The sequence below is a fragment of the Salvelinus alpinus genome, chromosome 18 (assembly GCF_045679555.1).
Source record: "Salvelinus alpinus chromosome 18, SLU_Salpinus.1, whole genome shotgun sequence".
Classification (NCBI taxonomy): domain Eukaryota; kingdom Metazoa; phylum Chordata; class Actinopteri; order Salmoniformes; family Salmonidae; genus Salvelinus; species Salvelinus alpinus.
In genome coordinates this window covers 528066-672244 of record NC_092103.1, presented here as the reverse complement: position 1 = coordinate 672244, position 144179 = coordinate 528066, and the positions used below count along the sequence as shown (strand labels likewise).

Below are 144179 nucleotides of genomic sequence, written 5' to 3'. Positions count from 1 at the left end.
AGGAATTGGCTTTGGGGGTGACCAGTGAGATATACCTGCTGGAGCGCGTGCTACAAGTGGGTGCTGCTATGGTGACCAGTGAGCTGAGATAAGGCGGGGCTTTACCTAGCAGAGACTTGTAGATAACCTGTAGCCAGTGGGTTTGGCGACGAGTATGAAGCGAGGGCCAACCAACGAGAGCGTACAGGTCGCAATGGTGGGTAGTGTATGGGGCTTTGGTGACAAAACGGATGGCACTGTGATAGACTGCATCCAATTTGTTGAGTAGAGTGTTGGAGGCTATTTTATAGATGACATCACCGAAGTCGAGGATCGGTAGGATGGTCAGTTTTACGAGGGTATGTTGGCAGCATGAGTGAAGGATGCTTTGTTGCGAAATAGGAAGCCGATTCTAGATTTAATTTTGGATTGGAGATGCTTAATGTGAGTCTGGAAGTAGAGTTTACAATCTAACCAGACACCTAGGTATTTGTAGTTGTCCACGTATTCTAAGTCAGAGCCGTGATGCTGGACGGGCGAGCAGGTGCGGGCAGTGATCGGTTGAAGAGCATGCATTTAGTTTTACTTGCGTTTAAGAGCAGTTGGAGGCCACGGAAGGAGAGTTGTATGGCATTGAAGCTCGTCTGGAGGTTAGTGTCGTCAGAATGGTGTCTGCGTAGAGGTGGATCAGAAAATCACCAGCAGCAAGAGCAACATCATTGATGTACACAGAGAAGAGAGTCGGCCCAAGGCTTGAACCTTGTGGCACCCCCATAGAGACTGCCAGAGGTCCGGACAACAGGCCCTCCGATTTGACACACTGAACTCTATCAGAGAAGTAGTTGGTAAACCAGGCGAGGCAATCATTTGAGAAACCAAGTCTGTCGAGTCTGCCAATAAGAATGTGGTGATTGACAGAGTCGAAAGCCTTGGCCAGGTCGATGAATACGGCTGCACAGTAATGTCTCTTATCGATGGCGGTTAAGATGTCGTTTAGGACCTTGAGCCTGGCTGAGGTGCACCCATGACCAGCTCTGAAACCAGATTGCATAGCGGAAAAGGTACGGTGGGATTTGAAATGGTCGGTAATCTGTTTGTTAACTTGGCTTTCGAAGACCTTAGAAAGACAGGGTAGGATAGATATAGGTCTGTAGCAGTTTGGGTCAAGAGTGTCCCCCCCTTTGAAGAGGGGGATGACCGCGGCAGCTTTCCAATCTTTGGGAATCTCAGACGATACGAAAGAGAGGTTGAACAGGCTAGTAAAAGCGGTTGCAACAATTTCGGCAGATAATTTTAGAAAGAGAGGGTCCAGATTGTCTAGCCCGGCTGATTTGTAGGGGTCCAGATTTTGCAGCTCTTTCAGAACATCAGCTATCTGGATTTGGGTGAAGGAGAAATGTTGGGGGCTTTGGCGGGTTGCTGTGGAGGGTGCCGGGCAGTTGACCGGGGTAGGGGTAGCCAGGTGGAAAGCATGGCCAGCCGTAGAGAAATGCTTATTGAAATTCTCAATTATAGTGGATTTATCGGTGGGTGACAGAGTTTCCTAGCCTCAGAGCAGTGGGCATCTGGGAGGAGGTGTTCTTATTCTCCATGGACTTTACAGTGTCCCAGAACCTTTTTTGAGTTAGTACTACAGGATGCAAATTTCTGTTTGAAAAAGCTTAGCCTTAGCTTTCCTAACTGCCTGTGTATATTTGTTCCCAACTTCCCTGAAAAGTTGCATATCACGGGGGATATTCGATGCTAATGCAGAACGCCACAGGATGTTTTTGTGCTGGTCAAGGGCAGACAGGTCTGGAGGGAACCAAGGACTATATCTATTCCTAGTTCTAGGAAGGGCATGTCAAGGGCATGCTTATTTAAGATGGTGAGGAAGGCACTTTTAAAGAATAGCCAGGCATCATCTACTGACGGGATGAGGTCAATGTCATTCCAGGACACCCCGGCCAGGTCGATTAGAAAGGCCTGCTCGCAAAAGTGTTTTAGGGAGCGTTTGACAGTGATGAGGTGTGGTCGTTTGGTCGCAGACCCATTACGGATGCAGGAAATGAGGTAGTGATTGCTGAGATCTTGATTGAAAACAGCAGAGGTGTATTTAGAGGGCGAGTTAGTTAGGATGACATCTATGAGGGTGCCCGTGTTTACGGATTTGGAGTTGTACCTGGTAGGTTCATTGATAATTTGTGTGAGATTGAGGGCATCAAGCTTAGATTGTAGGATGGCCGGGGTGTTAAGCATGTCCCAGTTTAGGTCACCTAGTAGCACGAGCTCAGAAGATAGATGGGGGGCAATCAATTCACATTTGGTATCGAGGGCACAGCTGGGGTCAGAGGGAGGTCTATAGCAAGCGGCAAAAGTGAGAGACTTGTTTCTGGAAAGGTTCATTTTTAGAAGTAGAAGCTCGAATTGTTTGGGTACAGACTTGGATAGTAATACAGAACTCAGCTGGCTATCTTTGCGGAAAATGTTATAGTTAGCTATGAAGATTTCAGGGTTTTTGGTGGTTTTCCGAAGCCAGGATTCAGACACGGGGTTGGCAGAGTGTGCTAAAGCAGTGAGTAAAATAAACTTATGGAGTAGGCTTCTAATGTTAACATGCATGGAACCAAGGCTTTTACGGTTACAGAGGTCAACAAATGAGAGCACCTAGGGAGTGGGAGTGGAGCTAGGCACTGCAGGACCTGGATTAACCTCTACATCGCCAGAGGAGAAGTAGGATAAGGGTACGGCTGAATGCTATACGAACTGGCCGTCTAGCACGTTCGGAACAGAGAGTAAAAGGAGCAGGTTTCTGGGCACGATAGCATAGATTAAAGGCATAGTGTACAGACAAAGGTAAGGTAGGATGTGAGTACATTGGAGGTAAACCTAGGCATTGAGTAATGATGAGAGAGATATAGTCTCTAGAGACGTTTAAACCAGGTGATGTCATCACATATGTAGGAGGTGGAACAAAATGGTTGGTTAAGGCATATTGAGCAGGGCTAGAGGCTCTACAGTGAAATAGAACAGTAATCACTAACCAGGACAGTAATGGATGAGGCATATTGATATTAGAGAGAGGCATGCGTAGCCAAGTGAACATATGGGTCCAGTGAGTGGTTGGGCTGACTGGGGACACGTCGATTCAGACTGTTAGCAGGCCGATGCTAACAGGTAGTAGGCCGGGGCTAAACAAGCTAGCAGTTAGCAGACCGGGGCTGGCAAGCCAGCAGTTAGCAGACCGGTTTAGCAAGCAAGCAGTTAGCAAGGGCTAGCAGTTAGCAGACCGGGGCAGGCAAGCAAGCAGTTAGCATGGGCTAGCAGTTAGCAGACCGGGGCAGGCAAGCTAGTAGTTAGCAGACCGGGCCAAGCAAGCTAGCAGATGGGGGTAAGTCTGTTTTTGCCTCTTCTTGCGGTGACGTCGATAGACCAGTCGTGGAATTAGTAGGGTTCCAAGTAGCTCTAGGTAGCTAGCAGACCTAGCAGGTTAGCAGAATGGGCCTTCAGCGGGCATCGCGCCTGAGGGTCCTGTTGGAATCCTCGGGCAGATTATGTCGGTATTCCAGTCGTAGAGGATCGGCGGAGTTCCGTGCCCCGTACCTGCAGTAGAAGGGGTCTGGATATTTTAGCCCAGGAGTGGGCTTCGGTGGTAGCACAGGAGCCCTGGCCGGGCTAGCGTCAGGCTAATTGGTGCTTGCTCCGGGATGGAAACGCAAGCCAGGAGTGGTCTCCCGGGATTGCGGTTAGCTAGTTGCGAAGATCCAGATGAAAATGTTCAGAGTTTGCGGTAGGAATCCGGGGATATGGAGAGAAATAGGTCCATTATGCTCTGGTTTGAATCACGTTGTTCGAACTGGCGAGAGCTTTCCGAGCTAAAGGTTAGCTGATGACCGCTAGCAATGGTTTGCTGACTGATAGCTGGTAGGTAGTTAGCTGGCTACAAATACTTTAGAAAAAAGCAGATCCACGCCACATTGGGTGAGGCGGGTTGCAGGAGAGTATTTAGAAGTTGAGGTTTAGGAAAATATGCGAAGAAAAAGCTATATACAAGGGACACGACAGGACAAAGACGTCTGACTGCTACGCCATCTTGGTTTCATGCTATTTAATCAGCTTCTTGATATGCCACACCTGTCAGGTGGATGGATTATCTTGGCAAAGGAGAAATGCTCACTGACAGGCATGTAAACAAATGTGAGCAGAACATTTTCGAGAAATACACTTTTTGTGCATATGGAACATTTCTGGGATCTTTTATTTCTGCTCATGAAACATGCGACCAACACTTTACATATATATTTTTATTCAGCATAGTTTCTTTTGACAGAACTAATTGTCATTTTAAGGAGAAAACACATTCCAGTGGGCACAGATGTCAGGTCAACGTCTAGTTTTGATTTACATTTGATTGAGTTGTACACAAATGTGAATTCAACGTTGTATTTAGGTAAAACGTTTTTTTTACCTTACACTTTTTGCAAATCCAAACAGTTTCCCACGTTGATTCAACGTCATCACCATAGATTTGAAAGGGTTGAAATGACATGGAAACAACGTTGATTCAACCTAGTGGAATCGCACCGATTGACGTCTGCCGTTCATTTGCCATTCATTCGATTGCTGACGGCGCTGTGTGTTTTTAGGGTGGCGACTGGCATGTAGAATCGGTTTGCAAATTATGGCTGGCACTCAGTTGAGGTGCTAAGCAGAGGTGCTAGGCAACAACCACATTGAATCTGATGTTTTTATTTCCAAATTCATACGTGGCACTCAATCCTGATACAATTTAAGTGTTTCATATTTTGAATTTCAAGCATCTAGACCTTAGTCTGGACACTCACATCCATTTTTTTTTATCTGAAGTGTTTCTTTTGCTCATGACCTGCCATTACCACGACAACCACCCCCAAATGTAGAGGAACAGTGAGATGAAATGAGCATTACATCTGTGTGCTACTTCAGAGGCTACATCAGTGTGAATGCACAAATCTGATATGTAAAACTGAGTGTGGACAGTCAGAAACCAATATTGAATATGAGTAATGATCAGATTTGGGGTTTTAGGATGGCTGTGTAATGTAATTCCACAGTTTTTGCCATGCGGCGAAGAGAAGACTTTACAATTGTATAACTCATTTCATGCAATTCTACTCATTCTGCCATAGGGCGGAGAGAAAAATTTGCAGATTTACAGCTAATTTCCTGCATTTCCACAGATTTTCCCAGACGGTGGAGGCATATGTTTAATGTTTTAGTATGATAACTGATGATCAAAGGGTCGATCCTGGTAGGTAATTCAACCATGCTTATTACAAGTTTAGACAGCAGGCCAATCTAAAAAAAATTGCTGACATGGGCTAATTGAGTGACTGCTGATGCACAACCACATTTTGAAATTGCACCTTGTGCATTCTATTATACTAACTCTCAACAGGAAGTTCAGACACTGACTGAGTTCCTGAAATTGGTCCATAGGCCAGTTGCAAATAACTGTTCTACAAAATAGGACAGCAGCTAGCTGATAGCATTATCACGCATCTGCGCTCCACTAGTCCAACAGGGGCTACAGCTACTAGCCAGAGCACACCTAGTCCAACAGGGGCTACAGCTACTAGCCAGAGCACACCTAGTCCAACAGGGGCTACAGCCACTAGCCAGAGCTCACCTAGTCCAACAGGGGCAACAGCTACTAGCCAGAGCTCACCTAGTCCAACACGGGCTACAGCCACTAGCCAGAGCACACCTAGTCCAACAGGGGCTACAGCCACTACCCAGAGCACACCTAGTCCAACAAGGGCTACAGCTCAGACAGAGCTCACCTAGTCCAACAGGGGCTACAGGTACTAGCCAGAGCTCACCTAGTCCAACAAGGGCTACAGCTACTAGCCAGAGCACACATAGTCATACAGGGGCAACAGCTACTAGCCAGAGCACACATCGTCCAACAGGGGCTACAGCTACTAGCCAGGGCTCATCTAGTCCAAGATGGGCTACAGCCACTAGCCCGAGCTAACCTAGTCCAAAAGCGGAAACAGCTAGCAGCCAGAGCACACCTAGTCCAACAGGGCTGAATTTTCTAGCCAGAGCTCACCTCTTCCAACAGGACTACAGCTCCTAGCCAGAGCTCACCTCGTCCAACAGGGGGAAAAGCTACTAGCCAAAGCAAACCTACTCCAACATGGCTACATTTTCTAGCCAGAGCTCACCTATTCCAACAGGGGCTACAGCTACTAGCCCGAGCTAACCTAGTCCAAAAGCGGAAACAGCTAGCAGCCAGAGCACACCTAGTCCAACAGGGCTGAATTTTCTAGCCAGAGCTCACCTCTTCCAACAGGACTACAGCTCCTAGCCAGAGCTCACCTCTTCCAACAGGACTACAGCCACTAGCCAGAGCTCACCTCGTCCAACAGGGGGAAAAGCTACTAGCCAAAGCAAACCTACTCCAACATGGCTACATTTTCTAGACAGAGCTCACCTATTCCAACAGGGGCTAAAGCTACTAGCCAGAGCTAACCTACTCCAAAAAGGGCAACAGCTACTAGCCAGAGCTCACCTCGTCCAGCAGGGGCTACAGCCACTAGCCAGAGCTCACCTCGTCCAACAGGGGCTACAGCCACTAGCCAGAGCTCACCTGGTCCAACAGGGGCTACAGCCACTAGCCAGAGCTCACCTCGTCCAGCAGGGGCTACAGCCACTAGCCAGAGCTCACCTCGTCCAACAGGGGCTACAGCCACTAGCCAGAGCTCACCTCGTTCAAAAGGGGCATTGGCTACTAGCCAGAGCACTACCTACTCCAAAAAGGGCCACAGCTACTAGCCAGAGCACACCTAGTCCAACAGCTCCTAGCCAGAGCTCACCTAGTCCAATGGGCTACAGCCACTAGCCAGAGCTCACCTCGTCCAACAGGGGCATTAGCTACTAGCCAGAGCACCACCTACTCCAAAAAGGGCTACAGCTCCTATCCATTGCTCACCTAGTCCAACAGGGGCTACAGCTACCAGAGAAGGCTCACCTAGTCCAACAGGGGCTACAGCTGCTAGCCAGAGAACCCCTAGTCCAACAGGGTCTACAGCTGCTAGCCAGATTTCACTTAGTCCAACAAGGGCTACAGCTACAAGCCAGATCACACCTAGTCCAACAGGGGCTACAGCTCCTAGCCAGAGCTCACCTAGTCCGCCAGGGGCAAGAGCTACTAGCCAGAGCACACCTAGTCCAACAGGGCTACATTTTCTAGCCAGAGCTCACCTAGTCCAATGGGCTACAGCTACTAGCCAGAGCTCACCTCGTCCAACAGGGGCTACAGCCACTAGCCAGAGCTCACCTAGTCCAACAGGGGCTACAGCTACTAACCAGAGCTCACCTCGTCCAACAGGTGGTACAGCCACTAGCCAGAGCACACCTCGTCCAACAGGGGCATTAGCTACTAGCCAGAGCACCACCTACTCCAAAAAGGGCTACAGCTCCTATCCATTGCTCACCTAGTCCAACAGGGCTACATTTTCTAGCCAGAGCTCACCTATTGCAACAGGGGCTACAGCCACCAGCCAGAGCTCACCTATTCCAACAGGGGATGCAGCCGCGAGCCAGAACTCACCTATTCCAACAGGGGATGCAGCCGCGAGCCAGAACTCACCTAGTCCAACAGGGGCTGCAGCCGCGAGCCAGAACTCACCTAGTCCAACAGGGGCTGCAGCCGCGAGCCAGAACTCACCTAGTCCAACAGGGGCTGCAGCCGCGAGCCAGAACTCACCTAGTCCAAAAGGGGCTACAGCCACGAGCCAGAGCACACCTAGTCCAACAGGGGATACAGCCACGAGCCAGAGCACACCTAGTCCAACAGGCGATACAGCCACGAGCCAGAGCTCGCCTAGTTTAACAGGGTCTACAACTCCTAGCCAGAGCTCACCTAGTTTAACAGGGGCATTAGCTACTAGCCAGAGCACTGCCTACTCCAAAAAGGGCTACAGCTCCTAGCCAGAGCTCACCTAGTCCAACAGGGGCTCCAGCCACTAGCCAGAGCTCACCTAGTCCAAAAGGGGCTACAGCCACTAGCCAGAGCTCACCTAGTCCAACAGGGAATACAGCCACTAGCCAGAGCTCACCTAGTCCAAAAGGGGCTACAGCCACTAGCCAGAGCTCACCTCATCCAACAGGGGCAAAAGCTACTAGCCAGAGCACACCTACTCCAACAGGGGCTACATTTTCATCACTACTTGTATTTGTGAGAGGTATTGACATGTTGAATGCACCGAGCTCTGTTTGAACTACTGGACATATGGTCTACCATATAGCCAGTTATGCAGGGTTAAACGAATGTGGCCACCAGTCAGATTTTGACAGCAATGCTAAAAAAATGACAGATAAATTCAAAATGAGAGGCTACAAGGACAAAAACTCTTGATGCTGCAATGATGAAAATATATCAAAAACCAAGAGCGGAATTACTAAAAACTCAACCAAAGAAGAACCGTCTTTTGCACTAAGTACACCAAGGGTTCGAAGAAAATGAAAGCAATCCTGAAAAAGCACTGGCATATTCTGCAATCAGACAACAAGAAAAAAATCTCACACCTCTTCAAGGAACCCCCACTGGTGGTCTTTAAGCATGGTCGCAATATTGGAGATATTTTGGTGAGATCTGACCTGCCCCCTGAGCCCACTCAGACACTCTTGACACCTATCCCAAATGGGAACTACAAATGTGGCTCATGTGCACAGTGCAATATCACTATAAAAACATCCTTCTTCAGACACCCACATACAGGTCGAAAGATACCTGTTTGGGGTATCATCTCATGCAAGACCAATGGAGTAATCTATCTCATCACCTGTTCATGTGGAAAAGCCTACGTAGGACAAACAAAAAGACAATTAAAACAACGCATAGCTGAACACCGCAGCTCAATCAGGTGTCAGAACATTGACTATCCAGTAGCAGCTCACTTTGTTGAAGCTAACCATCCAATCTCCTCCCTCAAATACACAGGCATTGAGATCCTACTACTACAAAGGGAGACTTACTGGATATCCTTTCTAAAAACATTGACCCCTAGTGGTCTGAATATGGACTTTGATCTCAGGCCCTTCTCATGAACACATTTTACTCTATGAACAAGTCTTATAAATTGAAAATGTATTTTTACAGCTTATTAGCGTACACCTAATATGTTCCCTCTGTTGATGATGATCATAATATATTAAGGTTGAACCAATATTACATGTAACAAAAATGAAATACGAAAATATTATGTGAAATTGAATGACACAATGTATGTTGATGCAAATATTATGTACAATATTCCATTATGTTTCTATATGATAACAATAACATCATATTTAATATGCCATATATAATTTAACAGTTACACTAATTAATTTTAATTAACTTAATCATTATGACACACCCCTCACTACTGTCATTGGTTACACTAATTGCACTGTGTGTCTACATAACCTGGTTCAAGTATTCATGACATTACCCTGAAGAAGGCACAGTGATGCCGAAACGTTGATAAATACCTATTAAATTGCTGGGAGATTATACATGGAGTGTGCAACTTTATTTTGATAGTTATAAGTCCGTAATACCAGCATGTTTCAAGCAGACCACCAAAGTCCCTGTGCCCAAGAACACTAAGGTAACCTGCTTAAACGACTACTGACCCGTAGAACTCACGTCTGTAGCCATGAAGTGCTTTGAAAGGCTGGTCATGGCTCACATCAACACCATTATCCCAGAAACCCTAGACCCACCCTAATTTGCATACCACCCCAACAGATCCACAGATGATGCAATCTCTATTGCACTCCACACAGCCCTTTCACACCTGGACAAGAGGAAAACCTATGTGAGAATGCTATTCATTGACTACAGCTCAGCATTCAACACCATAGTGCTCTCAAAGCTCATCACTAAGCTAAGGACCCTGGGACTATCGGAGTGCCAAGTCAAGATCCAAGAGGCTTCTAAACAGCTTCTACCCCCAAGCCATAAGACTCCTGAACATCTAATCAAATCGCTACCCAGACTATTTACACCCCCCCCCCCCCCCTCCTCTGTTACTCTCTGTTATTATCTATGCATAGTCACTTTAATAACTCTACCTACATGTACATATTACCTTAATTTCCTCTACTAACCGGTGCCCCCACACATCGACTCTGTACCCCCCTGTATAAAGCCTCGCTATTGTTGTTTTACAGCTGCTCTTTATTTGTTACTTTTATTTCTTATTTTTTGGGGGGTATTTTTCTTAAAACTGCATTGTTGGTTAAGGGCTTGTAAGTAAGCATTTCACTGTAAGATCTTTACCTGTTGTATTCGGCGCATGTGACTAATACAATTTGATTTGACCCTTCTGGGAAGATGGTTAAGCACCGCTTTCCTAAGGCAGACACAGGCAGCGGGGGGATACCCACAGAACCTGGTCCCCCTCTCTCTTCGAGTAGCCTCCGCAACCAGCGACAGAGCGCGCAGGAGCCGGGAGACATTCGACCCGACCAACAACCCAATCCATCTCCACAACTGGGAACCAGCCAAGGTACGGCACCTGGGAGAGGATTTTACTATCGGAAACGCCAAGCCACCTAGAGAACGCTACACAATTTGTCAAGAGAACCTGCACCGTGGACTAGTAGAAGAACAGTGCCAGCCGTCCCCTAGTCTAGCACACGAACTGACTAGAACAAGGGCAGCCTGAGCATGCACCGAACTTAGAAATACAAGACAACAAACGTGACATGAGTATCATTTTATTCATTGCGGCATGGTTGCGAACCCAAATTGTTAGCCTTTGTCGTTTCGGTCGTGTTAACCATCTTACTCATTGCTATAGCCAGGCAAAGCAATTTAAAAAAAAAAAAACGAATTGTTCGTGATTAGGAAACTTATGAGAACCATACAAACGTCAGCACACAATGTCCAGGGAGTGACAATGCTCTACCAATGTAAAACAGTTTAGTTGGTGCAACATAACACAGTATCGTGTTCCAATTGTTTGTTATGGTAGCGTGAATCGTTCCTGTCCACACCGGGCTGAAGAGCAGAATAATTTAAGGCTTGAATCCGAGCCTGCCACATCACCTGTGGAAGGTGGGGCGGATTTCATTGGCCTTGTCAGGCGTGATGTAGATCCTTCAACCGACTCCCTGTAGTATGTTGTACCGAAGTTGACTGACTGAAAGGGAACAACATTGCAGTCATTGCGCTTCATAAGGTAGCTTCATAAGGAATTTTTCACCCCTACCCTTGCCCTGCAGATTCTCATAAAATGTCTTGTTGGTCATTCAGTCTGCCAGTATCTGCAAAAGGCTTCACCAGCCATGGCTGAGAGGGGTGGGCAGCATCTCCAATAATAAAATACTCCTCATCCTCACCACCGAGGGTCTTGAATGTGGCCAGCTTCCACAGGGCAATGGCAATTCGCTTTCGGAGAAGGACACAAAGGCGGAACACTGTATCCTGTCTCTCCATAACAGGTCTCAGCCTGTTGCAGGGGAACTGGAAAGTGGCACCGGGTCCGGACATTAGGTGCTGGCCTGCGGCTCTGCAACATGATAGATCTGAAACACATATATTGCAGATTGTTACTAGAGGTTCATGATATTGTAATGTTCCTTAGGGAAAGAGTCTGCAGTTTATATCTCGGCACCTACTCCACACTGGGCAGAGTTCCTGAGGGCAAATACAGGAGATCCTGAGAGTATCACAATTACCATCCAGAGGGGTATGCTACAAAGCAGGATCACTGAGTTAGCCCGCTAACTTTGATGAACAACCAGAAATAACTATTGATTTTATTATTCACTAAGAAAGCTAAAGTTGTGTGTGTTTTTGGTTGTTGAGTCAATTAGACCATGCCAATTTCAACATTTTCTTTAAAAAAAAAAAAAAAAAATGTAATAAAACAATTTTAGCTAAGTTAGCTAAGGCACATTCTGCTGACAGAGTGAAAACGTTTTGCACAACACATACATTTAGAATATTGTTGCGATTAGAGTAGCAAAACAAGCTACTCTAATCTTTTAACAAAGTTACTGGAATTTTCAGTCATTTTGGTAATTAACAGTTGATCTATAGAAAATATGGTAATTTATACTTGACTAACTTTGTCTACAACTCACAAGTATTATTCATATGTCTCAATGTCTCAATATTCACAAGATATATATTCTAAACATTGTAAACTCTTTACATATATTATACTATGTATTATATTATGCTACTTTCACATAATATAAAGTAATACAGTGTCAGTGTATGCCGCCTTAGATACAGTGGGGATGTGTTATATAGTGTACATGTTCCACATGTAGATAGTTCTTAACATCTTAGATACTAGTACATTAGTGGTATATAACTGTGTAGTAGTGTAGTACTACAGTACTGGTACGCCTCGTTTGACACTATAAAGCTACATGTTTGTCAGAATGAGCCTTCTGGATATGTGTATTATATAATACATTAGTGTCTCCCCGAGTCACCACAGGTTCCTGTTCTCAACAGTTTAACAAACAATATTTCACTCCCCTGTAAAAATGTATTTTTGGATTATAAACATGCGAAAAGGGATTACTAATATAACTAAAGTGCCTTGTCATTGTAATCTTATGTAATGGTGTGTTTATTCTACATGGACCAGTTACTACATTTGAAAGTTATCAAAACACTTTGTTTACAATATCTACATGAACTCAGCAATTGCATTCTTCTCATACTACCCACGTGTTAGTGAACCTTGTCAGACCGTCCGGGAGGCGTACTAGTCACCTCAACACAACCAAAACCCCTAGAGTATTTCAATTGTAGTAAATTTTACTAAATGACTCACTCAAAATGTACCAAGTATACTATATTATAGTTGAAAATATTACATATAAATAAATACAATTATCCAAAATGTGACCAGAGGAGAATATTCAGAAAGTATTTCAAAACCCACTTAAAGTAAGCCATTTGATTGACAACGATTCTTACTTGTGACAATGTAAAAATGCAAACAACTATTCAGAGACTATTTCAAAATGTAGGTAACCTCTCTCAATAAGATTTAGTACAGACCAGGCCTGACACAAAATGTAGAAATAGTAGCCTACTTTGACAACAATTCAGTGAATGCAACAAGTATTAGAGACAGATTAAGAGAAGATTTTTTTTAAACAGCTGTTCAAAGCCAATAAAATATTTGTAGGACATATTCTTATTTCACACTGTCACTTTAGTGTTTGCTTTTAGCCTACATGTCATGGAACTTCTGGAAGCACTGCCCCATCCTGCAAAGTGGCACAGAATACACAGCACCCAAAGGAGGTATCTACCACTCTTTGTCCTGCGTCCACTCAGGTCCTGTCTTCACATGCTTTCAAATTAGTTACAACTCGGTCCACACACCCTGGTGCATACTCTTGGCTCCCGTCTTCCTGCCACTGTAGCCATATAACAAAGTGAATGCACAAGCTGCATTTTGAATGCCTTCAGGGACCAGTGCATGTGGTTTCTGTGAAGGGGCCTTTGCAGGCTCCCCAACACAATGTACTTATTTATTATGGCAATGTTGAGCATACCCCAAAACACATACTTCCACCATTCTCTGCCTGTATGTCCAACATTGTAATAGCACCTCAGTTTGTCAAGATGGTCAACCCTGCCCATTTTCTTGTTGTAATCCATTACAAGCTCTGGAACAGATCCAAGTTTCTGCCACTTTTAAAAACAACGCCAAAATCCCTGCTACTGTCACTTTAGGCCTAGGCTGTGTGGTACAAGGGTGAATGGTGGGACTTGGGGCAGACACACTCGGGTGTCCTCTTCCTCCTCCTCTCCCTCTGCTTCGTCCTCCTGTCCCTACACTCTCCTCGCGCTCAACCTCCCTCCTTGCTCTACATCTCTATCCATCCAATCATCTCTAACTCCTCTTCCTCCCTACCTTTTGCTGCTGAGCTCCGACTCTCCACATCACTTCCCTCACTTTCACTGACCATAACGAAGAGTAACAGAGTGAGAGGAGTAGGGCTGTCCCCGACTAAATCGACTGGTCGACATTTTAAAAACGGGCTCAGACTTGCTGCGCTGTAGCTAAACAGTGCAATTGAGATGGATTTTAAGGCTATGTATGAGAAAGTTAACTTCTAATTTCCAAGCGTTAAGGTCAGTTGTATGCTGCTGCTTTGCGATCTATTAACAGGAATGGTTCCATTAAATAGGCTCAATATTTTTTACTGATGCATTTGGTTCAATTTAGGTTCTAAATGTAAGGTGAAAAGGTATTTTCTGTATGTTTACAATATATATTTTCCTGGACGCTGAAAAGGCATACTTTCCAGACGTTGAAAAATAGAGATTTTCCAGATGTTGATATCAGGCAAATGTTTGGTTCTGAATGAAAGGCTGGTATTTTCTTTTTTGCTATGATCAGCTTGTCACAAAATTGAAGGATACAAACTTAAAACCACTGATCATGACAATGGGGTGAAACTCTTGGACAACAGTTGCGATTGTCCATTCCATAATGTCCATTTTACTTTGATCTGTCCTGTTTTTAGGATATGTTGCTTTGTTAACACGACAGCTCATTTTTTATTGGATTGAGTGCCATTTAGGTTAGGCTATTTGATCGGAGAAACCTGCATGATGTTAAAAGTGTTCGTCTCATTACATTGTCGTACATTTTATCATCTCTAGCCTCTAGGCTTTAAAAAAGGCAACATACTCTTTCTCACATATCCTATATCTGCTACATGATTTAGGCTATGTTAGATTTTTTTTTAAAGTACTGAACGTTGGTGGAGCGCGGCAGAGATGTGTCTCTCCAACAGCACCCTGGAGAGGCACGCTGGGAATGGACAAGCAAGATATTTTGCGCCCCTGTCTTTGACAAAGTGGGAAATGTTTATCAAAGGGCGGCATCAACGCTCACCTAAAAAGCCCATATGCCACTGGTTGAGAGAAATGTAGGTTATGTGTTGTTGTTGGAGGCGCGTCTTGGTCAATTTATCTCAGAAAATGCCACCCGTGTCAATCTGCCGCCATGAGTGGGCAGGCCATGCCTATAGCATATCATAATATCACATCAATAAATGTGATATAACAAACTGAACACCGTAACACGTGACTGGAACATGGATGCAGAGGACATGACAAATAAACTTGAAACGGGTTGCTCAGGACGTAAAGTGAAAGAGGAGTGAAATAATTGTGACTAGTTGTGGAAAATACTGGAGATCAAGGAAAATAAGGTAAGGAGCAAGCACTGCGTGCATATTATGTGTTTCTCTCAACCAGTGGCACCCCAATGGTGGAACAAACTCCCTCACGACGCCAGGTCAGCGGAGTCAATCACCACCTTCCGGAGACACCTGAAACCCCACCTCTTTAAGGAATACCTAGGATAGGATAAAGTAATCCTTCTAACCCCCCCCCCCTTAAAAGAGTTAGATGCACTATTGTAAAGTGGTTGTTCCACTGGATATCATAAGGTGAATGCACCAATTTGTAAGTCGCTCTGGATAAGAGCGTCTGCTAAATGACTTAAATGTAAATGTAATGTGTGCCAAACAGGTACTGAATAGATTGCTATTCAGGTGCTTCTACACCTGCATTGCTTGCTGTTTGGGGTTTTAGGCTGGGTTTCTGTACAGCACTTTGAGATTTCAGCTGATGTAAGAAGGGCTTTATAATTACATTTGATTGATTACAATATTTCTTTGACCATTTGGAACAATATAAATAACACAAAATAAAGTATAAGCGTACCAGAGAGTATGTTGTAACGTTTTTTTGTTAAGCCTTTATTACAGAAAAGACTAGGCACAGTCGCGTTCATTCGTAAATGTAATTTCCGAAGCGGTTTATTTATTGTTTAAGCTAATTAAATATGCTTGCTTTATTTAAAAACTAAAATGCCTGATTGCATTTCAAATCATGAATGACTCATATGCTGTGTGATGACATGAACGAATGAATGATTGATTGATACAGTAGCCTATAGAAATGTAGCAGCAGGACCGCTACCTCCGCCTTTGTGCAAGGAGGTGCACTGCCAGAGCCCTGCAAAATGACCTCCAGCAGGCCACAAATGTGCATGTGTCTGCTCAAACGGTCAGAAACAGACTCCATGAGGGTGGTATGAGGGCCCGACGTCCACAGGTGGGGGTTGTGCTTACAGCCCAGCACCGTGCAGGACGTTTGGCATTTGCCAGAGAACACCAAGATTGGCAAATTCGCCACTGGCGCCCTGTGCTCTTCACAGATGAAAGCAGGTTCACACTGAGCACATGAGCACATGTGACAGACGTGACAGAGTCTGGAGACGCCGTGGAGAATGTTCTGCTGCCTGCAACATCCTCCAGCATGACCGGTTTGGCGGTGGGTCAGTCATGGTGTGGGGTGGCATTTCTTTGTGGGGCCGCACAGCCCTCCATGTGCTCGCCAGAGGTAGCCTGACTGCCATTAGGTACCGAGATGAGATCCTCAGACCCCTTGTGAGACCATATGCTGACATATGCACGTTTGTGGCCTGCTGGAGGTCATTTTGCAGGGCTCTGGCAGTGCACCTCCTTGCACAAAGGCGGAGGTAGCGGTCCTGCTGCTGGGTTGTTGCCCTCCTACGGCCTCCTCCACGTCTCCTGATGTACTGGCCTGTCTCCTGGTAGCGCCTCCATGCTCTGGACACTACGCTGACAGACACAGCAAACCTTTTTGCCACAGCTCGCATTGATGTGCCATCCTGGATGAACTGCACTACCTGAGCCACTTGTGTGGGTTGTAGACTCCGTCTCATGCTACCACTAGAGTGAGAGCACCGCCAGCATTCAAAAGTGACCAAAACATCAGCCAGGAAGCATAGGAAGTTCTCAACACCAATATGCTAGTTAACTTTGCTATTATGCACATAGCAACATGGTCTAGGAAAAGGTGCCAATTCAACAGAGCACTGATGTGTTTCAGAACCATGGACAGCGACTGCTATACAACAAGGGAGAAAGCGCATTTGTTATAAAATAATATTATTTTTAATTAGTGCTGCACCATTGTTTATGTAATATAACCATATACAATTTCAGTAGCACATGTCTTAGACTGATGGACTGTGCCATCCCCACGGCCTCCACAATGGATCAGTCCACTCAGCACGAATCAGACAGGTAGGTGTCTTATACACCATTATATTTTTGCTACTGCTCGACTAATGAAATGTCGGTTGACAACCTGCCTATCGACCAGTCGACTAAATGGGGTCAGCCCAAGAGAGGATAGACGCAACAAATAGGATACCATTGTGGTCAGGAACATAATCCCTCTCTCCCCGTCTCACTCTTCCTTCTTTCTTTTTCACAAGTCTCAACCATTCACATACTTTCTTCCTAATAAGGGGTTTCCATAATAAATTGTGTGATACAGTTAAACGCCTCCCATTCCATTCACACTCTCCTGCAATACAAGCATTTCGCTACACTCGCATTAACATCTGCTAATCATGTGTATGTGACCAATAACATTTGATTACTCTTGCTTTCTTGCCTGACAGACTAACTACAGAGTTCGCCAATGTTAGCTGATTAGTTAGGAAGCTGGGACAGTTTCCAAATGAATTGCATCGGTAGAAACAGGACAAAACAAGCAACTTGTTAGCTGGCTATGTAAACAAACATCGAACTCATCATATGAGCTCCCCTGCACGGGCATCTACTACTACCTAAAACGAGACAATGTATAGCCTATGACTATCTGCACCTAGCAAACATGACAAACCATAACCTAAGCCCAACCGATTAAAAACAAATTACTCTAGCCTTCATTCCGGTGGGTAGTTAGCTGGTTGTCTGTATGGCTAGCTAGTGAATGTGACAGCTGAGGTTGACGCTTCGTGAGCGCAGCCCTAGTTTAGCGCTACACACAACTTTCCTTGCCTGACAGATTAGCTAACTAACGTTAGTTAGCTAGCTAGCAATAGCAAGCAGCTTGGGCCGTTTCCATATGAATTACATCAGTAGAAATAAGACAAAACAACCAACTAGTTAACGGTAGCTGACTATATACAGCTAAACACTGCACCTATTTCCATGAGACAAGAGAGAAATGATTCGAGCTCCACCGCTGCTCGCCAAGTTATCATGACATGACTTGCTTATCTGAAAGCTATTTCCCAAGTTTCACACCATCAAACATCGACAACACCAAACATATATCTGCTGTTTACTTATTTCACTCATTCTTCTTCTGTTGTGGGTTTTATGGCGGACTACACCCCAAAAGGTGCATTGCCGCAACCAACTGGACAGTTTGAAACAAAAAAAGAACACTTTTTTTTTTTATAAATCCATACTTAATAGTGAAATTAACTTAATACACCCTAATAAAAATAGTACATTGTCAAAACAAACAAAGCTACAAATTATTCCTTCTTTTAGTTCTCCATATCTCCCTTCTCAAGCTCTAGGGACTTGAGAGGGTGCTATGGCTTTTGCCAATATTGCATGTAACTCCTTCGCTGAGAAATCTTTCAGCCTCAGGAACCGCTCTATCTTCCTGGACCTTCTCTCCACCTTGGCAGTGCTATTAATCACCATAGCTATAAATGCCACAAAGTCCACCTTCTTAACCTTTAAAATGTCAGGATCCTGCTGGTGAAAGTCAACCCCTGCATCCTGCAGTGTAGGCCTATCCACTACCATGGACTCTTCTGATGCACCATTCAACCCCTCTACCCTTTTCACAGCTGCTGCACATGAAATGCTCTGTACAACCCTGACTTTGGCCACCTCATTCTCTTTCACCCTTGTGCGGCATTAGGAAGACGTGGCTTCATGACTCCCACCGCAAATGCAACATGTCACATTTTCATCACTTTCATAACACATAATATGATCCTTTCCACAACTTGGACATCTCTGCTTCTCCCTTCTGCAAACACTTGCTACATGACCAAAAGCTTTACAATGATCGCACTGCGTTGGTCTTGGGATAAATGCTCTGATTCTGTAGTTAATATACCCTAACTGCACTTGAGAAAGGAGAGACTCCATATCATAAAAACAAAAGAACAGATAGACTCTTAACTTTTTCACCATTCACCACGATTCATCCAACGTGCTTCAATCACTCCAGGAATATTTTTAATCTCTTCAAAATCGACTTCCCACGAGACACCAGATATAACCCCCTTGAGGGGTGCCCTGTTCTGAAGAGACACACACAACACTTAAAACGTATCAAATCTGTTAAGACACAACGCATGTTCCTTCTGATCCTGACAGCCTTCGCTTTACCCAGCACTCTCTCCACCAGTTTGGATAACTCAAATGATTTCTTCAAGATTGGTACTCTGCTCAGCTGCCCCTCATTACCAAACCATACTCCTACTAGATACGAAGGGTCATTCTAATCACTGTACACTACTTTTCTCTGTTTTCCATTCTTTTGGACAATACTCCAATTCTCCTTGATTCTACCGCTATTGTATTCAGAATCCACTTCATCATCCGCTTCCGCCATCTTTTGTCGTGAAAAAAAATCACGCCAAAAGATCACTTTGCTTTTCAAAGTGCAAGAACATGTACGAATCCGTATCACCAACCAACATTGACTTCTTCTTCTTCTGCTGCTTCTTCTTCTTCTTCAGTGGGGTTTATCAGTGGTTGGCATCCAACATTATGGTGCATTACTGCCACCTACTATACTGGAGTGTGGGCCAGAGACAGGGAGAAACTAAATCCTACCTGCAAGACCAGTTGCTCTTAAAAAAGTATAACAAAATATTCCAGACTATATCTAATGACGTTCTACTCAATATACACTTTAAACTAATTTCCTGTATCCCATTCTCCCTCATACTAGATCTCAGCCTCTCTCTTTCCCTCTAATACTGCCCACACTGTAGCAATACATGCTCCACGTTCTATGTTTCCTGACAATAATCACACTTTCCTGTCAGATGCTTTCCTATCACATTTTAGGACTTATTCAACTGGCTGTGTCCCACCCTTAATTCATCTTTTAAAAATAGCCTCCTCTCTTCTGTCTCTTCCTACCATCCTCCCCGACCCGACTTTCCTCTGTACTTGAAATAAATGCCTGCCCTTAGTATCTCTATATCACTGCTCCTGCCATCTCTGCACCATCACTGTCCATATCAGGCTTTTTGCCTCTGCCTTGCTAATTCAAACGACAACCAACTTCAGAGATTTTTGCAATTCGTTCCAGTCGCAGGCAGCAGAGAACTGGAAGGAAAGGCGTCCAAATGAGGTTTTGGCTTTAGGGATGATCAGTGAGATACACCTGCTGGAGCGCGTGCTACGGGTGGGTGTAGCCATCGTGACCAGTGAACTGAGATAAGGCGGCACTTTACCTAGCATAGCCTTGTAGATGACCTGGAGCCAGTGGGTCTGACGACGAACATGTAGCGAGGGTCAGCCGACTAGGGCATACAAGTCGCAGTGGTGGGTCGTATAAGGTGCTTTAGTAACAAAACAGATGGCACTGTGATAAACTGCATCCAGTTTGCTGAGTAGAGTATTGGAAGCTATTTTGTAGATGACATCGCCGAAGTCGAGGATCGGTAGGATTGTCGGTTTTACTAGGGTAAGTTTGGCGGCGTGAGTGAAGGAGGCTTTGTTGCGAAATAGAAAGCCGACAATAGATTTGATTTTGGATTGGAGATGTTTGATATGAGTCTGGAAGGAGAGTTTACAGTCTAGCCAGACACCTAGGTATTTATAGATGTCCACATATTCTAGGTCGGAACCGTTCAGGGTGGTGATGCTAGTCGGGCGTGCGGGTGTGGGCATCGATTGGTTGAAGAGCATGCATTTGGTTTTACTAGCGTTTAAGAGCAGTTGGAGGCCACGGAAGGAGTGTTGTATGGCATTGAAGCTCGTTTGGAGGTTAGATAGCACAGTGTCCAAGGAAGGGCCAGAAGTATACAGAATGGTGTCGTCTGCGTAGAGGTGGATCATGGAATCGCCCGCAGCAAGAGCAACATCATTGATATATACAGAGAAAAGAGTCGGCCCGAGAATTGAACCCTGTGGTACCCCCATAGAGACTGCCAGAGGACCGGACAACATGCCCTCCGATTTGACACACTGAACTCTGTCTGCAAAGTAGTTGGTGAACCAGGCAAGGCAGTCATTAGAAAAACCGAGGCTACTGAGTCAGCCGATAAGAATATGGTGATTGACAGAGACGAAAGCCTTGGCCAGGTCGATGAAGACGGCTGCACAGTACTGTCTTTTATCGATGCCGGTTATGATATCGTTTGGTACCTTGAGCGTGGCTGAGGTGCACCCGTGACCGGCTCGGAAACCGGATTGCACAGCGGAGAAGGTACGGTGGGATTCGAGATGGTCAGTGATCTGTTTGTTGACTTTCGAAGACCTTAGATAGGCAGGGCAGGATGGATATAGGTCTGTAACAGTTTGGGTCCAGGGTGTCTCCCCCTTTGAAGAGGGGGATGACCGCGGCAGCTTTCCAATCCTTGGGGATCTCAGATGATACGAAGGAGAGGTTGAACAGGCTGGTAATAGGGGGTGCGACAATGGCGGCGGACAGTTTCAGAAATAGGGGGTCCAGATTGTCAAGCCCAGCTGATTTGTATGGGTCCAGGTTTTCCAGCTCTTTCAGAACATCTGCTATCTGGATTTGGGTAAAGGAGAAGCTGGGGAGGCTTGGGCGAGTAGCAGCGGGGGGGGGCGGGGCTGTTGGCCAATGTTGGAGTCGCCAGGAGGAAGGCATGGCCAGCCATTGAGAAATGCTTGTTGAAGTTTTCGATTATCACGGATTTATCGGTGGTGACCGTGTTACCTAGCCTCAGTGCAGTGGGCAGCTGGGAGGAGGTGCTCTTGTTCTCCATGGACTTTACAGTATCCCAGAACCTTTTGGAGTTAGAGCTACAGGATGCAAATTTCTGCTTGAAAAAGCTGGCCTTTGCTTTCCTGACTGACTGCGTGTATAGTACCCTACTATCATCCAGAAGGTCAGTACAGGTGCATCAAAGCTGGGACCGAGAGACTGAAAAACAGCTTCTATCTCAAGGCCATCAGACTGTTAAATAGCCATCACAAGCACATTAGAGGTTGCTGCCTATATACAAAGACTTGAAATCACTGGCAACTTTAATAACTGGAACACTTGTCACTTTAATAATGTTTGCATTACTCATCTCATATGTACAGTGGGGCAAAAAAGTATTTAGTCAGCCACCAATTGTGCAAGTTCTCCCACTTAAAAAGATGAGAGAGGCCTGTAATTTTCCTCATAGGTACACTTCAACTATGACAGACAAAATGAGAAAAAAAATCCAGAAAATCACATTGTAGGATTTTTTATGAATTTATTTGCAAATGATGGTGGAAAATAAGTATTTGGTCACCTACAAACAAGCAAGATTTCTGGCTCTCACAGACCTGTAACTTCTTCTTTAAGAGGCTCCTCTGTCCTCCACTCGTTACCTGTATTAATGGCACCTGTTTGAACTTGTTATCAGTATAAAAGACACCTGTCCACAACCTCAAACAGTCACACTCCAAACCCCACTATGGCCAAGACCAAAGAGCTGTCAAAGGACACCAGAAACAAAATTGTAGACCTGCACCAGGCTGGGAAGACTGAATCTGCAATAGGTAAGCAGCTTGGTTTGAAGAAATCAACTGTGGGAGCAATTATTAGGAAATGGAAGACATACAAGACCACTGATAATCTCCCTCGATCTGGGGCTCCACGCAAGATCTCCACGCAAGACCCCACCACGTGGGGTCAAAATGATCACAAGAACGGTGAGCAAAAATCCCAGAACCACACGGGGGGACCTAGTGAATGACCTGCAGAGAGCTGGGACCAAAGTAACAAAGCCTACCATCAGTAACACACTACGCCGCCAGGGACTTTGAGATTTTGAGTGAAAACCTCCTTCCATCAGCAAGGGCATTGAAGATGAAACGTAGCTGGGTCTTTCAGCATGACAATGATCCCAAACACACCGCCCGGGCAACGAATGAGTGGCTTCGTAAGAAGCATTTCAAGGTCCTGGAGTGGCCTAGCCAGTCTCCAGATCTCAACCCCATAGAAAATCTTTGGAGGGAGTTGAAAGTCCGTGTTGCCCAGCAACAGCCCCAAAACATCACTGCTCTAGAGGAGATCTGCATGGAGGAATGGGCCAAAATACCAGCAACAGTGTGTGAAAACCTTGTGAAGACTTACAGAAAACGTTTGACCTCTGTCATTGCCAACAAAGGGTATATAACAAAGTATTGAGATAAACTTTTGTTATTGACCAAATACTTATTTTCCACCATAATTTGCAAATAAATTCATTAAAAATCCTACAATGTGATTTTCTGGATTTTTTTTTCTAATTTTGTCTGTCATAGATGAAAATTACAGGCCTCTCTCATCTTTTTAAGTGGGAGAACTTGCACAATTGGTGGCTGACTAAATACTTTTTTGCCCCACTGTATATACTGTATTCTCTCCTAATATACTGTATCTTAGTCTTTGCCGCTCTGGCATTGCTCGTTCATATATTTATATATTCTTAATTCCATTCCTTTACTTAGATTTGTGCGTATTGGGTATATGTTGTGAAATTGTTAGATATTACTTGTTAGACTCTTAGGTATAGCCACAGTAGCTGTCCCCAGTAACTCTGTTCTCACCCAGTTATTCATACTATCCACATCCCTTCTCATACCCACCTGAGCCATCACCTGCTCACTCAGCTCCTGAAACTGATCCCATTTTGCCCTTCCAAACACCCACCTGCCTACTCCATCCACTGTCACTCTAGCCTAATGTACATACTATGGGGTAATGATCACTCCCTACTGTCGACTCCTCCCATACCTTCCACTCACAGATTCCTGCCATTGCACTAGATACCAGAATGAGGTCCAAGGCAGACTCTTTCCCTGTGTCTACATCAATCCTGGTCCCTCGGTCCTCATTCAGACACACCAGATCTTTCATTTCTATCAGATTATCAAATTACATGGCCATTTCCATCCATATGTTTACCCCCCAGAGCGTGATGTGGGCATTTAAATCCCCACACCACATGACCTTAATTTTATCCTGGCCCTCCCTCCACCCTCTCCAGCACTTCCAGGTCCTCTCAACCACATCTCCAACACCACCACATATTCCTGTTCAATACCTTTGCCTAGCATCCTGTAAGGAAGTACCTTCTTTATGAAATTGGCACATCCCCCCCTCCGCTTACATCTCTGTCCCTATGAACCACTACATAGCCCTGTATGATAAACACCACAGTCAGTTTGAGCCATGTTTCCTGCACACAAATCACATCAGGCTTAGCTGGCATATCTACAATGAACTGCTTGAACTCCTGGCCATTACCCATTATGCTTTGAGCATTCCATTGTAGTACTACCACCATAACTAAGATCCAGTAATACATGACTCCACCCTTGGCTGATTGAGGTAATCAATCAGTCAACCCTGTCATACTCAGATGTCTCCCAGCCGCTTTCACTATCAGCTGGATACTCTCTGTTTTAGACTCTACTTTAGCAGTGCTATTGATAGCTCCTGCTATGAACGTCACCAGCTTTCTCTTATCTATGTATAACGCCGCCCACCTGCCCTGTAATCCCGGTCTAGATGCTCCTACCCATCTTTCCCTTGAACCTGTATCTCGCTGGACCTGGACCGCCCTCACTGCCTCAGCATATGACACCCTTCTCACCACTCTCACTTGTTGCACCTCCATTGCCTGTTTCATTGTCTCACAACCAGTATATGCCACACTATGAGCACCACCACAGCTGCAGCACTTTGAGTGTACACCATCCCCACACTTCCCATACTCATGCTCCCCTCAACACCTGGCACACCTCTTTTTCTCTTTACAGGATGTTGCCACATACCCAAACCTCCGGGCAGTTATAACATCTTAATTAAAGGCTTCGGTACATGAGCCCTCACATAATAACTCATATATCCTATGGTTACTTTATTTGGCAGTACTCGGTCCTTGAAGTGTAACAAAATAGACATACTATCTACCCTAACTCCACCCCTTGTTGCTTGCAATCTTTGAACATTCACTAGAACGCCTCCTCTCAAGTTGCCGCTTACCTCTTTAGTGCTAACACTCACACTCCTGTTATCACCCCTTTAATCCACTGCTTCTCTGCTTGATCAGTCCAGCTGCTCAACACCACCGTACACTTCCCTATTTGCTTCACTCTGAAAGCTTTTTCCCTTTGCGCCATGTCCTTACAGAACACCAACAAGCTCCCATCTCTTAACACTTTAGCATTGACAACTTCCCCAATCAACACTTTTATCACAGCCGTCAACCCAACCTACTCAATAAATTGGATGCAGTCTATCACAGTGCCATCCGTTTTGTCACCAAAGCCCCATATACTACCCACCACTGCGACCTGTACGCTCTCGTTGGCTGGCCCTCGCTTCAAACTCGTTGCCAAACCCACTGGCTCCAGGTCATTTACAAGACCCTGCTAGTTAAAGTCCCCCCTTATCTCAGTTCGCTGGTCACCATAACAGCCCCCTCCTGTAGCACGCGCTCCAGCAGGTATATCTCTCTGGTCACCCCCAAAATCAATTCCTCCTTTGGCCGCCTCTCCTTCCAGTTCTCTGCTGCCAATGACTGGAACGACCTACAAAAATCTCTGAAACTGGAAACACTTATCTCTCTCACTAGCTTTAAGCACCAGCTGTCAGAGCAGCTCACAGATTACTGCACCTGTACATAGCCCATCTATAATTTAGCCCAAACAACTACCTCTTCCCCTACTGTATTTATTTATTTATTTATTTTACTCCTATGCACCCCATTATTCCTATTTCTACTTTGCACATTCTTCCACTGCAAATCTACCATTCCAGTGTTTTACTTGCTATATTGTATTTACTTCGCCACCATGGCCTTTTTTGCCTTTACCTTCCTTATCTCACTTCATTTGCTCACATTGTACATAGACTTATTTTTCAACTGTATTATTGACTGTGTGTTTGTTTTACTCCATGTGTAACTCTACTGTGGTGTTGTACAGTATGTGTCGAACTGCTTTGCTTTATCTTGGCCAGGTCGCAAATGTAAATGAGAACTTGTTCTCAACTTGCCTACCTGGTTAAATAAAGGTGAAATAAATCAAATAAATATATAAAACCTTACGGGACTCATCTCCCCACCTCCCCCTTCTTCCCTAAACATCAGAATCACTATGTTCTCCTCCTCACCCCCATGCTCCCCTCGTGACTTATCTTGCCCTTTCTCGGCACTCTCTACCTCTGAACTGCATGCAGCTAGCGTTGGAAACTATGTTGCTCTCCTCAAACTTCCTATTCTGCCTCCATAGACCGCTCGCTCCCCTTGAAACCCCTCCATACTTGCTTCACTTTCTTCTCCATCACTGTCTCCTACCATTTATGACCCGGTCACAGCACAGCCGTGCCGAACCTCCACCACACCGTCATTCATCACTTGAACACAGTGGCTGCAGTCCAAACATGTTATTTTTACCCCCTCAGCCCTTGCACTAGCCACTTTCCCTCGGGGGAATCCCCGTCCGACCAACATAGACACAGCCTTTCACAGTTAAAAGTCGTGTCCTTCTTCTTTGATGAAATTTAACGGCGGTTGGCAACTAATAAAATGTGCATTATCACCGCCTACTAGACTGGAGTACAACTCCCTTATACTTCGCTTGAAAAAAAGAAAAATAAATCAACAGATACCCTACCATCTAATCCTACACTCATTAAAAAACCCACCACCCTACTACACTATTTAAGCCTATCTAATCCCACCTCAGGCCAACAGCCTGAAAGGACGGGACATCATCACTCAACACACCCTGTAACTCTTCTGATGTCAAATCTAGTGCACCAAAATACCTCTCTGCAGCTGCCACCACAACATCTATTTTCTGTGACTTACTTTCCATCCTTGCAGTACAGTTGATAACCATTGCTATGGATGCTAAAAAGCCAATCTCACCGAAGCATACAGTTGAAGTCGGAAGTTTACATACACTTAGGTTGGAGTCATTAAAACTTGTTTTTCAACCACTCCACAAATTTCTTGTTAACAAACTATAGTTTTGGCAAGTCGGTTAGGACATCTACTTTGTGCATGACACAAGTACTTGTTCTAACAATTGTATACAGACAGATTATTTCACTTATAATTCACTGTATCACAATTCCAGTGGGTCAGAAGTTTACATACACTAAGTTGACTGTGCCTTTAAACAGCTTGGAAAATTGCAGAAAATTTGGTCATGGCTTCTGATAGGCTAATTGACATCATTTGAATCAATTGGAGGTGTACCTGTGGATGTATTTCAATGCCTACCTTCAAACTCAGTGCCTCTTTGCTTGACATCATGGGAAAATCAAAAGAAATCAGCCAAGACCTCAGAAAAAAATTGTAGTCCTTCACAAGTCTGGTTCATTCTTGGGAGCAATTTCCAAACGCCTGAAGGTACCACGTTCATCTGTACAAACAATAGTATGCAAGTATAAACACCATGGAACCACGCAGCCATCATACCGCTCAGGAAGGAGACACGTTCTGTCTCCTAGAGATGAACGTGCTTTGGTGAGAAAAGTGCAAATCAATCCCAGAACAACAGCAAAGGACCTTTTTTTTATTTTATTTTTTTATTTCACCTTTATTTAACCAGGTAGGCTAGTTGAGAACAAGTTCTCATTTGCAACTGCGACCTGGCCAAGATAAAGCATAGCAGTGTGAACAGACAACACAGAGTTACACATGGAGTAAACAATAAACAAGTCAATAACATGGTAGAAAAAAGAGAATCTATATACAATGTGTGCAAAAGGCATGAGGTAGGCAATAAATCGAATAATTACAATTTAGCAGATTAACACTGGAGTGATAAATCATCAGATGATCATGTGCAAGAAGAGATATTGGTACTGGTGTGCAAAAGAGCAGAAAAGTAAATAAATAAAAGCAGTATGGGGGGTGAGGTAGGTAAATTGGGTGGGTAGTTTACAGATGGACTATGTACAGCTGCAGCGATCGGTTAGCTGCTCGGATAGCAGATTTTTAAAATTGTTGAGGGAGATAAAAGTCTCCAACTTCAGAGATTTTTGCAATTCGTTCCAGTCGCAGGCAGCAGAGAACTGGAAGGAAAGGCGTCCAAATTAGGTTTTAGCTTTAGGGATGATCAGTGAGATACACCTGCTGGAGCGCGTGCTGCGGGTGGGTGTAGCCATCGTGACCAGTGAACTGAGATAAGGCGGCACTTTACCTAGCATAGCCTTGTACAAAAGGCACCTTGTGAAGATGCTGGAGGTAACAGGTACAAAAGTATCTATATCCACAGTAAAACGAGTCTTATATTGACATAACCTGAAAGGCCGCTCAGCAAGGAAGAAGCCACTGCTCCAAAACCACCATAAAAAAGCCAAACTACGATTTGCAACTGCACATGGGGACAAAGATCGTACTTTTTGGAGAAATGTCTTCTGGTCTGATGAAACAAAAATAGAACTATTATCTTTGGAGGAAAAAGGGGGAGGTGCAATTTCGAAATTGGGTAGGGCATCATTAGGTCCTCGTGTCATGTTAGTCATTGCCTACCTTAGAGAGATATTTATAAAGTATCAGATCAACGAGCCCATGTCAGTGTTTTTAGCCCATAGATGTTGTTTACTCAAATATCACACATGAATACACATTAAACATGCAACCATTTAAAATCTAGATCTCCAGTGCTCACCCACAGCCCGGTTCAACCTGTGCCTGCACTCTGGAGGGTCCGGGCTAGAGTAGTTATCCAGCCTGGGGGAGTGGTGCCAAGACTGCGCACCAGAGCTCCAGTGCTCCCCCACAGCCCGGTCCTTCAGGTGCCCCCTCCTAACACCAAGCCTCCTGTAGGTCTCCCCAGCCTGGTGGGTCCTGTGGCAGCCCCACGCACCAGGCTGTCTCTCCGTCTCCTCCCTACAGGTGTGCCCGTTCTGCCCAGCGCCGTCAGAGCCGCCCGTCTGTCCTGAGCCGTCAGAGCCGCCCGTCTGTCCTGAGCCGTCAGAGCCGCCTGTCTGTCCTGAGCCGTCAGAGCCGCCCGTCTGTCCTGGGCCGCCCGTCTGTCCTGAGCCGTCAGAGCCGCCCGTCTGTCCTGAGCCGTCAGAGCCGCCCGTCTGTCCTGAGCCGCTAGAGCCGCCCGTCTGTCCTGAGCCGCTAGAGCCGCCCGTCTGTCCTGAGCCGCCAGAGCCGTCCGTCAGTCAGGAGCCGCCAGAGCCGCCCGCCAGTCAGGAGCCGCCAGAGCCGCCCACCAGTCAGGAGCCGCCAGAGCCGCCCGCCAGTCAGGAGCCGCCAGAGCCGCCCGCCAGTCAGGAGCCGCCAGAGCCGCCAGCCAGCCATGACCTGCCAGAGCCGCCAGCCAGCCATGACCTGCCCCTCAGTCCGGAGCTGCCCCTCAGTCCGGAGCGGCCCCTCAGTCCGGAGCGGCCCGTCAGTCCAGAGGCGCCCATCAGTACAGTGGGGTTATTTTGGAGGGTTGCCATTCCGAGGAGGCCAGGGAAGCGGGGATTAACTATGGTGAGGTGGGGGCCACGTCCAGCGCCAGAGCCGCCACCGTGGACAGATGCCCACCCAGACCCTCCCCCATAGGTTTAGGTTTTGCGGCCGGAGTCCGCACCTTGGGGGGGGGGGGGGTACTGTCACGTTCCTGACCTTATTTCCTTTGTTTAGTCTTTGTTTAGTTGGTCAGGACGTGAGCTGGGTGGATGTAGTCTATGTTATGTGTTTCTTTGTTTAGGTTTGTCTTATTGGCCTGATATGGTTCTCAATCAGAGGCAGGTGTTTTACGTTGTCTCTGATTGGGAACCATATTAAGGTAGCCTGTTTTCACTGTTGGTTTGTGGGTGATTGTTCCTGTTCGTGTGTTCCTGTTTTTTTCTGTGTTCACTAGTTCGGGACTGTAGCTTCGTTGGTTTTTCGTCTGTTTATTGTTTTTGTTCATATTGAGAAGTAATAAATATAAATTAATAAATTATGGATACGCACCACGCTGCCCTTTGGTCCTCCTCTCCTTCTACCGACGAAAGCCATTACACTACCGTCCTGTAGGTTTTTGCTCCAACCCTAATTCTAGTAATTTGCTGGTTGATAAGCTGAATTGTGTTAGTTACAAGTGGGGTTGAAACAAAACCTACAGGAGGGTAGCTCTCCAGGAACAGGGTTGGAGAGTCCTACTCTAGGGCAATTCAGACTACTGAGTGAGGACCTATATACTGAATAATGTGTTTGTTTCTTATAATTGTGTTTTGTATTGCTTTTTTGCATTTTGTAATTGTATTTGATGTGTTGACATTTATTTACAGGTCTCATTTGCAAAAGATACCTCAGTCTCAATATGATTCCCTGTAAAAAATAAAAGGTAAAAAATAAATTGTTCCTTGAAACCTCTAAAGCAGGGCTGTCCAACCATGTTCCCGGAGAGCTACCGTCCTGTAGGTTTTCACTCCAACCCTAATCTAGCGCCCCTGATTGTAATAATTAGCTGGTTGTTAAGCTGAATCAGTTAATACCAACTGAGGCTGGAGCAAAAACCTACAGGAGGGTAGGTTGGAGAGCTCTTCTCTCAAGGAGTTCATGAAACCATTCAGTCACGGATGTACGAATTCAAACGTATTTAATTACGTATTGAATGTTGCAGAAGACGACATTGAACGGCCATGCATTACTGTTACAACTCCTTGATTTATTGGTTCTCGATGTCTGTACATGTTTACAAACCACGTAGTGGTTTTCAAAAAGTTATTACCAAAAAACTGTATCTAAAATTACAATTCTGAACTTTCTTACCACCAATACTGTGGTGTGCTAATCCCCTTCTTTTAATTTCTCACCTGTTCACAAATCTTTAACTTTACTGAACCTCCACTGACTTTACTATTATATTTAACACAATAACTATTGTGTATTGTTATGCTAATGACTTAACTGGCTGTGTGAAATGTTTATACCTACAGTAAATAGTGTTTTAGGGCTTATCCCCAAATCTATTTGCAATACTTGTTAGTACATACGCATGTTATTAAACAACTTAATAATATATTGATCAAACTGATTTTCATTATGGAAAAAAAAATAAACAGACATTATAGCCTACTTTCAGCTCATTGGCCTTGCGGTTAAAGTGTCCACCCTGAGATTGAGTACGGTTACATGCACACAATAATGTGATTTATTGTTGATAATCAGATTGATATAATAGTTTTATTAAAACGTTTACATGCTTTGCAAGAAGAACGATTTCCCTAAAAATCCTGTTTACATGGACACATCTGAAATCAGGCTACCTGATGACACTGATAATTGCAGAAAATCACTAATCAAAATAAACATTCTACCACAGCGACCATGTTTTTTTTGGAAAGCATTTTGATTCTGAGTTTGGACATATTACGTTTGTATGTGAAAACTAGTTCTGAAAACGCATATATTCAGTTGTTCCGAACTCATTTCACTCATGCAAAAGAGAGAGGCTTGTGCTACCTGTGCTGGCACATGCGCAGATCAAACACGCCACTGGAATGCCGATTTAAGGTGTTTACATGTCCTAATGATTTGAAAGAATGTTCAGAAAACCATGTGTTTTAGTCGTCGTATGCTTACTTAGATTTTGACCTTACGCCAATTAAGATAAGCAAAGTAAGGTGTTTACATGACTACCTTCAGACAAGTCCAGTGACATTTGTGGGGGTTGTAGAGCAAAACGGAGAACGCCGTTGTGTTTGAGTCTCCGTTTTCCACAGGGTTCATATTGGTTTGTAGCAAAAAGTTTGGACGCTACAGACAGAAGTTGGCACATCAGCAAAATCAAATCAAATCAAAATGTATTTGTTACATGTATTTGTATTTGTTATATGTATTTTGTATTTGTTACATGCGCCAAACACAACAGGTGTAGACCTTAGAGTTAAATACTTACTTACATGCCCTTAACCAGTTAAGGGGGAAAAAATTGAAATATAACAAATAATTAAGGAGCAAAAATAAAATAACAGTAGCGAGGCTATATACAGGGGGTACCGGTACAGAGTCAATGTGCGGGGGCAAAGGTTAGTCGAAGTAATTGAAGTAATATGTACATGTAGGTAGAGGTAAAGTGACTATGCATAGATAATAAACAGAGAGTAGCAGCAACGTAAAAATGGGGGGTGGGGTGAGGACAATGCAAATAGTCCGGGTAGACATTTGATTAGCTGTTCAAGAGTCTTAAGGCTTGGGGGTAGAAGCTGTTTAGAAGCCTTTTTGACCTAGACTTGGCACTCCGGTACCACTTGCCGTGCGGTAGTTGAGAGAACATTCTATGGCTAGTGTGACTGGAGTCCTTGGCAATTTTTTGGGACAACATCATTGATGCACTTATTGATGAAGCCAGTGACTGATGTGGTGTACTCCTCAATGCCATCGGATGAATCCCGGAACATATTCCAGTCTGTGCTAGCAAAACAGTCCTGTAGCTTAGCATCTGCATCCTCTGACCACTTCTTTATTGAGCGAGTCACTGGTACTACCTGCCTTAGTTTTTGTTTGTAAGCAGGAATCAGGAGGATAGAATTATGGTCAGATTTACCAGATGGAGGGAGAGGGAGAGCTTTGTACGCATCTGTGTGTGGAGTAAAGGTGGTCTAGAGTTGTTTTTCCTCTGGTTGCACATTTTACATGCTGATAGAAATTAGGTCAAATGGATTTAACTTTCCCTGCATTAAATACCCCGGCCACTAGGAGCGCCGCCTCTGGATTAGCATTTTCCTGTTTGCTTATGGCCCTATACAGCTTGTTGAGTGCCGTCTTAGTGCCAGCATCGGTTTGTGGTGGTAAATAGACGGCTACGAAAAATATAGCTGAAAAGCTGTAGACCACACTATTTACCGAGACAGTTATCATGAGATACTCTACCTTCAGACTTCCTTAATATAAGATTTTGTGCACCAGCTGTTATTTAACAATAGACACAGACTGCCACCCCTTGTCTTACTAGAGGCAGCTGTTCTATCTTGCCGATGAACCGAAAACCCCGCCAGCTGTGTGTTATCCATGTCGTCGTTCAGCCACGACTCTATGAAACATAAGATATGAAAAATGTTGATGTCCTGTTGGTAGGATATCCTTGCTCGGAGCTCATACATTTTGTTATCCAATGATTGCACTTTGGCTAATAGGACTGATGGTCGAGGGGGTTTACTCACTCGCCTACGAATTCTCAGAAGGCAGCCAGACCTCCGCCTCCTTTTTCTCCGTCTTTTCTTCATGCAAATGATGGGGATTTGGGCCCGTTCCCAAGAAAGCAGTACATCCTTCATGTCGGACTAGTTAAAGAAAAAATATTTTTCCAGTTCGAGGTGAGTAATCGCTGTTCTGTTTTCCAGAAGTTATTTTCGGTCATAAGTGACGGTAGCAGTAACATAATAAGTTAAAAAATAAGTTACAAACAATGCTGAAGAATGAACAAAATAGCACAGTTGGTTAGGAGCACATAAAACGGCAGCCATCCCCTCTGGCACCAATACTGACTTTAGACGAGTCCTGGGGGTCTTTGTGGGGGTCGTAGAGCGAAAAAATATATGAAAAAATAAATACAATCGAATATTTCCATAGAGTGGGGCATTTAAGGTAATTGTAATTAATAGAAAATGCTCACATTGTTTGCGAATGCTATAACTCAGGCTATCACGCCTGCTCCCGCTCTTCCCCCCTGGCGCTCGAGGGCGCCAGGCTGCCCTGCATCACGCACTCCTGCCATCATCAATTAAGCACACCTGTCTTCCCTCATCACGCGCATCAGCGATATTGGACTCACCTGGACTCACTCATCATCTGTTTATTTCCTCCCCTATGTTTGTCAGTTCCCCAGCTCTGTTCCCCGCTGCTGCATTGATTGTTATGTGTCTGTGTTATCCGTGTGCTGACGCTGTTCCTGTCTCGTTCCATGTCCGTTTAAATGTGACTCCCCGTACCTGCTTCGCCTCTCCAGCTTCCTCCGTGTGACACAGGCTCAACTGGGGACCAACTGAAAAATGGGGAATGTGTAAGATGTTTCTATCATCCACAGACTACAATGGTAAAACCGAAATATGCCCCCTTCTAGACTTTGCCACATGGTATCCTTCTTAGCAACAGAATTTAGAAATTGATAGACAATGCTCACATTGTTCAAATGCTATAACCCAGGCTCCAAAAGTGGACTTTTTGGGAGAGGAAGATGGCTCATAATAATGGCTGGAATGGAGTGTAAGTCGACCTCCCCTCAGCAGCCTCCACTGGCACACACACACACACACACACACACACACACACACACACACACACACACACACACACACACACACACACACACACACACACACACACACACACACACACACGCACAAGCATACACAATTCTATTGAAAATTGCATTTACTGTCAGTTATATGTTTTGCAACTACAATTCCACTAGAGGGCATTTTTGGTCAACTCTTGAGTAGATCCTTGCTGCTGTTGTAATGCACAGACATGACATGTGCTTTTCCTTACATTGTCTCCACAGTCTCTCAGTACAAGGGCCTGTACTGAGAGCAATTTGACAATTAAAACATTTCAGTTCAACAAATCAACATATTGTATACTATAACATGCCTGATAACATTTGTATAAATCACATTCATTTATTAAACACACACACAAACACACAATAATATATTCAATATTAAAAACTTAAACTATAAGAAGAAAATGTTTTGTTGTCACAAACTGGGGATACAGCATGCATGTCAGGGATCATTATTATATAAAATGTATGTTAAACTTACATTCAAATTGATCCATTGGAAATAAAAGATTCAAGGCTTCTCTTTAGCTGCTAAGTTCGCTTTTGTCTAGGTCTTCTAGATTTGTTGGTTGACAGGGGGTAAGTGGCTGCTTTTTTTAAAAGGTAAAATTAGATGTTGAGGCGCTCATTATCCTTTCAATCATTAATTGCTTCATAGACAGAACCTGTGCTTCATAGACAGAAAATGCCCCAAATGCCTCATTGTACACTGAACAAAAATATAAAAGCAGCATGAAGTGTTGGTCCCATGTTTCATGAGCTGAAATAAAAGATCCCAGAAATGTTCCATACTCACAAAAGTTTATTTCTCTCAAATTGTGTGCACAAATTTGTTTACATCCCTGTTAGTGAGCATTTCTCCTTTGCCAAGATAATCCATCCACCTGACAGGTGTGGCACATCAAGAAGCTGATTAAACAGCATGATCATTACACTGGTGCACCTTGTGCTGGGGACAATCAAAGGCCACTGTAAAATGTGCAGTTTTGTCACACAACACAATGCCACAGAAGGAGGTTTTGAGGGAGTGTTCAATTGGCATGCTGACTGCAAGAATGTCCACCAGAGTTGTTGCCAGATAATTTAATGTTAAGCAGCCTCCAACATTGTTTTAGAGAATTTGGCATTACATCCAACCGGCCTCACAACCGCAGAACACGTTTAACCACAAAAGCCCAGGACCTCCACATCCGGCTTCTTCACCTGCGGGATCATCTGAGACCAGCCACCCAGACAGATAATTAAACTGAGTATTTATGTCTGTAATAAAGCTCTTTTGTCGGGAAAAACTCCTTCTGATTGGCTGGACCTGGCTCCCCAGTGCGTGGCTCCGAAGAGGGTGGGCATATGCCCTACCAGGCCCACCCATGGCTGTGTTTCTGCCTAGTCATGTGAAATCTATAGATTAGGGCCTAATGAATTTATTTCAGTTGACTGATTTCCTTATATGAACTGTAACTCAGTAAAATCTTTGAAATTGTTGCATGTTGCATTTATATTTTTGTTCAGTATAGATGATAGGTTTGATGTTTGTGTGTTTTGGGGGGCCAAGTCATTAATAACGTTGTGGACCTATCCTTTCCTTTAACCCCAAGCAGACATCCTCATAGATAAATTTGCTCATGGACGCATAAATGGCCAAGGGCTCTTTTGTAGAGAGAGAGAGAGATGTATTTCATTAAAGATAAATCAAAACCTGAAGAGTTTCAACATGATCATGTTTTTGTATATTCTCTTCAAAACCTTGTGTCCAACAATTTATGCATACATATTACATTACTAAACAATATGAAACAATATGAAACTATGACACTAATGTTTATTACTAAACTTTTATATAGAGCATACAGATTATTACTACATAATACTACACAACACATATATATGTTTTCATATTTGTAAACCACTGTTTTCCTTTCTTAGAAAAAGTCTCCAGTCGCTGCTTGTAACGTGACACCACTGTCCACCTCAAGCCCTCCACCAGCTCCATAGGTCTCTAGACTTCTGTCCAGCTCAAAATCTTCATCCATCATACATTGCCTGTTGCATGGGAGCTCCAAAAAGGCCTCTGCCGTTGCTCAACCTTCTAGAAGGGCAGAGAAAGTTCTGTCTTGGGTTCAGAAGGGACCAGCGGTGCCAATTTTGTCTGTGGTGAAATAGATTCTGCACTTGTTGGAGCATATCAAGCACCTTAAACCAATCTCAACACCTGAAACTACACACAGGTTCAAAATAATTGACCTGTGTGCAAACGTCTGAAAACACAATTGAGTTAACAGACTTTGTGGCATTCGCGCTATTGAATTCTGGAATCTGGACTACAGGCGAGATACTTATGGCCTTCAGATTCTCTATGTCTTCACCTGCATAACCAGTTAGGGAAGATCCACTCAGTGGACCTGACATAGAGCCAATCATACAGTATCTTAAACCATTCTCTAAAATGAAATGCAGGAGAAAAACTCCCAGCTTTTGGCTAAAAAAAGGTTGAGACAAGTTTTACTTGTGAAGATCTTCACAGTCGAATCCTCCGGTTGGAAAATGTAGCCCATATGACATTCACTGATATGAATAACACTGCTAAGACTAGCAGGTGCATGACGAAGAATGTCGTCTATTGGTTTGTTTTTGTGACTCAGACATGAAGGATACAGCACACCAAGAATTGGTCTAGGAGCCATATTTGCAACATTGAGGTTTTTTTTCACTCGCAGTGTTCACAGCACTTACAGTGCATTTGTCACTACTACTTATTAGTCAAGCCTACCCGGGAAATACTTTTTACAGTTCAATCTACATGGAGCAACAACTTCAAACACTACCCAGAAAAAAGATACCTTTATCAAAAACAGCAAGTCAGGATTTTTAGCAGGACGTCACTAAGAGGACTACAAAAGGAACACCAAGAAACCATATTGTCAGCATGTTCGCAGGATGTCTTTAAGATGTCAACATCAAGAGAACATTCTGTAATGATGTCTTTAAATGGCCAACATCAAGAGGATGTTCATAGGACGTCTGTAACGGCTTTCTTCCTGGGGTGAAGGAGAGGACCAAAATGCAGCGTAGCCAGTGCTCAACATGTTTAATTTATAAGAACAAGTGAACACTACAAACAACTTACAAAATAACAAACGTGCAAAACCGATACAGACCTATCTGGTGCAGAACACAAACACAGAGACAGGTAACAACCACCCACAACGAACACAGTGAAACAACCTACCTAAATATGACTCTTAATTAGAGGAACGCAAAACACCTGCCTCTAATTAAGAGCCATACCAGGCAACCCTAAACCAACATAGAAACACACAACATAGAATGCCCACCCAAAACTCACGCCCTGACCATCACACACATACAAAACAACAGAAAACAGGTCAGGAACGTGACAGAACCCCCCCCTCAAGGTGCGAACGCCGGGCGCACCAGCACAAAGTCCAGGGGAGGGTCTGGGTGGGCTCCGGACGCTGTCCCCACACCACCATAGTCACTCCCCGCTTCTGTATCCCCCTCCCAATGACCACCCTCCAACTAAAACCACCTAAATGAAGGGGCAGCACCGGGATAAGGGGCAGCACCGGGATAAGGGGCAGCACCGGGATAAGGGGCAGCACCGGGATAAGGGGCAGCACCGGGATAAGGGGCGGCAGGTCCTGGCTGAGGAACTCTGGCAGGTCCTGGCTGAGGGACTCTGGCAGGTCCTGGCTGAGGGACTCTGGCAGGTCCGGGCTGAGGGACTCTGGCAGGTCCGGGCTGAGGGACTCTGGCAGGTCCGGGCTGAGGGACTCTGGCAGGTCCGGTCTGGCGGAAGGCTCTGGCTGATCCGGTCTGGCGGAAGGCTCTGGCTGATCCGGTCTGGCGGAAGGCTCTGGCTGATCCGGTCTGGCGGAAGGCTCTGGCTGATCCGGTCTGGCGGAAGGCTCTGGCTGATCCGGTCTGGCGGAAGGCTCTGGCTGATCCGGTCTGGCGGAAGGCTCTGGCTGATCCGGTCTGGCGGAAGGCTCTAGCGGCTCCTGTCTGGCGGACGGCTCTAGCGGCTCCTGTCTGGCGGACGGCTCTGTAGGCTCATGGCAGACGGGCGGCTTTGCAGGCTCCTGGCAGACGGGCGGCTTTGCAGGCTCATGGCAGACGGACAGTTCAGACGGCGTAGGGCAGACGGGCAGTTCAGACGCCGCTGGGCAGACGGGCAGTTCAGGCGCCGCTGGGCAGACGGGCAGTTCAGGCGCCGCTGGGCAGACGGGCAGTTCAGGCGCCGCTGGGCAGACGGGCAGTTCAGGCGCCGCTGGGCAGACGGCAGACTCTGGCCGGCTGAGACGCACTGTAGGCCTGGTGCGTGGTACCGGAACTGGAGGTACCGGGCTAAGGACACGCACCTTCAGGCTAGTGCGGGGAACAACAGGGCACACTGGACTCTCGTGGCGCACTCTAGGCCTGGTGCGTGGTACCGGAACTGGAGGTACCGGGCTGAGGGCACGCACCTCAGGGCGAGTGCGGGGAGAAGGAACAGTGCGTACAGGGCTCTGGAGACGCACAGGAGGCTTGGTGCGTGGTGCCGGAACTGGAGGCACTGGGCTGGAGACACGCACCATAGGGAGAGTGCGTGGAGGAGGAACAGGGCTCTGGAGATGCACTGGAAGCCTGGTGCGTGGTGTAGGCACTGGTGGTACTGAGCTGGGGTGGGAAGGTGGCGCCGGATATACCGGACCGTGAAGGAGGACACGTGCTCTTGAGCACCGAGCCTCCCCAACCTTACCAGGTTGAATGGTCCCCGTAGCCCTGCCAGTGCGGCGAGGTGGAATAGCCCGCACTGGGCTATGCAGGCGAACCGGGGACACCACCTGTAAGGCTGGTGCCATGTACGCCGGCCCGAGGAGACGTACTGGAGACCAGATACGTTGGGCCGGCTTCATGGCACTCGGCTCGATGCTCAATCTAGCCCGCCCAGTGCGGGGAGGTGGAATAACCCGCACCGGGCTATGCACACGTACAGGAGACACCGTGCGTTCTTCCGCATAACACGGTGTCTGCCCATACTCCTGCTCTCCACGGTAATCACACACCTCAGGGCGAGTACCGTGTATGCTACGCCAAACCAACATCTCTCTCTCTTCGCTCTCCCCCAATATCACCAACAACTCATCAAATGTCTCATAATCTCCCATCCTTTCACTTTCCTCCAATCTGTCCAATAACTCCTCCACATTCTCCGACTCGTACCTCAATTTAGCCCACTGCTCCTTCTGGTAAGCACGGGGAACTGGCTCAAATCTCCCACTTGACCCAGCCATACTCCCCGTGTACCCCCCCCCAAGAAAATTTTGGGGGAGCCTCTCGGGCTTGCAGCCACTCTGCCTTGCTAGCTCCCGCTGCTGCTGCTGCTGCCGCCGTTGCCTGTTGCCACACTGCTTGGTCCGGGTTTGGTGGGTGGTTCTGTAACGGCTTTCTTCCTGGGGTGAAGGAGAGGACCAAAATGCAGCGTAGCCAGTGCTCAACATGTTTAATTTATAAGAACAAGTGAACACTACAAACAACTTACAAAATAACAAACGTGCAAAACCGATACAGACCTATCTGGTGCAGAACACAAACACAGAGACAGGTAACAACCACCCACAACGAACACAGTGAAACAACCTACCTAAATATGACTCTTAATTAGAGGAACGCAAAACACCTGCCTCTAATTAAGAGCCATACCAGGCAACCCTAAACCAACATAGAAACACACAACATAGAATGCCCACCCAAAACTCACGCCCTGACCATCACACACATACAAAACAACAGAAAACAGGTCAGGAACGTGACAACGTCATTAAGAGGGCAGCAAAACGAAGAGATCAGCAAAAAAAAGGACAACCTCAGCAAAAACATTATCAAAACATCAATCATCCGTCAAAAACATTTTGACTTATGCAATCTACTATATTCTCTCTTATGCTTTTTTGTGTTGTATTTAGACAATTGAAAATGTGATGAGAGTTTTGAAACAACTGCCTTTTTGATGATCTGTTTTTAGTTTTGTACCAAGAGTTGTGAAAATGTACCACATACTTGTGAAAATTGCTCCCAAGTGATTGAAAAAAACTGTTCTACATATGTACTGTATAAGGTCACTGAAAGTAAGTCTGACACATTTCTCAACATGCTCACAACCTTACATTGAATACGTTGAAAAATGTTGCATGTCAAGTTATAGCCAAATGCTGTATGAGAAATTATATTTACCATCTATTATAGCTTCTGTTTAGCACTTCAAAAAGGTCTGTTTCGAAGTCAGGAAAATGACTAAACGCTGAGCCTATGATTATCTGACCAAATCCTCATGGTATTTCACAAAAAACATAGATTTTGCATGATTGAGTTAGGAGTGAAAGATGCACAATCAAAGGTTCTGAACATACAGTACGATATCAGTCATTACAAGTATTCAGATTTCTTTTTTTTATTCTTTAAAAAAAATTATTATAATAATATCCCACTTATATATTTTTTTAAACCTAGGTAAAGTCAAGGTAAAGGCAAGTTAAAAGATGGACAATGGGTTAATACCTTAAAGTTCTCTGTGATACCCCACATGCACATTTTCAGATATAAACATCGCATTGTCTGAGTACACATTATTTTCAGCAATTTCATGTCTTCGCTTTTCATATTAGTGATGCTAAGAGAGAGAGAGAGAGTAAGTTGATGAAGTAGAGGTGAAGAGGGAGAATAAAGTTGAAAGTTAGTGTGCTTTGTGGAGGATGGAGAGTAGGACGCTGGTAGGGATGTCATATGGAGGGGAGTAGACATTACAGTTGTTCCCGCCACTCACCTGGGGCCTAGAGAATGGGAAACTATGTCAGATCCAATGGGCTGCAACGGGCAGCAGTACTGTCTGTGCTTCTATCATACAAGGAAGAGAATAGAGAAGGGTAGGGGTGAGAGGGAATTTTGTAAACTTTTTTCATCCAACTTTTAACCCAACTGCAATGACAGTTCTTTTTTTTTTACATCGACTTCACATTAGTTAACAACTCAGTCAGATATCAAAACCAGGTGTTGAATTTGTGTATCTGGCCAGTGGGCAGGGTCTGCAAAGGTAAAACATCCCTTGCTTTTCTGTTCAGGATTCAGAAACATGTCAGAAATGTCCCCCACATATTCCACATTCTGGACACATAACATAACATAAGTCCCTTCCCTCCCTAATTCCCATAAGTTTCATCATTGGAAATAAAAGTCCTCTGAAAATATCCTTGGATATTTATGCCTGCTCTGTTTATGTCGAAGTAGGTGTTGAGTTTCCCTTTACACGCTTATCCTTTCACCCCGTGGATACCGACCACACTCTAATAGGCCATTTCACAGGGGTCGATTTTCCTTTCTCCACGGCGTCAGCTGGTCCACCCCCCTGCCCCCCATTGGTATGATACACTATAGATAGTGTGTGCGTGTGTGTGTCTCTCTATCCCCTGGCACCCACTGGAATGTGCTTCGACCCAGCGGTGTTTCCTGGGATGAGCATTTAGTGGAGTTAGCGTTATAGTGTGGCAGCTGTTGGCACCATGTGCCCTCCCCACTGGCGGTTAGCCGACGGCACGCAGGCCACTGCTCCACACACCCTCCAAGGATCCCCAAGGACCTTCCCCAGGTCAGGCACAGCAGTACATTTGGGATCACATATCAGTCCTAATGTGAAGACACAGCAGGAGCTATCATCGGGGAGTTCTGTTTCCATTATGGGCCCCCTAGCCAGGCATTTCTTGCTCTTCAACTTATTGTCCAGAATTGCACGCAGACGTGCAGGCGCGCACACACACACACCTCACTCTAACATGTTCTAATGTCCATGGTGCAGCTGATAATGTATGCCGGCACAGTAGTGGCTTGTCTGTCATTAGTAGTTTTCGCGCTCTCGTCCTCAGTGACACCAAGGTCACCTCTTCACAGAATCTAAAACAGCCCTCAGAATTAAAGGACTCCTGCCACAGGCCGGGGAAAATTCAATTAACCACCTGACAAGGAGAGAGAGAGAGAAGGAAAGAGAGGGAGAGAGAGAAGGAGATAAGGAAGAGGAGGTGGGGTGGGGTATGTGATGGAGGTATGTGAGAAATTATCTGTGACATTTAGACATTTAGAATCCATTCCAAATGGCACCCTATTCCCTATGTAGTGCACTACTTTTGACTAGGACCCATAAGGCTCTGGTCAAAAGTAGTGCACCATGTAGGGAATATGGTGCCATTTTGGATGCACACTTGGATTCCATTCCAAGCCCTGTGCTGTAGTGGGTTTGGCTTCAGGGATCGGTCACTTAGTTATCAGACTTATTCCTGGATTGTTGTGTGTCGTTCTCCACCATTATTCAGATTGACACCAAATGAGTTCGGTCAGATGAGGGTTGTTGTGGTTGAAACTGCATCATGTTTTCGAAATGGTTATTTAGCAAATCAAGTCATAAATACATTTTTTACAGAGCAGGAGACAGATGAGGGAAGAGAGGCAGGCCAGAAATGGTCAACCTGGACCAGAAAGTGAACCCCGGTCTCCGGTGCGGGGATAAGATATGGACTGTAGTTGGTGGAGTTACTCACTCAGGCAAACTCAGGCACCAGTCTAGTATTTTTCTAAGGAGATGCTCTCTGTCTGCATTCCGCCTATGACAAACACACAGAAACACTGTCTCTAAGATGCTAACATGCTAGCCTCTGCCATACCATTAGCCATCTGTTCAGGCCCTGTCATATCAACATCATCACTTTTTGATTGACAGACGGCAGGGGGACAGTGTTTTCGGAAAGTGAGATGATTGTGAACGCAGGTAACCTTGTCCAGTCCCACCACAGGGGGGTGGGGGGGGGGGGGGGGGGGGGACAAGGTCATGGTGGCAGTTGTCAGATCCCCCCTATGCCACTTGGAAGGAAAGTGATACCACAGCAGACAGCTGACACTCCCTGAGTTGCTCTGAGGGTTAATTTGGACTGTTTTTACATACTCTCTCTGGCAATGAATGTGGCTGGTGGTATATGAGAGTATGTGAGTTTCCATCTCTCTCTCTTTCGCCCTGTCTCTCTACTCCCTAGTCCTCTCTTTTGCATACTAACACTCAGGGCAGAAGTTGCCCTAAAGCACAGATCTAGGACATTAGGTTGTTCATGAAAAACAGAAGCTCACAAGTCGCACAGTGTGGTAGGGTCAACAACATCCGATTTAATGCATTTGCAAGCTACGGACAACATCGATTCGTCCTAGCCAAAAGACTAGACTGTCTGAATTTTCTGTGGGAGATTTCACAAGATTGTTTTGATTTTCCCCCTAGTAAGCAATTGGTTTGTCTTTCTACAGCACAAAAACATTAGCCTACATTTAGGCAATTTAGGCTGTATATTTCACACTATTTTATGAAAACAGCCAAATAAAACAAAATCCGATTTTATTAACCACATTGTAGGCCTACTAGAACACATACATTATTTAACAAATAAGCACTTTGTTTATATCGGAATTCAAATCAACTCTTTATTGGAAATGACACGGACAGTGTCAAGTTGGCAGGGGTGCTGTGAGTATAGGCTGTGAGCGTAGGCTGTGAAATGCAAAGTGAGAACCCTACCGGTAGTAAATCCTCAAGCTGTTATGTCGTACAGTTAGTGGAGCTGCTTAGTGGGGCGGCTGAGCTGAAAAATCTGAAACAACCTGCGTTTTGTGATAAAAGCACCACATTTGGCACAGAGGTAGGTTTTAGATGTAGAGCCACCTGAGATGTTGGCCTGTTTGGGATAAAGGCACTACATTTGGAACAGAGGTAGGTTTATGGACCCTGAGAAGATAGAGCACCCCAGATTTTCCCCTTGGGGCCGTCACCGCCATTTTTCAAAATGGCCCCGATGGTACCATTATTTTTCAAACCCCTAAAAGGCGAAAAGTGAATCTAGTTCACACCTGGAGGTGTGGTTGAACCTCTCACTCAATGTCAACAAAACAAAGGAGATGATTGTGGACTTCAGGAAACAGCAGAGGGAGCACTCCCCTATCCACATAGACAGGACAGCATTGGAGAAGGTGGAACGTTTTAAGTTCCTCGGCGTACATATCACTGACAAACTGAAATGGTCCACCCACACAACAGCGCCTCTTCAAACTCAGGAGGGTGAAGAAATTTGGCTTGTCACCTAAAACCCTCACAAACTTTTACAGATGCTGTCGAGCTGTATCACCGCCTGGTACGGCAACTGCACAGCCCACAACCGCAGGGCTCTCCAAAGGGTGGTGCGGTCTGCCCAACGCATCACCGGTGGCAAACTACCTGCCCTCCAGGACACTTACAGCACTCGATGTCACAGGAAGGCTAAAAATATCATCAAGGACAACAATCACCCGAGCCACTGCCTGTTCCCCCGTTATCATCCAGAAGGCGAGGTCAGTGCATCAAAGCTAGGACCGAGAGACTGAAAAATAGCTTCTATCTCAAGGCCATCAGACTGTTAAACAGCCATCACTAGCACAGAGAGGCTGCTGTCTACATACACAGACTTGAAATCATTGTCCACTTTAATAAATGGAACACTAGTCACTTTAATAATGTTTACATATCTTGCATTACTCATCTCATATGTATACACTGTATTCTATACTACTGTATCTTAGTCTATGCCGCTCTGACATCGCTCGTCCAAATATTTATATATTCTTAATTCCATTCCTTTACTTAGATTTGTGTGTATTAGGTATTTGATGTGAAATGCACAAGCATTTCGCTACACCCGCAATAACACCTGCTAAACACGACCAATAAAATGTGATTTGAACAATCAGATTTATAAAAAAATATATATTACCACATTTATTTGAAATGTTTAGCTGCTAAATACGCCCCTCGATATTAGTCAGCTAGCTAGCTAACATCACATTAACTAAAAACAAAGTGGAGAAAAACGCACTGTGGGGGAGAGCCATGTGCCAGCAGTTCCCAACCTGCAATCCGGTCTGCGAGGGAGCATGGTCCACAATTCAACATTTTTCCAAAAGATAGTTGGAATTTTACATAACTTTTCAGAATGCACATAATAGGCCTTTAATAATCAGTCACATTCACATTGATTGAGTTTTAGGTAAAACATTTTGCACAGTAAAAAGCAATGTAAAATAATCTCAGAGGATGACACTAAAAAACCAACGTGGTTCTCAGTGTAGGATAAAAACAGGACATAACACACACAGAATACATAGAAATAAACACGAGAAAATACATCAGACCATGTGCCATGGGCCTATAATAAGATAACTATCTTGACTACCACTAAGATTGTTATGTAAAGAAAATGAACGATTCCTCTTATGGAGGTCTTAAAGAGCTTTTGACAGTGATATTGTGGTCCCCAGAAGAGAAAAGTTTGGGAAGTTAGGGGAGAACACAAAAAACTGACCTGAGATAATTAGTAATGTACTTTTTTTGATAATATTCCTACACAAACAGTCTTATAAACTGTGACTGTGATTTTCACCTTCCGCATTGAAAAAACTGAACAGTGCAATCCGTAAGAAGTACATTATGCAAATAACCCTTCTTGCATGTCTATAGTAGTCATGAAAATAAATTCTGTGAATGTCCAAATACCAGACACGACAGGGGACAGCGTTCAGGTGGTTCTCTCATTACTGACCCAACCGTCCCATCGCCATAACTCTTCCAATCATGTTTATTGCGAGCTTGTTGCATCCAGCCACACACACGCTCACACAAACTATGAGGTGATGAGTAAAATCTTCAGACCTGGTTGCATGCTTCGCAGCTCCTCAGTGGTCAGGCATCGTATCAAGGGTGCACCCTAAAATATACAGCAGGGAAACTGGACCAGACACCCTCAAAATCAGATCCCTCCTCTAGATGGGACACAGATGGGACACCCTTGGCATTTTGTTGCCTTACAACCTGGAATTGAAATGGATTTTGGGGGGGGGGGTTGTATCATTTGATTTACACAACATGCCTACCACTTTGAAGATGCAAAATATTTTTGATTGTGAAACCAACAAGAAATAAGACAAAAAAACTGAACACTTAAGTGAGCATAACTATTCACCCCCCCAAAGTCAATACTTTGTAGAGCCACCTTTTGCAGCAATTACAGCTGCAAGTCTCTTGTGTTATGTCTATATAAGCTTGGCACGTCTAGCCACTGGGATTTTTGCCCATTCTTCAAGGCAAAACTGCTCCAGCGACCTTCAAGTTGGATAGGTTCCGGTCTGGGCTTTGACTAGACCATTCCAAGACATTTAAATGTTTCCCCTTAAACCACTCGAGTGTTGCTTTAGCAGTATGCTTAGGGTCATTGTCCTGCTGGAAGGTGAACCCCCGTCCCAGTCTCGAATCTCTGGAAGACAGAAACAGGTTTCCCTTAAGAATTTCCCTGTATTTAGCACCATCCATCATTCCTTCAATTCTTACCAGTTTCCCAGTCCCTGCCGATGAAAAACATCCCCACAGCATGATGCTGCCACCCCCATGCTTCACCTTTGGGATTATATTGGCCAGGTTATAAACAACCTGGCAGAGTTTGAGAGGATCTGCAGAGAAGAATGGGAGATACTCCCCAAATCCAGGTGTGCCAAGCTTGTAACGTGATACCCAACAAGACTCAAGGCTGTAATCGCTGCCAAAGGTGCTTCAAAAAAGTACTGAGTAAAGGGTCTGAATACTTCTGTAAATGTCATATTTCAGTGTTTGATTTTTAATACATACATATACATACCTATATATATATATATATATATACACACATACTGGGAAGAATGCCAGTACATTTTAGTCATTCAGCAGACACTCTTATCCAGAGCAACTTTTAGTCAGTGCATTCAACTATAGTAGGTAAAAGCAACCACATTAATTGAAATTAAAAAAACTTTTTCATTCAAAATAGCAGAGTGCCATCAGGTCAAAACATAGTTTGAAGGTATATGCATGTAACACTAGAGGGAAAGGACTGTGTTGTGGCTCTGGCTTTGCTATTGTGGAGCTAATGTAACAAGGTGGTTCAGTGAACGACACTTATGTGATGAGTAACTTTGCCTGACATCTGAAGGCTTGTGTTAGCTCCAAGTAGACCCGGGTTCAACCTGTGTGTGTGTGTGTGCGTGGCTGCGTGTGTACATGTGCATGTGTGTGTGTGTGTGTGTGTGTGAGTGTGTGTGAGAGAGAGATAGAGAGTGAGAGCAGCTGAACCTACTTTAAACTGAAGTCCTCTTTCTTTCTCTCAGCTTGTCTCTTGTTTACATTCCGCCACCCACCAGAACTACAACGCCTAATCTCATCAGTTTTCGGCTGAACAAATATGTCCTCTCTCTTAAGTGAACATTCTCACCCCTTACACACACGCATGCACACATGCTTACGCACAGACATGTATGTACGGACGGACGCACGCACGCACGCACGCACGCACGCACGCACGCACGCACACACACACAATAAGCCATCAACAGGACATCAATTGTCCCTGCTTGTGAGACATGGCTTTGATTACTTAGAAAGATAGGGGTCTTGGTTCAGTTCTCCTCTCTGCTGTGGATTGGCAGGTCTCCAGCTAGTAATTTGTGCTGGTGGTAAAAAAGTCTCTTTCCCTTGCTCTCCTTTCCGCTCTCTCTTTTCTCTCTCTCTTTTCTCTCTCTCTTTTCTCTCTCTCTTTTCTCTCTCTCTTTTCTCTCTCTCTTTTCTCTCTCTTTTCTCTCTCTCTCTCTCTCTCTCTCTCTCTCTCTCTCTCTCTCTCTCTCTCTCTCTCTCTCTCTCTCTCTCTCTCTCTCTCTCTCTCTCTCTCTCTCTCTCTCTCTCTCTCTCTCTCTCTCTCTCTCTCTCTCTCTCTCTCTCTCTCTCTCTCTCTCTCTCTCACTCTCAATGTCCTTCTAATTAAAGTACACAGGTCAAACTCATAGTCTTTGTTCAGAGAGCTGCTCAGAGAGCAGGGCTTGGTGTAATGGCTGAGTGTAAAGTGTTGAGTGTTTTCAGTGTGGATTCAGGAGGGGGGGGGGGGGGGGGTTGGAGAGGAGTGGGTAGGAGGTGGGGTTGGTCTCTACAGCAGGACAGAGAGCAGCTTTGTTCCTTGGCCCAATGAGTGGGGGTCCAGTGTGGCCGTGGCGTTTGGCTGGCAGGGTAGCTGCACACCGCCGTGCCACTTGAAGGACCCATGGGATGGAGAGATGCACACAAAAGGCCGGGGAGGGAGGGGAGGACGTGCCTCACCGGCGGTCCTCAGGGGGAGAGAACAGACCTCTAACTGTGTGACCCCGACCCGGCCGGGCGGCCATTAACACATGGCTCACTGGACCACTAAAGCCCAACTGCCTGCCCGCGCGTAGGCTACATCTTCGAACTGACTGACTGTCTGCACCCGCCACTCTGATTAGAGCAATGTGCAGTGTTCATCCCTAGGCTCTTTGCAGTTTGTTTGTGTCTTTGTGTCTTTGCGTCGTGAAGTGTGTTGCGCGTGTGTGTGTGTATGTGTGTGTGTGTGGACATGTTTAACTATACTTGTGGAGACCAGAATTCCCCACAAGGGTAGTAAACAAACCAAAATTTGACCAATTGGGGACATTTTACTGGTACCCACAAGGAAAAAGGCTATTTCAGGGGGTTTATGGTTAGAGTTAGAATTTGTGTTAGGGTTAGAATTAGGGTTAAGGTTAGGTTTTGGGGTTAGTGTTAGGGTTTAGGGAAAATAGGGGAATCAATTGTGTGTCCCCACAAAGTTAGTAAAAAAAGAATGTGTGTGGGGGGGAGGGTGTCTGTGTGTGTCTTTTATCAGCTGATAAATTCCCCAACAATGTTCTGCTGCAGGACAATGAAACTCAGGAAGGACCTGGCTCCAGTCAGACCATGGGGACTACAACAAAGGCACACACAAACAGCGCTTTCATTGTGTTTCCTTCCCCCCAAGGAGTTGACACTGTTGTTTTCTAAATAGGCCATGGTGAGAAGAGTGTCACCTTGGCTTTACTCACCCCAGGAAATGCACCCTAATTCACAACTCAGTGGGACAGAAGACAACACACACACACAAACACACACACAGACACACACTCCAGAAAAACAGCCATGATTATTCAGATTGTCCCTGCCATCACCAATATAAATGCTAATAAAGCTTGGCAGACAAAAGAAGGTGCTCAGTGTCACTGAAGTGGGCTGCTCTGGTCAGCTCTCCACAGCATAACCGTTATCTTTGGCCATCTACATCTACTCACTGGGTTCAATGATAAGAACCCCAGACTATCCTCTCCCTGTCCCGTTTCCTTTTCAGATAAGTTGGTGTTGCCCTTCTCCATTCCCCTACCCTGAGGGGCTCTCTTTCTCACCAGGGCCCTTCATCGCTGTGCTGGGATAACGAGAGGTGGGATGAAGCTTGCGGAATGGTCATCTTCCAATGCTTATTTTCCATATTGGTTAGGTGAATATATTTGACTGACTGCAACCAGACCTTGGTCCAAATACTATTTCAAATATTTCAATTACTTTCACATATATTCAAAGTAAGCATTCACATATGCTTTATTTGAAAAGGCAAGTAGTTTAATATTTTTATATATTTGGAAATACACTTGAAAATGTACAAGAAGTCCCGCTACGACCTCAGCAGAGTCATCAAAAAAACAAAAGGACAATTTAGGAATACAGTGATATCATATTACAAAGGCTCCAACGCCCGTCTCATGTGGCAGGGGCTACAGTCCATTACATGATCTGCCCAACGATGCCTCTCTACCAGATAAACTCAACGCCTTTTATGTATGCTTCGACAATAACACCATACCCCCACCCACCCAGGGGACTGGGTGATCTCGCTCTCTGAGGCCGAGTAAGGTCTTTAATTGGATGGTATTCCAAGGCGCGTTCTCAGAGCATGCGAAGATCAGCTGACAGGCATAGTCACAGTAATTTTTAAACTCTCCTTGTCCCAGTCCCTAATCCCCACGTGTTTTAAGATGACTACCATCATTCCTGTTCCCAAGAACTCTAAGTCTTCATGCCACAATGACAACTGCCCTGTAGCACTCACATTTGTAATCATGAAGTGCTTTGAAAGGCTGTTTATGGCACACATCAACCATCATCCCAGACACCCTAGACCAGGGTTCCCCAACTGGTGGCCCTCGGTACAAAGTTTTCTGAGCAAAAAAAATGAATACAAAAAATGTTTTATTTGTTTGAATTTTCATTGTTGGACATAAAAGACTATAAAAACACCAGTTATTTGAATTTTGGATATCTTTTTCCCAAGTATTCCAATGCTGTCACGAACGACGTCGCCAGAGTACTAACCACAAACCTGGGATTCATCATTACGCACACCTGGCACGCATCATTACACGCACCTTATGATTCACACCTGGACTCCATTACCTTCATCATTTCCTCCCCTTTATGTCACTCTCCCATGTTCACTCACCAGTTGGTATTGTTCTTGTGTATTGGATTACTGCCTTATGTTAGTTTAGTGTTCTTGGTTTTGTTTTAAAACGTTGCACCTGCTTCCGACTCACCGCCCCATCATTACAAACACATAAGAGAGACACAGGAGTGATGGTTGCTGATACTGGGCCTCTGTACGCCTATGTAGATATTCCACAAAAAATCTGCCGTTTCCAGCTACAAAAGTAATTTACAACATTAACAATGTCTAAACTGTATTTCTGATCAATTTGATGTTATTTTAATGGACCAAAATTTTTGCTTTTCTTTCAAAAGCAAGGACATTTCTAAGTGACCCCAAACTTTTGAACGGTAGTGTATACGTATATATTTTTTAAACGTTTAATTAGGCAGGGAGGCCACCATTGAGGCCAGGGTCTCATTCTCAAGGGAGCCCTGAGAACATGAACACACAATTTAATACAACATTAAGCAACATTAACACAATGCAAAAAATACAACAAGATTCATCTAAACAAACACAACTATAATATTATATCAAAATTGATCTAAACTGTCCAATGGAAACCAGCGAGTTCAGCTTCAAGGTGGCCTGAAGGCCATTCCAAGAGCCGGGGGCATAAAAAATGTAATTACATTTTTCCAGCTCAGTGGAGACCTGCAGAACCTCCAGAACCAGCCAGTCCAGAGAGCAGGTCTGAAAATTGATGGATTGCCTATTAATACGTGAGCTTAGGTAGTGGGGGAGTTTCTGAAGAACTGCTATATATACAAAAAGTAACCAATGCTGGGCCCTTCTTGTAGTCAGAGAGTCCCAGCCAACAAAACGATACAAAGGGCAGTGATGTTTAGGAAAATTGTCCCCAGTGATAAAACGCAGTGCTGAATGATAGACTGAATGTAAAGGTTTTAAAACAGAGGCTGCCACATTCATGTACACTACTGGTCAAGATTTTTAGAACACCTACTCATTCAAGGGTTTTTCTTTATTTGTACTATTTTCTACATTGTAGAATAATAGTGAAGACATCAAAACTATGAAATAACACACACGGTCGTTTTGTATTGTTTATTGTTTTGTTGGCGACATTCAAATAAAAAGGAATATGTACGCTCAACACGCTGCACTTTGGTCGTCTTCCAGCATCGTACGTGACACCAACACATTTAAACATGGAAAGAGGTCTGGGAATATGACTGAATATAAACAGTGTAGTTATTCCCTCCGCAAGGCAATCAAACAAGCAAAATGCCAGTACAGGGACAAGGTGGAGTCTCAATGCAACGGCTCAGACACGAGACGTATGTGGCAGGGTCTACAGGAAATCACGGACTACAAAAAGAAATCCAGCCACGTCACGGACACCAAAGTCACGCTTCCAGACAAACTAAACACCTTCTTTGCCCGCTTTGAGGATAATACAGTGCCACCGTCGCGGACCGCTAACAAGGACTGCGCCCCCACCCTCTCCTTCTCTGTGGCTGACGTGAGTAAAACATTTAATCATGATAACCCTCGCAAGGCTGCTGGCCCAGACAGCATCCCTAGCCGCATCCTCAGAGCATGCGCAGGCTGGTGTGTTTACAGACATATTGAATCGCTCCCTATCCCAGTCTGTGTTCCCCACATGCCTCAAAATGTCTACTATTGTTCCCGTACCCAAGAAGGCAAAGATAACTGAACAGAATGACTACCGCCCCGTAGCACTCACTTCTGTCATCATGAAGTGCTTTGAGAGACTAGTCAAGGATCATATCACCTCCACCTAGACCCACTTCAGCCACTCTAGACCCACTTCAGTTTACATACCGCCCCAACAGGTCCACAGATGATGCAATCACCATCACACTGCACACTGCTCTATCCTATCTGGACAAAAGGAATACCTATGTAAGAATGCTGTTCATTGACTACCGCTCAGCATTGAACACCATAGTACCCTCCAAGCTCATCATCAAGCTGGAGGCCCTGGGTCTCAACAACGCCCTGTGCAATTGGGTCCTGGACTTTCTGACGGGCCGCCCACAGGTGGGGAAGGTAGGAAACAACATCTTCACCTCGCTGACCCTCAACACTGGGGCCCCACAAGGGTGCGTGCTCAGCCCCCTCCTGTACTCCCTGTTCACCCACGACTGCGTGGCCATGCACGCCTCCAACTCAATCATCAAGTTTGCAGATGACACAACAGTAGTAGGCTTGATTAACCTCTTTCAGCTAGGAGGCACTATTTTTATGTTTGGAAAAATAACGTTCCCAAGGTAAACGGACTATTTCTCAGGCCCAGATGCTAGAATATGCATATAATTGACATATTAGGATAGAAAACACTATAAAGTTTCCAAAACTGTCAAAATATTGTCTGTGAGTATAACAGAACTGATTTTGCAGGTGAAAACCTGAGGAAATCCAACCCGGAAGTGCCTTTTATTTGGAAAAATCCCTGTTCCATTGCCTGCCCCTCCTCCATTTAAAGGGGTATCAACCAGATTCCTTTTCCAATGGCTTCCTCAGGCTGTGACCAGGCTTTAGACATAGTTTGAAGCTTTTATTTTGAAAAATTAGCGAGATTTATCAAAACGCATCAGGTGTCCTTTGATTAGTTCATGCGCCCGAGAGTTGTAGCTCGACATTTTCTTTCTCTGTAGTATTGAATAGTTTACCGTCCGGTTGAAATATTATCGATTATGTATGTTAAAAACAACCTGAGGATTGATTATAAAAAATGTTTGACATGTTTCTACGAACATTACGGATACTTTTTGGAATTTTTGTCTGCCCTTCAGGACCGGAACGAGCCTGTGGTTTCTGAACATAACGCGCAAACCAAATGGCGGTTTTTGGTTATAAAAATAATCTTTATCGAACAAAAATAACATTTATTGTGTAACTGGGAGTCTCGTGAGTGCAAACATTCGAAGATCATCAAAGGTAAGCGATTAATTTTATTGCTTTTCTGACTTTCGTGACCAAGCTAATTTGCGGCTAGCTGTTTTTACTGTTTTATCTAGTGATTGATGAACTCACAAACGCTTGGATTGCTTTCGCTGTAAAGCATATTTTCAAAATCTGACACGATAGGTGGATTAACAACAAGCTAAGCTGTGTTTTGGAATATTTCACTAGTGATTTCATGATTATAAATATTTGTAGTATTTTTTTTTAAATTTGGCGCTCTGCAATTCAGCGGTTGTTTACGAAAATGATCCCGCTAAAGGGATCCGTGCATCAAGAAGTTAACAACAACGACAAGACAGCCTACAGGGAGGAGGTGAGAGCACTCGGAGTGTGGTGTCAAAAAAACAAAGGAGATGATTGTGGACTTCAGGAAACAGCAGAGGGAGCACTCCCCTATCCACATCGACGGGACAACAGTGGAGAAGGTGGAAAGTTTTGAGTTCCTCGGCATACACATCACAGACAAACTGAAATGGTCCACCCACACAGATAGTGTGGTGAAGAAGGCACAACAGCGCCTCTTCAACCTCAGGAGGCTGAAGAAATTTGGCTTGTCACCCAAAACCCTGACAAATATTTACAGATGCACAATCGAGAGCATCCTGTCAAGCTGTATCACAGCCTGGTACGGCAACTGCACCGCCCACAACCACAAGGCTCTCCATGGGATGTGCAGTCTGCACAACGCATCACCGGGGGTAAACTACCTGCCCTCCATGAACCTACAAGTACAACTATTATTTATGTTTATATTGAAGAGGTGCATCAGATCTTTCTAGAGCAATGGCTTCACAAACAGTGTAATTACTTTTTCCAGTTACAGATATGGCCATGTCACAGGATGGCCAAAAAGACATCAACCACCCGAGCCACTGCCTGTTCACCCCACTACCATCCAGAAAGCGAGGTCAGTACAGGTACATCAAAGCTGGGACCGAGAGACTGAAAAACAGCCTCTATCTCAAGGCCATCAGACTGCTAAACAGCAATCACTAACTCAGAGAGGCTGCTGCCTAGATTGAGACCCAATCACTGGCCACTTTAATAAATGGATCACTAGTCACTTTATACAATGCACTCTAAATAGTGCCACTTGAAAAATGTTTACATATCTTACATTACTCATTTCACATGTATATACTGTATTTTATTCCATCTATTGCACCTTGCCTATGCCGCTCAGCCATCGCTCATCCATACAGTGGGGCAAAAAAGTATTTAGTCAGCCACCAATTGTCCCACTTAAAAAGATGAGAGAGGCCTGTAATTTTCATCATAGGTACACTTCAACTATGACAGACAAAATGAGAAAAAAAATCCAGAAAATCACATTGTAGGATTTTTAATGAATTTATTTGCAAATGATGGTGGAAAATAAGTATTTGGTCACCTACAAACAAGCAAGATTTCTGGCTCTCACAGACCTGTAACTTCTTCTTTAAGAGGCTCCTCTGTCCTCCACTCGTTTCCTGTATTAATGGCACCTGTTTGAACTTGTTATCAGTATAAAAGACACCTGTCCACAACCTCAAACAGTCACACTCCAAACTCCACTATGGCCAAGACCAAAGAGCTGTCAAAGGACACCAGAAACAAAATTGTAGACCTGCACCAGGCTGGGAAGACTGAATCTGCATGTTAGATATTACTGCACTGTCGGAACTAGAAGCACAAGCATTTCGCTAAACTCGCATTAACATCTGCTAACCATGTGTATGTGACAAATAAAGTTTGATTTGAAGTAAGATGGCACCAACAGACATGGCAGTTCTGCTTCTAGCTCCTAAGTGTCACGTGTGCTCCCTCTCGCCTCTAGGTCACCAGGCTGCTCATTATGGCGCACACCTGTCAACATCGTTACGCGCACCTGCGTGTCGTCAGACTCACCTGGACTCCATCACTTTCCTGATTACCTTCCCTATATATGTCACTCCCTTTGGTTCCTTCCCCAGGCATCATTGTTTCTGTGTCATGTCTGTGCGTTGTTCGTGTTTCTTGTTTTGTATTTAGTTGCGTTTAATTTATTAAAACACTCACTCCCTGAACTTGCTTCCTGACTCTCACCGCACTCGTTACACTAAGCAACTTTGCAGTATTTCGTTTTTTTGTCAGTTATTTCTATTATTAGCCCAGCCCATTTCTATTATTTTTTGTATGACAGGTGTATGACAGAACTTTGCAGGCTATCTCTGCAGTAGATTGCAACTCCTCCTCCTTGGGCAGTTCTATCTTGACAGAAAATGTTGTAGTTGGGGATGGAAATCTCAGAATTTTTGGTGGCCTTCCTAAGCCAGGATTCAGACACGGCAAGGACATCAGGGTTGGCGGAGTGTGCTAAAGCAGTGAGTAAAACAAACTTAGGGAGGAGGCTTCTGATGTTAACATGCATGAAACCAAGGCTTTTACGGTTACAGAAGTCAACAAATGAGAGCGCCTGGGGACACGCAGGGCCTGGGATAACCTCCACATCACCCGAGGAACAGAGCAGGAGTAGGATGAGGGTACGGCTGAAGGCTATCAAAACTGGCCGTCTAGTGCGTTGGGGACAGAGAATAAAAGGAGCAGATTTTTGGCCGTGTTAGGATAGATTCAGGGCATAATATACAGACGGGTAGGGTACAGTGGAGGTAAACCTAGGCATCGAGTGACGATAAGAGAGGTTGCATCTCTGGACGCACTAGTTATGCTGGGTGAGGTCACTGCATGTGTGGGAGGTGGGACAAAAGAGGTATCTGAGGCATGTTGAGTGGGGACTAGGGGCTCCGCAGTGAACTAAAACAATGATAACTATCCTAAACAACAGTATACAAGGCATATTGACATTAGAGAGAGACATAAAGCAAGGCATAAAGCAATCACACGTGTTGATTGGGAGAGCTATCTAAGACAACAACGGGTAAGACAACAACAGCTAATGGACAGAGAGGGTCAGTTAACTACACACAAGGCCTGAGTTCGAGGCTGGGGCCGACAGATAAACTAAATGGAGTACGGTGATTAATGAACAGTTCAGCAGGCATCAGCTATGTAGCCAAGTGATCATAGGGTCCAGTGAACAGCAATTGATGAAACAGGGAAGCCACTAGGTAGTCGTTACTACGCTAGCAAGTGGGAGACACAGCGTTAAAAAGCAGGCCGTGGCTAGTAGAAGCATCTGCTCCGACGTCCGGCAAAGGCCGGTTGAGGGCACAGCGGATAGAATTACGTTGGCAGACCAGTCGTGATGGAACGGCGGGGCTCCATGTTGACAAAGGTCCCAGGCCAGTTGGCAAAAGAGGTATTGTAGCTGGAGTAATTTCGTTTGCTTGCCGGGAGATGCGCCTGGCATGCGGCTAACTGGTGCTAGCTTTGGGACAAGGGCGTTAGCCACTGTAGCCACTCGGTAGCAGCTAGCTAGCAGCGATGATCCGATGCAAAGGTCCAGAGCTTACGGCAAGAATCCAGTGGTGTAGTGGATTTTAGTCGTGTTAGTGAAGAGTCCGGGAGGCATCAGCTGTGTAGCCAAGTGATCATAGGATCCACTGAGCAGGCTGGGAGATGGGCATGGCTCATGGCTGCTTCGGGGCTGGGCCACTCGGTGGCAGCTAGCTAGCTGCGGTGATCAAGAGTAATGGTCAAGGGCTTACGGCAGGAATCAGGTGTTGTAGTAAAGAAAAACAGTCCGATATGCACAGTGTTGATAGCGAGCTGTGCAGACTGGCAGGCTGGCAAGTATTATCCAGGCTAAAAGCGGCTGGTGTATGTGCTAAAGGTAAAGGCCGATAGTAGTGGCAAGCAATGACTAAATAGATAGTAGCTAATTAGCTGGTTAGCTTCTGATTGCTAGCTGCTGATGGAGGTTCTGGCTGTAAGGTCTAAAAATAGCAGATCCGTATCACATTGGGTGAGGCGGGTTTCCGGAAGGTATATTTAATTTAAAAATGGAAAAAGAGATTGAAAATATATTGAAATATATATACAAAAAATACAAAAATACAAAATTTACACGGGACAACGACAAACAATGTCTGCACTGCTACGCCATCTTGGGATTCATATAGATTCCATTGTTCAAGCGTGGTTCGGACAGACCAGTCATCAGCACTATCTGCAGTGCCTCTATTCAAATTACTCTCTCCTAAACACAATGCGTTGCTGCTACTGTAATTTTTTTATCCTGCTGATCAGCCCCTTTACCCTTGATTGTAGGCATACAACTACCTCGTTTGTCACTATCGTTATTGTTCGTGTACATACTGTATATTATTTTATTTATATTGACACTATTTCTGATACTGCTACTATGCAAGTAACCATTTGGCTGTACCGTTTACACATTCTGTAGAGACCCATCCACTTAGCAAGAATTAGATATTAAATATTGATATATAAAATTAATATTGATATGTGTGGTTGTAACACACACTAAACACAAATGCTTTGTTTCTAAATTATGTCTGAGTGTTGAAGTGTGCCCCTGGCTATCCGTCAATAAAAAATGACAATTAAAATTGGTCCGTCTGGTTTAATGAATTTGAAATGATTTATACTTTTATACTAAGTACATTTTAGCAATTCCATTTACTTTTGATATTAAGTATTTTCAAAACCAAATACTTTTAGACTTTTACTCAAGTAGTATTTTACTGGGTGACTTACTTTTACTAGTCATTTTCTATTAAGGTATCTTTACATCTGGACACTTTCTGTTTACCTGGAATTTTTCCTAATTGTAGGCTACTACCACTTTTAGTCTTAATCTTTACTACACTAGTCACTGTTTAGCACATGACCTCACATGTGAATCCGTAAAGAGATTGGTGGGGCTGGCTTAAGAGGGTGTAAACAATGTTGAATGGGTGTAGACAAACTCGAGTAGGTACCAAAATATTCAAAGGCCCTTTTCTCAAAAGTAACTTCATACGTTTATCAACTTTCAAAGCAGAATAACTTTTCCATTCTTCCTCAAAAATGCAGTGTATGATATATCATTTTGTAGCTCTGAGTCTCTAGTTTTCACCAATGTTATAAACCCAATTTCAAATTTTGCTTCATAAGCCCGAATCCAGGTGGTGAGTCACAAATGTCAGTTGGCTTTTCATAGCCGAGCATTCAGAGTAAGAGACAGCAGGTGCGGTAGAGAGAGAGAGTCAGAGAAACAGCAGGTCCGGGACAAGGTAGCACTTCCGGTGAACAGGTCAGGGTTCCAGAGCCGCAGGCAGAACAGTTGAAACTGGAGCAGCAGCACGACCACGTGGACTGGGGACAGCCAGGAGTCATCAGGCAAGGAGGAGGAGCAATGGAAGGTAAAAAAAAGAGGAAGAAGAGGTCGAAGAGAATAAGGAAAACAGAGGTTGGATTTTAATTTGAGGAAGATGCCAATAAAAATGGAGATGGGATGTCGAAGAAGATTGGTGTCAAGTGCAAACAGAGTGAGCCGTGTGCCAGACTGAGTTCTGGTAATGAAATAGAAGTGAATGAGGGTGAGTTAAGCGAGGTGGAACCTGTGGTGAAGAGTTTGGAAAGAGTTTGGAAACCGAACCGGTCCATTAGGATTGAATTCTTTGGAGAAAGTGGATCCTTGCCATTTGTTACAGAGCATTAACCTGCAGGAGTGAGTCACTGCTTTGATGTTTGCAGAGAACGACAGGGTGTTGTCCAGGTTCAAGCCACGGTTCTTTGGACTCTGGTAGGGGGACACCGTGGAGATGTCAACCGTGATGGAGAAGTCTTTGAGCGGGCAGGCCAAGCGGAGATATCTGCCAGGCATGCAGAGATGCATATCGCCACCTTGGTGTCAGAAAGGAGGAAGGAGAAAAGTAGTTGAGTGTCATCCGCATAGCAATGATAAGAGACCATATGAGAACATGAGGGAGCCGAGTGACTCAGTGTAAAGAGAGAGAGGCAGATCATTGAGAGTAGCCAATCATTGAGAGTATCTCTACCGCTCCTGCTGTCTCTAGAGAGTTGAAAATATCAGGTCTGGGACAGGTAGCACGTCCGGTGAACAGGTCAGGGTTCCATAGCCGCAGGCAGAACAGTTGAAACTGGAGCAGCAGCACGGCCAGGTGGACTGGGGACAGCCAGGAGTCATCATGCCAGGTAGTCCTGAGTCATCAGCTTAAGCCACTGATAATAAAGCCACTGTACAAACTCCTACCATGTTAATGGCTTTATGCCTATAAATGTGTTGCAGATCTGTTCATTGAATCAATAAAATGCCAATTGGTGACAAGCTAACATAAAGGGCAATCACATGACGGCAGTACATTTGATTTAGAGCCTACATCAATTTCCTGGGTGTATTGAATTCTATCTAACCACAAACATTGACTTCTCCTCCGAGCTTAGGGACTATGAGAAAATGTGGTGTAAGGGATTCACATGGATGGAGAAGAGCGGAGAGGGTTGGATATTTTTTTTTAAACATTTCTTGATATAGTACACATGCAGACCACAGCTGTAAAACGAACGTCAAGTAAAAATATGCATTTTTTGGGTGCTGAAATATGCGTATGGCAATAGCTGTCCTCCCTAGGAACAATGGAATCTGACTCGTAGCCAATAACAATTCCTCGTTCCTCTGGACCCCCTCCTTTCTCCCTCAGAGCAGAAATAGACAAAGACAGGGTCACAGCACTCCCCAATATGAGCACTCTACAATAACTATCTGATGTAATTCCATTATAAACTCTATCAACGTTTTGATAACCATGTGTACTATATCAAGAAATGTTTTATTAAAAATTATCCAACCCTCTCTGCTCCTTTCCATCCATGTGAATCCCTTACACCACATTTTCTCATAGTCCCTAAGCTCTACACAAACAAACAAGCATCCCAAGTCAGCAAAGAGATCCTGGGGAGTTCAGATTTCACTAGTGTCAGTCAGCTAACACCAAGTTAACACTTTTCAGACCTGTTACTTAAGTTTAAAGACAAATTTACTGGGGCACATCGCAGTCACTGAGCATGAAAAGTGTAGAGGGACATGTGCTAACAGCGTTAGCATGACAATTACAGCGTGTGTCAGGGTGATTTGACAGATTCTCACGCTGGGGCGATACGAATGCACCGCTGGTCCCACATGTCCGTACACATTTACTTTCATGTCGAATATGCTTCACGCTCCCCTTCAATCTTGTCTCTCTCTCTCTTTCTCCAGTTACCCAACAGTTCCCACACACCTTGTGCAGTAGTACATTGTTCTCCCTTTCCTGGCACATGTCCATTTAGCTGTCACAGTATAATAAAAAGGAGTAGGAGTGCTGTAATAACAAAATAAGCTGTGCCCCCGGGTGCTGAAACTGCACAGTTACTCTCTGGCAGTTTAACTTGCCCTGAGAGGAGGGAAAAAAGGCTGCACCCTGTAAGCTTTTGGCAAGGATCCCAATGTGTCTACATGTGCAATATACAGTGCATTCGGAAAGTATTCAGACCCCTTGACTTTTTTCACATTTTGTTACATTACAGCCTTATTCTAAAATTGATTAAATTCCTTTTTTCACTCATCAATTTACACACAATACCCCATAATGACAAAGCAAAAACTGTTCTGTCTATTTTGCAAATGTATTAAAAACAAAAGCTGAAATATCACATTTACATAAGATTTCAGACCATTTACTCAGTACTTTGTTGAAGCACCTTTGGGAGCGATTACAGCCTCAAGTTTTCTCGAGCCTGGCACACCTGTATTTGGGGAGTTTCACCCATTGCTCTCTGCAGATTCTCTCAAGCTCTGTCTGGTTGGATGGGGAGCGTCAATACACAGCTATTTTCAGGTCTATCAAGAGATGTTTGATTAAGTTCGAGTCCGGGCTCTGGCTGGGCCACTCAAAGACATTCAGAGACTTGTCCAGAAGCCACTTGGCATTCAGGCCAGAGTTCAATCTTGGTTTCATCAGACCAAAGAATCTTGTTTCTCATCGTCTGAGCGTCCTTTAGGTGCCTTTTGGCAAACTCCAAGCGGGCTGTCATGTGCCTTTTACTGAGGAGTGGCTTCCGTCTGGCCACTCTACCATAAAGGCCTGATTGGTGGAGTGCTGCAGAGATGGTTGTCCTTGTGGAAGGTTCTCCCATCTCCACAGAGGAACTCTGGAGCTCTGTCAGAGTGACCATCGGGTTCTTGGTCACCTCCCTGACCAAGGCCTTTCTCCCCCGATTGCTCAATTTGGCCAGGCGTCCAGCTCTAGGAAGAGTCTTGGTGGTTCCAAACATCTTATATTTAATAATGATGGAGGCCACTGTGTTATTGGGGACCTTCAATGCTGCAGAAATTTGTTGGTACCCTTCCCCAAATCTGTGCCTCGACACAATCCTGTCTCGGAGCTCTATGGACAATTCCTTCGAACTCAAGGCTTGGTTTTTGTACTTACATGCATTGTCAACTGTGGGACCTTATATAGACAGGTGTGTGCCTTTCCAAATCATATCCAATCATTTGAATTTACCACAGGTGGACTCCAATCAAGTTGTAGAAACATCTCAAGGATGATCAATGGAAACAAGATGCACCTGAGCTCAATTTCCTGTCTCATAGCAAACGGTACTTATAGTACTTATACGTTGATGTTTTTTTTTACATATAGAAACATTCCTAAAAACCTGTTAACACTTTGTCATTATGGTGTATTGTGTGTAGATTGATTAGGATGTTTTTAAACTATTAATCCATTTTAGAATAAGGCTGTAACGTAACAAAATGTCGAATGCACTGTTAATTCGGCCCACGCCTGAAAAAGTAATTAAATGAATTAATGGGAAGTGTAATCCACTGTTTTACGAAAAATCAAGTGGAGCAGCAAAGAATATTTGAATTCAGGAACATAATACATAAGACACAAAAAGAACAATGCAATTTATATTTTCAACAATATTCCTATACCTACTGTCAATCAAGACACCATACAGTTGAAGTCGGAAGTTTACATATATTTAGGTTGGAGTCACTAAAACTCGTTTTTCAACCACTCCACACATTCAAAGTATAGTTTTGGCAAGTCGGTTAGGACATCTACTTTGTGCATGACACAAGTCATTTTTCCAACAATTGTTTAAAGACAGATTATTTCACTTATAATTCACTGTATCACAACTCCAGTGGGTCAAAAGTTTACATACACTAAGTTGACTGTGCCTTTAAACAGCTTGGAAAATTCCAGAAAATTGTCATGGCTTTAAAAGCATGGGATTTTCATGGGAAAATCCAAAGAAATCAGCTAAGACCTTAAAAAAAAATTGTAGACCTCCACAAGTCTGGTTCATCCTTGGGAGCAGTTTCCAAACGCCTGAAGGTACCAAGTTCACCTGTACAAGCAAAAGTACGCAAGTATAAACACCATGGGACCACGCAGATGCAATACCGCTCAGGAAGGAGACGTGTTCTGTCTCCTAGAGATGAACGTACTTTGGTGCGAAAAGTGCAAATCAATTCCAGAACAACAGCAAAGGACCTTGTGAAGATGCTGGAGGAAAATTGTACACAAGTATCTATAGCCACAGTAAAACGAGTCCTATATCGACATAACCTGAAAGGCCATTTAGCAAGGAAAAAGCAACTGCTCCAAAACCGCCATAAAAACGCCAGACTACGATTTGCAACTTTTTTAAATATATTTTTTTATTTCACCTTTATTTAACCAGGTAGGCTAGTTGAGAACAAGTTCTCATTTGCAACTGCGACCTGGCCAAGATAAAGCATAGCAATTCGACACACAACAACACAGAGTTACACATGGAATAAACAAAACTTACAGTCAATAATACAGTAGAACAAAAGAAAACAAAAAGTCTATATACATTGAGTGCAAATAAGGTAAGATAAGGGAGTTAAGGCAATAAATAGGCCATGGTGGCGAAGTATTTACAACACAGCAATTAAACACTGGAATGGTCGATGTGCAGAAGATGAATGTGCAAGTAGAGATACTGGGGTGCAAAGGAGCAAGATAAATAAATAAATACAGTATGGGGATGAAGTAGGTAGATAGATGGGCTGTTTACAGATGGGCTATGTACAGGTGCAGTGATCTGTGTGCTGCTCTGACAGCTGGTGCTTAAAGCTAGTGAGGGAGATATATGAGTCTCCAGCTTCAGAGATTTTTGCAGTTCGTTCCAGTCATTGGCAGCAGAGAACTGGAAAGAAAGACGACCAAAGGAGGAATTGGCTTTGGGGGTGACCAGTGAGATATACCTGCTGGATCGCGTGCTATGAGTGGGTGCTGCTATGGTGACCAGTGTGCTGAGATAAGGCGGTGTTTACCAAGCAGAGACTTGTAGATAACCTGTAGCCAGTGGGTTTGGTGACGAGTATGAAGCGAGGGCCAACCAACGAGAGCGTACAGGTCGCAATGGTGGGTAGTGTATGGGGCTTTGGTGACAAAAACGGATGGCACTGTGATAGACTGCATCCAGTTTGTTGAGTAGAGTGTTGGAGGCTATTTTATAGATGACATCGCCGAAGTCGAGGATTGGTAGGATGGTCAGTTTTACGAGGGTATGTTTGGCAGTATGAGTGAAGGATGCTTTGTTGCGATATAGGAAGCCGATTCTAGATTTAATTTTGGATTGGAGATGCTTAATGTGAGTCTGGAAGGAGAGTTTACAGTCTAACCAGAAACCTAGGTATTTGTAGCTGTCCACGTATTCTAAGTCAGAGCCGTCCAAACTAGTGATGCTGGACGTGCGAGCAGGTGCGGGCAGTGATCGGTTGAATAGCATGCATTTAGTTTTACTTGCTTTTAAGAGCAGTTGGAGGCCACGGAAGGAGAGTTGTATGGCATTGAAGCTCGTCTGGAGGTTAGTTAACAGTGTCCAAAGAGGGGCCAGAAGTATACAGAATGGTGTCGTCTGCGTAGAGGTGTATCAGAGAATCACCAGCAGCAGGAGCAACATCATTGATGTATACAGAGAAGAGAGTCGGCCCGAGGATTAAATGCTATATACGAACTGGCCGTCTAGCACGTTCGGAACAGAGAGTAAAATGAACAGGTTTCTGGGCACGATAGCATAGATTCAAGGCATAGTGTACAGACAAAGGTAAGGTAGGATGTGAGTGCATTGGAGGTAAACCTAGGCATTGAGTAATGATGAGAGAGATATAGTCTCTAGAGACGTTTAAACCAGGTGATGTCATCGCACGTGTAGGAGGTGGAACAACATGGTTGGTTAAGGCATATTGAGCAGGGCTAGAGGCTCTACAGTGAAATAAGACAGTAATCACTAACCAGGACAGTAATGGACGAGGCATATTTTTATTAGAGAGAGGCATGAGTAGCCAAGTGAACATATGGGTCCAGTGAGTGGTTGGGCTGAATGGGGACACGGCGATTCAGACAGTTAGCAGGCCGATGCTAACACGCTAACAGTTAGTAGGCCAGGGCTAAACAAGCTAGCAGTTAGCAGACCGGGGCTGGCAATCTAGCAGTTAGCAGACCGGGTTAGCAAGCAAGCAGTTAACAGGGGCTAGCAGTTAGCAGACCGGGGCAGGCAAGCTAGCAGTTAGCAGACTGGGGCAGGCAAGCTAGCAGTTAGCAGACCGGGGCAGGCAAGCTAGCAGTTAGCAGACCGGGGCAGGCAAGCTAGCCTTTTGGGGGACGTCGTGATGGGGGTAAGTCTGTTTTTGCCTCTTCGTGCGGTGACGTCGATAGACCAGTCGTGGAATTAGTAGGGTTCCAAGTAGCTCTAGGTAGCTAGCAGGCCTAGCAGGTTAGCAGAATGAGCCTTCAGCGGGCGTCGCGCCTGAGGGGCCTGTTGGAATCCTCGCGCAGATTATGTCGGTATTCCAGTCGTAGAGGATCGGCGGGGTTCCGTGCCCCGTACCGGCAGTAGAAGGGGTCCGGATATTGTAGCCTAGGAGTGGGCTTCGGTGGTAGCACAGGAGCCCTGGCCAGGCTAGCTTCAGGCTAATTGGTGCTTGCTCCGGGATGGAAATGCTAGCCAGGAGTGGTCACCCGGGATTGTGGTTAGCTAGTTGCAAAGATCCAGATGAAAATGTTCAGAGTTTGCGGTAGGAATCCAGGGATATGGAGAGAAATATTTCCGTTATGCTCTGATTTGAGTCAAGTTGTTCAAACTGGCGAGAGGTTTCCGAGCTAAAGGTTAGCTGATGACCGCTAGTAATGGTTTGCTAACTGATAGCTGGTAGGTAGTTAGCTGGCTAGCTTCAGTTGAGGGATTCCAGATCCGAAGTAAATAGAAATACTTTAGAAAAAAGCAGATCCACGTCACATTGGGTGAGGCGGGTTGCAGGAGAGTATTTAGAAGTTGATGTTTAGGAAAATATTTTTAAAATATATGCGAAGAAAAAGATGTAAAAAGATATATACAAGGGACACAACAGGACAAAGATGTCTGACTGCTACGCAATCTTGGATGTATCTTCACATGGGGACAAAGATCGTACTTTTTGGAGAAATGTCGTTTGGTCTGATGAAACAAAAATAGAACTGTTTGGCCATAATGACCATCGTTACGTTTGGAGGAAAAAGGGGGAGGCTTGCAAGCCAAAGAACCCCATCCCAATCGTGAAGCACGGGTGTGGCAGCATCATGTTGTGGGGTTGCTTGCTGCAGGAGGGACTGGTGCACTTCACAAAATAGATGGCTTCATGAGGAAGGGGAATTATGTGCATATATTGAAGCAACATCTCAAGACATCAGTCAGGAAGTTAAATTTTGGTTGCAAATGGATCTTCCAAATGGACAATGACCCCAAGCATACTTCCAAAGTTGTGGCAAAATGGCTTAAGTACAGCAAAGTCAAGGTTTTGGAGTGGCCATCGCAAAGCCCTGACCTCAATCCTATAGAAAATGTGTGGGAAGAACTGAAAAAACATGTGCGAGCAAGGAGGCCTACAAACATGACTCAGTTACACAAGCTCTGTCAGGAGGAATGGGCCAAAATTCACCCAACTTATTGTGAGAAGCTTGTGGAAGGCTACCTGAAACGTTTGACCCAAGTTAAGCAATTTAAAGGCAATGCTACCAAATACTAATTGAGTGTATGTAAACTTCTGACCCACTGGGTATGTGATGAAAGAAATAAAAGGTGAAATAAATCATTCTCTCTCTTATTATTCTTTCATTTCACATTCTTAAAATAATGTGGTGATCCTAACTGACCTAAGACAGGGAATTTTTAAATGTCAGGAATTGTGAAAAACTGAGTTTAAATGTATTTGGCTAAGGTGTATCTAAACTTCCGACTTCAACTGTATGTTTAAATGTATTATAGCAATATTATAACATACCAGACAGAGGAGGGAAGTTTTTTAAAATGTTGGGTTTTTGAATAATAGACAATTGTGTCATGACTGGCAAGACTGTTGTCTATAAGATCATGGGTCGACTTGAATTTGACTGTAAATTGAAAGGGAAGTGAGATTGGGCCTGTGGTCTGAGTTTGCTGGTGGTCTAGAGCTATGTTCCCTCTAAACTGCGTTGCAGTAGCCCCGAGGTCACGAAATATCCACCCACAGAGAGAAGCACGAGATTGAACTTCACTCAACTTTCCAAAGCAGTGGTCACTAACCCGATCGACTGGATGATCTCCAAGGCATTCCTAGTCAATTGCCAAGCATTTCTGTAAAAAGAACAACAACGATAAAGCCTTCTATTCCTATTATATATTTATTTGTCTCAGGCTGTTGGTGGTAGGTGCACCTGATTCAGGAAGACGAACTGTTGCCATTTTGAACCATTTCATGTTTCTGAAGGCACAAACTCTGCCTTCCCGGCAGGCCCAGGGAGCAAATCAAGTGCACTATATGCCTCCCTCTGGCTAACCGGATGGTTCAGATTACTGTGTCTGCAGTAACGTAGCAGGCATCAACGAAAGCTACAGCAAAGTTGACACTGTGAGATTTCAAAATGTTTAAAACCATGACTAGAAATATACTGTCAACGAATACAGCAAAGAGCTGCTGTTTTTATGAGTGAGTTCATGTTTAAGTTCTTACTCGGCGCTGTCAACACTTTGTATTCAACACTTTTACAAGTCATAAAATTGGCGTTCTTCCTATTTCCACTCAGCGCTACAACAAGCACTGCAGCAGTAATGAATTTAGGAGGAAAGTGTATCTTTCGGGGCGGCAGGGTAGCCTAGTGGTTAGAGCGTTGGGCTAGTAACCGAAAGGTTGCAAGTTCAAATCCCCGAGCTGACAAGGTACAAATCTGTCGTTCTGCCCCTGAACAAGGCAGTTAACCCACTGTTCCTAGGCCGTCATTGAAAATAAGAGTTTGTTCTTAACTGACTTGCCTAGTTAAATAAAGTTTAAAAATGTAAGTCGCTCTGGATAAGAGCGTCTGCTAAATGTTTAGGCTTGGGTCTTTTTTAATATCAAGGAATATTTCACTTTCTTTGTTCATAGGAGTAACAACATGAATTCGTACATGAGGCAGAAATAATGCGGTGCGACTTCAGTTTCGCCATCAGCTGGAAGACGGTTTCCCTTTTTGGTCAGTGTCAGTGGAGGAAAGGGAGAGGGGAGGGATGTTGAGAGGCGGACCCTCAATCTGCTGCTCTCTCCCTCCACTGAGACTGACCGTCAGCCCAGTAAAATAAAAATAAAATTTGATTTAAATGTATGCTCACTCAGCTGTGCTTCACAAGTAATACAACAGTAATACAACAACGGATATATAATACAACAACGGGTGTGATCATATAGGCTACCTCAAATTTGGAAATATAATTATTTTAAATGCATTGGCGTGGCAATTCAAGCAAAGCCAATATGCAGTGATAATGTATTGGGCTTATAGCTTACTGGACTAACCTCATTGCTACAGAACTGTTTTTAATTGGTTAATGTTGCATAAGCGGTTAATGTTGCATTAATTGGTTAATGTTGCATTTTTAAATCTGAGGTGGTGGGGTGGCAGTCTTTACCAAGGAACACCTTCAGTGCTCGGTTGTCTCCACCAAGTCTGTCCCCAAACAATTTGATTTGCTGGTTTTAAGCATTCAACTTTCAAATAGTTGTTTGTTGAGGGTTGCTGGGTGTTATCGTCCACCATCAGCACCAGCTTGTACACTACCTGCCCTAAGCTCTCTCCTGGCCCCAACACTAAGTCTGAATGTGTCCTTTAAGGTGACCTGAACTGGGACATGCTTAAACCACCTGACCAAGTCCTAAAGCATTGGGACTCCCTAAATCTTTCTCAGATTATTACCAATCCCACGAGGCATGACTCCAAACACCCAGAAAAGGCTTCTCTCCTTGATGTTATTCTCACAAATAATCCTGATGGGTATCAGTCTGGTGTTTTCTGTAATGACCTTAGTGATCACTGTTTTACAGCCTGTGTTCGTAATGGTTGCTCAGTGAAATGACCTGTCCTGATTTGTCATAGACGCTTGTTAAAAAACTTTAATGAGCAAGCCTTCCTTCATGACCTGGACTCTGCAAATTGGTATAAAATCAGCTTCATCCCCTCTGTCGAAGACGCTTGGACCTTTTTAAAAAATATTTTCAGTGGTATTGTTAACAAACATGCCCTTATAAAGAAAAATATAATTAAAAACAGGTTCAGCCCCTGGTTCGACCGTGATCTTGCAGAGTTACTCCACCTCAAGAATTGCATTTGGCGAAAGGCTCGGCTCATGCATACTCAGGCTGACTGGCTCTCGTTCAGGCAAATGAGAAATAAGTGCACTCAGGCTAACCGGAAGGCCAAAGTTAATTACTTTAAGGAGTCGTTCTCTCTCTCTGGTTCTAACCCCAAGAAGTTATGGAAAACGGTTAAAGACCTGGAGAATAAACCTACTCCTCACAGCTGCCCATGTCCCAAGCTCTTTGGGCTAGACGTGCCACTAGCGACCCACCTCGACAACAGACGGGGAAATTGCAGAGCGCGAAATTCAAATTACAAAAATCGGAATATTAAACATTCATGAAAATACAAGTGTCATACATCATCTAAAAGCTTAACTTCTTGTTAATCCAGCCGCTTTGTCAGATTTCAAAAAGGCTTTGCGGCGAAAGCACATCATGTGATTATCTGAGGACAGCGCCCCGCACACAAAAACATTACATACATTTCCAACAAAGCAGAGGCGTCACGAAAGTCAGAAATAGCAATAAAATAAATCACTCCATCTGGTTGCAATCACAAGGGTCCCAGCTACATAACAAATAGTCCTTTTGTTCGATAAAGTCCTTCTTTATATCCCAAAAAAGTCTGTTTCATTGGCACGCTTGACTCAGTAATCCACCGGTTTCCCTCGTTCAAAATACATACAAATGAATCCCGTAAGCTACCAATAAACTTCTTCCAAACATATCAAACAACGTTCCTAATCAATCCTCAGGTACCCTAATATGTAAATAAACTATCAAATTTAAGACAGAGAATACCGGAGACCATTACCAGAGATAAATAACGAAGTACGCGCCCTCACCAGAACACGCAACAAACACTACAGCCAAAATGGGAGCCACTTACTAAAACTACAAATTCTAGCAAATTTTTCAAAACACAAGCCTGAAACTCTTTCTAAAGACTGTTGACATCTAGTGGAAGCTCTAGGAACTGCATTCGGGGAGGTATTCCTTTTATATTTCATTTGACAGCCATAGTAATCAAGGGTGAGCTGAGAAAAAATTCTGGATGGATTGTCCTCGGGTTTTCACCTGCCATATCAGTTCTGTTATACTCACAGACATTTTTTTTTACAGTTTTGGAAACTTTAGAAGGTGTTATATATCCAATACTACCAATTATATACATACCCTAGCTTCTGGGTCTGAGTAACAGGCAGTTTACTTTTGGCACCTCATTCATCCAAACTTCTGAATACTGCCCCCTAGCCCGAAGAAGTTAATGTTGATGATGTGGTTGTTACTGACATGGCTGTGCTCTTTAATCACCACTTCATTAGGTCAGGATTCCTATTTGACTCAGCCATGCCTCCTTGCCCGTCCAACATTTCCTAATCTCCCACTCCTTCTAATGTGACTAGCCCCGATGTTCCTCCCTCTTTTTCCCCTGCCCCTCTATAAGGTTTCTCACTGCAGGCGGTCACTGAGTCTGAGTTGCTAAAGGAGCTCCTTAAACCTGACCACAAAAAAACATCTGGGTCAGATGGTTTAGACTCTTTCTTCTTTAGGGTTGCAGCCCCTATCCTCGCCAAGCCTATCACTGAACTTTTTAACCGGTCTTTCCTCTCTGGGGAGGTTACCATTGCTTGGAAGGCAGCCACGTTGCGTCCTTTATTTAAAGAGGGAGATCAAGCTCATCCTAACTGTTATAGGCCAAGTTCTATTTTGCCCTGTTTATCAAAAGTGTTGGAAAAACCTGTCAATAATCAACTGACTGGCTTTCTTCATGTCTATAATATTCTCTCTGGTATGCAATCTGGTTTTCCGCTCAGGTTATGGATGTGCCACTGCAATCTAAAAGGTACTAAATTATGCCACCATTGCCCTTGATTCCAAGCAATGCTGTGCTGCTATTTTTAATGACTTGGCCAAAGCTTTTGATACAGTAGACCAATCCATTCTTGTCGGCCGACTAAGAAGTATTGGTGTCTCTGAGGGGTCTTTGGCCTGGTTTGCAGTATATGAAGTCAGAGCATCTGCTGTCTCCGCCAATGCCTGTCACCAAGGGAGTACCCCAAGGCTCGATGCTAGGCCCCACGCTCTTCTCAATTTACATCAACAACATAGCTCAGGCAGTAGGAAGCTCTCTCATCCATTTATATGCAGATTATACAGTCTTATACTCAGCTGACCCCTCTCCTGGATTTTGTGTTAAATGCTCTACAAAGCTTTCTTAGTGTCCAAAAAGCTTTCTCTACCCTTAACCTTGTTCTGAACACCTCCAAAACAAAGCATCATGAGCATCATGTGGTTTGGTAATAAAAATGCCCCTCTCCCTACAGGTGTGATTACTACCTCTGAGGGTTTAGAGCTTGAGGTAGTCACCTCATACAAGTACTTGGGAGTATGGCAAGATGGTAGACTGTCTTTCTCTCAGCACATATCAAAGCTGCAGGCTAAGGTTAAATCTAGACTTGGTTTCCTCTATCGTAATCGCTCCTCTTTCACCCCAGCTGCCAAACTAACCCTGATTCAGATGACTATTCTACCCATGCTAGATTACAGAGATGTAATTTATAGATCGGCAGGTAAGGGTGCTCTCGAGCAATAGATGTTCTTTACCATTCGGCCATCAGATTTGCCACCAATGCTCCTTATAGGACACATCACTGCACTCTATACTCCTCTGTAAACTGGGCATCTCTGTATATTCGTTCACACTCGCTCGTCCACTGATCCCACCTCACCTCCAAGGAATCCCAGAGGTCCCCGGCATCTACATTACCAAGAGAATCCGAGATTACCCGTGTTCCCCCAGGAATCACAGAGGTCTGCCGGCTCGCCTCCTGCCTGTGCAACTTGGCAGAGCTAAATTGTCTCCTGCCGAACGTTTACGCAGGCTGAACTCCAAGAGCTGTCTGTATTGTGGAACTACAGGACATTTCATTTCTACCTGTCCATTAGAAAGACCAGGCTTATCAGTGGGTACAAGTACGCTGGTACGCTAGTGGGCCATACTGAGAATTTCCAATCTCCCGTAACTCGTACCCCTCTCCATGCCATCCTGCTGTGGGGTAACCGGTCTAAATCTCTCCGGGTACTCATTGACTCTGGGCCCAAACAGAGTTTTATGAACGCTACCCTGGTGTCAGAGCTGGGAATCCCCACTCAAACCCTCTCCATTCCCATGCATGTCAGAGCACTGGATGGGCGCTCTATTGGCAGAGTCACCCACAATAAGATTCTTATCAACCCGCAAGTGTCAGGTAACCACAGTGAGTCTATGCAATTTCTGCTCATCGAATCTCCTCAAGTACCCATGGTTTTGGGGGTTTCGTGGCTCCAGAGGCACAATCCCTTTATCGACTAGACTGTTGGTTCTATCAAGGTTTGCAGTCCATTCTGCTATGCTCATTGTCTGAAGTCGGCACAGCATACCCCGGGACGTCTTGGGAAAAGGCTCAGAGCTCTCCGCCGTCCCGCAGAGTACCAGGATCTCCGGGAGGTTTTCAACAAGACCAAGGCCACAGGGATTCTTCCGTATCGGCCCTACGACTACGTTATTGACCTTCTCTCTGGCATTACACCACCTCAGGGGCGGCTTTATTCCCTGTCGGGCCGTAGACCAAGGCGATGGAAAGGTACATTGAGGACTCCCTGGCTGCAGGGTGTATCCATCCATCTGCTTCCCCCGCCAGAGAATCGACTACTGGGGCCTTAATGACATCACAGTTAAAAAACGTTACCCACTTCCACTCATCTCCTCATTTTCAAGCCTCTCCAGGGGGCTACGATCTTCTCGAAGTTGGATCTTCGGAACCCCTACCATCTGTTGCAGATACGGGAAGGAGACGAGTGGAATGTAGACTTTAACACGGCTAGTGGGCACTACTAATACCTTGTGATGCCATTCAGACTGACCAACGCTCCTGCAGTGTTCCAGGCCCTGGTTAACAATGTTCTCCGTGACATGTTGAACCAGTTCGTGTTTGTCTACCTCGATGACATCCTCGTCTTTTCCTGCTCAGCACAAAAGTATGTCCTACATGTCCGACAGGTCCTCCAGCGTGTCCTGGAGAAACAGCTTTCTCCATCGCTCCACCATCTCCTTCCTTGGATAAATCATCGTGGCAGGGAATTTGCAGATGGATTCTGACAAGGTGAGAGCGGTGGTGGATTGGCCTCAACCCACATCCAGATTGCAGCTGCAACACTTCCTGGGGTTTGGTCATTTCTACTGCCATTTCATCCAGTGTTGCAGCACCCTGGCTTCCCCCCTTTCAGCACTCACCTCTCCCAAGGTCCCGTTCACGTTGTCTCCAGCTGCTGACTGGGCATTCTCGGACCTCAAGCATCGATTCACTACAGCTCCCATCTTTTAATTTTTTTTGTATATTTTATTTGTACCCCCCTTTTTCTCCCCAATTTCGTGGTATATTCAGATATTCTTATTCCATTCCTTTACTTAGATATGTGTGTATTCGGTGTCTGTTGTGGAATTGTTAGATATTACTTGTTAGATATTGCTGCACTGATGGAACTAGAGGCACAAGCATTTCGCTACACTAGCAATAACATCTGCTAACCATGTGTATGTGACCAATAATAATTTGATTTGAAGTAGCTAGCAAGCTAGCCAACGTTAGCCTGTACCTTGGGTGCTTGACTGCAGTTGTGGGGCCAGAACGCTCGGATCAACCCTATTCGTCCAGAGCTTTCAGTGTGCGCTCTGAACGCTCTGAGAAGGAAACGCTCTGAATTTAAGAACGCCCAGAGGGCACTCTGAGCACACTTTGGCACTCCAGATTGAATTTACAAACTCACCATTTAATTGATCCATCTCTTTTATTCGTTACTTGTTCTCTCGATGTATTCTAGTGAGGCTGTTGACAAAATGTGAATTTAAAGGGATGGCTTAAGATAAATGCACTGAAAACCCTATTGAATGCAAACTCCACGAGAAAATGTGTTGTCAGCAAGGTGTAGGGTTTTCTTACTAGATGACTCAAACTGAATTATTCTGCTGCTCCATCTTTCACAACATGCTTCAGAGATTGCCATCATTGAAGTAATTTGTGGTGAGGTCAAAATGAGGGGTGTTGTACAAAACCATTTCATCATTTCTAACCAATCAGAGTATCAAAGCCAAAAAACTAATTTTCAAAAGGCCACTTTACCCACGTGTGTTCTACTCTGGCCCTACCCATCGGTTTCTGGGACCAATCAGAACATTCAGAATGTGTTTGCATTCTAGAAATCGTTGGGTATCTAATCAGATCCAGACTCATTGCAGAGAAGAAACAAATGTCCGTGGGCGTGAAGTAGCATTTGGCCCGGAGCGAGGAGTCAGCCAAAAGGTTTTCAGCTGTTGAATTGCATGTATTCAGCATGCAAGGGAACCACGCCTGCAAACCCTGTTATGCACCTGCATAGGGTAAGTCTGAATACCAGCTACTGAGAAGTGAAAATGTAGCGGCCTTTATATGTACCACAGGGGAACCAAGAAATGAAAACTAGCCTACCTGGTTAAAAAAATCTGACAAGTTGTTCTATACAGGAGCATGAAGAAAGGTAAAACACATATCCTGTCTCACATCCCCAATACATTGCTAGGTGCTTTCTGTGTTGACAGTATTAAAATACAACAACTCATGGACAAAAACACTTAAGTACAAACAAGTTACAACGTGAAATCGCCTTTATCCCATTCAGACCTTAGAGTGCTAAAACTATATCTCCCATAATGCAACGCTAGCATCAGTCGGCAGCTCAGCTAACCGTTTGCATCACAGAAAGGCATGCTAGCTAGCAACAGCAATACTTTTTAGCACTCTGTAAACTATATCAATAACAACAATAAAACTCTGAAAGTTACATGTTTCAATATTCTCACACTCCCTTATAACAATATCTACAGCATTAACCTTTTCTTTATTTCTTTAACCTTTTATTTATTTCACGTTATGGACTCCTACAAAGGAGTAATCTGCAACATATACTCCTTCTTAATTTCAGCAAACTTTAAGACATAAGGTAAGAGTTCTTCCTCGACAGGGGTAATAGATAAGGCTTGAATCAGGGCAGCTAGATGCTCTCTTTTGTCAGGCTCAGCAATCACTTGACTCGTTGACTCTAAAAGTCTTCTGACAGGCTTCACAACTCTTCCAGTTCGAGTTCTCAAGGTGCCTTCACTGGGTGTCAGGACTGTGTCAGTGACCTCTGACGTCTGTTTCTGTGCTCTTCCTCTCTCTGGTTACTCATTCTCTTCTTAGTAGATCTTATGCATCTAGAGCCGCTGACTGATGCACTTCTACTGCTCATGCCATGTAGACTGCTCACTGAAGTCTCTTTTTTACTTATGTCATCTTCAGAAGGATCACTTGAATCATCACTAGGCATCCTTGAGGAACTTCCTGTACCGGAGCTAGCTGCTTCTCCGGAGATCATGTCCTTTCGTGGGCTTTGAGGAGCAGCTTCTCTCATGTTTACTCCATCTTTCAGTCCCAAAGATTTTTGAGCTTCAGCTTCCATAGGCCCCTCGGGGGTTCTGGCCCTCGAGAATCCAGGCAGCAGTCCTTCGATCCTCTGAATCCTCATCCACATCGAATACCAGTCTTTCGTCACCGCTGTCTGTGTTTATGCCCTCCTCTGAAGCAGTAGAGACGACTGTGGACATCTCGTCTGTCCCACCGGGCAGGAAGTTCACTGGCAGTATGAAGTTTCAATGAACTACCTTACTCTTCTTGAACTATTGCAAAAATCAGAAACTTTCTGTCCAAAAATTATGCAGAACATTTAGCCATGCTTTTGTTACTTCTAGGTTAGACTACTGCAATGCTCTACTTTCCGGCTACCCGGATAAAGCACTAAATAAACTTCAGTTAGTGCTAAATACGGCTGCTAGAATCCTGACTAGAACCCCAAAAAATGATCATATTATTCCAGTGCTAGCTTCCCTACACTGGCTTCCTGTTAAGGCAAGAGCTGATTTCAAGGTTTTACTGCTAACCTACAAAGCATTACATGGGCTTGCTCCTACCTATCTTTACGATTTGGTCCTGCCGTACATACCTACACGTACGCTACGGTCACAAGACGCAGGCCTCCTAATTGTCCCTAGAATTTCTAAGCAAACAGCTGGAGGCAGGGCTTTTTCCTATAGAGCTCCATTTTTATGGAATGGTCTGCCTACCCATGTGAGAGACGCAGACTCGGTCTCAACCTTTAAGTCTTTACTGAAGACTCATCTCTTCAATAGGTCATATGATTGAGTGTAGTCTGGCCCAGGAGTGTGAAGGTGAACGGAAAGGCACTGGAGCAACGAATCGCCCTTGCTGTCTCTGCTTGGCCGGTTCCCCTCTCTCCACTGGGATTCTCTGCCTCTAACCCTATTACAGGGGCTGAGTCACTGGCTTACTGGCTGCTCTTCCATGCCGTCCCTAGGAGGGGTGCGTCACTTGAGTGGGTTGAGTCACTGACGTGGTCTTCCTGTCTGGGTTTCCCCCCCCCTTGCGATGTGCCGTGGCGGAGATCTTTGTGGGCTATACTCGGCCTTGTCTCAGGATGGTAAGTTGGTGGTTGAAGATATCCCTCTAGTAGTGTGGGGGCTGTGCTTTGGCAAAGTGGGTGGGGCTATATCCTGCCTGTTTGGCCCTGTCCGCCGGGGGTATCATCGGATGGGGCCACAGTGTCTCCCGACCCCTCCTGTCTCAGCCTCCAGTATTTATGCTGCAGTAGTTTGTGTCGGGGGGCTAGGGTCAGTCTGTTATATCTGGAGTATTTCTCCTGTCTTATCCGGTGTCCTGTGTGAATTTAAGTATGCTCTCTCTAATTCTCTCTTTCTTTCTCTCTCTCGGAGGACCTGAGCCCTAGGACCATGCCTCAGGACTACCTGGCATGATGACTCCTTGCTATCCCCAGTCCACCTGGCCGTGCTGCTGCTCCAGTTTCAACTGTTCTACCTGCGGCTATGGAACCCTGACCTGTTCACCGGACGTGATACCTGTTCCAGACCTGCTGTTTTCAACTCTCTAGAGACAGCAGGAGCGGTAGAGATACTCTCAATGATCGGCTATGAAAAGCCAACTGACATTTACTCCTGAGGTGCTGACTTGTTGCACCCTCGACAACGACTGTGATTATTATTATTTGACCCTGCTGGTCATTTATGAACATTTGAACATCTTGGCCATGTTCTGTTATAATCTCCAACCGGCACAGCCAGAAGAGGACTGGCCACCCCTCATAGCCTGGTTCCTCTCTAGGTTTCTTCCTAGGTTTTGGCCTTTCTAGGGAGTTTTTCCTAGCCACCGTGCTTCTACACCTGCATTGCTTGCTGTTTGGGGTTTTAGGCTGGGTTTCTGTACAGCACTTTGATATATCAGCTGATGTAGGAAGGGCTATATAAATAAATAAATAGGATTTGATACCTTTCTCTCTGTGTTTTCTCGGACTGAGGAGAACGGGAGCTACGGGTAGTACCAGGGTGTTAGTAGGTGACGTAAGCACCCAGATGAAATAAAATACATTTTAATGAAATAAAACCCAAAGATGTTAACCTGGTTGTTCTGTTCTGCATTGTGCACTATTCTAATAATTTGAAGTGTGATGGAATAACCATTTTAACTCCCCTACACATAAAAAAGGCATGTGTAGGAAATGCATGCATTTCCCAAATCTGAATAGGGCCAAACTGCATTACATTCAAACAAATACAAATGTATAAACAGGACATGATACAGCAACAAGATACAACGTGTATTATGTAGGCTACATTCACAAGTGGAGGGTAGGGGTTTCCTTTTCAATGTATTATTGTACACATTTCATTACACGTGCTGTACATACATACAGTATCTGCTAATTTGACAATGACAGTGAAACCATAACGAATGAGTTGAGTTCATAGCAGCCGTTGGTCTACCTGAGTGAAGGGTAACCCCCATTGGCTGAGGACATTGGGGTGGGGAGGAGGAACTTTCAGAGTTGCGCGATAGACGCGCAACTCTCTTCATTCCGAACTCAGAAGCGTATGCGTCGACATCTCACGAAGTTGAGTTCTCACGGAGACTATTCTCTCCGGAGTGTGTCGTCTGTCAGTCGAATTTATTTATTTACAAAGGATATTTATTTAAAACCATTTAACCACGTCTGCAGCTAACGACACTGTGGATCTATGCAAATCGTTGGAATTGTAGGGCTTTTTTGAAGTTGAAGAGAGGAGGAATGTATCGTTTCTTTGTGAAACTAACGTTTCTTATTCCAGTCATCGTCATAACACAAGGTAAAGTGCCTGGGGGAAAAAGCTACTGTAAAGTTATTTCTCCTAAGGATTTAAACAATTAGAGACTGAATGTTTTAATTCAAATCAATATTATTAAGTTGAGTTGAATGACTGTTACGTTGAGTTTGATTTTGTTGAGTGCTGCAAGATCACGTTTCATTCATTTCAGTAAATGAGGCTTTAATGTTTGAAAAATAGGCTACTGGTGCTCTGCCTCTGTAGTCTACGGATGTGAAGTGGTACTGTAATAGGATTTAGAAGTCGTGTTGGCTATTTAATTTGCTTTATTACGGATCTCTGATCTTCTGCGTCTTTCTCAGTGCGAACAAATCATGGGAACTCATCCCCCTGTGCCTTGGCACATCGGTCTTACACACTTCACAACTCGAAGTGATGACTAACTTAAACTGTATAGACTCTTGACTAGTAGACTTCAGCATATTTGCAATGTAAAACGTTTATCCCACTGAGCATGTAAGCAATTGTTGATGTGTGCCCCTTTTTTTTTCTTTTTTTAAACGTGCACTTGATTTCGTCTAGTTAGGCTATATCTAGATTTAAAATTAGATCCATTTTGTTTTATTTCTCATGAAGTTGGCTAAGGTTAGCCTGGTATTTCGTCCGTGGAGCGAAAGTTTCGTGGTAGGCTATGTATGTATGGAAGGCGTGTGTTGCGGGGGGCGTTGGTGAGAGGGTGTTATTCTCTCTCTATGGGAGAGCGTGTGAGTCCCGTAGGAGGTGGGGGTTACTGGCTTGTTTTATGGCTCGTGCTGGACTGTGATTTCTTTTGTTCACACGTCTGAGCTCAGCAGCTGTTGCGCTTTCCGCGCAAAGTTAGCCTTGAGAGCCGCTAGTGGGTACTATGGATCTCCAATGTCATCTGGGCTTGATGTGCCCAGACGGTAATACACTCGTGTCCCCCGGCGACTGGTTCGTGCATAAAACACTCTCCATTCAGGCTGCAAAAAGGCTTCGATTTCCTCCTTAACTCGATTCAATGGAAAGAAGGCGGAAAATATGCATACTTTCTTTCTGAAACACAATTTTCCACCACCATGCTAGAGTGGCTAATGTCTAGGAATGCTAGTCACGGATGTTGCGTGTGGCGTTTAAGTCAATCTGGTTGCAGCAGTCTATTGTTTACCCCTGGCTGATGCTGCATTCAAAGTAACTGGGAACTCGGAAATATACGCCACCCGACTTCAGTGGGTCCAAAACAAGTCGAAACTCGAGAGAAAAAACGAGTTCCGACTGGGGAAAATGTATTTGAACGCCACCAACAAAAAACATGCCACCTGCTGGAGGGAGACAGACATGGCTTTGGCAGTGTAAACATATGTTTCCCATGCCTATCAAGCCCCTTAAATTGAATTGACAGATTTTTGGATGAGTTTGGCCTCTCTCTTCCTCTTTGATGTGGGGGCAACATCAGGAAGTAGTATTAGCCCCGACCATGCATGCTGCTAGCCTCACCTGCCAACAAGTCGTCTAGGCCTACATTGTCCCCCAAACCACAGCTTGCACACAACATGATTAGTTTCAAAGCACACATCTCAGTTGGCATTTAGCAAAAATGGTTATCGCGCAAGTGTTAATAATGTGAATTGGCTTTTAAAGTTCCACTTTCTGCAGCCTATGTCTTAAGGTAAAATAACGTTTTTACAGTGGGCCTATTAATAACTGGATTGAATGTGTTTTTGTGTGAATGACTGTTTTTTGTGAGAGTGTTATTTGTTGCTCCTTTATAACACATTTGTCTCTACAGGTCTAAGATGCTCTCTAACTACTGAATCATGTCTGAATGGAGGGAGGTGTGAGGCCTCCTCTGACAGAAACGGAGAATGCAGGTAAATAGTCCACGTATTGACAACACTTTGCTGAATGGCTTTTCTTGTTTGATATCAACCTCCGAACTTTTTCCACAATACCAGGCCAATTATTACAACCGTGATCAGGATTTTGAGTTTGGGTGTTTCTAAGCACTGGAGTTCAAAGTTGGGTTATTGGAACTCTGAAGTTATCCGTGGGTATTTTGTAAGGTGCATGGTGCAGTGTTAGGGGTGTTGTAAGGTTTTGATAATAGTGTGTGGTACTAGACATATTAGAGTGTTCTTTGGTAGGCTATAGAGGCAAGAGGCCTTGTTTCCCCTCATTCCAGCCTTTGAGAGGCAGCTCTGCTCAGCAACCAGAGGCCCTCAACTTTCCTCTGAGCAAGGTCCTTCCTGTAGCCGCAGAGCCCTGCGCGTCTGCACTCCAAAAGAAAAGACTGAAAGAGAAGTCCCCCCCCCCCCTCCGCTTATGAATGCAGGACACTTCCCCGGCGGCGTGAGGGACGCGTCCCAGTCCTAAATCTGGTTTTTCTGCTCTTTCATGGGGCGACAGCTGGGGATCGCCTGCCGCCCGGCGACCATTGTCCCTTAGTCAGAGCAATGCTGTGTGACTAATCAGAGTGGGGCTTCCCAAGAACGCTACAACTACTAACCCCCCTTCCCCCCCCAAAAACCGCCACAACACACCCTAAAACTCTTGCCGTACCCCGTTCGAGAGCTCTTCTCCTGATTTCTGAATAGGCATTCTTCCCCCTTATGACCTCCAGTAGAGGGCCAGATGGCGCTGAAATGTAATTAGATTGGATGTTATTGGTGGAGTGAGATTAATTGGAGTAAACTGAAGAAATTTTGAAAGCAAACAAGTGGGGGTGAGTGGAGCAGATGAGGGCTCTCTAGCCTGGGCCTGATGCTGGTGCACGGATGGGCAGTATATGTTACAAAATATTGTGTATTTATGTACTTAGTATTTTTACATTTGAATTTAAAGACCCGCTGTAAAAACAAATATACACATGACCTGTGTTCATCCCTGAAAATATTTTTATCACCACGGTGCTGGTGGCCTCTGAAGGAGTTCAGTGGTGGGCTACTGGGTGGGTGTGGGCTACTGGGTGGGTGTGGGCTGATGGCATTTGTGGAAGGCCCCACTCTGTCCCCAAAGGGACCTATGCTAGCCCGTGGGCCACAACTCAATTACATCTGAGTTAGAAGTGCCTTTTGTTAAGTAAGTCAGGTGTTAAATTAGGTTAAAGGAGACTGGATTGCCAGCACAGGATAGGGGCATCTAGTGGGCCTCATCAGATAGAGATGCGGATGTCTCTGTCCACTCTCTCCTTAAGCTGCATTTACACAGGCAGCCCAATTCTGATATTTTCAAACGACCAATTAGTGACAAAAAAAATCAGAATTGGGCTGCCTGTCAAAATGCAATTTCAGTCTTCCTCTCATTCATCATGTATCTCTCCTTTCCTCACCAAGCCAAACAACCATCAATCATACTCGACATGTAGGTGTGTCAGTGTCAATATCCAGGGGTCAGAGTGGAGCGTCACTGGGAAGGATCTGGGAGGGTATTGATTATCAAGCTCATGTTTATTTATAAAGTTTATTATTCACACACGCACACATCTCGTTCCACCGCAAAAAACACAAGAGGATTTCGACCCCCACCATTTCAGATTGTTCTGAATTCGTTTATGTTAGAAACAGAAAAGATACGGATTCCTGCAAGATTATTTTGTATTTTTTTTAAATATAATTTGATATCTGAGAAATTAAGCTAATTGATTGAACCCAAATTGTCTATTTTATTTATAGTATTCAATAAATATATTACCTAACATCCGATTTGGACTAAACTTTTTTCTAACAATGAGTTAGATATGAGTGTGCCCTAGTTTCAGTGTGTGGTTTGATTGATGTGATGGTGCTGAGTTCCATCAGAGGTGGGCAGGTGTCAGCAGCAGAAATGTCAAAGGGCATTTAGCACATCATCTGATCACCTTTTTACTTATTTTGAGGAATTTACAAATGACTCAAGTCATTCTAGATAAAGTGATCCAGAGATTGGGCCCCATGACACAGATGGCAATTATGATGAGGTGGAGTTTGACTCAAATATACTGGGATAGAGCCTGTCTGTCAAATCTGCCTGAGAACTGACAGGTCAAAGGTTTCGAGAGAGTTAGAATGGACCATGATAGGGGCTTAGCCTGGTCCAGATATGCATACTTTAGTTCAGCTAACTTCTCAGCTAAATTAATAGAACATATTCCCATTCAAGTCAGTGTTTTATGATGGATCAACTGGTGGCAAAATTCTATATAGGTTGGTTTAGAGGACCAAGCTAAAACGCATCTGGATCAAACTATTAGGGATTAGGTTTGGGTTTAGAACAGGACATGGTTTTACTGACTTGTTTACGCTGCTCCTTCCTGCAGGATTGCCTCACCTCCTCGAAAACAGGAAGTACTTTTTTGGGGGTGGGGGTCGCCCATGTGTTCTGTCCTCCACCTCAGGTTCCAAGAATAGCTCTTTTATTTGAAGCCTTTCGGCATGGATCATCCCCAAAACAGAATTCTCACCTTATGGCTTCACATCCTTCCCTCAACTTGCATCGATATTAGTTTGGTCTGAGGGAGTTTTGTCTGACTAAGGAGTTTGGTCTGAATGAAGCAATCAATCAATCAAGTTTATTTTATATAGCCCTTCATACATCAGCTAATATCTCGAAGTGCTGTACAGAAACCCAGCCTAAAACCCCAAACAGCTAGTAATGCAGTTTTAGAAGCACACCTGGTGCCTCATTTATAAAACTGTGCGCGGAGGATTCGCGTCAAAAGGTGGCGTACGGACGAAACACAGACGGTGCTTATGCACAAAAATATTGTGATTCATAACATTCATAACGGTTTCTCTTTATAAATCACATTCAACTCGAAATTTGGCGCACGTGAGCGAGCGTTTTGTCCCACCTTTTTAATGCTCATAGTTGCCTATAAATAGTCAGTGAAACGGCCCTAATTAATATTCATCCATACTGAATGCATAACGACAATGACGGCAAATCCCGACAGGAAGACTAAAAAATAAATGGAAGTTCTTGTAGGGGAAGTTGAAGCAAGAAAAAATATATTGTTTGCGGGGGACAGTGTGGGTATTACAAATGCCAAAAGGGCATTAGAGTGGCAGCATGTGGCGAACGCTGTGAATGCTGCTGGCTCAAAAGGTCGGACCCTCTCGGAAATAAAAAAAGAAGCAGTCTGACATAAAAATGGAGGCCAAAAGGCGCATAGCCTTACACAGACAGTGTTTGTACCACGGGCGGGGGAAAGGGGACACCGGAGCTCAACCCCCGTGATGAGCAACTTGCCGGTATTATAGGGGAATCCCTTCTGAGTGGAGTAGTGACGGAGGGGGACACGGACATGCAGACACACCGGATGATCCAGGTATGTAATTAGTATTCCCTCCTTTGAAAAGAGTAAACCAAATGCATTCAAGTTGTTTCAACAATTATTTAGATTAAACATTTTGATATTCTCTATTGTTTTTAGTCGCTGCGTGTTCCAGCGGGGTCGGTGGTGCTGCAGCTGAGCAGGAGCTGGGTGCACCCAGCCCTGGCGTCTCCAGTGCACCTCGTGCGTCACAACCCTCCAATCGGCCGTGTCCTCACAGATGCAGTCCTGCAAACGCAAAGAGACTATAGACGCTATTAACGAGGTTGCCAAGGAGTTGAAGTGGGACAGGCGCGGCTTGGTTTCTTCGTGTGCTTCTCTGTAAAGCTGGGCCCTCTACAGACAGAGATCCAAGAGAACAGAGCTTGGTAATCGGAACCGACTCATAAGCCACTCATCATTGGCCAGTAAAGCTGGCTGGTCTCTGAAAATTTGCTCTCTCCGAATTCTTCCATTTGCCAATTCTTCCAACAGTGCCAAGCAGCCATTGTGCATCATTACACATTGTAATTGCATGCCTTTTTATACCCACCCATTTGATTGTCAAAGCTACCCAATTTATGAATGAGGCCCCTGGTCACTCACACTGCCTCCACTCAATCTCAGGAGTGACTGAGTCATTGTAGGGAAAGTCAGTGGAATCTCTCTTTGTTTGTTCCACCTCTTCAAATGTGGTGTGCCAATTTACCGTTTGTGGCACTACATACAGACCACATCAGTGTGCCCTCATGGGAAAGGCCTCAGTAGCAGGGATTCTGCAAAGTGGCAGTTATCTCAAGACCTTGTGTGGAGGGTCATGTCAGGATGAGCCTGCAGGAAGGGTGCCACATGAGGGAGGAGGATGTCTTCCCTGAGATTGCCTGCAATGACAACAAGCTCAGTCCGATGATGCTGTGACACACCGCGCCAGACAATGACGGACCCTCCATCTCGATTCCGCTCTAGAGTACAGGCTTCGGTGTAACGCTCATTCCTTCGACGATAAACGCGAATCTGACCATCACCCCTGGTGAGACAAAACCGGGACTCGTCAGTGATGAACACTGCCAGTCCTGTCTGGTCCAGTGACGGTGGGTTTGTGCCCATAGGCGACATTGTTGCCAGTGATGTCTGGTGAGGACCTGTCTTACAACATGCCTACATGCCCTCAGTCCAGCCTCTCTCAGCCTATTGAGGACAGTTTGTGTACTGATGGAGGGATTGTGCGTTCCTGGTGTAACTCGGGCAGTTGTTGTTGCCATCCTGTACCTGTCCCGCAGATGTGACGTTCGGATGTACCAATCCTGTGCAGGTGTTGTAACATGTGGTTGGCCACTGCAAGGACGATCAGCTGTCCGTCCTGTCTCCCTGTAGCACTGTCTTAGGCGTCTCACAGTACGGACATTGCAATTTATTGCCCTGGCCACATCTGCAGTCCTCATGCCTCCTTGCAGCATGCCTAAGGCACGGTCATGCAGATGAGCATGGACCCTGGGCATCTTTCTTCTGGTGTTTTTCAGAGTCAGTAGAAAGGCCTCTTTAGTGTCCTAAGTTTTCATAACTGTGACCTTAATTGCCTACTGTCTGTAAGCTGTTAGTGTCTTAACCACAGTTCCACAGGTGCATGTTCATACATTTTTTATGGTTCATTAAACAAGCATGGGAAACAGTGTTTAAACCCTTTACAATGAAGATCTGTGAAGTTATTTGGATTTATTTGGTTATCTTTGAAAGACAGGGTGCTGAAAAAGGGACTTTTATTTTTTGCTGAGTTTATTTTGATGTTCTTGTTCATTTTGTTCTTTGTCATAGGGTATTTCGACTGCTAATGCACACACAAAAAATTATTGATGCAAACTGAAGTCTATGCCCCTTCATTGGTCAACAGTAGGGATTCTTCAATGAAGTGTTTGTTGTCATTCAATTCGTTTTCATGCAAATTTTTCACATGAGAAATACTGCACCAAACATCTTCGTTAGATATAAAATTGCACGACAAAGATCTTCTCGGCAAAAACATCAAAATTAATTACAGATTGAGTTATCTTTTACTTTTTTTTTTTTTGGAATTGTATACTGGCTACGGCGTCTCAAGATGGACAAGCAGTACTATTGCTGCCTTTTCTATAAAAAAAAATAAATAAGCGAATGTCTATTAATTAAGGGAGTATGCGATACCCCCTCTAAGATTGTTCAGAGGAACGCGTTTAGCCTCTGCGATGCTCCTCCACGATTCAAGGAATGCTGCCTGCAATGTATGCGAATGCTGCTCTTCATTTGCCCTCCTATAGGATTACTCCGTGCTCTCTGGCAAAGCTCAACTCATAGTTGAGGCTTAAGGCCATATCAGGAGCCGGCCGGTGCGGCCCAGGGTCAAGCGTCAAGCGTGTGGGCAGGTGTTGGGCTTTTATTGGCTTTTAAGTCTCAAGGGCCAGCACTCCTTTCACGACCCGAACCATTCCCAAGTGCTGAATTTCCATTGGAGATTTACCCCAAGTTTTACCCCGAGCTAGAGGTCTGGGCAGGACGGATTTCTTCATCCCGCCTGCACCCACAGCTTTTCATACCTTCTGTCCGACGCCCACCCACTACCACAAGAACTGGTCCCAAACTCAATCGCAGTCACTAGTCAGCCAGGGTCCCAGCAATTGTGTGCCCTATAGGCAATATCAAAATGTGCACAAATAACCAAAGAAATTGGTTAAATTACCAGAGATTTTCACATTGCCCATTTATATTAGGTTATTGCTGTGCTATATCAGCCAATAGGCTAGACGTAGTTTGAAGATGAGAGAGCGGAATCTTGCACTTTCTCTTGAGCTATTTTATAGCCAACTTTTTTGGAGTTGGGCGATTTTCAGACCGAGACAAATATAAGTGATCAATATGTATTTCTAGACGATGTAGTAAACTATGTCCTAATCATATTGAGGAAGTTAATTTCCTTGGAAAGATAGCTGCCCCGTGCTCTCCGGCCATGCATAAGGTATAGAATACAATTTGAATTAATACCACACGCAGCTATTCATAACCATATGGCTACTGAATTTAAAGCAGCAAGAATGATGAGAGCGGACACTTGCACTTTCTCTTGAGCTCCATTTACATGTAGGATATAGCCTGCCTTTTAGAAGGACGATTTGCAGATGGAGACAAATAGGTAATCAATATTTTAATAGAAAATAAAAAGGAGCAACGCTCGCTCAAAATGGTAGCTTATTCTACGCCCCGTCGTCAGTGATTGAACAACAGTACTACTCCTAGTAGCAGTGGGAACATGAAAGTGTTGTCATTCAGTGAGAGACAACTAGATTTCATGCACATTTTTTTTCCACTCGCACCAAACATCTTAGCTAGATGTACAATTTCAAAACTAAGATCTATGCAAAAAAAAAAAACAATCAAAATTAATGACTGATTTCTTGATTAATTCAGACGTTTTTTGCACTAACTCTCTTGCACATGCTCGACGTACACTCACGCTGCTGCTACTGTTTATTATGTATAGTCACGTTACCCTTACCTACATATTACCTCGACTAACCCGTACCCCTGCACATTGACTCAGTACTGGTGCCCGTCGTATATTGCCTCGTTATTGTTTATTGTTACTATTTTTCCTTTTGTTTAGCAAATGTTTCTTACTTTTTAAAAACTCTGCATTGTTGGTTAAGGGCTCATATGTAAGCATTACACCTGTTGTATTCGGCGCATGTTTTTTTATTTTACCAGGTAAGTTGACTGAACGCGTTCTCTTTTTTTTAAACCTTTATTTAACTAGGCAAGAACAAATTCTTATTTACAATGATGGCCTAGGAACATTGGGTTAACTGCCTTGTTCAGGGGCAGAACAACAGATTTTTACCTTATTAGCTCAGGGATTCAAACTAGCAACCTTTCGGTTACTGGCCCAACGCTCTTACCACTAGGCTACCTTCTGCCCCATTTACAGCAACGTCCTGGGGAATATAGGCGAGAGAAAGGGGGATGAATGAGCCAATTGTAAGCCCTACTCTTACGATAAGTGCCATGGGATCTTTAGTGAACACAGAGAGTCAGGACACCTGTTTAACATCCCATCCGGAAGACCGCACCCTACACAGGGCAATGTTATGTCCCCAATCACTGCCCTGGGGTATTGGGATATTTCTTTAGACCAGAGGAAGGGTGCCTCTTACTGGCCCTTCAACACTACTTCCAGCAGCATCTGGTCTCCCATCCAGGGACCAACCAGGACCAACCCTGCTTAGCTTTAGAAGCAAGCCAGCAGTGGGATGCAGGGTGGTGCGCTGCTGGCAAATGTGACAAATCAAATGTTATTTGAAGACAAACAATGCTGAAAGGGCGGAAAAATATGAGCAGAGGTTGATCAAGTAAGAAAGGGGGTGGTGGTGTGGGGAGAGGGAAAGGACGGAGTTTACCTAAGCAGTGGCAACAAACAGCATGAAGGTAAAAGCCACAAGTGTCACACTTCTTCATGCACAGACATGTACTTTTATTTATTTTATTTAACTAGGCATACACACCCGAATGTTGTTTTTTTTTAAATCCGCGCTACAGACTGCTATATCGGCCCGCTAATAAAGGACTAGTAAAGGCCCAGTGCACTACGTTGTGTAAAGGAGAAGAGAAAAAAAAGGTGGGAGTTGGGGGCTGTTTTTGTGTAGGAGGCTAAAGTCACTCTCAGTGGCAGATGGCAGATCAGGCCCTATAGGGGGAGGGGAGGAGAGGGGGCTGGCCCAAAGTCACAAATGTGTTTGGGGTCAGGGGTCAGGGAAGCATCTGCTCTGGCCCTGAGGGGACATTGCATTGCTGGGAGAGACCTGTTGCTGGGGTCTGTTGCTGAGGCCTGATGGTTTTACAGCGTGGGGGGTGGACTGACTTTAGGACAAAGAAGATCCATTACAGTGAGGGGATGGGAACACGCATAGGCAGACACACGCGCACAGCACATACAGACTCCACCTCTGTCTTTCTTTGTCTATTTCGCACAAACACAACTCTCTCCAAACATATAGTAGCAATTGTAGTGTGAGCAAGCGCCTGACACAACTTTTTTGGTTGTCCTGCATGACGTGTTGAGTTTTTTTGGTTACTTATCATGTTACCTCATCCCCATATTATAATTTTTTTTGCTCCTTTGCACCCCAGTATCTCTACTTGCACATCATCATCTGCACATCTATCACTCCAGTATTAATGCTAAATTGTAATTATTTTGCCACTATGGCCTATTTATTGCCTTCCCTCCCTAATCTTACTACATTTGCACACACTGTATATAGATGTTTTCTATTATGTTGTTGACTGTACATTTGTTTATCCCATGTGTAACTCTGTTTGTGTCGCACTGCTTTTTACATGACCTTTTTTTGTGCCTGGCAGTTGGCTGTAGGCTACTCCTCTAGCAGCTTGCTAGCTAGCTGGCTAAAAACAGCACGCAAGCTCGCCTTTTAGCTTCCCACATGTGAAATAATCTGATTTATAATTAAATAATATGCCCTGGCAAAAATTATTATACTTACCAGTGTAACCTACAACAGTATCCCAATTTGATATAAGCTAAACATAGAATGTCATCATGTTTGGTCACAGAGAAAAGCACATGGCTAGTAGCTGTTTTTACCATTTCAAAATAGCCTGGAATTGTGTAGTTATACTTCTAAACAAAATACCTTTTTGGGGTGAATTGTAATAAGGCTACAATGTTGTTTGGTTTATTATTTGAGCAGTCCCAGAGATTATATTTGGTTATCAATACATATCCTATAAAGATCAGATCAAGGAACCAAGCGAGTTTGGTGGTAAAATACAGCTTAATTGCCTACACAACACTGCCCCCACGGTTGTGCAAGGAATTATGTTGCTTTTGTGCTTACTGCAAGGAGACCTCCTTTCGTGACAAAATGCATCCGCCATCTAGAGGACAGCATCCCCCTCTAGAGGACAGAGAGGAGGGGAGAGGGGGAGGAGGTGTGCCTAACAGCTGCCTTCATTAACATGCGCACCTGCTCCCTGTGGAGATTCTACGAGGCCAACAGATGCCCTCTCTGACATGCATAGACACACTTACACTCTCTCTATCTCTCTCCCTCTCACTCACTCACACACACACACACAGATTCTCTAGATCGCAGTCTAGATGTCTTTAGTATAAAAGTTAGAATATTACAGTGATGCCTAGTCAGACTAGTTTCCCCCTGCCAACCACATCTGCTGCCATGGTTTGGATGGGGGTGAGGGTCTTTCTGGGAATAAAGAGAGTGTCTCATGATGTGATATGTGTGTGTGTGTGTGGGGGGGGGGTTGGACTAGGAGACTGTTGCTGTGTGTCTGTGGTGGGAGTGTGGAGGAGCACAGAGGGGCTTAGTAGCCTTAATGTGGTGCTCCGTGTCTGGGCAGCTGGGCCGATCAGGGCCCCTTGATCTCTAGGGTCATGACGGGATGAGGGTGGACAGCCTGGGTTAAAAAAGGTAGCTGGGAACGGGACGGCACAGCGAGACTGTCCCCAAAGCCTGTTTTTGGTGGCGTCTGTTGTCCCAGCAGAGTGTGTTTTCAAAGTTCTGAGGGACATTTAATCCAGGGAGACACACTAGGAAAACAGCCCACTCTGGCCTGGCTCTCGCTCCATCCCTCCCTCCCTTGCAGGGCTCCGGTGGGCCTCTGCTGAGCGGGAAACTGATAGGGCCACTATCCACACCCATCCTCTTGCTTCCCTCCACTCCTGGCTCGTTAGTATCATGTGTTGATATAGCGTTTGGGGAGATACAATTCTATTGTACTGCAAGAGAAACTGCAATGGAATTCCACCATATTCTATCCTCATTCTCTATATAAAAGAAGTGGTTCCTCTGCTTTATACCATTTGTGACTGCTTTAGACAGTTTTAGACTGCTGTCCACTTGTTTCGACAGCCTCTGTCACTGGTCTCCTTTCTCTCCAGGTGTACAAGTGACTACGTGGGTAGCCGCTGCCAGTACTCCAACCCCTGCAATCCCTCACCATGCCGCAACGGGGGCGAGTGCCGCGCCGTATCCCACGGCAACACTTTTGAGTTCCACTGCAAATGTCGACTGGGCTTCTCCGACCAGCTGTGCCTGACGCCTACCAACCATGCCTGCATGAGCTCGCCCTGTCGCAATGGAGGGACTTGTGACCTGATCACGCTCTCCGACTACCGCTGCCGCTGCCCGCCCGGATGGTCAGGTAAGATATTAAGATGTATATTTTTAAGGTAATTTCTGATTTTAGTGAACAGATACTGGGAGACAGTGACAGTAGGGAAAGATAGAGACACTATATATACAAAAGTATATGTGGACACCCCTTTAAATTTGTGGATTTGGCTATTTCAGCCACAGCCGTTGCACACATTCGTGCAATCTCCATAGACAAACATTGGCAGTAGAATGGCCTTACTAAAGGGCTTAGTGGCTTTCAACGTGGCACCGTCTTGGGATGACAAATTTCCAACAAATCAGTTCGTCAAATTTCTGCCCTGCTCGAGCTGCCCCGGTCAACTGTAAATGCTGTTATTGTGAAGTGGAAACGTATAGGAGAAACAACGGCTCAGCCGCGAAGTGGTAGGCCACACAGCTCACAGAACGGGACCGCTGAGTGCTGAAGCGTGTAAAAATCGTCTGTCCTCGGTTACAACACTCACTACTGAGTTCCAAACTGCCTCTGGAAGCAACGTCAGCACAAGAACTGTTCGTCGTGAAAGTCATAAAATGGGTTTCGATGTCCGAGCAGCCGCACGCACACAAGCCTAAGATCCCCATGTGCAATGGCAAGCAGCGGCTGGAGTGTTGAAAAGCTTGCCGCCATTGGACTCTGGAGCAGTGGAAACACGTTCTCTGGAGTGATGAAACACGCTCCACCATCTGGCAGTCTGACGGACAAATCTGGGTTTGGCAGATGCCAGGAAAACGCTACCTTCCCGACTGCGTAGTGCCAACTGTAAAGTTTGGTGGAGAAAGATTAATGGTCTGGGGCTCTTTTTCATGCTTCAGGCTAGGCCCCTTAGTTCCAGTGAAGGGAAATCTTAACGCCACAGCATATACAATGACATTCTTGAAGATTCGGTGCTTCAGCCTTTTTTGGGGGGGCAACAGTTTCGAAAAGGCCCCCCTCCTGTTACAGCATGACAATGTCCCCGTGCACAAAGCGAGATCCATACAGAAATGGTTTGTCGAGATCAGTGTGGAAGAACTTGACTGGCCTGCATAGAGCCCTGACCCCAACCCCATCGAACACCTTTGGGATGAATTGGAACGCCGACTGCGAGCCATGCCTAATCGTCCAACATGAATGCCTGACCTCACTAATGCTCTTGTGGCTGAATGGAAGCAAGTCCCCGCAGCCATGTTCCAACATCTAGTGGAAGCCTTCCCAGAAGAGTGAAGGCTATTATAGCAGCAATGGGGGGACCAGCTCCTTGTTAATGCCCAGGAGTTTGGAATGAGATGTTTGACGAGCAGGTGTCTACATACTTTTGGTAATGTAGTGTAGGTTGTTTCAAAGGGCAATAGGCTGGATTCGAACTAATGCCGACACTGTAGACACGTGCCGGAGGCTGCAGCATTACCACTAGGTCTAGCCAGGACAGATAGGGTTTTAAGACGCTGTGTTAGGGGCCAGGACATTTTCATGGTCAGATCACATGGTATTGAATTCACAACTTGATTATTCCCTCTGGAGTAATTTGATGCTCGTCGTTGGAGTGCACCCAGCTGGCACATTTGGTTCCTTGGAGTTTGTGGGAATGTACGTTTTGGGTTTTCCGTTTTGGGTTTTCCAAAAAACAGATTTTTTTATTTTTTATTCTGAGATGGGAAGTGAACATTTCTCCTGTTCTAGGAACCTTAATTTTTCAGTTGCAGGGAGGTTCTGATAATATTTTACTACCCGAAAGTTTTCCTGGGATGTTTTATTAACATTCTGAGAATGGATATTTTAGGTTATTTGTAGGTTTTTAGATAACGTCCCTAACTTCCACTGAATGTTTCAATAAGACTTTTAATAACACTGCTAGCTTAGTTTGAGTTGTTTTGAAGATATGACACGTGTAAATTATTTTTGCTTAGACATTAATCATGCACACAATTCTTTTGTGACATGCTGTCAATGAGATTCAAACCTTAACCTCTTCTGTTCTCAAATCCAATGGAAGTACCAGGATGGAGCTAGCATGCCATGTTTTTTTTTTTTACTCATACAAAGCTGTTAATGTTAGTCTATTCAAACAGACCCCATTTCAAAGGAAAAAAGCACTCATTAAGATGAGGTGTGGCCAATTAGTGGGCTCGACCAACATACCCGAAAACACTTAACAGGATAGAGAGTTATGTTGATGCTGAGAAGGGAATGTATATATTTTTGTTAGCTACATGTGTGACAACTCCACCAGTCCTATTTATGATATTGTTTACAAAGATTATACCATTATTATTTTTTTTTAAATAATGATTTTTTTTAAATCATTTAGTATATTTGAGTTTAACCATAGTATTTGTTGTAATATTTGTTCTGTATTTTCGGGTGGATTAAACTGAAATTACAAGCAGCTTTCTATGGCTTGTTTCAAAAATAGCTATATTTTGGAGATTATTTCATTTTCAAATAAAAAAGTGAGAGGGGTATTAAAAGGGGGAAATGGCCATTCTTGGACATGGGGTGAGAAATTCTTACTAATCTACTAGAGAACCAGTTCGATTTAAGTATAACGTTTGTATGACTGAAGCCCGTAGTGAGAGATTTAATATTTAATAATTTCTGCCCTCTGAATTCATATTCATTATATACAGTTGAAGTTATTTTTCAACCACTCCACACATTTCTTGTTAACAAACTATAGTTTTTGCAAGTTGGTTAGGACATCTACTTTGTGCTTTGCTGCAGGAGGGACTGGTGCACTTTACAAAATAGATGGCATCATGAGGGAGGAAAATTAGGTGCATATATTGAAGCAACATCTCAAGACATGTCAGGAAGTTAAAGCTTGGTTGCAAATGGGTCTTCCAAATGGACAATGACCCCAAGCATACTTCCAAAGTTGTGGCAAAATGGCTGAAGGACAACAAAGTCAAGGTATTGGAGTAGCCATCACAAAGACCTGACCTCAACCTATAGAAAAGTTGTGTGCAGAACTGAAAAAGCGTGTGCGAGCAAGGAGGCCTACAAACCTGACTCAGTTACACCAGATCTGTTAGGAGGAATGGGCCAAAATTCACCCAACTTATTGTGAGAAGCTTGCGGAAGGCTACCTGAAATGTTTGACACAAGTTAAACAATTTTAAAGGCATCGCTACCAAATACTAATGGACTGTATTTAAACTTCTGACCCATTGGGAATCAAATCAAGTATATTTTATATAACCCTTCGTACATCAGCTAATATCTCGAAGTGCTGTACAGAAACCCAGCCTAAAACCCCAAACAGCAAGCAATGCAGGTGTAGAAGCACGGTGGCTAGGAAAAGCTCCCTAGAAAGGCCAAAACCTAGGAAGAAACCTAGAGAGGAACCAGGCTATGAGGGGTGGCCAGTCCTCTTCTGGCTGTGCCGGGTGGAGATTATAACAGAACATGGCCAAGATGTTCAAAATGTTCATAAGTGACAAGCATGGTAAAATAATAATCAGGAATAAATGTCAGTTGGCTTTTCATAGCCGATCATTAAGAGTTGAAAACAGCAGGTCTGGGACAGGTAGGGGTTCCATAACCGCAGGCAGAACAGTTGAAACTGGAATAGCAATGTGATGAAAGAAATAAAAGCTGAAATAAATCATTCTCTCTACTATTATTCTGACATTTCACATTCTTAAAATAAAGTGGTGATCCTAACTGACCTAAAACAGGGACTTTTTACTAGGATTAAATGTCAGGAATTGTGAAAAACTGAGTTGAAATGTATTTGGCTAAGGTGTATGTAAACTTCCGACTTCAACTGTATATATTTACAGGCCCATTTAATTTTGTTTGGCTTGCCATTCCAAATAAAATAGAATATCTTTTGCTCATATAATAAATAAACAAGTTGCTAGGTGTAGGCAAGGCCATAAGCAAGTAGGTGAACTAGGATATGACTAAGGAGTTCATCAGGGTGATTTTTCTTTCACGTAGACAAGTATTTTCTTTTCCATGGTAGCAAGATCTTATCTATTTTATTTTAACTTTTAACTTTCTATTAAAATGTATTTTATTGTGATCATTTGTTTATTTTTGTCATATGAACACAGAGTATTATTGGTAAACTACACGGTAATGTAAAAGCTGTATATTTTAGTGATCCAATACGTAGTATAGTACACTTATCATTAAAAAAATATGTAGATCCTCTAAGGCTGTGGACGGATCCAAATTGTGGATACATTTTTTTTTTAAAGAATCATCAGCCTACAATGACACCTTTGTTTTTAAGCCCTGGATTTCTAGCTCCTTGATATTATTGTTGGATCTGATTTGAATAGCTGACATTTTTGATGGTCATAACAAATAGATATGCCGATAGTGGACAACCTTGTTTTAATACTTTCTGAGAAGTAGCCATTATTTACTATTTTACACCTAGGGTTACTATACATAACTTTAACCCATTGAAATATTCCAGGCATTTATAGATAAATTCCAGTCGTACTTTGTCAAAAGCCTTTTCAAAGTCAGCTGTGAATACCAGGCCTGGTTTCACAGATTTTTCATTATGTTCTATTGTTTCCAGTACTTGTCTTATATTATCTCCAATATATCGTCCATGTAAAAAACCTGTCTGATTAGGATGAATAATATCCAACAACTTTTTTTTTGTCTATCTGCTATGCATTTTGCTAGAAGTTTTGCATCACAACACTGAAGTGTAAGGGGCCCCCTATTTCTTTTATGTACTGGATCTTTATATTTAACACTTGGGCCCTGTTTCAGTAATAATGAAATCAGACTTTCTTGTTGAGAATCTGATAATCTACCATTTTTATAGGACTGGTTAAAACATGCTTATAATGGTGCTCTGTGTACATCAAAAAAGGTTTGGTATACCTCAACTGCCTAGAAGACCAGCATCCCGGAGTCGCCTCTTCACTGTTGATGATGAGACTGGTGTTTTGCGGGTACTATTTAATGAAGCTGCCAGATGAGGACTTGTGAGGCGTCTGTTTCTCAAACTAAACACTCTGTTTATAGTCCAGTAATATATTTAAAACCATCCATCTACCTTGTGGATCTGTTTGAGAAATTTGCACAGTCGGATCAAAATTATTGTTCATTAATATCATCACCCCTTTTCCCATGGGAGACGTATATATCACCCCCCACCCAGTCCTTTTTCCACACAATTTCATCTACATTTGTTGAATGAGTTTCCTGTAAACAAGGAAACTATTATATTCCTTCTCTTTTAGCCAGGTAATGATCATCTTTTCTTATTTTCTGCTAAGCCATTACAATTATAAATGGCAATGCTTATTTCACCATTTACCATAATGAGATACAAGTTTAAATTATATTTATCATAATATATGTTTATAAACTTACCATTAAAAAGTATCTTAATGATTGAGTGTCCATATAAACTGTACCATGATATTTGCACTGTTACTAGGTAAACCTTGAATTTTTGATCTATGGGTCTTTAGCTAAATCCAGCTAACCTTTTGATATGCTGATCACCATTACTTTTTTAAAAATGTTTAGTTATGCTCATGTCAGTTATATTATTTGTCTCTTATTAAGAGATGGAGTCCAGACAGGCTATTTTAGGAAACTTTAGATTAGGCCTATAGTGTGATGCTTAAATAATGTAGCATATCAAATGAATTGACACGGAACGTTTGAAGTGGGAGATGGAGAGATGGCTATAGTATTACTAGTGATGCCATGATTATCCCAGCATGTGCCTTATTCCAGAGGAAGATTTGCATTGGATTAGTTTTTCCTAAATGCCTCATGTAATTATTTATTATGATTTTTTTTATCCATTATTTTACCAGGTAAGTTGACTCATTTACAGACCTGGGGAATAAATGAGCCAATTGTAAGCCAATTGTAAACTGGGGATTATTAGGTGACCGTGATGGTTTGAGGGCCAGATTGGAAATTAAACCAGGACACCAGGGTTAACACCCCTACTCTTACGATAAGTGCCATGGGATCTTTAGTGAACACAGAGAGTCAGGACACCCGTGTTAACGTCCCATCCGAAAGACGGCACCCTACACAGGGCAGTGTCCCCAATCACTGCCCTGGGGCATTGGGATATTTTTTTTAGACCAGAGGAAAGAGTGCCTCCTACTGGCCCTCCAAGACCACTTCCAGCAGCATCTGGTCTCCCATCCAGGGACTGACCAGGACCCACCCTGCTTAGCTTCAGAAGCAAACCAGCAGTGGTATGCAGGGTGGTATGCTGCTGGCTCTATGCCGGAAGCCTGGTGTTTTTTTATTCTAGGCGGAAGGATATTTCAACATCATGTCTAAATGATAAAAGGCTACACTGATCAGTCGTGCTTGGCTGCCAAAGTATAGGTGTCCCCATAGGGTTAGTATTTAAATTGAGGACATGTGATTATGATCATTATTTTAGCAATCCACGTTAGACGTTCCCTCCTAGTCAAAAGGCTCTCGATCCTGCTGACGTGAGCTGCTGGACAGGGCACTTGCGTTTGATATGCAATTTTTGGATCAGACGAGCTCAGTGAGGAATCGGGGATTCCCTGCTTTGCAATCTGTTGCCTACGTCAACAGCCACTGTCAGCCAGTTTCATTAAATAGACCTTATGCTTTTTTTTATTGCACATTTAATTAAACTGACGATTTGGAGATAAATTAATTGGCACAAAACGGGCGTCAGACAAATAGCTATTGAACCAGTAGCCTAGCCTTATAGCTATTGAACCAGTAGCCTAGCCCAATTCTTGTCCCAGAAGTAGCAATATAGTTTGGTCACTTATTTTGAGCAATTAAATTGATTTGAGGAAAGAGGCATCTTGCTTGCTGGATATAAAATAGGCTACTGCTTTCCCAATGAACTGTCAGGGAAGTTTGAATGGCAAGAGCTTCTCTGGTGTGATGTGATCACATTGGCTGGTGGTAAAAATGCAATCAACGGGTATCTTCTGTTCTCCACACGCCCAATGTTTATGTTTACAAACACATGTATTTTGTCAGCATGTCCAATGTTACAATGTTTCCAATCAAATGTATAAATTCAGTTTTTAAGTTTTCCTATCAATTGATTTTGCATAAATATTGTGATTGGATGATAGCTGTGAGGGTTATTGAATCAGGATCAAATCCTCTGATCTCCTCGAGCTCATTAATGATACAATGTTCATATTTGAAGATTGCCGAAAGGCCAGTCTCCTTGGGAAATGATAGGAGTGGAATGTAGTAGCTGAACAGAGACTGCAACCGGGCTAATGAGATACCAAGAAAATAACGTATACTTTTTCAAGTTCCTTAAATGTGTTCAAAAGCCAATCAACTATCCTGCACCATTCCCAGGAGGTTGTGGGAAGGTTGTTATGCAGAATAACCATAGGACAACCATGCTATCACCAAGCTCTAACATATGGTTTTCAGAACATTATGTGCTAGCTGGGTATGGCCTAAATGAAGTAACCAAATGAAATACTTGTTCATGCAGGTATGTTTGATGTTATTTCATTGTTTGTTTTTCTTTGTTGTCATCCTGTCCTCCTCCTCTAGGGAAGACATGCCAGATTGCCAACCCCTGTGCATCCAACCCCTGTGCCAACGGTGGACAATGCTCACCCTTCGAGTCCCACTACATCTGCGCGTGCCTGCCCGCCTTTCATGGCCAGACCTGCAAGCAGGACGTCAATGAGTGTGCCCAGATGTCGTCACCCTGTCGCAACGGGGGCATGTGTGTGAATGAGGTGGGCTCCTACCACTGCCGCTGCCCCCAGGAGTACACGGGTGCCAACTGCGAGACCCCCTACATGCCCTGCAGCCCCTCTCCCTGCCACAATGGGGGCACTTGCGTGCAGAAGGGGGACACCACCTATGACTGCAGCTGCCTGCCAGGTAACCCTTCACCCCTTTGCTCAAATCTATTAAAATACTTTATCTGTGCCTGTTTGAGCCTGCCTGGCGTTGACCTTTCAATCATTTGTGTATACCAAAGAGGTACTGTAAGGAATTGATTAATAGAGAGCTGTTGTAGCTTGGATGTGATTGGTGGATATAGGGCTTTGCTAGTCTCTGGTTTCTGCTGGCAGGATGTTATTCCGCAGACGTTTCCCAGCTAACACATTTAGTTCCTTGGAAGTTGAGAGAACGTACGTTTTTGGTTTCCCATTGGTTCTGGGAACAAAACCATAAGTTTCCTGACCTGTAAAACTGAACTTTTTTAAATGTTCGGTAACGGAAGGGAAAATTTTGCCTGTTCTGGGAATGTTAATTTATAGGTTGCTGGGAGGTTCTGAAAACATGCCTTTAAGTAGAACCATGAGGAAACCTGTAGGAAACGTTATGGTGAAGTACTGAAATTCCCACAGAAGAACGTTGTTTCTTAGAATTCTCTGAAATATTTTAGAACATTCTCAAAGTCATACCAATTGGAGAACGTTCCTTGAATATTACCAAAATTTTTATGAAATGTAACCATGTTTGAACGTTTACGAAAGTAATGAATTACAGAGAATCTTTTCTTTTTTTTGTCAAGTTCCTTAAATGTGCTGAGAATGTTCTAAGGCCAAGCAACTATCCTGCACCATTCCCAGTTGTGCAAAGGTTGTATGCAAAATAATCATAGGACAAGCACGCTCTCACCAATCTCTAAGAAACATATGGTTCTACGAACGCTATGTGCTAGCTTGGTTCCCCCTGATAACTACTCACACACACATCACACATCACACAGGTTTCCTGTTTCCAAACGGTTTGACAAGCCAATTGTGATACCCCCTTGGTGGGAGAACTACAGTTGTAGAGCTGTTTTGTAAGATAGTGATTAATGGTGGTTAGGGCTGTTATGGTGAAAGTCGCAGTCAAATTCCACCTGACTGTTTAGTCACAGTAACTAGGCTTCTCCAAAACTGTGCTCTGATGCTACTGGTGGTCATTAGTAGCCTACTAGTGCTTGCTAACTGCCAGTTGCTAATGGCCTGGTTCTCCGTGATCTATTGTCCCTCTAATCACTCTGACAGCAACACAAATGCAATCGAAAATCAAATCAAACACTTCATGAGAGCCCATGAGCTCATGTTGCGCAGCATTTATATAGACTATGCAATTGAGTGAGAACAGAGTTTTGATGGCCTCTACTAATAAGAGGATCCCATCAGCTTTATGCAGGCTAGGCCTTCTATATTTACTTCTCAACTTTCCTAATATTAAGCACATTGCTTTCGCTTTACAACAGAAGTATAGCCTTCCTGGTTGGCATGAAAAGGAACCACTGGAAAAGCGTCCCCCATTCGCTATTTCAGTGCATTTTTTTCTTCCTGCCCTTGTTCCGACAGGTGCATGATATTGGTCTATTCTAAATCAAAAATCAATCAATAATTTCACGCATACGGTACCAGTCAAAAGTTTGTACAAACCTACTCATTCAAGGGTTTTTCTTTCTTTTTCTTTTTTTACATTGTATAAAAATAGTGAAGACATCAAAACTATGAAATAACATATATGGAATCATGATGTAACCAAAAAAGTGTTAAACAAATCAAAATACATTTGAGATTCTTCAAAGTAGCCACCCTTTGCCTTGATGACAGCTTTGCACACTCTTGGAATTCTCTGAACCAGCTTAATGAGGAATACTTTAACAACATTCTTGAAGGAGTTCCCACATGCTGAGCACTTGTTGGCTGCTTTTTCTTCACTCTGTTGTCCAACTCATCCCAAACCATCTCAATTGGGTTGAGGTCGGGTGATTGTGGAGGCCAGGTCATCTGATGCAGCACTCTATCACTCTCCTTCTTGGACAAATAGCCCTTACACAGCCTGGAGGTGTGTTTTGGGTCATTGCCCCGTTGAAAAACAAATGATAGTCCCACTTAGCGCAAACCAGATGGGATGGCGTAATGTTGCAGAATGCTGTGGTAGCCATGCTGTTTAAATGTGCCATGAATTCTAAATGAATCACAGACAGTGTCACCAGCAAAGCACCTTCACACCTCCTCCTCCATGCTTCATGGTGGGAACCACACATGCGGAGATCATCTGTAAAATTTCTCTGCATCTCACAAAGACACGGCGGTTGGAACCAAAAATCTCATATTTGGACTCATCAGACCAAAGGACAGATTTCCACCGGTCTAATGTCAATTTCTCGTGTTTCTTGGCCCAAGCAAGTCTCTTCTTATTATTGGTGTCCTTTAGTAGTGGTTTCTTTGCAGCAATTCAACTATAAAGGCCTGATTCACGCATTCTCCTCTGAACAGTTGATGTTGAGATGTGTCTGTTACTTGAATTATGTGAAGCATTTATTTCGGCTTCACATAGGCTGGTAACTCGTATGTACTTATCTCCTGCAGCAGAGGTAACTCTCGGTCTTCCTTGGCTGGGGCGGTCCTCATGAGAGCCAGTTTCATCATAGTGCCTGATGGGTTTTGCGTCTGCACTTGAAGAAACTTTCAAAGTTCTTGACATTTTCCAGATTGACTGACCTTCATGTAAAGCAATGATGGACTGTCTTGCCATAATATGGACTTGGTCTTTTATCAAATAGGGCTATCTTCTGTATACCACCCCTACCTTGTCACAACACAACTGATTTGGCTCAAACACATTAAGAAGGAAAGAAATTCCACAAATTAGCTTTTAACAAGGCACACCTGTTAATTGAAATGCATTCCAGGTGACTACCTCATGAAGAGAGAATGCCTAGAGTGTGCAAAGCTTTCATCGAGGCAACGGGTGGCTACTTTGAAGAATCTCAAAAAACACTTTTTTGGTTACTACATGATTCCATATGTGTTAAGGTTTGTATCACAACTAAAGTGACAAAATAACTCCAAATGTACAGTGCCATGAAAAAGTATTTGCCCCCTTTCTGATTTTCAATTTTTTTTATACTGAATGTTATCAGATCTTCAACCAAAACCTCATATTCGATAAAGGGAACCTGAGATAACAAAGTATACTTATTTTATTTATTTAATTAACAAAGTTATGCATCATCAAGTTCCCCTTTTGTGAGAAAGTAATTGTCCCCTTATACTCAATAACTGGTTTTGCCACCTTTAGCTGCAATGACTGCTACCAGTGCTTCCTGTAGTTGTTGATCAGTCTCTCACATAGCTTATATGACTGGAGACATTAGCATAATCTTTTTTTATTCAACAAATTACAAGTTAGCCTACTCGACTGATACTGACAAATAGATACAATAAAAGCGACCATATAATAGGCCTAAGAGAAGGCGAGACACAGAATATGACGTTCATCTAAACTGGAGGAGGAAATTGTAAAAAAACAAACCTTTAAGTAGCACTGACCCAACAATGATGGATAGTGAATATGTTCTGTTCCAATAATATAGGCTATACTGTTGTTCGGTCAATTAAGTTGAGAACTAAAAGACAGATTAGTATTTTTATTGTGTTCTCTTTACAGCAATAACCATTTGCTTACCAAATTATGTTTTCCTGCATTGTATTATGAAATATTGCGATATGAGCTTTGCCGCTCAACTTTTCAGACAGTCGCAACTCAACAATAATCTTCCCAAATTGCACGCGCTGCCTTTCCTTCTGACTGTAGGCACTGTGATTTAAAACAATCCACTATGTATTTTTTTAAGAAGCTACTGATCCAAATCATGCTTTAGTAGCCTATTTTGAATTATTTGATTTATTTCTGTTTTGACAGGAGTAGGCTAATTAGCCTATCGCCCCTCAGACTGGGGCAAAGGTTCACCTTCCAACAGAAAGTGCATTTGGAAAGTTTTCAAACCCCTTGGCTTTTTCCACACTTTGTTACGTTACAGCCTTATTCTAAAATTGATTACATCGTTTTTCTCCCCTTTATCTAACTACACACAATACCCCATAATGACAAAGCAAAAGCTGGTTTTTAGACATTTTTGCAAATGTATAGAAATAAAAAATGTATCACATTTACATAAGTATTCAGGGCCTTTACTCAGTACTTTGTTGAAGCACCTTTGGCAGCGTTAACAGCCTCAGGCCTTCTTTAGTATGACGCTACAAGCTTGGCACACCTGTATTTGGGGAGTTTCTCCCATTCTTTTCTGCAGATCCTCTCAAGCTCTGTCCGGTTGGATGGGGAGCGTCGCTGCACAACTTTTTTCAGGTCTCTCCAGAGATGTTCGATTGGGTTCAGGCTCCGGCTGGGCCTCAAGGACATTCAGAGACTTGTCCCGAAGCCACTCCTGCGTTGTCTTGGCTGTGTGCTCAGGGTCGTTGTCCTGTTGCTCCGTTCATCTTTCCCTCGATCCTGATTCCTGACTAGACTCCCGGTCCCTGCCGCTGAAAAACATCCCCACAGCATGATGCTGCCACCAACATGCTTCACTGTGGGGATGGTGTTAGGTTTCCTCCAGATGTGACGCTTGGCATTCAGGACAAAAAGTTCAATATTGGTTTCATCAGACCAGAGAATCTTGTTTCTCATGGTCTGAGAGTCCTATAGGTGCCTTTTGACAAACTCCAAGTGGGCTATCACGTGCCTTTTACTGAGGAGTGGCTTCCATCTGGCCACTCTACCATAAAGGCCTGATTGGTGGAGTGCTGCAGAGATGGTTGTCCTTCTGGAAGGTTCTCCTATCTCCACAGGGGACCTCTAGAGCTCTGTCAGTGGCCATTGGGTTCTTGTTCACCTCCCTCACCAAGGTCCTTCTCCCCTGATTGCTCAGTTTGTCCGGGTGGCCAGCTTTCGGAAGAGTCTTGCTGGTTCCAAACTTCTTCCATTTAAGAAAGATGGAGGCCACTGTGTTCTTGGGGACCTTAAATGCTGCAGAAATTTGTTGGTACCCTTCCTCAGATCGGTGCCTTGACACAATCCTGTCTCAGAGCTCTACGGACAATTCCTTCGACCTCATGGCTTGGTTTTTGCTCGGACATGCGCTGTCAACTGTGGGACCTTATATAGACAGGTGTGTGCCTTTCCAAATCATATCCAATCAACTGAATATACCACAGGTGGACTCCAATCAAGTTGTAGAAACATCTCAAGGATGATCAATGGAAACAGGATGCACCTGAGCTCAATTTCAAGACTCATAACAAAGGGCCTGCATACTTATGTAAATAAGGTATTTCTGTTTTTTTATGATTAACAAATTTGCAAACATTTCTAAAAACCAGTTTTTGCTTTGTCAGTATGGGGTATTGTGTGTAGATTGATGAAAAATATACAGTTGAAGTTGGAAGTTTACATACACTTAGGTTGGAGTCATTAAAACTTGTTTTTCAACCACTCCACACATTTCTTGTTAACAAACTATCTACTTTGTGCATGACACAAGTCATTTTTCCAACAATTCTAAAGGACAGATTATTTAACTTATATTTCACTGTATCACAATTCCAGTGGGTCAGACATTTACATACACTAAGTTTAGAAGCTTCTGACCATCGTTATGTTTGGAGGAAAAAGGGGATGCTTGCAAGCCGAAGAATAGCATCCCAAACGTGAAGCACGGGGGTGGCAGCATCATGTTGTGGGGGTGCTTTGCTGCAGGAGGGACTGGTGCACTTCACAAAATAGATGGTATCATGAGGGAGGAAAATTATGTGGATATATTGAAGCAACATCTCGAGACATCAGTCAGGAAGTTAAAGCTTGGTCGCAAATGGATCTCCCAAATGGACAATGATCCCAAGCATACTTCCAAAGTTGTGGCAAAATGGCTTAAGGACAAAAAAGTCAAGGCATTGGAGTGGCCGTCACAAAGCCCTGACCTCAATCCTATAGAAAATTTGTGATCAGAACTGAAAAAGCGTGTGCGAGCAAGAGGTCTACAAAACTGACTCAGTTACACCAGCTCTGTCAGGAGGAATGGGCCAAAATTCACCCAACTTATTGTGGGAAGCTTGTGGAAGGTTTCCTGAAATGTTTGACCCAAGTTAAACAATATAAAGGCAATGCTACCAAATACTAATTCAGTGTATGTAAACTTCTGACCCACTGGGAATGTGATGAAAGAAATAAAAGCTGAAAGAAATCATTCTCTCTACTATTATTCTGACATTTCACATTCTTAAAATAAAGTGGTGATCCTAACCGACTTAAGACATGGGATTTTTACTAGGATTAAATGTCAGGAATTGTGAAAAACTGAGTTCAAATGTATTTGGCTAAGGTGTATGTAAACTTCCAACTTCAACTGTATATTGAATACATTTTTAGAAAAGCCTGTAACGTAACAAAATGTGGAAAAATTAAATGCTTTCCGAATGCACTGTAATTTTGGCAATTTAATTCCCCTATCCTTATTGACTCGCTGCTTATGCTTGCATATTAAAAACGTAGGCATATAGGAGGACCTGTTTCTTTGTTAACTGCTCAACACAGAACAGCTGCATGTGCACACGCCCTCGGAAATCTTTTGTAGAAAATATCCTTTCTATTTTATTCATCTATGTTCAACTGTGTTCTTCATCCTATAAAATAATATACAATTCGAAACAAATCTTGTCTGTTAAATGAACTGTTTAGCCCACAGCCATATGGCATAGCCAGATCAGGGCCTAACATAAGGACAGCCCAGAATATTATATTCTGTTCTTCTGAAATAGACAACATTTTCTTCATTTCATGTTTCTTTAGATCCGTCTAAAAAAAAAAAACATTGATTTATTGTGACAGTGTAGTCTATATTAAATGGATTCATGTAATTGTTCCAATGGTCTGCATCAGTGGTTTGTAGGCTATGCATGGAAGCCGAGATGCTAAATGTGTTTATGGTAATTATTGGTCAATTACCGTGAGGCCAGCAGTTATTTGCATTACAATCATCGACTGACAAGATGTCATGACCGCCACTGCCCTAATGGTGGTTCATGCATGGTGGCTGTGTCTGTTTGTGGCTCTGCTGTGGAGTTCTGCACGCAGCTGCCGAGACTCCCTCATTCCCAGCGGCTCGGAAACAGACGGTGTTCTCCGAATTTTTTCCTTCATTTGTGCCCTTATCAATCCCTTCCTCCTGATGATAGTGAAGCATGCGGTTGGTTTCAGCGGGAATCAAAGTCGAGTCACCTGTAGACCAATCCCAAAAGTTCTGAGTGAAGGACGGTTTGGATAAATGTGTGTGTGTGTGCATGCATTTTAACATTTTAACCAAGAGTTCAAATGTAACCCGCGGCATGCCGCTCTCATGTGTCTTTGTGATAGAACGCAGACAGAGAGTGAGGCGAGCAGGAAACCTACGCCGCTTTGAGTTTTGATTTGTAAAATGGCTACATGCTACGCAGGGAGCCTTTGAAGCGTGCAAGGAGGTAGGCTGTAGATTCAAGCAGATGGCCATGGGAATATGCAGATCTTATCCCTGGTTATAAAGGATTGTAAACAATAAGAAGAAAGGTGGGTCTGAATTATGTGTAGTGAAATTGTTACTGGTTTCTATGAATGACATGTCTTTTTTTCCCTTTTCTTTCCCTATTGCCTCTTCTTTCTGCCCCTCTCTCAACTCTCACTCTCTCACTCACTCTCAGGATTTACAAGTCAGAATTGTGATCACAACATTGATGACTGCCCAGGCCACAACTGTCAGAATGGTGGCTTGTGTGTGGATGGGGTCAACACCTACAACTGCCAGTGCCCCCCTCACTTTACAGGTAACCTTTATACCAAACCCTCCAATCTTCAAGATGGACATGGTCTCTAGAAGAAAAAAAATGAACTTGAGATTCCACCCACATTGGCCCTATATCAATCTCTTATGGCCCCCTGCATAATGTAATCCTTGCCCTCTGCTCTCCAGGCCAGTTCTGTACCGAGAATGTGGATGAGTGTGAGATGATGCCAAACACGTGCCAGAACGGCGGTACGTGCCACGACACCTATGGCAGCTTCCACTGTGTCTGTGTCAACGGCTGGACGGGCGATGACTGCAGTGAGAACATCGACGACTGTGCCAGCGCAGCCTGTTATCACGGTGCCACATGCCACGACCGCGTCGCCTCCTTCTTCTGCGAGTGTCCACATGGGCGCACAGGTACTACGACCTCGCCTGTCCCACACTAACCACACACACACACACACATTGGAGGAAGATTTAAAAACGAGAAACTGTTGAGAGCTTTGCATACCAGGCCACACTGAACTGAGGTGGCCTGGTTACACCCCCATGATAGTTGCTTGACAATATTGAGAGACTATTTTCAGGATGGTGCTTCACAATGTTAGTTGATGAGGTGAGTCAAATCTCCCCCTTTACAATAGAAAGCATGTTGTGCCCCTGGAAATGCACTACCTATACAAATCCCATTCCTCATCATTTGTCTTTCCTCAGGTTTACTGTGCCATCTTGACGACGCCTGCATCAGTAACCCGTGTCAGAAAGGCTCTAACTGTGACACCAATCCTGTCAACGGGAAAGCCATCTGTACCTGCCCTCCAGGTTACACCGGCTCTGCATGCAACCAGGACATCGACGAGTGTTCCTTAGGTGAGTGACTTCTTTCTCTGCTCCTGTTCTCATTCTCTATAGAAAGGTACCTGTCTCTGAACATTCAGGATGACAAACTCTGCCAATGTGCTATTTGCCAAACACTCCCTTGAGAGATTTTCAATTAGACGAACTTGGATACATAAAGGTTAAATAAAAATAAATAATTGTCAGTGTGACGGTTATGCATTTTGGTAATATTTTGGCATTAGAACACTGAAGTGCTCTTTATGGGAACTGGATCTTTATATCTACCTCGTGTGTTAACGATAGAGACATTGCACAGGGTGAAAGTAGGGATATAAGTGCTGATGTATATCCTGTGTTTGACGTTTCAGGCGCCAACCCTTGCGAGCACGGTGGGCGCTGCCTGAACACTAAAGGCTCGTTCCAGTGCAAGTGTCTCCAGGGTTACGAGGGCCCGCGGTGCGAGATGGATGTCAACGAGTGCATGTCCAACCCCTGTCAGAACGATGCCACATGCCTGGACCAGATTGGAGGATTCCACTGCATCTGCATGCCAGGTACGATGACACATTGAAATGTACCATTTAGGGGGATATTTTGGTTTGTAACACTGTCTTACTGACATAGACACTTTGACATGTTGTTAGTTGTAAGAATAATTGTTCATGATTGGAGTTCAGTTCTCTGCCCCTGCTACACAAGACAATACTGGCTATCTAAAAATGGCAAAATATTTGAGCCTGTGAACTCAAAGTAATGTTACCTGAAACTGTTTCTGTAATATTGTCATAAACGTGTGTGTTCAGGTTATGAGGGGGTGTTTTGCCAGATCAACACTGACGAGTGTGCCAGCATGCCCTGTCTGAACAACGGCAAGTGCATCGACAGGATCAACTCCTTCCACTGCGAGTGCCACAAAGGTGAGAGAGATGGCCCAGAGAGAGAGTTGGCGGGAGGAAGGAATTGATGAATGAAAGGAGGAATGGAGGAAGAAAGGTGTACAGGGAGGGGGAGAGTTGGAGGAGTAGATGGAGGGTGGGGGTCCTCAGCTCCTGATAGGTTTGGGTGGAAGTGGGGTCACTGGAGGGTGAAGTAAAGTGAATGATTACCATAGTGTGTGTGTGTGTGTGTGTGTGTGTGTGTGTGTGTGTGTGTGTGATTAATACTTTTCTGAGGTTAACTAGTGTAGGCATTTCTGATGAGGGCAGGGAGGGTGGTAATAACAAGGTCACCTGGACATCAGCATAATTATCAGGCAAAACAGTTTGCGTAAGACCTTAGTGCCCAAAGAGGGGGGGTATAAGGGGTGGTGGGGTGTGCAAGTGTTTATTTGGAGCTCCTGCTATATGGGTTGTGTGTGTGTTGAGGGGGGTATCGTTATAAAGTCCAGGGTCCTCCAGACCTACTTTAGATGCAAATTAGTTTAACCTTCCTTTTTCCATTTTCCCCTCTAACTCATGCACTTTAGAGCCACAATAAAGGCTGGATTACGTTTGAAAGATGTGGTAAAATAATTAAGAGCGCAATTACATTAAGCTAACATTAGATAGATATCTTTTAGGCGTACATTATAACTTTAGCATATTTAAGTTACCTTAGGACAAACCAGGCTTCATTTTATCAATATGCAAATCATTACATGAGGTAAAAACAAAATCCGGCAAACTGTTAATTCACTGGGGAGTTGATGCTGCTTGCCAGTGCATTGTTCTGAGATTCCTTTCTTCATTTTTTTTCATGCTACGGCGTCAATTTCAGAATGTAACAGGCTATTGGTGCACTTTCAGAGAAAAAGCTAATAAAGCATATCTCAAATAAAAGGAAAATGTCGACATTTGTGCTGTTGCAAAACATTGTTCTGCTATAAAAAAAAATGTAAAGTACTGTATGAGCATTTGGCTTGAAGAGACAATTCTGTTCAGAGTGTACTGCTTGCAGGGGTGTAAATCTAGTGGTTGCGTACGAGACGTGAGAAATGTGCATCTTTACATGACAGCAATATGTTTATACGCTGGTATTATTTTGACAACTCTTTAATGTATCATAGGGTAAATGCTTTCCAAGACAACACAGGATTTGAATCTAAAAAACTGTCCCGGGCCTCCCGAGTGCCGCAGTGGTCTAAGGCACTGCATCACAGTGCTTGAGGCATCACTACAGACCCAGATTCGATCACAGGCTGTGTCTCCGATGGCCGTGACCGGGAGACCCATAAGATAGCGCACAATTTGCGAGGGTTTGGCCGGGCCAGGATGTCCTTGTCCCCATCGTGCACTAGTGACTCCTGTGGGAGGCCGGGCGCCTGCAAGCTGACTTCGGTCGCCAGCTAGATGGTGTTTCCTCCGACACATTGGTGCGGCTGGCTTCCGGGTTAAGCGAGCAGTGTGTCAAGAAGCAGTGCGGCTTGGCAGGGTCGTGTTTCGGAGGAGGCATGGCTCTCGACCTTCGCCTCTCTCTCGAGTCCATAGGGGAGTTGCAGCAATGGGACAAGACTGTTACTACCAATTGGATATCACAAAATTGGGAAGAAAAGGTTGTAGCCCACAAATCATGTTTTTATATTTTACCTTTATTTAACTAGGCAAGTCAGTTAAGAACAAATTCTTATTTTCAATGACGGCCTAGGAACAGTGTGTTAACTGCCTTGTTCAGGGTCAGAACGACAGATTTGTACCTTGTCAGCTCGGGGATTCGATCTTGCAACCTTTCGGCTACTAGTCCAACGCTTTAACCACTAGGCTATGCTGCCGCCCCATGTTAGATGTACATAAACTTGGATTCGATACGAGACAAATAACAAAACTGTAAGAATAGCAAAACAGCACAGAAAACGACAACAAAAAGGTATATGGCTGATATATATATATTCTTCCCTGTCCAGGCTTCTCTGGTGGTCTTTGTCAGGTTGACATCGATGAGTGTGCCAGCACGCCCTGCATGAACGGAGCCAAGTGTACCGACGGCCCTAACAAATACTCATGTGAATGCACTGAAGGTACAGTCGGCTAGCACATGGTCAGAACGGTTTGAGGCTCAATTCTTGTGTTTAAATTAATACACTTTATAAGGTGGTTACATGGACCAAGGCCAAGCCAAGGTTCATCGATAGGCTTCCTTTGGTTCGGCGGAATTTCCCCCTCTATAAGACCTCTTCATCCTAGAACATAAGCTATGTTCTGACTACCCTTATTCTGAAATGTGCACTCATACACTCCCTTTCATGGATTTAAAATACATGGATTGGTGTGAGGAATATGGTGGAAACTCCTTCCAGCTATGCTTGCACCAATCCAATGCTTTTGAAATGCACGAGGGGGAGTGAACGAGGGCACACTTCTGGAGAAAGGTTTAGAACTATCTTCTCCTCCTTTCCAGGTTACTCTGGACAGCACTGTGAGACTGACATCAACGAGTGTTACTCGGACCCCTGTCACTATGGCACGTGTAAGGACGGCCTGGCCACCTTCACCTGCTACTGTCACCCTGGTTACACGGGCCGCCTGTGCGAGACCAACATCAACGAGTGTCTGAGCCAGCCATGTCAGAACGGAGGCACCTGTCAGGACAGGGAGAACACTTACATCTGCACATGCCCCAAAGGCACTGCAGGTACAAAAACTCAGACTCTCACACACACACACACGCACGCACGCGCATCCAGGAAGACACACAGAGATACGCATCCACACAGGCAGGCAGACACACACATGCACACACCATACTACAATCCTACACATTTTCCAACACAGGCAGCCACATCCAGGCATATGTGCGAAGCTCTGCCCGTGTTAGTAACATTGTACCCCCCTACTTTGGTTGTTTGACAGGCTTTAACTGTGAGGTGAATCTGGATGACTGTAAGAGCAAGCCCTGTGACTACGGGAGGTGCATTGACAAGATCAACAGCTACGAGTGTGCATGTGAGCCGGGTTACGCAGGTGAGCACTGGGTCGACGGGAGAATCTGGGGCAGGTGGAAGAAAGGGGGAAGGGAGGGGGCCAGTGAGCTGACTGAAAAAGAAGAGTGGTGTCACATTCCCTGTGTGGGACAAGGCGGGAGAACAGAGAGGCAGCCCCAAACCTGATACACACACATGCAACTACTCTCTCTCTCACACACACACAGACACACACAAACACACACACATCTGCTGCATGTGCACCTGGTCTGTATGAAATGTGTTTTTACACCTAAGCAACTGACCCTTTTATACGTTTCCCGGTGTCAGTGAAGAAAAGGTGGATTATTTAGCCCAAACCATTTGTGGAATAACAATTCCAGTCCACTTGTTCCCATGGGGCTCCTGTTTCAAAACCCTGTAGGACCTGTTTTCTCTACGTGTCTGTGTGTGTGTGTGTGTGTGTGTGTGTACGTACGTGTCACATTTGTGTGTGTCTGTGAATATTTAATAAACTCTTAGGTTGGGAGGGTCGCGGCAAGCTGCTGCTGCCCCCTTGCTCCTCTGTCTTTTTGTCCTCTTTCCTCTGTTGTGTGAGTGTCGAGGGGCAGGGCTCACAGACAGAGGGCCATTGTAGTTGTAGAGCAGGCAGTTGGGCCCTCCCCTTTCTGATTGATGGGGGGGGGGGTGTAATTGTTGCTCACCGGCGTGTGAAATGGGGCCTGGCCATTCTGTTTCTCCTTACCAGCCCTGGGTTAAGGTGGCCCTCCCTCCCTCCTCCACAGTTCCCCCTATGAGGCGAGGAGGGGGTGGCGAGAGGCTTTGTGTGTCCCATTGTCACTGGTATAAAATATCTGAGCTTACACCCCCTCAGATCCAGCTGAAACATTCCTTCTCCCTCCTTACCAGAGCACATCTTATTATTCAATGGGTAGGGAGAGGGAAAGGCCTCACTGCTAATCTCCAGCGGCTAGCCAGGCAGCCTCACCCTGCTTCTATATACCCTTTAGTAATGTGGCCCTGTGTGTTGTGCAGACTCCCCCCCATCACCTCAGCAACGAACAAAGGATTAGAGAGGGAGAAGAAAACAGTATGTCCAGCTGTGGTTTCTTTAAACAATGGCCATAAATGAATCAAAACTCACCCCCTGCTGTGTTGGATTTTCAGGCGCCATGTGCAACATCAATACCGACGAGTGTGCCATCAACCCCTGTCACAACGGTGGCACCTGCATCGATAGCATCAACAGCTTCACGTGCCTGTGCCCAGAGGGCTACAGTGATGCCACCTGTCTGTTGCAGGTGGATGAGTGTGGCAGCAACCCCTGCATCCATGGCCGCTGCCAGGATCTGGTCAATGGGTGAGCGCACACTCACTCACTCACTCACTCACTCACTCACTCACTCACTCACTCACTCACTCACCTTTCTCTATCTGTATTCCAGCTACAGGTGTTTCTGTGACTCTGGCTGGGGTGGGCCTAACTGTGACATCAACAACAACGAGTGTGAGTCCAACCCGTGTATGAACGGTGGCACCTGCAAGGATATGACCAGTGGATATGTTTGTAGCTGCCGAGCCGGCTTCAGTGGTCAGTTCAATTCAACGTGTCTTCCCTTACTGTTTCTCACTGTCCCTATCATCTCCGTGTCTCTCTCCCTTTGCCCCTCCCTCTCTCGCTCTTCTCTACCTTCTTACACCTTGCAAGTTAACACTAGAAGCTTATTACCTAAAATGGATCAATTGAAAATGTGGGTTCACAGCTCCAATCCAGATGTGTTGGTCATTACTGAGACGTGCTTAAGGAAGAGTGTTTTGGACATTTATGTTAATCTTTCTGGATATAACCTTCTTCGGCAAGACAGATCTTCCAAAGGTGGTGGAGTGGCAATCTTTACCAAGGAACACCTTCAGTGCTCGGTTGTCTCTACCAAGTCTGTCCCCAAACAATTTGATTTGCTGGTTTTAAGCATTAAACTTTCAAATAGCTCCTTGTTGACTGTTCCTGGGTGTTATCGTCCTGGTAACTACCTCTCTCAGAGTGCAGTGTATAAAGTCAGAACATCTGATGTCTCAGCCACTGCCTGTCACCAAGGGAGTATCTCAAGGCTCGATCCTAGGCCCCACACTCTTCTCAATTTACATCAACAACATCGCTCAGGCAGTAGGAAGCTCTCTCATCCATTTGTATGCGGATAAAACAGTCTTATACTCAGCTGGCCCCTCCCCGGATTTTGTGTTAAACGCTCAACAACAAAGCTTTCTTAGTGTCCAACAAGCTCTCTCTACCCTTAACCTTGTTCTGAACACCTCCAAAACAAAGGTCATGTGGTCTGGTAAGAAGAATGCCCCTCTCCCCACAGGTGTTTGGGCTTGAGGTAGTCATCTCATACAAGTACTTGGGAGTATGGCTAGATGGTACACTGTCCTTCTTTCAGCACATATCAAAGCTGCAGGCTCAAGTTAAATCTAGACTTGGTTTCCTCTATCGTAAACACTCCTCTTTCACCCCAGCTGCCAAACTAACCTTGATTCAGATTACTATTTTACCCATGCTAGATTACGGAGACGTAATTTATAGATCGGCAGGTAAGGGTGCTCTCGAGCGGCTAGATTGTCTTTACCATTCGGCCATCAGATTTGCCACCAATGCTTCTTATAGGACACATCACTGCACTCTATACTCCTCTGTAAACTTGGCATCTCTGTATACTTGTCGCAAGACCCACTGGTTGATGCTTATTTATAAAACCCTCTTAGGCCTCACTGGGGAACCCTTATCTGATATATCTACTGCAGCCCTCATCCTCCACATACAACACCCGTTCTGCCAGTCACATTCTGTTAAAGGTCCCCAAAGCACACACATCCCTGGGTCGCTCCTCTTTTCAGTTCGCTGCAGCTAGCGACTGGAACGAGCTGCAAAAACACTCAAACTGGACAGTTTTCTCAATCTCGTCATTCTAAGACTCAATCATGGACACTCTTACTGACAGTTGTGGCTGCTTTGTGTGATGTATTGTTGTCTACCTTCTTGCCCTTTGTGCTGTTGTTTGTGCCCGTATGTGACTAGAAAAGGGAAATATTGTATCATGTTTTGTGCTGCTGCCATGTTGTGTTGTCATGTGTTGCTGCCATGCTATGTTGTTGTCTTAGGTCTCTCTTTATGTAGTGTCTCTTGTCGTGATGTGTGTTTTGTTCTATATTTTTATTTATTTTTTATATTCCAGCCCCCGTCCCCGCAGGCGGCCTTTTGCTTTTTGGTAGGCCGTCATTGTAAATAGGAATTTGTTCTAAACTGACTTGCCTAGTTAAATAAAAACCCTCTCAATGCCGCAACTCTGAATTTGTGTGTGGTGGATATCATCCCTCGTACATCTGCGACTCTAACCCATGTGTGTTCTCTAATCCCCGGCCATGCCTTAGGACCTAACTGCCAAACTAACATCAACGAGTGTGCCTCCAACCCCTGCCTGAACCAGGGCACCTGCATTGACGACGTGGCCGGCTACAAGTGCAACTGCTTACTGCCCTATACCGGTATGATAACGTATTGATTTTCCCGGAGCCATATAGGCCTAACGAGATGTACAGTAGCCTTATGGCTGGTTTTGGTTTGGCCCTCTACTCAGAAAGCCCTGTGGGGCTCCAGAATAGTTGAGTGCCCACTAACTGTGTGGAAACAGGCCTTATGATTTGTTCCTCTCTATCATTTGTGGAAAAATCCACCCTGTCTACCATGTTGTGATAACTGTGTGCGTGTTTGCACGCTTGTGTGTGTGTGTGTGTGTGTGGGTGTGTGGGAATAACATGCTATAGACCGTGAGGACTAGGAACTGGAGCCCGTGGCCACTTCCTCTTCCTGTCTCTGGGCTAAACAATAGCAGGAAACAGGAAGCAGCTTCCTGCCTGGCCTCTGGTTACTGTGGAGATGGATAGGGAAGTGGACGGAAAAGTGGGCTTTAAAAACTGATGGGGGAAAGTCCTCCGTATGTTACTAGAAAAGGGAAATATCATGCAATGCTGCCATTTTCATTTCGCTGTAAAACAACTTTGAAGAAGTCAACTCTACCAAGAGTTTAAAAGCATTGAATCGTGATGTAGTACTTCTCCAAAGTTGTCTAACTGCAAAAGGGAAGTGGAGAGTGAAATAAAAATGTAACATGAACGAAACATGTATGAATGGAACAAACATTCATGGCTCTTACTCAAACAGCGTACAGACATATATTAATGATCTGTGATGGGTTCCCTGTAGCACTTGAGGGCATTTGTTTGAGGTGTGTGTTGTGTTCCTATCCCTACCAGGTGAGACGTGTGAGACACTGCTGGCCCCATGCAGCCCCCGGCCCTGTAAGAACGGTGGAGTGTGTCATGAGTCAGAGGACTACCAGAGCTTCTCCTGCCTCTGTCCGGAGGGATGGCAAGGTAAACTACTCATATCTTCCTCCATCCATCTGTTCTGTTTATTCCTCCATCTGTCCACCCATCCATCCAATAGAGGGGTGTTCTTCGAGAGACTGACTGCCCCCCTCTTCTCTCAGGTCAAACATGCGAGATAGACATCAACGAATGTGTGAAAAGTCCTTGCCGCAGCGGCGCCACATGCCACAACATGGTGGGCAGCTACCGATGCAGCTGCCGTCCGGGCTACACCGGCCAGAAGTGTGAGACGGACATCGACGACTGCAAGCCCAGTAAGGAACTAAACGTCAACTCTTCCCTCTGTCTTGTAAAGTGAACTTGGCCCAACTGTATCCCTTACCTGATTACATATCTCTCTCGCGTTCTCTTTCTAGACCCCTGCAGTAATGGAGGTCTGTGCAGAGATGGAGTGGACAGCTTTGTGTGCACTTGTCTGTCAGGGTTCCGTGGTGGCAGGTGTGAGCAGGACATTAACGAGTGCGAGAGCAACCCGTGTAAGAACGGGGCCAACTGCACCGACTGTGTCAACTCCTACACCTGCACCTGTCCACCCGGTTTCGGTGGCATCAACTGCGAGAATAACACCCCCGACTGCACAGAGAGGTACAGAGAGCAGTTCACATACTGTGCTTTCATTAGTGGCAATTCAAAAGCACGGAGAAAGAGCCCCTTTTTTGCAAGAAACCATACCTCTTCAGAGTATCTTAAATAAATCCCATGTCTTTTCCTACTAGTGCTGAATTTGCTGAACTACTTTGAGGGAAAACTTAATTTATACGACTGATGTGGTTGTCTCGCCCAGCTATCTTTTTAGATGAGTGCACTAATTGTTAAGTGTCTCTGGATAAGAATGTCTACTAAATTACTAAAAATGTAAAATGCTTTTGAATACATCCTAAGAGAAACAATCCCTTTCCACATTGCTTGATTCAAGCTCGGGGCGGCGGGTAGCCTAGTGGTTAGAGCGTTGGGCAAGTAACATGTCGTTCTGCCCCTGAACAAGGCAGTTAACCCACTGTTCCTAGGCCATCATTGTAAATAATAATTTGTTTGTAACTGACTTGCCTAGTTAAATAACGGTTAAATAAATAAAAAATATTAAGTAAAATGCTGACCAGATTATTCTGGATGTTGCTAAATAACCAGCTAATAATTTTAAAAACAGATTGGAAGAAACAACATTTTAAAATAAGCTAAAGTCAAAAATGTAAAAAAAGGTGAACTATCCTTTTAACATCCCTTTAACTCATTTGTTTACTATACTTATAGTCTCAAAACTCGTCCGTTGTTGTGTGTTTTTTCTCTAGCTCTTGCTTCAACGGTGGCACCTGCGTGGATGGCATCAATACCTTCACCTGCCTGTGTCTGCCAGGCTTCACAGGCAGCTACTGCCAGCACGACATCAACGAGTGTGACTCCAAGCCCTGCCTCAACGGTGGCACCTGTCTGGACAGCTACGGCACCTACAAGTGTACCTGCCCTCATGGCTACACTGGAGTCAACTGCCAGGTATGGGCAGAGCGGCAGCCATCTTGACTAAGGGCAGTGGGTTTATGTGTTCTGGCTAGGCAGCCATATCTCCTGAGTTCATTTGATTTTCAGAGCTTCATGGAATTCTATGTGTGTGTTTGTATATAATTATTTTCCCTCTATTTCTATTTATATAATTTTAAAAAACATCTTAGAAACAACTGAGACGTAATAGTGGTAGTCCCCTCAAGTGTGTGTGTGTGTGTGTGTGTGTGTGTGTTACGCATGGGTTTATTTGTGTGTTAATGTGTTCCTGCTCTGCTTGCAGAACCTGGTGCGGTGGTGTGACTCATCTCCCTGTAAGAACGGAGGCTCGTGTTGGCAGCAGGGCTCCTCGTACACCTGTCAGTGTCAGACGGGATGGACCGGCCTCTACTGTGATGTCCCCAGTGTCTCCTGCGAGGTGGCCGCCAAACAGCAAGGTGAACACAAAGCACACAGAGTAAAAACAATTCAAAGTATACAGTGCCTTCAGAAAGTATTCCCCCCCCTAACTTTTTTGTTGTTGTTGTGTTACAGACAGAATTTGAAATTGATTAAATTAAGATTGTTGGTCACTGGCCTAGACACAATACCCTTTAATGTCAAAGTGGAATTATGTTTTTTGACATTTTTACAAATGTATAAAAAAAAATAATCTGAAATGTTTTGAGTCAATAAGTATTCAACCCCTTTGTTATGGCAAGCCTAAATAAGTTCAGAAGTAAAATTGTACCCCACGCATACAATTATCTGTAAGGTCCCTCAGTAGAGCAGTGAATTTCAAACACAGATTCAACCACAAAGAGCAGGAAGGTTTTCCAATGCCTCGCAAGGAACAGTACCTATTGGTAGATGGGTTAAAAAAATACAATTAAAATAAAGCAGACACTAAATATCCCTTTGAGCATGGTGAAGATATAAATTACACTTTGGATGGTGTATCAATACACCCAGTCACTACAAATATACAGGCGTCATTCCTAACTCAGTTGCCAGAGTGGAAGGAAACCGCTCGGGCATTTTAACTTGAGACCAATGGTGACTTTAAAACAGTTTAATGGCTGCGATAGGAGAAAACTGAGGATGGATCAACAACGTTGTAGTTACTCCACAATGCCAATCTAATTGACAGAGTGAAAAGAAGGAAGCCTATACAGTATACAAATATTCCAAAACATGCATTCTGTTTTTGCAACAAGGCACTAAGGTAATACTGCAACAACAAAAAATGTGCAAAGCAATTAACTTTTTGTGCTGAATATAAAGTTTTATGCTTGGGGAAAATCCAATACAACACATTACTGAGTACCACTCTCCATATTTTCAAACATAGTGGTGGCTGCATAATGTTATGGGTATGCATGTAATTGTTAAAGACTGCTGAGTTTTTCAGGATGAAAAAGAAATGGAATGGAGCTAATCACAGACAAAATCCTAGAGGAAAACCTGGTTCAGTCTGCTTTCCACCAGACACTGGGAAATTCATTCACCTTTCAGCAAGACAATAACCTAAACACAAGGCCAAATATATACTGGAGTTGCTTACCAAGAAGACAGTGAATGTTCCTGAGTGTCAGAGTTAGTTTAGACTTAAATCTGCTTGAAAATCTATGGCAAGACTTGAAAATGGTTGTCTTGAAATGATCAATTTGACAGAGCTTGAAGCATTTTGAAAAGAATAATGGGCAAATATTGTACAATCCAGGTGTGCAAAGCTCTTATAGACTTATCCAGAAAGCCTCACAGCTGTAATTACTGCCAAAGATTATTCTAACGTATATTGACTCGGGTGTGAATACTTATGTAAATTAAATATTTCTGTATTTCATTTCCCCAAAAATCCATTACATTTTTAGATGTATTGTGTGTAGATATGTGAGATGTATTTTTTTAAATATATATACTTTTTTATTCACACAACAAAATGTGGATTAAGTCAAGGAGTATGAATACTTTCTGAAGACATTATATGTAACTATTAGACTGTTAATTTAGGCGAGACAGAGCACATTGTTCTGCGCACACACTCTATGACCATCTCTAGGCCAAGCAGACAAAGATCCAGTTTTGCATGTAAAATTGACCAATACAGAATGGTTAGGGGATGGTAAGAGCATGTTTGTGTGTTTTTGTATGCTGTGTGAGTGTATATATGTTACTGTATAGCTAATATCTCCCCCCCACCCACCCCCCCCCCCTCTTGTCTGAAGGTGTGGAGGTGGCTCTCCTGTGTCGTAACTCGGGCCAGTGTCTGGATGCTGGCAACACCCACTACTGCCGCTGCCAGGCGGGCTACATGGGCAGCTACTGCCAGGAACAGGTGGACGAGTGCGCCCCCAACCCTTGCCAGAACGGTGCCACCTGCACAGACTACCTGGGAGGGTACAGTTGTGAGGTATATATGCTCTAGCTAGCAAAGCTTAATCAACACAAACATCAATTATTATTCATTTGTTATCATTCATTTACGCAGTTATATGCCCACTCCGTAATTCCAAGCACAACAAAAACGACAGCTCCGCCACTTGGTGAGCTACAGTATAATCTCTCTTTCTTTCAAGGGTGGTAGGATGTCAAAATTCAAGATGAAACCGTTGCTATTTCATCTTTCCACAAGATATACAGTTGAAGTCGGACGTTTACATACACTTAGGTTGGAGTCATTAAAACTTGTTTTTCAACCACTCCACAAATTTCTTGTTAATTAACTATAGTTTTGGCAAGTCGGTTAGGACATCTACTTTATGCATGACACAAGTCATTTTTCCAACAATTGTTTATAGACAGATTATTTCACTTAGAATTCACTGTATCACAATTCCTTTGGGTCAGAAGTTTACATACACTGCGTTGACTGTGCCTTTAAACAGCTTGGGAAATTCCAGAAAATTCTGTCATGGCTTTAGAAGCTTCTGATAGGCTAATTGACATCATTTTTGTTAATTGGAGGTGTACCTGTGGATGTATTTCAAGGCCTACCTTCAAACTCAGTGCCTCTTAGCTTGACATCATGGGAAAATCAAAAGAAATCAGCCAAGACCTCAGGAAAAAAAATTTGTAGTCCTCCACAAGTCTGGTTCATTCTTGGGGGCAATTTCCAAACGCCTGAAGGTACCACGTTCATCTGTACAAACAATAGTACGCAAGTATAAACACCGTGGGACCACACAGCCGTCATACCGTTCAGGCAGGAGACACGTTCTGTCTCCTTGAGATGAACGTACTTTGGTGCGAAAAGTGCAAATCAATCCCAGAACAACAGCAAAGGACCTTGTGAAGATGCTGGAGGAAACGGGTACAAAAGTATATATATCCACAGTAAAACGAGTCCTATATCGACATAACCTGAAAGGCCACTCAGCAAGGAAGAAGCCACTGCTCCAAAACCGCCATAAAAAAGCTAGACTACGGTTTGCAACTGCACATGGGGACAAAGATTGTACTTTTTGGAGAAATGTTCTCTGGTCTGATGAAACAAAAATAGTAACAACTGTTTGGCCATCGTTATGTTTGGAGGCAAAAGGGGGAGGCTTGCAAGCTGAAGAACACCATCCCAAACGTGAAGAACGGGGGTGTCAGCATCATGTTGTAGGGGTGCTTTGCTGCAGGAGGGACTGGTGCACTTCACAAAATAGATGGCATCATGGGGGAGGAAAATTATGTGGATATATTGAAACAACATCTCAAGACATGTCAGGAAGTTAAAGCTTGGTTGCAAATGGGTCTTCCAAATGGATAATGACCCCAAGCATACTTCCAAAGTTGTGGCAAAATGGCTTAAGGACAACAAAGTCAAGATGGAGTGGCCATCACAAAGCCCTGACCTCAATCCAATAGAAAATGTGTGGGCAGAACTGAAAAAGCGTGTGCGAGCAAGGAGGCCTACAAACCTGACTCAGTTACCCCAGCTCTGTCAGGAGGAATGGGCCAAAATTCACACAAATTATTGTGGAAGGCTACCTGAAACATTTGACCCAAGTTAAACAATTTTAAAGGCAATGCTACCAAATACTAATTGAATGTATGTAAACTTCTGACCCACTGGGAATGTGATGAAAGAAATAAAAGCTGAAATAAATAATTCTCTCTACTATTATTCTGACATTTCACATTCTTAAAATAAAGTGGTGATCCTAACTGACCTAAGACAGAGACTTTTTACTAGGATTAATGTTAGGAATTGTGAAAAACTGAGTTTAAATGTATTTGGTTAAGGTGTATGTAAACTTCCGACTTCAACTGTAGTCCCAACACAAATCTAGGGTTGCTAGAGACGCGACCCAGTCGTTCTGTATCTATTCACGTGGCCCAGTCGTTCGTTCTAAATGTTCCATTGCCATACTGGCTGGCAACGTTCTTATCCCTTACTTGCTAGCTAGCCAACTACGGCTAATTTACAGTCACGTCAGAAGTGCAGCCAGAATAACAGCAAAGTAGCTGCATTTGCGGTTGTTTAAGCTGTTTTTCTATTGACATTTATTTGGATACATCCATCACAATGAGCTAATGAGGCACTATTTCGCCTGCCCTAGAAAATGTGAACCCTTGTCAGGACACTGTTGTTCAGAGGAGCTAGCCAACAACAAAGCTACAGTAACACAATCACTTCAAACTGAAGCTGGAAAGACTGCAAATTACTTTTTTCAATATATATTTTTTTGTATATATCCATAAAAATTATGCCAGCTGATTCCAGATTTTGACTGGCTGAGAAAAGCTGTCTTCCTGTCTGTCTCGTCCTGACTCCCGACATGTTCATTACTATGGGACAGCAGGAGACCGAATTTCAATATTGAAACAGTGTTGCAAATGTTGGAGAGATAGATAGCAAGGTTTATTCAAATATCCGCTGTTGTTAGCAAAATGTTGGTTTAAATGAAATGTGAGATAATGTCTAGATGCTTTTTATAGTGGAGGTCAAGTTTATAAGTTGCCTGGCTGGGCTGATGAGACAAGCATTTTAACGTCACAGATTTAGCAAGTGGTAATTTGTGGAATAGACACCGGCTGAAATGCGGTTTTAATCAATCAGCATTCAGGATTAGACCCACCCGTTGTATAATATCAAGTGTATGGACCAGGTTTCCCTTGAGTAGGGTTGCACAATTCTGGAAATTTTCAATAAATTCCCAGATTATCCAGAAATCCTGGTTGGAAATCCGGAATCCTCCAACCAGGATTTTGGGAAAATCTGGGAATTTATTGAAAGTTTCCAGAATTGTGCAACCCTACTCAAGGGAAACCTGGTCCATACACTTGATATTAGAACAGTGTGAAAGTAGAGCAATGCTGGGTATCTTGAATCGTGTTTAAGTTAGTACTTAATTTCTCTGGTATTTGAATGGTTTTGGTCCGGTTTGTCTCTGTCAGTGTCTTCCTGGGTACCACGGGGTGAACTGCTCCAAGGAGATCAACGAATGTCTGTCTCAGCCCTGTCAGCACGGGGGCACCTGCATCGACCTCATAAACACCTACAAATGCTCCTGTCCCAGAGGAACACAAGGTACACATTAGCACATACACACACACACCAGCCATCTCATAAAAATGTATATGAAGCTCTCATCCGTCTGCAGTCTACCACTGAAAAACAAGCACAGAACAGTTAGTAGCAGCATATTAGTCATGTAGAACCATGCAGTAGTAGACTAAGTGGAGCTCTATGCTAAATTACATAGAATTAGATGTAATACTGTTCTTCCGTATTTCCTGCTTATTCCCTCCTGATTCCCGGGAGTCCTCCAACCTGGATGTCAAGATAATCTGGAAATGTATTGAAAGTTTCCAGAATTGCGCAACCCTACTCAAGGGAGACCTAGTCCATACACTTGATATTATACAACGGGTGGGTCTAATCCTGAATGCTAATCCTCAGCCCACCCTTTCCCCAGGCATTCACTGTGAGATCAACCTGGATGACTGTAACCCTTCTACGGACCCTCTGACCAATGAGCCCAAGTGTTTCAACAAGGGTCAGTGTGTGGACAGAGTGGGGGGCTACCACTGCATGTGCCCCGCTGGCTACGTAGGGGAGCGCTGCGAGGGTGACGTCAACGAGTGCCTGTCGGACCCCTGCGACCTGCGAGGCTCCTACAACTGTGTCCAGCTCACCAACAGCTACCGCTGCGAGTGTCGCACTGGATACACAGGTACTGACCATACCCTACGCACCTCAAATAAATTGGATTGTTCTGTGTTTATGACCGATTGACACAACAATGCAAGACAAAAACAAAAAAACATTGTCCACACATTTGCAATGTACATAAATAACACACATCGTTCTACCTCTCTCTTCTCAACTCCAGGCCAGCGCTGTGACAAGGTGTTTGATGGCTGTAAGGGGAGACCATGTAGGAACGGAGGAATGTGTGCAGTGGCCAGTAACAACCCCGACGGATTCATCTGCAAATGCCCACCGGTGAGCACATTTACATGTTAGTCATTTAACAGACAATCTCATCCAGAGCGGTAGTGAGTGCTTACATTTTTGTACTGGTCCCCGTGGAAAGTGAACCTACAACCCTGGCATTGCGAGCGCCTTGCTCTACCAACTGAGCCACACTCCACTGACCAGACCACAAACTGTGGACCTCACCCTGGCCATAATGGCAACATGTTCCCCATTTAGAGAAAAGGGAATATGGTGTGGCTGTTAGGGGCTGTTTGGACAGCATACAGTTCCCTCTGTATTTCTAGCCACAATTAAGCATCATTATTCATGTGTTTTGATTAACTTTCAGTCTCTTTTTTTGTATATCTTTGTGGAAAGGGAGCGGTTTGGCGACGCAAAGTAAATGTGCGTGCCAACAGACTGTTTTGAGGCACAACCTCATCTCGCCTATCTCTGTCTTATCCAGGGTTACACAGGCTCCTCCTGCGAATACGACTCACGCTTCTGTGGTAGCCTCAACTGCAGAAATGGTGGCACCTGTGTCTCCGGCCACCTGAGCCCTCGTTGCTTGTGCCCCGCGGCTTTTACCGGCCCCGAGTGCCAGACTCCCACGAACAGCCCCTGCAACGTCAACCACTGCTACAACGGGGGCACTTGCCAGAGAACCCCCGATGCACCCTTCTTCCACTGCAGCTGCCCGAACAACTTCAATGGCCTGCTCTGCCACATCCTTGATTACTCCTTTCCCGGTGGGTTCGGCCGGGACATCACACCACCACCCGAGGTAGAGGTGAGCTGCGAGATCCCGCAGTGCGACGAGTGGGCGGGCAACCACATCTGTGACTCGCTGTGCAACAACCACGCCTGCGGCTGGGACGGCGGCGACTGCTCACTCAACTTCGATGACCCATGGCAGAACTGCTCGGCGGCTCTGCAGTGCTGGCGGTACTTCAATGACGGGAAGTGCGACGAGCAGTGCAAAAGCCCTGGGTGTCTCTACGACGGCTTCGACTGCCAGGGACAGGAGGGACAGTGCAAGTGAGTCTCAGTCGTGCTCGAATTCCAATATCCTATGTTCCATCTCAACCTCTCACTATCTCACTATGCCCAGTCTCAAACCTGTTTCACTCTCAGATGATTATTAAAACATATTCAACCATGTAAGAAGGATGATATGTTGTGTTTGTAAGAATAATGAACATTGTCTACTTCCAACCTTCCAACTCCTTACAAGTCTACCTATGCAAGTCATCTTTTCTAGCCAACCGACTTTTCTATCTACATTGCGACCTCATCCAAGTCCTCTGTCTTTAGTTAACTTAAGTGCTAATCCTAATATTGTCCATGTTAATGCTCCCTCTCCCCAGCCCGCTGTATGACCAGTACTGTAAGGACCACTATGCGGACGGCCACTGCGACCAGGGCTGTAACAACGCAGAGTGCGAGTGGGACGGCCTGGACTGCGCCAACAACATGCCCGAGAAGCTAGCTGACGGCCACCTGGTCCTTGTGGTCCACATCCCCCCCGAGCAGCTAAAAAATGGTTTATCCACGTTCCTCCGTGAGCTCAGCAGCGTTTTGCACACCAACGTGGTGTTCCGGCGCGACGCAAACGGAGAGCCCATGGTGTTCCCCTACTATGGCAGCGAGCAGGAGCTGGCTAAGCACAACGTGAAGCGTTCCACCGACAGCTGGCCCGACTGGGCGGTCGTGCCGGCCAACATGCTGGGCCAGGTGAAGGAGAGCGTGGGGTCCATGGTAAACCTGCCCCGCCAGCGCAGAGAATTGGACCTCATGCAGGTCAAAGGGTAGGTACACACACTTGTTCATTTTGTTATACATTGCTCAGTCACACGCATTCAATGATGCACACACGAATGCACCCACAGTCGCTCGCTCACTCACACAAAACACTCACTCAGACATTACTTGTTGAGTCTTTCCAAAGAATTTTCCTTAGATTTGATATTCGAGAGGAGTGTCAGAAGTTGACCTGATTGGTCAAGTGAATCCTTTCCTTCCCTATTATTGGTTGAATTAACTCTCCCCTTCTTTGATAGGTCGGTGGTATACCTGGAGATTGATAACCGCCAGTGCTACCAGCAGTCCACGGAATGCTTCCAGAGCGCCACCGACGTCGCCGCGTTCCTGGGAGCATTGGCCTCCAGCGGGAATCTCAATGTTCCTTACATCGAGGCAGTCACCAGTAAGTAGCAACATACAGTATCTCTCCAGCTGAAATATTCTCCATTAAAAAATGTCTCTCCTTCATAAAATATGACTATGAAATTATGAAAATAGGCTAATAACTACTTTAATGCTTGTGATTTAGATGATGATGGTGACTTTATATGCATCCATTAGGAAAAATGTGTGTCATACAGCATGCCAATATACAGATATTCACATAGACAGACGTAGAGCACATACAGTTGAAGTCGGAGGTTTACATACACCTTAGCCAAATACATTTAAACTCAGTTTTTCACAATTCCTGACATTTAATCCTAGTAAAAATTCCCTGTCTTAGATCAGTTAGGATCACCACTTTATTTTAAGAATGTGAATTGTCAGAATAATAGTAGAGAGAGTGATTTATTTCAGCTTTTCTTTCTTTCATCACATTCCCAATGGGTCAGAAGTTTACATCCACTCAAATAGTATTTGGTAGCATTGCCTTTAAATTGCTTAACTTGGGTCAAACGTTTCGGGTAGCCTTTCGCAAGCTTCCCACAATAAGTTGGGTGAATTTTGGCCCATTCCTCCTGACAGAGCTGGTGTAACTGAGTCAGGTTTGTAGGCCTCCTTGCTCGCACACGCTTTTTCAGTTCTGCCCACAAATTTTCTATAGGATTGAGGTCATGGCTTTGTGATGGCCACTCCAATACCTTGACTTTGTTGTCCTTAAGCCATTTTGCCACAATTTGGAAGAATGCTTGGGGTCATTGTCCATTTGGAAGACCCATTTGCGACCAAGCTTAAACTTCCTGACTGATGTCTTGAGATGTTGCCTCAATATATCCACATAATTTTTATCCCTCATGATGCCATCTATTTTGTGAAGTGCACTAGTCCCTCCTGCAGCAAAGCACCCCCACAACATGATGCTGCCACCCCCGTGCTTCACGTTTGGGATGGTGTTCTTCGGCTTGCAAGCGTCCACCTTTTTCCTCCAAACATAATGATGGTCATTCGTTTCATCAGACCAGAGGACATTTCTCCAAAAAGTATGATCTTTGTCCCCATGTGCATTTGCAAACCATAGTCTGGCTTTGGTTTTGGAGCAGTGGCTTCTTACTTGCTGAGCGGCCTTTCAGGTTATGTCAATACTTTTGTACCTGTTTCCTCCAGCATCTTCACAAGGTCCTTTGCTGTTGTTCTGGGATTGATTTGCACTTTTCGCACCAAAGTATGTTCATCTCTAGGAGACAGAACGCGTCTCCTTCCTGAGCGGTATGACGGCTTCGTGGTCCCGTGGTGTTTATACTTGCATACTACTGTTTGTACAGATGAACATGGTACCTTCAGGCGTTTGGAAATTGCTCCCAAGGCTGAACCAAAGGTTCAACAATTTTTTTTCTGAGGACTTGGCTATTTTTCTTTGGTTTTCCCATGATGTCAAGCAAAGTGGCCCTGAGTTTGAAGGTGGGCGTTGAAATACATCCACAGGTACACCTCCAATTCACTCAAATTATGTCAATTAGCCTATCAGACGCTTCTAAAGCCATGACATCATTTACTGGAATTTTTCAAGCTATTTAAAGGCATAGTCAACTTAGTGTATGTAAACTTCTGACCCACTGGAATTGTGATACAGTGAAATAATCTGTCTAAACAATTGTTGGAAAAATTACTTGTGTCATGCACAAAGTAGATGTCCTAACCGACTTGCCAAAACTATAGTTTGTTAACAAGAAATTTGTGGAGTGGTTGGAAAAACGAGTTTTAATGACTCCAGCCGAAGTGTATGTAAACTTCCGACTTCAACTGTAAGAATTACATACATAGTACAACAGTTGTGTCCTCATTCTGACATGCTGTACTCTCCCTGCCCCTCTCTCCCAGGTGTGCAGCCCACCCCTGCATCCTCTGAGCTATACCCCATGTACGTGGTGTTCCTGGGGCTGGCTGTACTGGGCTTCATCTGCCTGGGGGTGCTGGTGTCACGTAAACGCCGACGGGAGCACGGACAGCTCTGGTTCCCTGAGGGCTTCAAAGTTTCTGAGCCCAGCAAGAAGAAACGCAGAGAGCCCGTAGGAGAGGACTCTGTGGGACTCAAGTAAGTGCGTGCGTGCGTGCGTGTTTGTGTGTGTGTGTCTTTTCATGTGTGGCTTATCTAACTGGTCTTTCCTATGTCCATCAGGCCACTGAAGAACATTTTGGACATTTCTCTGATGGACGACAGCCAGAATGGATTGTGGGGAGAGGAGGAGCCAGACTCGAGACGCTTTAGGGTAAGAGAGCATCTGAAACCTACACAGACCATGTACAACCACTAAATGTATAAAATAGTGTACACATAATGTGTATTGTGTGGTCACAGAGATTGTGTTGCCCTGTATTCGTTTATTGGATCTTTTGTACGATAGTTGATGGACCATGTTTGTCTGTGTTAGTTTGAGGAGCAGGCAATGTTGGACCTAGATGACCGCACTGACCACAGACAGTGGACCCAGCAACACCTGGACGCGGCTGATCTGCGGATCCCTTCCATCGCCCCCACGCCTCCCCAGGGAGAGATCGAGAATGACTGCATGGACGTCAATGTCCGAGGCCCAGGTGTGTGAGGATCTCCCTCTGCTCTTTTTTTTCTCTCTATATACAGTACCAGTCAAAAGTTTGGACACACCTACTCATTCCAGGGTTTTTCTTTATTTTCACTATATAATAATAGTGAAAACATCAAAACTATGAAATAACACATATGGAATCATGTAGTAACCAAGAAAGTGTTAAACAAATCAAAATATATTTGAGATTCTTCAAAGTAGCCACCCTTTGCCTTGATGACAGCTTTGCACACTCTTGGCATTCTCTCAACCAGTTTTATGGGGTAGTCACCTAGAATGCATTTCAATTAACAGGTGTGCCTTGTTAAAAGTTAATTTGTGGAAATTCTTTCCTTAATGTGTTTGAGCCAATCAGTTGTGTTGTGACAAGGTAGGAGTGGAATACAGAAGATAGCCCTATTTTGTAAAATACCAAGTGCATATTATGGCAAGAATAGCTCAAATAAGCAAAGAGAAATGACAGTCCGTCATTACTTTAAGACATGAAGGTCAGTAAATGCAGAAAATGTCAAGAACTTTGAAAGTTTCTTCAAGTACAGTTGCAAAAACCATCAAGCGCTATGATGAAACTGGCTCTCATGAGGACCGCCGCAGGAAAAGAAGACCCAGAGTTACCTCTGCTGCAGAGGATAAGTTCACTAGAGTGACCAATCTCAGAAATTGCAGCCCAAATAAATGCTTCACAGAGTTCAAGTAACGGACACATCTCAACATCAACTGTTTAGAGGGGACTACGTCAATCAGGCCTTCATGGTCGAATTGCTGCAAAGAAACCACTACTAAAGGACAACAATAAGAAGAAGAGACTTGCTTGGGCCAAGAAAACGATCAATGGACATTAGACTGGTGGAAATCTGTCCTTTGGTCTGGAGTCCAAATTTCATATTTTTGGTTCCAACCGCTGTGTCTTTGTGAGGCACAGAGTAGGTGAATGGATGATCTCTCTGCATGTGATGTTCCCACCGTGAAGCATGGAGGAGGTGTGATGGTGTGGGGGTGCTATGCTGGTGACAGTGATTTATTTAGAATTCAAGGCACACTTAACCAGCATGGCTACCACAGCATTCTGCAGCGATATGCCATCCCATCTGGTTTGCGCTTAGTGGGACTATCATTTGTTTTTCAACAGGACAATGACCCAACACACCTCCAGCCTGTGTAAGGGTTATTTGACCAAGGAGAGTGATGGAATGCTTCATCAGATGACCTGGCCTCCACAATCACAAATTGTTGATCTCCCCCTCTTGGATGGAGTAGCTGGATGACGTCTGATATGGAGGGCCTATATGGTGTCTGTGTCATACCCCCCTGTCACATGACTTGTTTAGAAGTAACATTAAAGACGTCCTCCAGTGATAAATTTTTTTTTGAATTTGTGATGATATTGGCCTCCCCCCTTGCTTGAGGGACGATAGAGGAGCAATAACTAAAACAAAAGAGCAAAGGCCAACACCCCCATGCCAACCTATTGTTAAGTAAACCAGGTGTTAAATGAGAAGAAAAGGAGACTGGAGTGCCACTCAGTTTAAATCAAGTATTTGCCCTTTGTCCTAATGTGTGTTTTTTTTTCTCTCTATCCACCTCCCATCTCTCAGACGGTTTCACTCCTCTAATGATCGCATCGTGCAGCGGGGGAGGCTTGGAGATGGGGAACAGTGAGGAGGAGGAGGACCCTTCGGCTGAGATAATCTCTGACTTCATCTACCAGGGCGCCAACCTGCACAACCAGACGGACCGCACAGGCGAGACCGCTCTTCACCTTGCCGCCCGCTACGCCCGTTCCGACGCCGCCAAGCGACTGCTGGAGTCCACCGCCGACGCCAACGTCCAGGACAACATGGGGCGCACTCCACTGCACGCCGCTGTGGCTGCAGACGCACAGGGAGTCTTCCAGGTACCAGAGTTCACTAAACTACTACAGTACTCTAGTAGTGCTACATACTTAGCATAGTGCTACTCTGAATTAATAAATACATTCATTTTATATGCCACTTTTCATTTGTGGACTATCAAAATGCTTTTCTAAAGCATGTGCAAAAAGGTGAATTTACGTGAATTGAAAATGCTATTATATACAATGCCATATGTAGCATTCCTTATTACCAGTTAAGTATTTGGACTTTGACCTCAGATTTAGCCTGTACTGTACATGTTCACTAAAGGTGTCTGTCTTTTCGTTCAGATTCTGATCCGGAACCGGGCAACTGATCTTGACGCCCGCATGCATGATGGAACGACTCCTCTGATCCTGGCTGCCCGATTGGCTGTGGAAGGAATGGTGGATGAGCTTATCAACTGCCATGCTGATGCCAACGCCATCGATGACTTTGGTAGGTTACAGGCTGACTACACCACTCGCGTCGCGTGCGTGAGCGTTGCAAAATAAATTTAGAAATCTATATTATTCAATTATTGCACCCACACTGCTCACGCGCGCCAACGAGCGAGGGCTAAAATAGAAGTCAGTTCTATTTGTGATGCAGATCGCGCTGCAAGTCCTGCCTCTCCCACGTGGGTGACTGAAGACAAACGAGGTCAGTGGCGGTAATGCACCTAATTTATGAAAGTTGCCAATCGCAATATAAAGTCAAGAGAAGAAAAGGCCTGGAAGGATGAGAGATGACTAGAAACGATTCGGTTGACCGTTTTATGTGTGGATTAATTGGTGGAGTAGAGGACCTTGTGCATTTCAGGTAAAATAACAACTCAATGTTTATATCCCAGGACAAATTAGCTATCAACAGCAAGCTAGCTAAATAGGACAAATTAGCTAGCAAGTGCAAGCTAGCTAGCTAAATTGCCATAAATGTTTCATGTTTTTCGACCTGTCCCCAAATTAATATAATTGGTTCAGAGTTTGTTTTGATATTTTAACGTGTCGTGTTTGGTGTGGTGGGGACAAAATAAATGTATGCACGATGGCGCATGCCCGCAGCCGGTTTGGGTTCCGTGTTACACTGAATTTACTTTGGTTCTATTCACATTCACATATCTCCCACACAGTGTACTAAGGGAATGGGTGTAATTTGAGATTTTCCCTTAACCGGCTGACCCATCTTCATGGACTATGGCCCTCATGGTCTAGGAATGTGCAGGTTATTTGCTTTTGTATTAAATCATCCATCCTTTTATTTATTTTAATTTTTTCTCCAGGTAAATCTGCCCTTCATTGGGCTTCAGCTGTCAACAACGTGGATGCTGCCATGGTGTTGTTGAAGAATGGCGCCAACAAAGACATGCAGAACAACAAGGTGAAAAACATGGGTCACACAAACATGGCTCTTACATATCACACTAGTTGACACACTAGTGAAACTACTATTTGCCAACTTGTGTAGTTATGTGTGTAATTGTTACATGCGCAATGGTGTATTTAGAAATGTTGAGAAAAAATACTAAACGCTGATTGTGCAATGCCATTCCAGTAAATGCCACCATTGTTCAAGGGATCAAAGAATAATCACAATCGAATGTAAAATTAAGTATTGTATAAACATTTTCTCACGCACTGTTTTCTGTCTCTCTAGGAGGAAACTCCTCTCTTTCTGGCAGCCAGAGAGGGCAGTTATGAGACGGCCAAGGTACTGCTGGAGCACTTTGCCAACCGTGAGATCACCGACCACCTGGACCAGCTGCCCCGGGACATCGCCCAGGAGCGAATGCACCATGACATCATCCGTCTGCTCGATGAATACAACCTGGTGAGGAGCCCAGGGCTCCATAATGGGACCCTGAGCGCCACCAGCCTGTCCCCTCCTCTGTGCTCCCCCAACGGATACCTGGGCAGCCTCAAGCCCACCGCCCCAGGCAAGAAGGTCCGCAAGCCAGGCTCTGGAGGGAAGGATGGTGGCAAAGATATGAGGATACGGAAGAAGAAGTCCCTGGACGGGAAGGGCAGTCTGCTGGACAGCTCAGCCGTTCTCTCGCCCGTCGACTCCCTGGAGTCGCCCCACGGGTACCTGTCCGACGTGGCGTCGCCGCCAATGACATCGCCATTCCAGCAGTCTCCGCCCATGTCGTTCAACCACCTGCAAGGCAGTGGAGACAGCCACCTGGGTCAGATGGGCATGGGCAAGGGGCAGGACATGGGGCGTATGCCCTTTGACCCGAACCCTCCCCGCCTGTCCCACCTGCCTGTTTCTAGCCCCAGCAGCCAGGGAACCATCACTATGGCCATGGGCGGAGCTGGGGGAAGAGGACAGTGTGATTGGCACTCCAGGATGCACCCGGGTCTCGGGCAGCAGGGTGGCTTCAACCAAGGCCTTCCCATGTCCCACGGTATGATGGCTCCCCTCCGCGGGGTCCCCACTGCCACCCTGTCCCGGATCATGGGCTACCAGGGCCTGCAGACCAGCCATCTGGGCACGCCGCCCCACCTCATGCAGCAGATGCACTCCCGGCAGAACCCGCAGCTCCAGCACCAGAACTCCAACTCCACCACGGCCGGCCAGGTCCTGAGCCAGAGTTTCCTGAGCAGCGAGCTGAGCGGCTCGGACCTGCAGCAGGGCAACGGGGCGGGTCGCTCGGTCCCCATCCACACCATCCTCCCCCAGGAGACCCAGATTCTCGGCACACAGTTCCTCACCCCACCCTCCCAGCACAGCTATTCCAGCCCAATAGACAACACACCCAATCACCAGCTTCAGGTGCCTGACCACCCCTTTCTAACTCCCTCCCCCGGATCCCCTGACCAATGGTCCAGCTCCTCTCCACATTCCAATATGTCTGATTGGTCAGAGGGTATCTCCAGTCCTCCAATGAGTTTGCATTCTCAGATGGGCCTTATCCCTAACCAGTTTAAGTAGAGTGGACAGAAGAACTCATCAATCGGAAAACTAAATCAAAAATACTTTTAAATGGACAATGGACAAGAACATCTGACCTGACTGAAGATTCTCCTTTTTTATTACCAATTTTTATACTAACGACAAGAACTGTTTTTTTTTATTTTTTATTTATGTACTTTTTTGACATGATATAAAGAAGATGCTTTTATATTTCTGCTTTTTTTTTTTATTGGAAGGGAACCTGGGCTGTGTGTGCAGGGAGATTGGGGACAGGGCGTCAGGAAAGGAGTATGTCTATCTACCGTGACGCAGAGGCTACTGACTGTGCGAACACTGGCTATTTATTGGTGTCTTATGTTGCTCTCATCACTGGATCGTGCACCAATTTTCACTGTTTTATTTTGGGAGTGCATTGTCATTATGATGTTTTGTATAATATATTTTTCAGGGGAATGTTTGTTGTAAAAGTTCCAGTATTAATTGATTAGATGTATAACCTCATCTTTTTTAACTGAAGCAAGTTTGTTACTGAACGACAATTCATTAAGTCTTAACACTGAGTATGCGCTAGAGGATGGATGATCGAACCTGTGTCTTAAAGTGTGTCCAAAATGCCACCCCTGTCAGTTTAACTGTTGATGTCTGTGGTAAAATGAGTTTGGGGGATTAGAATGGGACCAGATGAGTCCCGCTGGGAAACTGTGTTGACTGAAAGTGCAACGGTAAGTTCATCCAGGACATGAGATAAAACTTAAAGACAAATTACATCTTACACATGCCTTATTCTACAATGGTGTGTCACTGTTATTTTGCTCCTTTGAAGGCAAAAATGTCATCTTTGGTGAGATTCCCAGTGAGTGTCCTCTAAATCGAGGATGCTTTTTGTGTGTGTATGAGAGAAAGAAGGAAGTTCTTCTTGTGTGTTTGATGACATCACCTGCGCTTTGTGGGGAGCATGGCATAGGTGTCTGTTATGTCACATTTATAAACTAGATCAGAGATAAGTGTTTTAAGAAATGTCATTCAAAGGTGTATGTACATGCAATGTTTGCAAACAAAAAGTATTTCCTGTCAAATATCTTCTTGATTCAATAAAGGGCACTGTTAAGCTTGCAGTTATGGATTACATGTTTTATGATTTATTAATGGTTACATTCACACTATAATGTGATTGACTAACCACAATAGATGAATATTACAGTTTGATTCGAACGTTTCCATGCTTTGCAACGGAATGATTTCCCTATTAATCCTGTTTACATGGACACATCTGAGATCAGGCTACCTGATGGGACTTTGATAAATGCAGAAAATCTCATTGTAGCCTATAGATATGAAATCAATTTATGGATTTTTTTTTTTACCTTTACATTTTAGTCATTTAGCAGACACTCTTATACAGAGTCACTTACAATTAGTGCATTCATCTTAAGATAGCTAGGTGGGACAACCACATATCACAGTCATAGTAAGTACACCCATCTAGTACCTGGGTCGGACCCACCTTTGCCTCCATAAACAGCCTGAATTCTTCGGAGCATTCTACAAGATGTCGGAAACGTTCAACAGGGATGTTGGTCCATGATGGCATCACGCAGTTGCTGCAGATTGGATGGCGGTACAATCATGATGTGAACAGCCCGTTCCATCTCATCCCGAAGATGCTCTTTTGGGTTGAGGTCTGGGAACTGCACACGGCACTCAAGTAAACTGAACTCGCTGTCATGTTCCAGCCTAGAACGGTGCGTGGGTAAAATCATTAGGTAAACCAATCCCAGTAAAAAAAGCAATATTACAGCCTATGTTTTGATATAAACCGTTGTTGGCTCTATAACCCAATCGTTCATACGCCATCGTGATATACAATAAGGCCATGACAAAAAAAGACACATGTACAAGACAAAGTACACATGTTTGTTTCCTCACAAAACCGTAGAGCAACATCTGTCCAGTGAAGTCCACGAAGCAAATATTGCATGTAAAAAAAAAAACTGTTATATGACCTGCAGCATGGTCAAGTTAACGATTTTGACAGTTTACTCAACAAAAATCTACTGATTTAGAACCACAACAGGAGCACTGCCTCTGCTATTTCAGCACCATTTCAATTTAAACATAATCAAATCGACTATATACACTGCTCAAAAAAATAAAGGGAACACTAAAATTACACATCCTAGATCTGAATGAAGGAAATATTCTTATGAAATACTTTTTTCTTTACATAGTTGAATGTGCTGACAACAAAATCACACAAATATTATCAATGGAAATCAAATTTATCAACCCATGGAGGTCTGGATTTGGAGTCACACTCAAAATTAAGAGTGGAAAACCACACTACAGGCTGATCCAACTTTGATGTAATGTCCTTAAAACAAGTCAAAATGAGGCTCAGTAGTGTGTGTGGCCTCCACGTGCCTGTATGACCTCCCTACAACGCCTGGGCATGCTCCTGATGAGGTGGCGGATGGTCTCCTGAGGGATCTCCCAGACCTGGACTAAAGCATCCGCCAACTCCTGGACAGTCTGTGGTGCAACGTGGCGTTGGTGGATGTAGCGAGACATGATGTCCCAGATGTGCTCAATTGGATTCAGGTCTGGGGAACGGGTGGGCCAGTCCATAGCATCAATGCCTTCCTCTTGCAGGAACTGCTGACACACTCCAGCCACATGAGGTCTAGCATTGTCTTGCGTTAGGAGGAACCCAGGGCCAACCGCACCAGCATATGGTCTCACAAGGGGTCTGAGGATCTCATCTCGGTACCTAATGGCAGTCAGGCTACCTCTGGCGAGCACATGGAGGGCTGTGCGGCCCCCCAAAGAAATGCCACCCCACACCATGACTGACCCACCGCCAAACCGGTCATACTGGAGGATGTTGCAGGCAGCAGAACGTTCTCCACGGCGTCTCCAGACTCTGTCACGTCTGTCACATGTGCTCAGTGTGAAGCTGCTTTCATCTGTGAAGAGCACAGGGCGCCAGTGGCGAATTTGCCAATCTTGGTGTTCTCTGGCAAATGCCAAACGTCCTGCACGGTGTTGGGCTGTAAGCACAACCCCCACCTGTGGACGTCGGGCCCTCATACCACCCTCATGGAGTCTGTTTCTGACCGTTTGAGCAGACACATGCACATTTGTGGCCTGCTCCTCCTCGCACAAAGGCAGAGGTAGCGGTCCTGCTGCTGGGTTGTTGCCCTCCTACGGCATCCTCCACGTCTCCTGATGTACTGGCCTGTCTCCTGGTAGCGCCTCCATGCTCTGGACACTACGCTGACAGACACAGCAAACCTTCTTGCCACAGCTCGCATTGATGTGCCATCCTGGATGAACTGCACTACCTGAGCCACTTGTGTGGGTTGTAGACTCCGTCTCATGCTACCACTAGAGTGAAAGCACCGCCAGCATTCAAAAGTGACCAAAACATCAGCCAGGAAGCATAGGAACTGAGAAGTGGTCTGTGGTCACCACCTGCAGAACCACTCCTTTATTGGGGGTGTCTTGCTAATTGCCTATAATTTCCACCTGTTGTCTATTCCATTTGCACAACAGCATGTGAAATTTATTGTCAATCAGTGTTGCTTCCTAAGTGGACAGTTTGATTTCACAGAAGTGTGATTGACTTGGAGTTACATTGTGTTGTTTAAGTGTTCCCTTTATATTTTTGAGCAGTGTACTTAGTTTAATACACTGCAGAAAAACTTCAATATACCAAAAACAATTTAGCCCAATCGGTGTTGCTAAATATCATGTGGCTGTCCATGATACTGATTTCTGTCTATCTGTGTGTGTGTGCGTGAAAACCATTTTTGGGGGACTCACCCTACTTGTAGACTAGTTGAACGACAAAGCCGTCCTCCTCTCTCATGTTGGCAAAACGGTCTGTACCCTTTTACTTTTCGTTTTCATAGGCTACCTAGCTAAAATGCTTACTAGCCTAACTTCTTCGAATGAACCAGCTAAGTTCGCTAGCTAGTTAACGTGAGCCTACTAGGCTACATATTGAACTTCAATCGTCTCAGGCCAGTTGCGCAACATATTCATTTATGGTTAGGTCAGAATCGCCGTCGTAATCATTGGCCTGTACAGATAATTAAGACACGTTTTTTTGACAATGATGACCTTTTGCTCACCAATTTGATTGGTGTGTGGGGGGGCGTTTGGTGTGCGTTTTGCTGTGCCAGGACAACCCACAGTTGAGCTTAGCTCAACGCTGATTGGCTAATTATTTTTTTATTGTTTTTATCAAGGGAAGCCAAATGCTTGCTGGCATATGTCATACTATTTTGTCCCACACAGCATCAGATACATGGGCTACACATACTGAGACAGAGAGGCGCTGTTTCCCTCGCTCAGATGATTTCTCTGGTGAGATTCAGTCACTTGCGAATTGACAGAAAATTATGAAAACAGAGAGACGAAAGATACATTTTTTATTTGTATTTATTTTTTATATTTGGGGAAGCCTGGCTTCCCTTTGTATACATGAATACAAGCCACTGGTTCCAGGCAATGTTTTTCTACTCCTCAATTGTCCAGTGTTGGTGATTGCGGGCGGGGCCACTGGAGCTGCTTCTTGTTTATAGCTGATAGGAGAGAAACTCGGTATGGTTGTGTGCTGCAATATCCATTCGTGACAAAGATCGAAGAGTTGTGCTTTCTGAAATGTCATTCTGCACACCACTGTTGTACTGTGCCGTTATTTGTCTGTTTGTGGCCAGCCTGTTAGCTTACACACGATTCTTGCCATTCTCCTTCGACTTCTCCCATCAACAAACTGTTTTCGCCCACAGGGCTACCGCTTACTGGATGTTTTTTGTTTGTCGCACCATTCTCTGTAAATCCTAGACATTGTCGTACGTGAAAAGCCCAGGAGGGCGACCGTTTCTCAGATACTGGATCCGGGCACGCCTGGCACTGACGATCATACCATGCTCAAAGTCGCTTAGGTCACTTGTTTTTCCCATTCTAACGTTCAATTGAACAGTAACTGAATGCCTCAATGCCTGTCTGCCTGCTTTTTTATAGCAAGCCACGGGACTCACTGTCTGTAGGAACCAGGGGAAATTTTAGCATGTAAATCTTGGTGGGGCAACAAACAAACAAAAAAAGTGGGATGCATGCCAGCAAAGCCACTACATAACACTAAACAATACATTAATTGCGCTAATACGGTGACAAACAGTGCCCACAAACTGTTAGGGCCTACATAAAGCTGTCCCAACAGCAGAGTCCCAACAGCAGTCCCAACATCTTACCACTGCTACACCTGGCTATCAGTGGAGCCTTGTCTGGCAGTTTAACAGTTCATTCAGCCTAATTTACTGCCTTTAAAAAAAACATAGCTGATATGGCTGACATGCTTAAACAAGATAATAGGCAATCCGTCATTTTGATTGAGACATTAATGAGCGAGCTAGGATGGACATAGTCAATATAATGATATATTTAGCACTTTTGAAATCTACAGCAACAGAATTCAGAACATGGGCTGTTTTTACAGTGTTTTCCCTGTACACCAAGTCAGAACTGTAGGATAAATAAAGGGGGCATATAAGCAGACAATGAAAGCTCATACAATATTCGATGATTACATTTCTTTAAAACAGGCTATAGGCTACATGTACACCACCAAGTCAAAACAGCAGGTGAAATTAAGAGGGGTAAATAGACCAAATGATTAGGGTGAGGGATATGGGCTACACATCTTACTACACAACATACACTTAGTATTACTTTCTTATCTACAGTATGCATATCTCCCTGGCATATTATATCATTTATGCAGCAGCATACAATACATTTTTTGACTCACTTTGTTGTGCTGTGCTCACTTGAACAGGAAGGTGGCGCGGTGGTCCTTCGTGGGCAAATTTTGTCATCAAAGTCTGGCATTCTCTGGATTTATGGTGCTTTCAAAACAACTGGGAACTCGTCGAATCATGATGACGACATTGATCTTCAGGTCATAGCTCTAGAAAGGGGCCGGATTTACAATTCTGAGTTGAATGACCATTCAAAACATATTTTCCCAGTCAGAGCTCGTTTATTCCCAGTTGTCTTCCAGTTGTCTTGAACTCACTGAAGTCAAGTTTACGCTGTTCCAAGTTAAGTTGTTTTTCTGCGCGGCACAAATCATTATTCATTGACAGCATGGCCAATGTTGAATGTTTATCATTTTAAAATTGGGGGAAAAAATGTATCCCAGATTTGGGACCACACAGCCACTGTAACTGATTCCTTCTAAACTACTCATTGTTGAATTTGCGATTTCCAACTTGCTGTGTAATGTTTATGTCCAATGGCCGATGAGCACCGATACGTTTTATCTATAATTTCTCTTCGTTATTTCTCTTCATATGACAAGGATTAAAAAGGATTTGCCAGTAGATTGTTGACTTGATACGTGATGATGACTGTTAGCTAAGATTTTTTAAGTATGTGGTTGACATTGTCAGTCCAATCAAAGCTACTGTACATATAACGTTCTTATAGCTAGGCTGAAACACCTGCATTTTGGAGATGCTTTACTCAAGAAAACAAAAAAGAGACCGTGTTTGTATGCAGCTTTATTAACTCAATGATATATATTTTTTCACATATCAGTTTGCAAACTGATATGTGACACATATTAATGCCAAAATAACATACAAAACAGGCAAGCCCCCCCCAAAAAAGGTAGGAATTATCAATTTTCATGAACGGGATGTTCTCACTACCGGTCAAAAGTTTTAGAACACCTACTCACCTACTCACTACATTGTAGAATAATAGTGAAGACATCAAAACTATGAAATAACACATGTGGAATCATGTAGTAACCAAAAAAGTGTTATACGAACCAAAATATATTTTACACTTGAGATTCAGAGGGTAGGGTAGCGGGTAGCCACCCTTTGCCTTGATGGCAGCTTTGCACACTCTTGGCATTTTCTCAACCAGCTTCACCTGGAATGCTTTTCCAACAGTGTTGAAGGATTTCTCACATATGCTGTGCACTTGTTGGCTGCTTTTCCTTTACTCTGTGGTCCAACTCATCCCAAATCATCTCAATTGATGGTAAGTCCTTGCATCCATAGCATTGTCTATACATTTGAGAGTGCTTACATTTCTCCAGCCCCATCCCTCAGCTTTTTATCAAAACAGAGGTGGGGTGACTCTTTGTAGTTGTTTGAACAGCTATGCAATATTGGCAATTTTTCTGTGTTGTCCTTTGAGAGATAAGTTGGGAGTTTGGCAGACAGACAATACAATTAAGCAGTGTGGACCATTGTGGAGAAAACATGATTGCATAAGCCTTAAGAAAATGTGAATCTGTTTACAAATGTATGGCTTATATACATTTATCCAGCTGCTACAAACAATGTAGTAATTATAACAATCAATTAGGATCTTGAACGAAAACATGTGCTTATCATCCTTTGTGTCTGTGTGTGTCAGAAAAAAAAGCATTGATTTGTGGTAAACACGTGCCACCTAGTGGGGGGAGATGGAAATTAGTCTTATGATTCTGACCAATGCCAATACAATACATTAGAGAGAAAAATTAAACCCAGCTTGCCTGTTCTGGCTCAGGCTGTGCCCCAACCCTGACAAGATCATTCTTATCACAAGAGCCCTTCTATATTGACAATCCACATTCTACAGTTGTGGCCAAAAGTTTTGAGAATTACACAAATATTAATTTTCACAAAGTTTGCTGCCTCAGTGTCTTCAGATATTTTTGTCAGATGTTACTATGGAATACTGAAGTATAATTACAAGCATTTCATACGTGTCAAAGGCTTTTATTGACAATTACATAAAGTTGATGCAAAGAGTCAATATTTGCAGTGTTGACCCTTCTTTTTCAAGACCTCTGCAATTCGCCCTGGGATGCTGTCAATTAACTTCTGGGACACATCCTGACTGATGGCAGCCCATTCTTGCATAATCAATGCTTGGAGTTTGTCCAAATTTGTGGCTTTTTGTTTGTCCACCCGCCTCTTGAGGATTGACCACAAGTTCTCAATAGAATTAAGGTCTGGGGAGTTTCCTGGCCATGGACCCAAAATATCAATGTTTTGTTCCCCGAGCCACTTACTCACTTAGTCACTTTTGCCTTATGGCCAGGTGCTCCATCATGCTGGAAAAGGCAATGTTCATCACCAAACTGTTACTGGATGGTTGGGAGAAGTTGCTATCGGAGGATGTGTTGGTACCATTCTTTATTCATGGCTGTGTTCTTAGGCAAAATTGTGAGTGAGCCCACTCCCTTGGCTGAGAAGCAACCCCACACATGAATGGTCTCAGGATGCTTTACTGTTGGCATGACACAGGACTGATGGTAGCGCTCACCTTGTCTTCTCCGGACAAGCTTTTTTCCGGATGCCCCAAACAATCGGAAAGGGGATTCATCAGTGAAAATGACCTTAACCCAGTCCTCAGCAGTCCAATCCCTGTACCTTTTGCTGAATATCAGTCTGTCCCTGATGTTTTTCCTGGAGAGAAGTGGCTTCTTTGCTGCCCTTCTTGACACCAGGCCATCCTCCAAAAGTCTTTGCCTCACTGTGCGTGCAAATGCACTCACACCTGCCTGCTGCCATTCCTGAGCAAGCTCTGTACTGGTGGTGCCCCGATCCCGCAGCTGAATCAACTTTAGGAGATGGTCCGATTTTCAACACTCACACCTGTGTTAACGAGAGAATCACTGACATGATGTCAGCTGGTCCTTTTGTGGCAGGCTGAAATGCAGTGGACATGTTTTTGGGGGATTCAGTTCATTTGCATGGCAAAGAGGGACATTGGAATTAATTGCAATTCATCTGATCACTCTTCATAACATTCTGGATTATATGCAAATTGCCATCATACAAACTGAGGCAGCAGACTTTGTGAAAATTAATATTTGTGTCATTCTCAAAACTTTTCGCCTACATGTACGTGAGGATAATGCTTTGAGTAAGGTCCAAATGGGGAAGTGAACTCGACTTTGAAAGCAAACACTGTTATTGCCACACTTTCACTACACTTACTAGTGATGCACAGGTCAGCTATAAAACCCACCCCAAACCGCCAGACTGTATGTGATATCTGAGACCTGCACCTGACCCTAACCCGCAAATAGGGCTATAGAAAATGCTGTACATGCCAGAAAGATTTCTTGACAGGAGGTGCGGGATAAAAAAATTTGATAGGCCAATGTTTCTGCTTATAATTTACAACATTTCTTAGTCAACTTGTCTATAATTACTGTAGATACATGCAGCTTCTCTTCTGTTATTAGGCTACTTGTTGCCTTAGAAGAATGCTTGGTAAAGTTCATTGGTAAAGTTCTCCTGCAGCAAAGACGTTTAAGGACCGGGAAGAAAATGCAATAACTTAAACATTTTCCGTGCACAATTTCCAAATGAGTTTGACCGATTTTTAAGGGAACTAAAAGCTGTGAAAATGACCAAACATGTTTCTTATATAATTTCAGTTTGGCTTGGATGCATATTTTATCAGCTTTTATGATACCGATAAAGATAGCACCTTTACAGATGGTCCCTAACCACGCATTCATTCTCTCAAGATGCTGAAGTAAATTAATCAATTATGTTCCCTAGTAAAAATTTACATTTGGTGTAGGCCTATAATTTTACTGCAAGAAGTGCTTAATTCTACAAGAGTTAATATTATATTAGGCTATGTAAGAGATTATAGAACCACAGTCAGTGTCCAGATTTCAGTTAGGCTTCTATTCCATTTAACTTATCTGAACAGTAGCCTACAGTTCCCTTGATGCAACATATTTGAAGTCCCTGTCTTGTGACTGTCTAATTTGTGTAGCACTACACAATCATCACACAACATATTTCCCAAACATTAGGCTACTGTTCTGGCCCTTCCTTCTCTTAATTTTCAACTCTCCTGTCACGTCCTTTCCTGCTCTTCCCCTCCGCCGTACAACGTCGCTGGAGTACTAACCACCGATCCTGGGATTCATCATTACGCACACCTGGCACTCATCATTACGCGCACCTGTGAATCATTATGATACACATCTGGACTCCAATATCCTCCCCTTTATATGTCACTCTCCCAGGTTCATTCACCAGGTGGTATTGTTCTTGTGTATCGGCATTCTGCCTTATGTTAGTGTCGTGTTCTTGGTTTTGTTTTATTAAAATGTTTCACCTGCACCTGCTTCCGACACTTGCCCCATCATTAAATCTCCATTTAGCAGTTTTTCTCTTATTGAATTGATCTCTGACTTTGTCCTTTTTGCCTCAGTGGATGACGTTAACTCTTTCTGCCCAAGATTCCAAAAGCTTTTCATAATTGGCTTGTATTTGGCGCTCGTACAGCTAGGCCCTAAAGCTTAAACGTGAATTGATTCTCAATTGCAATACGGTTCTAGAAACATAAAGCACTTTTCACAAATGCAAAATACACACTTACTGTATACCAGTGGCGGTCAGTGCCGTTTAAGATGAGGGAGGATCATTTTTGTTTTTATGAGCATGGCCTTATTTCTTTTTTTTTTTTTATCTTTTTTTTTTGCATTTTCCAATTAACAACATTCAAGACAAACGTGAAAAGATATTAGACAACATGGCCTTATTTCTATTACAGCATATTTTGATGAGTCATTCATATTCCATTCACTCAGCTCAATGTAACATCGATAGGTTAAGGCTACTACATGATACTAAAATGTTCCCTCTACCCATCATGTGGTTGCTACAACCTAAACTATGAAAAGTTTACAACAGAATTTTGAGTACTCAAGGTGACAGTGACACATTCAATACCGTCTTTCCTGCATCTAGCTGATCTAGGGAGTAATTTATTCAAAAATGTTCTTTCTGAGTCAACTACTTACCACATTTTATGCACTGCAGTGCTAGCTAGCTGTAGCTTATGCTTTCAGTACTAGATTAATTCTCTGAGATTCTGATTGGGTGGACAACATGTCAGTTCATGCTGCAAAAGCTCTGATAGGCTGGAGGACGTCCTCGGGAAGTCATTACTGTGTAAGTCTATGGAAGGGGGTGAGAACCATAAGCCTCCTAGATTTTGTTTTGAAGTCAATGTACGCAGAGGAGGACTGAAGCTAG

The 144179-nt window shown here is 44.2% G+C and overlaps 1 protein-coding gene across 1 annotated transcript; it reads left to right on the top strand.

Annotated features, from left to right (window-relative positions):
• The first annotated feature begins 78201 nt into the window (after window positions 1–78201).
• Window positions 78202–134213, top strand: LOC139543482 (neurogenic locus notch homolog protein 1-like). The gene is made up of 34 exons (XM_071349586.1): window positions 78202–78472; window positions 80238–80319; window positions 90682–90944; window positions 98433–98771; window positions 106370–106492; window positions 106639–106872; window positions 107170–107325; window positions 107664–107849; window positions 108099–108212; window positions 110174–110287; window positions 110668–110901; window positions 111120–111230; window positions 112358–112550; window positions 112636–112781; window positions 114617–114730; window positions 115499–115618; window positions 115735–115887; window positions 115990–116218; window positions 116923–117124; window positions 117414–117567; window positions 119338–119522; window positions 122498–122630; window positions 123019–123276; window positions 123436–123548; window positions 123988–124559; window positions 124889–125329; window positions 125582–125727; window positions 127587–127800; window positions 127885–127975; window positions 128138–128300; window positions 129907–130205; window positions 130494–130641; window positions 131465–131562; window positions 131839–134213. Exons 1-34 carry the CDS (start codon window positions 78415–78417, stop codon window positions 133114–133116), a joined length of 7464 nt encoding a protein of 2487 aa, XP_071205687.1. The 5' UTR covers window positions 78202–78414; the 3' UTR covers window positions 133117–134213.
• Window positions 134214–144179: the final 9966 nt, after the last annotated feature.

Bases quoted from the DNA above. Each gene is read 5' to 3' on its own strand.
- LOC139543482 (XM_071349586.1), top strand. From the start codon at position 78,415: ATGTATCGTTTCTTTGTGAAACTAACGTTTCTTATTCCAGTCATCGTC. The intron at 78,473-80,237 runs GTAAAGTGCCTG...TTGTCTCTACAG, and splicing joins AGTCATCGTCATAACACAAG to GTCTAAGATGCTCTCTAACT. The intron at 107,326-107,663 runs GTGAGTGACTTC...TTGACGTTTCAG, and splicing joins CATCGACGAGTGTTCCTTAG to GCGCCAACCCTTGCGAGCAC.